The following is a 137692-nucleotide window of genomic DNA, read 5'->3' on the forward strand; positions in this document are numbered from 1 at the left end:
ACCTGCTTCTGCAATCAAAGATATGGTACTCTTGTTGATCAGACAATCATCTTTGTCCTTCCGAGTCTCGTTCTTCTTCACCCTCCTGCTGCTTTCTTCTTTCCATGTCTTCGTTTCTGTCTCTGTTTCAAATTCTTCAATTCCTAGAGATGAATCAACAGGAGTGAAGGAAGCGAATGCTCTTCTTAAGTGGAAGGCTAGTCTTGATCATCAAAGTCAGTCTGTCCTGTCTTCTTGGGTTGGAAATGACACTTGCTACTGGATTGGGATCATTTGTGACAAGTCTGGAAGGGTTAGCCACTTGAACCTTTCAAACTCCGGTTTAATAGGTACACTTCATGATTTTAGCTTCTCTTCTTTCCCTGAACTTGCTGTTCTTGATCTATGGAACAATTCTCTCCGTGGAATGATTCCATCCGATATCGGCAATATATCTAAACTAACCTATCTCGACTTGTCTGTCAATTATTTTTTTGGAAATATACCTTTTGAAATAGGAAAGTTAAGGTCTCTTTCTCAGCTCTATTTAGAAAATAACATTCTGACAAGTTCAATCCCTCTTTTTATAGGAAACTTGACAAACCTGTCCTTTCTTTACTTGTTCAGAAATAAGCTCTCTGGTGCTATACCTCAACAAGTTGGAATGTTGAAATCTCTATATAAACTTTCACTCTCTAACAATAATCTAGTCGGTTCTCTCCCAAACTCTATTGGAAATTTAAGTAACTTATCAGATCTTCGTCTTTTTAACAACAAAATTTCAGGACCCATACCTCAAGATATTAGAATGTTAAAGTCACTTGATTGGCTTGATTTGTCTAACAATTCTTTCAATGGAACCATTCCATCAAATATCGGTAATCTAACTAAACTAACTTACCTCCACTTGTCTGTTAATTATTTTTCAGGAAATATACCTTTTGAAATAGGAAATCTATCTAAACTAACTTACCTCGACTTGTCTACTAATTATTTTTTTGGAAATATACCTTTCGAAATAGAAAAGTTAAGGTCTCTTTCTCAGCTGTATCTAGAAAATAACATTCTGACAGGTTCAATCCCTCTTTCTATAGGAAAGTTAAAATCTCTTTCTGTGCTTCACCTATCAGAAAATATTCTAACAGGTTCAATTCCTCCTACTATAAGAAACTTGAAAAAATTATCACATCTTCACCTTTATGATAATAAGTTACATGGATCAATTCCTCGGGAATTAGGAAAGCTGCGATCCCTTGTCGACTTAAGACTGTTCAACAACAGTCTCAGTGGTTTCATTCCAGCAGAGATGAACAATCTTACACATTTGAAACTTTTGGCACTCAGCCATAACTACTTGATTGGCCATTTACCACAACAGGTGTGCCTTGGTGGGGCACTTGAAAATTTTACTGCACACAACAACCTTTTCACAGGTCCAATCCCAAAGAGTCTGAAGAACTGTACCAGCCTGTACAGAGTTCGGCTTGAACACAATCAACTTACTGGGAATTTGTCCGAAGATTTAGGCATATACCCGAACTTGGACTATCTAGATTTGAGTTACAATAAATTCTGTGGTGAGCTATCACCAAAATGGGGTCAGTGCCACAATCTAACAAGCCTAAGGCTCTCAAACAATAATATCTCCGGTCAGATACCGTCAGAGCTTGCAAAGGCAACTAAGCTACACGTATGTGACCTTTCTTCAAATAATCTAGTTGGGGAGATTCCAAGGGAGCTGGGAGAGTTACAATTGTTGTTCAACCTTACGCTGAAAGATAATCATCTTTCAGGTAGTATTCCTCCAGAAATTGGAATGCTATCTGATCTTACGGATCTTAACTTGGCAGCAAACAACCTGAACAGCTCCATCCCAAGACAATTGAGCATGTGTGAGAAACTCATAGAACTGAATTTGAGCAGCAATAGATTGAGTGGAGAAATTCCGTTAGAGCTTGGAAGCTTGTCCTTTCTTGAAATTCTTGATCTCAGTCAGAATTCGCTAACAAGAAAAATACCGGAGCAAGTTGGGAACTTGAAAACTTTGGAAAAGCTGAACCTCTCTCACAACAAGCTCTTGGGTTTTATTCCATCAACTTTTGCTGATATGTTAAGCTTGACATCTGTTGATATATCTTACAATCAGTTGGAGGGTCCTCTTCCAAACAATAAGGCCTTTCATGAGGCTTCATTTGAGGCTTTCAGAAACAACAAAGCTTTGTGTGGAAATATCACAGGTTTGGAACCGTGTCCTTCAAATGTAATCCATAGTCTTGCTCACAAAAGGACTAAGAAAATGGTGGTTGCAATTGTGGTCTCTGTTTTATGCTCACTACTTCTTGTATTTGTTGTCTTTGGGATTCTTTCTTGTATCAAACAAAGAGAGAGAAATACTGAGAACAAGCCAAGGACAGTAAAAAGTCAGAATCTATTTGCAATTTGCAACTATGACGGGAAAAGGATATACGAAAACATAGTTGAAGCAACTGAAGAATTTGACTCCAAATATTGCATTGGGGTCGGAGGATATGGAAGCGTTTACAAAGCTCAATTGTCGAGTGGTCAAATAGTCGCTCTGAAAAAACTTGACCCACTTGCGGAAGGTGGGGTGGTAGACCAAAAAGCTTTTCATAGTGAGATTCGTGCCTTGACTGAAATACGCCATCGCAATGTTGTGAAACTTTATGGTTTCTGCTCTCATCCCCGACACTCAATTCTGGTGTACGAGTTCTTGAAAGGAGGAAGCCTAGAGAAGATGCTGAGCACTGAGGAACAAGCAATGGAGTTTGAATGGATTAAGAGGGTAAATGTCATTAAAGGCGTGGCTAATGCTGTGTCCTACATGCACCATGACTGCTCCCCTCCCATAGTCCATCGTGACATTTCAAGCAAGAATATTCTGCTAGATTCAGAATATGAGGCTCATGTAGCAGACTTTGGCGCTGCCAGGCTTCTAAAGCCTGACTCATCCAATTGGACCTCGTTTCAAGGCACTTTTGGTTACTCAGCCCCCGGTTAGTTTTCTTTTCTTTCCATCTTTTTCTTCTTTTATGCATGCTTTATGCTTTCTTGGCTCTTTTAAGCTACAATTTGAAAATGTTAGATTAGAAAATTTGGTGAAGTAATAATGCTAAGACCGAAACCAAACAATATTGAACTTGGATACCTGATTTGTTCAACACAAGCCAACTAGATGTTAGTCAACAATACAAAGGAAATTAGCAAAATTTGATCTTTGCAATCGGTTGTGCTTTCATCTCTACTTTTCAATCACCAAAAAGGGATTTTTTTTTTAATGGTTAATTATCCTAGATAGCTCCAGCTTCAAATTAAAAGGCCTAAAAGCACTCCTCAGAGGAACAAAAAAGATGAGAATCGCACATGGACTGTTAGCTCTGTTATGGCACGTTTGGTTCGCGGAATAGATAGGAATGGAATAGAATAATTATTACGTGGGAATAGAATGAGGTGGGAATAGAATAGAATAAGTATTATATAGTTTGGTATGATGAATGGAATAGAGTAGGAATAATTATTATGACTTATTACAGTGTTTGATTGGTAACAATAGCTTTAGAATAGGAAAGGAATAGAAAATAAAAAGACAAAAATACCCTTTATTATATTTAATTATTTTTATTTTATTTTTTAAATATTAATAATTTATAATTAATTAAAATATTAATAATTAATAATTTAAATATAAATATTTTAATATAATTTAATTACTAATATTTTAATTAATAATATTTTATTTATAATTTAATATTATTATTATTAAAAATATTAATAATTTTTATTTTTATATTCATTAAAAATTTAATATATTAATAATTTAATAAATAAAACATTAATAGTTTAAATATTAATATTTAATATTTTAATCATATTAATATTAATAATGTTTAAATTATATACAAAATATTAATATTTTAAATTTTATAAATAATTTATTCTTTTATTTTATTTTTTACCTTTTTCTTTTTTTCTTTTTCATGAGCCGGTCGCCGGAAAGGCGACCGGTGTAACAAAACGCCGATCTGGCGCACCTTGTGGCCAGATCTGGCCACTACGGCGCCAGATCGGCGCTTTCCCGCGGCTAGATCTGGCTGTGGAGTGCCAGATCCAACCGTGGGATCTGGTCGGGAAGCACCAGATCCGGTGCTTCCCGCTGCCAGATCTGGCCGTTGAGTGCCAGATCTGGCCAAATCTCCGGCGTAACCTGGTCCGACCATATTCGGTCATAAAATCGCCGTCACAGCCGCTTCCGTCGCAGTCGCCGCCGCTTTCGCTGCCGTCGCCGCCGCTTTCGCTGCCGTCGCCGCCGCTGCTAACATCATCTCCGGCGTTGATGCCACTTAGAGAGAGAATAAGAGAGGAAAGAATGGGGGAAGAGAGAGAAAGAAAATGAGAAAATGAGAAAAAAAATATATATATAGGTCTAGGGTTGTAATATTTATAAACAGTAAGGGGCATTTTAGTTATATTATAATTCAAAGCTATTCCCATGGTCACAGAATAGCAAAAACCATGGAGAGCCTCGGGTTTAACTAAGCCTGAGTTTTACCCCTTTTGAGAGAATAGCTATTACTAAGTAATAGCTATTCTTTGTGGTATTACCATACCAAACGGAGGTACGCTATTCCTTTGGGAATAGACAGGGAATAGCTTAGCTATTCCCTGTACCAAACGTGCAGTTAAAGAAAACCTGCAAGGCAGGCCTCAAACATCTGAACAGTCTTGTTTTGTTTTGCTTGACTTCTGGTAGTGAGATAATTACCTCCTATATATATGGAAGGAAGCTGAAGTTGAAATTCCAAAGGTATTCATGCACTTCAGTTTCACTGTTTCTGATAGATATCTTTCTTTTGTAGAGCTTGCTTACACCATGAAAGTGAATGAAAAATGCGATGTCTTCAGCTTCGGAGTCATGACATTGGAGACACTCATGGGAAGGCATCCTGGGGATCTCATATCTTCCCTGTCATCATCATTTTCTTCCTCCTCGCCATCATGCTCATCATCAGCAACCGTCAATCATGTACTGCTGAAAGATTTGTTGGACCAGCGTCTCCCACCTCCTAGGAAACAAGTAGCAGCAAAACTGGTCTCAATTGTAAAACTAGCATCTACCTGCTTACATGCCAGTCCACAATCTCGACCAAGTATGCAACAAGCTTCTCAGGAGCTGTCAATTCAGAATCCACCCTCAGTGAATCAGTTTCACTCATTGACATTAGGGCAACTGCTTGATTCCAGCAGTTATATATCCTGAACATGTAATCGTTCCCTCTTTAATTGTTCTGTTATTATTCTGTTCTGATTCTGCATTTCCTTTCTCATGTTTCTGTCACTTTATGTTTCAATTAGTTTGCGTATCATTGGCTTGAAAAGTGTACTTTGATTAGATAATAAAATAGTTTCATGATTAATTTTCTGAAAATTTTTTGAGTGGTTAGTTCAATAACGAAAATTTTTAGTCTAAATCTGCATGAATCACCAATCTTCTCTCATTGCATGCCAAACTAGTTATGAAACTGCCAGAAATCCTCATGATTACTAAACTCCATCCCTCTAGAATCCATGAAAGGATTTCCATTCTTCTTTTACTTCCCTCATTAATCGTGACATTTCGACTAGCAAGTATCCAATCTTGGCCATCATCTTCTTTCTTCTGTGCCGCATCATCAACATTCCCAAAATAACCCAAATCCATATGATGTCCTAATGTTGATCGTTTTTTCTTCTTGTTTATGTGTGCAACTATATCTACTGGTAATATGAACGGTGAAATATCCTTTACACCTCTAACTTTTGATTATAATTCACTTTTAATCCACTCCAAAATTTTAAACAATATTTTTGATTTTGTTAAATGACTAAAATACCTGTCCCTATTATTTTTCTTCTTTCACGTGATTTTGAATTTGACTTCACGTCCAAAACAACCATCACATGTTGCAAAAGTGAAAGAATAACCATTAAACTGATCTCCGTCGCGTTGACGAGGTCAGAAAACTTGACTACGGGGAAAAGTTCCCGGATGAGGAGAGCCAAGACTGGGATGCGGCGGCGCGTGGAAGACGAGGAAGCGGAGGCAGCCTTACCTCCTCTCTCTCTCCCTCCTGACTGACACTGAGGTCGCCTCTAAAACTTGACTGCTGTCATTCGCACCGGCGTGGCGAGAAGCCTTGAAGTGAGGTTGATAAAGGGAAGCTTGTCGGCGCGGCACGACTCATCCTCGAAATTCAGCGTGTAGCTGATCATGGGGTCGCAATTGAAATCTGACGAGTTGTAGTGCTTGCACCCATTCTAACTGATCCGAGCGATGAGGTACTTGCACGGAGCTGTTGGCGACTTCTCTCTTTTTCTGTTATTGAAAAGAAATACCAGATAACAGATATCTGTTCCACTTAGAATAGCTAAAGTTACAGCATGACGCCAGTAATGATTACAAAAAGGATGACAACATGATTTTTATCTAAGATTCAAGTCTAAGGCTGTTTACAATAAGGATGACTTTTTTATACACTCTCCTGCAATGCACTTGATAAAGGGTATCACAAACTGTAAGGCCAAGATTCTCTGAGCAAATGAAAATAGACACAGAGGTGATGCATTTCACCTTTTCTTCCTGTTGGCTTTCCAAAATATGTGGATACATTCCATGGCTTTGAACCCGGAAAATCCACCCAAACACACTCGCATATACACCACCATAGATAAGCCTTCAGACCAAGAGAAGCAAAAGTCTTTACCAATATCTTCGCCTGACGACTTCTCTTGGCGATTAGAAACTGCAGCTTTCATTGTACATTCTGTTAAATTTGAGTGAAGAACGAGGGAATAGCTTCAAAGAACTGTGCTCTGTTAGTGAACACTAGAAAAGGGACGGACAGAGGTGATTTTGTATGTAAGACTCGAAGCATTTGTTTCATTTCAGCTATGAAACACTTATGCACATGAGTATTACAAGCTTTAATTTCATAAAAACAACACTTGTTCTTACTAATCTGGCAAGTGTAAAACATGTTAATTATCACTCCATACAACATTACATGTAGAGAGCTTTGAGCTCCAAAAACCAAAAACCAGTTTGCATGAAATTCAGTTTGACCACACGTGTCATTCTGTCCACGTATGCCAGCATTACACTTGAACACATTTTGGTTTTGGATCGAGACAAACCAAGATTGCTTTCTTGCTTGCGTTTTTTTTTTTTTAAAGTTTCGAGATGCTGGTCTTTTTTCTCCTTTTCTGGTCCACTATTTTCCAGGTAGTTAACAGTATTGTCTTGTTGAGTTATTTTGCAAATTTACGATATCTTTAGGCAAGTTTAATGCGGTAATACAGATGAAGGACCCATTGAGTCAAGCATTCAAAAAAAAAAAGAAAGGACTTGATATGAGAAGCTGATGAGTTGAGTGCCATTTTCAGGCCTAATTGGCCCCGAGTTTTACCACGGTGACTCGCTCCAACATGACTCATCATCTTTAGATAACCATTCAACCTAACATATATGCTCCTTTTGGCAACATAACCCTCTCCACATCTACCACACCTTCCATCACGCTCGTCGGACTCTCATCACAAACCTCTTCCTCTCCTACGCCGCTATCGCCGAGACAAAGCCCTCGCAACACATTCACCAATTCGAACGGCGTTGTGTTGCAATCTGACGATGTGAAGGGGTTCTGCATAGAGGCTTGAATCAGTGCATTGAGTTGCTTGTTGAGGTTGCGTTGAACTGTAATACCCCAGCCCAAATAATATTTGGACTGAAGTATTAACATAAAAAAAAAAAAAAAAACAGTAACAGATACGCCTTTACAAATAATTGGGCCTAAATTACTTTCTTATGCTGAAGTAATTAAAATTTCATTAGGGTTAATATAAATATACTATTTGAACATAGGCGGTCACCTTAATGTAAAAAACCTAAAACTATATACTTTTACATAAGATTTGGGGATTTTCAAGAACAACTTGACGGATAAGCATTCGAAGGTTGCTTCTAGATCGATCATTACAAGATGAGTAAAATCCTCTTTTAAATCGAAGAAAAATATATCATTGATTTACAAAAATTTGGATTGAAATTGAAAAGGAAAATCTGTTTGTAGCATCAAGTATCATGCACTGTAGAGTCACTTTGAGTCTAATTATGAAATGATTTATGGAGTTTCACTAGTTGAGTTATATACGGTTGGAAAGCTACATAACTCTATTTTTTAAAAAATAAAATGGAAGTGGATTCCGAGTTTTTTATGCAAAGATATGATTTTTTTTTTTTTGTAAAGACAGTGCAAACTGCCTGACAGCAATGCCAGAGGCAATTTCAAAAATTTTCTGCACTTTTCCTATAGTGAAAGAAGTTTTGAGATTTATAAGGATAGAAAGCTTATCAAGTCTAGTTTCCAACGCACTAAACGAATCTCATTTTCGAGTTTCATAGCTTAAGATATGGTTATTTTACTAAATGATGTGCAAGCTACTAGATTTCTGATTTAGGAGAGTTTGGATTATTTTGTGTAGTTTTGGATAATAAATAAATTTTAGAGAGTTAGATGATTGTTACTATATTTAAATGATTATTATTAGGCTTTTGAGTATTTTGGAAGGAAGTGAGTTTGTTAGAATGAAGGGAGATACGTATATCTTCACACATCTTGTTTCGAAATTATCGTATATGTATATTTCTTAAATGAATTAAATGTTTTATTTAATTATTTTAGTATATTGAAAATAAAGTCAAGTATATGATTATCTTTTGTTTTGAGCTTAATAATATGATGAATATTGACTTTTGAATGATTTGGTTTACTCATGTGATGGAAAATTGGATTTTCAAATGATTTGAGTTTTACATATGATGAATATTATTCTATGAATACTTTGATTGATTTATGTGATGAATATCAATTTATGAACGAAAGAAAACTTTTGATCATCTTTAAAGAATGTTTTAAGAGCTACGAAATAATCACTAAAAAATGGGATAATCGACACCAAAACTAGTTCTACGGCCCTGCTAACGAGATATAATAGTTAGCAAACGGCCTTATTAATGAGATATAATAGTTAGTAACAATCATGAAAATGATTAGTCAATACAGCCCTTGTCATAGGATATAATAGTGACAGTAACTAAGATAATGAAACTTTACGAATTTAAAAGATTGAATCTATGATTTGCTAGAATGATATTTCAAAAATGATATATGATGATCAATGATTTAAAACCTCACGATGTTATCCATTTTTGTATATAATGATTCTTTAACTATTTAGAAGCATGATTTATTGAAATGTCCTTAAATGATCTATATGTTATATTGAAAACAATGCTTGATCCGGTAAGGTGTGTGTGGCTATACTTGCTGAGCCGTGGTTTGCTTATTCCTTCATTATATTTTTCAGACGACTAAATATATGAACCTTAAGATCATAGGAGCTAAGAGAATAAATTGAGAAGTTTGTCCTAGTGTCAAGACATTGTTAGCTTCTTTGAATCGTATACTATGTATAATAGATATTTAAGTTTCTAAATATTTATTTATTTTTTTTGGAGAGCGTTAGTCAAATCTTAATCATTAATTATACCAATATGTTGGAATAGAATCATTATTACGACTTTAAATTTTGGACTATTACAAGTATGATGAAAGGAAAGGCTTTGTATTACTTTGGGACCTAGTCTCAAGGTAATATGACCATGTCAGGATTGGGGAATGACAAGAATGGTTTTCTCTTAGTCGATAAGGAGACAAAGGGAGAGGAGGGAATTTGAGGAACGGATGAAAAAATAAGTGTGGATGTGTAGAAGAAAGAATTGGAGGGAAAAAGAGCTAGTCGTCACGCTCAAGTGAAAAGAAAGAGAAAAAGAATTATGAAAACTGTTTAATCCTTTAAAAACAAACACATAATAGATGTAGAGGTAAAATACGTATGAAATTCATCTCACATAATTGAGCAAAGAGTAATTAATTAAACGGTATGGTAGAACGGAGTGTCCATTTTCAATATTAATGGATAAGAAGTGAATTATAGTCAAAAGTCATGATGGTAAGGATATATGAATGATGTTATAAAGTGTGTAAGACTCGTAGAGTAAGTATAGAATTAAGCCCTTGAACACATGCAGTGCAAGGTTTAAATATTCCAAATTCCTAATACAGAATGGATACAACCTGCAAAGGTTCTTTTTCAGTGAAAAAAACTGGCAGAAAAGTGTTGTCCTGTCGCTGCTTGATTATGAATGTTCAAGGTCGATTATACGTGTATTATTATATTAGGGAGGGATGGCTGCCTATACTGATTGTTGTTTGGAGATTTCTTCATAGTTCAAATGGTTCAGATGTACTGGCAACAAACACAGGCCGTGTTTGTTGTTGTATTCTGGTACTTGGCAGCTGTAGGACGAAATGATGCATGCTTGATTCCAGCAATTTATGGCGTGCAATATGGAGTACGCCAGGCTGGAAATTAGTCTTTTACCGTGTTAAAGGAAAAAGAAGAAGGTTATGCCTCAAGTTGGAATTGACTCCATAAAGTGGACTCACTGAAACGTTGCAGAATTCTCCACCAAAACGTGCAATTTGCAGTATTGACTACGCTAGTGGAAAAGATCAAGAAGACTTGAATGCCGGAACTAGCTTCTTTGCACCGACAATAAGCTACCTAAAAGCAAATAGGATTGCAGAACCCCAACTTCACTTCAGTGAACTCAAGACAAGTTAGTTTACCAAGTCTCTGTAATCTTTTCCTGCTAAATGTTTGGTTTCCATTAGAATTTTCTATATGCTGATTCCAATTCTAATTTCCTGTTGAAAGTCAAGGCTGGGGATAGAATTTGGCACTAAACGAAAAATTTGTATGGGGTCCAAGAACAAATATTATAATGTAGAAGCCATATGAACCGGTCTTTCTTGCTAATTTGGTCTCTGGGGCAAAACTTTTTGACCTAATAACCTGTTCTAGCCCTGTTCTTACGCAAATATGGTTACTCAAGCAATTATTTTTTGATCTGTATTTTTATTGGATGAACGTTTTAGATGGTAGGGGAATTCTGATACTTGGTAGCTGTAGATGTACATGCTGGCAGAAGTGATAAATGTAAAAATAATTTCCTCGACTGTGGGAAGCAGCAGATGGACGGTTATAGCATATGGGATGGCATCGGAGATTCTGTTCTTAATGATTAGTTCCCAGCAGCTGACAATAATGATAATCCTCCCTTTGATTTTGGAATCTTCACTCAGGCTTTGTCAAAAATGTTAATCAAACGGAAATATAACTTATTTTCATATGTTGTTTCCATAATAGACTAATATAACTACATATATTATATGAGAGCATAAGTTAAAGTATTGCACGGATCCATAAACATATAAATATGTAGTATAATTATATGTTTCTGACTAATCAATTGTAATTAGCAATGGTAATCCTTAATCTAAGTAAAATACTAAATAATTCAAATGAGTTTAAACATAACAAATTTTGTCCTTAGAGCTCATATTCTTTATCCAAGCTGCTTGGCGGCGTTATTCCGAGAGGAAGAGCATGGATCCTTGTAGGATGGAAGAAGAAGCAGCAGAAGGGACGGATGGAACCCGCAATAACAGTCCACTTTCTTAGCTTCCAAGTTTGCAGCAAATGGACTTCGTGGTATTCATTAAAATCGGAATGTTAAGAGTGCAAAGGAGTTGGTGAAACTACAAAAGCCTCCTGAGCCTGATTTTACTGTTGAAGACGCAGATTGATTTGTTAAAATGCTGTTACTTTGATCTAAATTGTATTCGATTGGCAGATCTGAAAACAATGTATAATACACACACATTCCAGTTTGGAATAGGAGTTGCAAGGCTTGCTGGAGAAATGTTATGACTGTAAAGCTTGCTTGCTGCTTCATTATGCCTATGGATTCCCATTTCTCTAACCAAGTATAGCTTAGAATGCTCAGGCCTCTTATCATATTCCAATGGTAGGGAGGGGCGTTTCAATGGTTGCACGTGTGAAGAAACATATGTTCCGTGTCCTGGATCATCATCAGGAAAAGCCATCCTTGCTAATGAACAACCATTTTTCCATCGTTGAATGTTGACAGAATTGCTTGTAATTAATCTTCTGTGTCTCGTTAGCTCTGATGTGATGGCACTTAAGTGGAATTCAACCCTTCCTCTGACCAAGATTAGTAAGAATGAAGACCACCATATCTTCCAGCCCCACAAACACCGCGTGTTCACGGAGACTTTGACTTCCCAAGTGAAAGGATTCCCTCGTTTCCTCTAAATACTACTTCATTCAGATTCTGAGTAACAATTTTCCATTTAAAGTTCATTAGAACAAAAACCTGCTCCTGCAATCGAAGATATGGTACTCTTTTTGATCAGACAATCATCTTTGTCCTTCCGAGTCTCGTTCTTCTTCACCCTCCTGCTGCTTTCTTCTTTCCATGTCTTCGTTTCTGTCTCTGTTTCAAATTCTTCAGTTCCTAGAGATGAATCAACAAGAGAGAAGGAAGCGAATGCTCTTCTTAAGTGGAAGGCTAGTCTTGATCATCGAAGTCAGTCTGTCCTGTCTTCTTGGCTTGGAAATGACACTTGCTACTGGACTGGGATCATTTGTGACAAGTCTGGAAGGGTCAGCCATTTGAACCTTTCAAATTCCGGTTTAATAGGTACACTTCATGACTTTAGCTTCTCTTCTTTCCCTACACTTGCAGTTCTTGATCTATGGAACAATTCTCTAAATGGATTCATTCCATTATATATTGGTAAACTATCTAGACTGACTTATCTCGATTTGTCTTTCAATCATTTTAATGGAATCATTCCATCAGATATCAGTAATCTATCTAGACTAACCTACCTCAGCTTGTCTACCAATTATCTTTATGGAAATATACCTTTTGAAATAGGAAAGTTAAGGTTTCTTTCTGAACTCTATCTACAAGAAAACATTCTGATAGGTTCAATCCCTCCTTCTATAGGAAACTTGACAAACTTGTTCTTTCTCTACTTGTTCAACAACAAGCTCTCTAGTGCTATACCTCAACAAGTTGGAATGCTGAAGTCTCTATACAAATTTACACTCTCTGATAATAATCTAGTCGATCCTCTCCCTAACTCTATTGGAAATTTAAGTAACTTATCAGATCTTCGTCTTTTTAACAACAAAATTTCGGGTCCCATACCTCAAGAAATTGGAATGTTGAGGTCTCTTAATTGGCTTGATTTGTCTAACAATTCTCTCACAGGAACCATTTCATCAAATATTGGTAACTTATCTAAACTGACTTACCTCAGCTTGTTTTCTAATTATTTTTTTGGAAATATACCTTTTAAATAGGAGAGTTAAGGTCTCTTTCTGAGCTCTATCTGGAAGAAAATATTTTGATAGGTTCAATCCCTCATTCTATAGGAAACTTGACAAACTTATTCTTTCTCTACTTGTTCAATAACAAGCTCTCTGGTGCTATACCTCAACAAGTTGGAATGCTGAAATCTCTGAATGAACTTGACCTCTCTCAAAATAATCTGATTGGTTCTCTCCCAATCTCTATTAAAAACTTAATTAACTTATCATATTTTCGCCTTATGAACAACAAAATTTCAGGACTCATACCTCGAGAAATTGGAATGCTGAGATCTCTTCATCATCTTTATTTGACCAATAATAGTCTTACGGGTGAAATTCCCACTTCGATAGGAAACTTGAAAAAGTTGTCATATCTTTACCTTAACCATAACAAACTTTCAGGATTTATTCCTTCTAGTATCGGAAATTTAACAAATCTCATTGAATTAATACTAAATCATAATAAGTTACATGGATCAATTCCTCGGGAATTAGGAAAGCTCCAATCTCTTGTCGGCTTAATGTTGCACAACAACGATCTCCATGGTTTCATTCCAGCAGAGATGAATAATCTTACACGTTTGCAAAGTTTGCAACTCGCCGAAAACTACTTGGCTGGCCATTTACCACAACAGGTGTGCCTTGGTAGAGCACTTGAAGATTTTACTGCACACAACAACCTTTTCACAGGTCCAATCCCAAAGAGCTTGAAGAACTGTACCAGCTTATACAGAGTTCGGCTTGAACACAATCAACTTACAGGGAATTTGTCTGAAGATTTAGACATATACCCGAACTTGGACTATCTAGATTTGAGTTACAATAAATTCTATGGTGAGCTGTCACCAAAATGGGGCCAGTGCCACAATCTAACAAGCCTAAAGCTCTCAAACAATAATATCTCCGGTGAGATACCCTCAGAGCTTGCAAAGGCAACTAAGCTACACGTATGTGACCTTTCTTCCAATAATCTAGTTGGGGAGATTCCAAAGGAACTGGGAGAGTTACGATTGTTGTTCGAACTTATGCTAAAAGATAATCATCTTTCAGGCAGTATTCCTCCAGAAATTGGAAAGCTATTTGATCTTACGAATCTTCACTTGGCAGCAAACAACCTAAACAGCTCCATCCCAAGACAATTGAGCTTGTGTGAGAAGCTCATAGAACTGAATTTGAGCAGCAATAGATTGGGTGGAGAAATTCCGTCAGAGCTTGGCAGCTTGTCCTTTCTTGAAATTCTTGATCTCAGTCAAAATTTGCTGATCGGAGAAATACCGTACCAGGTTGGGAACTTGAAAACTTTGGAAAAGCTGAACCTCTCACACAACAAGCTCTTGGGTTTTATTCCATCAACTTTTGCTGATATGTTAAGCTTGATATCTGTTGATATATCTTACAATCAGTTCGAGGGTCCTCTTCCAAACAATAAGGCCTTTCATGAGGCTTCTTTTGAGGCTTTCAGAAACAACAAAGCTTTGTGCGGAAATATCACAGATTTGGAACCATGTTCTTCAAATGTAAACCATAATCTTGATCGGAAAATTGTGATTGCAACTGTGGTCTCTGTTTTATGCTCACTACTTCTTGTATTTGTTGTCTTCGGGATTCTTTCTTGTATCAAACAAAGAGAGAGAAATACTGAGAACACGCCCAAGATGGTAGAAAGTCCGAATCTATTTGCAATTTGCAACTATGACGGGAAAATGATGTACGAAAACATAATTGAAGCAACTGAAGAATTTGACTCCAAATATTGCATTGGGGTCGGAGGATATGGAAGCGTTTACAAAGCTCAATTATCAGATGGCCAAATAGTTGCTGTGAAAAAGCTTCACCCACTTCCGGAAGGTGGGGTGGCCGACCAAAAAGCTTTTCACAGTGAGATTCGTGCCTTGACTGAAATACGCCATCGCAATGTTGTGAAACTTTATGGTTTCTGCTCTCATCCTCGCCACTCAATTCTGGTGCACGAGTTCTTGGAAGGGGGAAGCCTGGAGAAGATACTGAGCACTAAGGAACAAGCAATGGAGTTTGATTGGATTAAGAGGATAAATTTCATTAAAGGCGTGGCTAATGCTGTGTCCTACATGCACCATGACTGCATCCCTCCCATAGTCCATCGTGACATTTCAAGCAAGAATATTCTACTAGACTCAGAATATGAGGCTCATGTAGCAGACTTTGGCGCTGCCAGGCTTCTAAAGCCTGACTCATCCAATTGGACCTCATTTCAAGGCACTTTTGGTTACTCAGCTCCCGGTTAGTTTTCTTTTCTTTCCATCTTTTTCTTCTTTTATGCATGGTTTATGTTTTCTTGGCTCTTTTAAGCTGCAATTTGAAAATGTTAGATTAGAAAATTTGGTGAAATAATAATGCTAAGACCGAAACCAGACAATATTGAACTTGGATACCTGATTTGTTCAACATAAGCCAACCAGAAGTTAGTCAACAATACAAAGGAAATTAGCAAAATTTGATCTTTGCAATCAGTTTTGCTTTCATCTCTATTTCTCAGTCACCAAAAAGGGATTTTTTTTAATGGTTAATTATCCTAGATAACTCCAGCTTCAAAGTAAAAGGCCTAAAAGCACTCCTCAGAGGAACAAAAAAGATGAGAATCGCACATGGACTATTAGCTCTGTTGAACAAAACCTGCAAGGCAGGCCTTAAACATCTGGATAATCTTGTTTCATTTTGCTTAACTTCTAGTAGTAAGATAATTACTCCTCTATATATGGGAGGAAGCTGAAGTTGAAATTCCAAAGGTATTCACGCAATTCAGTTTCACTGTTTCTGATAGATATCTTTCTTTTGTAGAGCTTGCTTACACCATGAAAGTGAATGAAAAGTGTGATGTCTTCAGCTTCGGAGTCGTGACATCGGAGACACTCATGGGAAGGCATCCTGGGGATCTCATATCTTCCTTGTCATCATCATTTTCTTCCTACTCGCCATCATGCTCATCATCAGCAACCGTCAATCATTTACTGCTGAAAGATTTGTTGGACCAGCGTCTCCCACCTCCTAGGAAACAAGTAGCAGCAAAACTGGTCTCAATTGTAAAACTAGCATCTACATGCTTACATGCCAGTCCACAATCTCGACCAAGTATGCAACAAGTTTCTCAGGAGCTGTCAATTCAGAATCCACCCTTGGTGAATCAGTTTCACACCTTCGCATTAGGGGAATTGCTTGATTCCAGCAGTCGTACATCCTGAACATCCAATTGTTCCCTCTTTAATTTTACTGTTATCATTCTGTTCTGGTTCTGCATTTCCTTTCCCATGTTTCTATCGCTTGATGTTCCAGTTAAGTTGTGCATCATTGGCTCGAAAAGCTTCCTCTGATGAGATAATAAAATATTTGCATTGTATGATTAATTTTCTGAAAATTTTTGGAGTGCTTAGTTCAATAATCGACATGAAGTTGAACTTTTTTAGTCTAAAATTTGCATGAATCACCAATCTTTTTCTCACTGCATTCCAAACTAGTTATCAAACAGCCAGAAATCCTCTTGATTACTGAACTCCATCCCTCTAGATTCCGTGAAAGCATTTCATTCTTCTTTTGCTTCACACCAAAAACAATCATCACACATGACCAGTAGATATAAACCACAACAATCAACTCTCAATACTACTACAAAATTAGTTGAACCCCTCACCATTAATCACCCAACCAAACGACACAGCAAGCAAATTCACAAGAATAACAAATCACCCATAATTTATATGCAATTATCAGCAAATCCAATGCAGCTGGGCTCAAAACTTTATCCTCTTACGGCTTAAAGCTGCCCTGTGTACCAGAGCCAAAATTGGTCCATTTCCCTTCCAGCTTTAGAGCTTTAGTTTGGCCCTAAAGCATGCATTTCTCCTCCAAATCATCTACCCAATCCAATCGGGGCTCCAACATCATCCGAGCCTGCCTTAGTCGACCCGCTCCCTTGCCCGATTCCTTTGCCCAAGCACCGTTCATCATCATCAACCTTGAGCCACGCCGAATGCTCCATCAACTCCATACAATCCACTGCTTCCCTCTCATTAATCGTGACATTTCTACTAGCGAGTATCCAATCTTGGCCATCATCTTCTTTCTTCTGTGCCCCATCATCAACATTCCCCAAGTAACCCGAATCCATCTGATGTCCTAATGTTGTTCGTTTTTTCTTCTTGTTTATGTGTGCAACTATATCTACTGGTAATATGAACGGTAAAATATCCTTTACACCTCTAACTTTTGATTATAATTCACTTTTAATCTATTAGTATTAAAATGGAGAATCCACTCCAAAATTCTAAGCACTATTAACGGATTTTGTTAAATGACTAAAATACCTGTCCTTACTATTTTTCTTCTTTCACGTGATTTTGAATTTGTCTTCACGTCCAAAAGAACCAATCACATGCTGCAATAATGAAAGAATAACCATGAAACTGATGTCCGACGAGTTGACGGGGTCAGAAAACTTTACCACGGGGAAAAGTTCTCGGATGAGGAGAGCCAAGACTGGGATGCGGCGGCGCTTGGGAGACGAGGAGGCGGAGGCAGCCTTACCGCCTCTTTCTCTCCCTCCTGACTGACACTGACAACGCCTCTAAAACTTGACCGCTGTCATTCGCTCCGGCGTGGTGAGAAGCCTTGAAGTGAAGTGGATAGGGGGAAGCTCGTCGGCAGGGCCGGCTTAAGCATAAAGCCATCAAGGCTCTTTCTTTAGGCCCGCATTTTTACGAGTCTCAAAAGTTTGTATAATATAATTAATTATATTAAAATATAGGAAAAATTAAAATAATTAATAAAATATTTTTTAAATTAAGTATTTATTGAATATTTATTTTTTTATTTTTTATTAATTTTTAATTATTTATTTCACTTGTCCAATTATGTAAAAATTAAAATAATTAATAATATGATATATATTTTTTTAATTATGTATTTAATAAATTTTTATTTTTTATCACTTCTTAATATTTACAATATTGCAAAGGCAGTATTCTTGTTGAGTTGTTTTGCAAATTCACGGTATCTTTAGGCAAGTTTAATGTGGTAATACTGATGAATGACCCATTGAGTCAAGTACTCAAAGAAAACAAAGACAAGACTTGATATGAGAAGCTGATGAGTTGAGTGGCATTTCCAAGCCTAGTTGGCCCCGAGTAAGTATTGAATTAAGCCCTTGAATTGAACACATGCAGTGCAAGGGCAATTTAAATATTCTAAATTCCTAATACAGAATGGATACAACCTGCGAAGGTTTTTTTTCAGTGAAAAACTGGCAGAAAAGTATGGTCCTTTAACTGCTGAATATGTTGATTACGAATGTTCAAGGTAGACTATACTTGCACTATTATATTAGGGAGGGATGGTCACCTATGCTGATTGTTATTTGGAGATTTCTTCATAGTTCAAATGGTTCAGATGTACTGGCAACAAAACAGACCTTGTTTTTTGTTGTATTGCTTTGCTCCAGTACAATCCCTATATTTCTTGGAGTTGTGCCCTTAACATCAGAAATGATAAGGACACTAGGTGTCTTGGCCGAAACCGCTGGGACTGGAGCTGTATATTTTTTTGCTATTATAGAGGCTTTGTAGCCATGTAAGTGCCTATTAAATTTTTGTTTGATTAATGAAATCTGTTTTTAATATTTCTTCACCCTGTTTGTTGTGATGCTATATGAACCGGTCTTTCTTTCTAATTTTGATCTCTGGGGTACAATTTTCACTTAAAAACCTGTTCTAGCCCTGTTCCTATGCAAATATGGTTAATTGTTTTTTGATCTGTACTTTTGTTGGATGAATGATTCAGATGGTAGGGGAATTCTGGTACTTGTTAGCAGGAAATGTACATGCTGGCAGAAGTGATAAATGCAATAAAAATTTCCTCTACTGTGGGAAGCAGCAGATGGACGGTTCTAGCATATGGGATGGCATCAGGGATTCTTATCATGTTCCAACTGCAGGGAGGGGCGTTTCAATCATTGCACGTGTGAAGAAACACATGTGCCGTGTCCTAGATCACAAGGAAAAGCAATCCTTGCTAATGAACAACTTTATTTCCAACGTTGGATGATGACAGAATTACTTGTAATTTTTTTTTGAGAAACCAGAGGGAAGTAAAAAACCTCACTTCTGGAAATAAAATAAGAAAATTCATGGCCATCACTCTCTGCTCATGAGAATGACAGTCTAGAATCTCCTTCAAAAGTCATCGCCTAAATAACTATACAAAAGACCAAGGAACTCAAGGGCTCCTGTACAAATTAATAGATCCCCAGCAACGTGCGGTATCCCCTTACCTCCGCAATTAATCTTCTGTTTCTCGTTAGCTCCGATGTGATAGGATTTAAATGGAATCCGACCCTACCTCTGACCAAGAATGAAGCCCCACCGTATCTTCCAGCTTCACAAACGCCGCATGTTCACCAAGATGTTTGAAAGAATAATGAAAATGAGGTGTGTACATTTTCCATGGAGGGAAGACTTTGACTTCCCAACTGAGGATTCCCTCGTTTCCTCTAAATACTACTTCTTCATTCCGATTCTGCGTAACAATTTTCCATTTAAAGTTCATTAGAACCAAAACCTGCTCCTGCAATCGAAGATATGGTGCTCTTTTTGATCAAACAATCATCTTTGTCCTTCCGAGTCTTGTTCTTCTTCACCCTCCTGCTGCTTTCTTCTTTCCATGTCTTCGTTTCTGTCTCTGTTTCAAATTCTTCAGTTCCTAGAGGTGAATCAACAAGAGAGAAGGAAGCGAATGCTCTTCTTAAGTGGCAGGCTAGTCTTGATCATCAAAGTCAGTCTGTCCTGTCTTCTTGGCTTGGAAATGACACTTGCTACTGGATTGGGATCACTTGTGACAAGTCTGGAAGGGTCAGCCACTTGAACCTTTCAAATTCCTGTTTAATAGGTACACTTCATGATTTTAGCTTCTCTTCTTTCCCTGAACTTGCTGTTCTTGATCTATGGAACAATTCTCTTGATGGAATTATTCCATCAGATATTGGCAATCTATATAGACTAACCTATCTCGACTTGCCTGTCAATTATCTTTATGGAAATATTCCTTTTGAAATAGAAAAGTTAAGATCTCTTTCTCAGCTCTATCTAGATACAATCATTCTGACAGGTTCAATCCCTTACTCTATAGGAAACTTGACAGACCTGTCCATTCTCTACTTATACAAAAACAAGCTCTCTGGTGCTATACCTCAACAAGTTGGAATGCTGAAGTCCCTGAACAGACTTACACTCTCAAATAATAATCTGATTGGTTCTCTCCCTAACTCTATTGAAAATTTAAGTAACTTAGTAAGTCTCAAACTTTTTAACAACAAAATTTCAGGACCCATACCTCATGAAATTGGAATGCTGAGATCCCTTGAAATTCTTTTTTTGACCAATAATAGTCTTACGGGTGAACTTCCCGCTTCTATAGGGAACCTGAAAATGTTATCCCATCTTTTACTTTATGAGAACAAACTTTCAAGATTTATTCCTTCTAGTATTGGAAACTTAACCAATCTCATTGATTTATCACTATATGATAATAAGTTACATGGATCAATTCCTCGGGAATTAGGAAAGCTCCGATCCCTTGTCACCTTAAGGCTGTTTAAGAACAGTCTCAGTGGTTTCATTCCAGCAGAGATGAATAATCTTACACGTTTGCAAGATTTGGAACTCTTTGAAAATTACTTGACTGGCCATTTACCACAACAGGTGTGCCTTGGTAGAGCACTTGAAAGATTTACTGCAAACAACAACCTTTTCACAGGTCCAATCCCAAAGAGCTTGAAGAACTGTACCAGCCTATACAGAGTTCGACTTGAACACAATCAACTTACTGGGAATTTGTCTGAAGATTTAGGCATATACCCGAACTTGGACTATCTAGATTTGAGTTATAATAAATTCTATGGTGAGCTGTCACCAAAATGGGGTCAGTGCCACAATCTCACAAGCCTAAAGCTCTCAAACAATAATATCTCCGGTCAGATACCCTCAGAGCTTGGAAATGCAATTAAGCTACAAGTTTGTGACCTTTCTTCAAATAATCTAGTTGGGGAGATTCCAAAGGAACTGGGAGAGTTACAATTGTTGTTCAACTTTATGCTGAATGACAATCATCTTTCAGGCAGTATTCCTCCAGAAATTGGAATGCTATCTTGTCTTATGAATCTTAACTTGGCAGCAAACAACCTGAACAGCTCCATCCCAAGACAATTGAGCATGTGTAAGAAACTCTTAGAACTGAATTTGAGCAGCAATAGATTGAGTGGAGAAATTCCGTCAGAGCTTGGCAGCTTGTCCTTTCTTGAAATTCTTGATCTCAATCAGAATTTGCTGATAGGAGAAATACCGGACCAGGTTGGGAATTTGAAAACTTTGGAAAAGTTGAACCTCTCTCACAACAAGCTCTTGGGTTTTATTCCATCAACTTTTGCTGATATGTTAAGCTTGACATCTGTTGATATATCTTACAATCAGTTGGAGGGTCCTATTCCAAACAATAAGGCCTTTCATGAGGCTTCATTTGAGGCTTTAAGAAACAACAAAGGTTTGTGCGGAAGTATCACAGGTTTGGAACCATGTCCTTCAAATGTAACTCATAGTCCTGCCCACAAAAGGACTAAGAAAATGGTGATTGCAATTGTGGCCTCACTTTTATGCTCTCTACTTCTTGTATTTGTTGTCTTTGGGATTTTTTCTTGTATCAAACAAAGAGAGAGAAATAATGAGAACACGTCCAGGATAGTAGAAAGTCAGAATCTATTTGCAATTTGCAACTATGACGGGAAAAGGATGTACGAAAACATAGTTGAAGCAACTGAAGAATTCGACTCCAAATATTGCATTGGGGTGGGTGGATATGGAAGCGTTTACAAAGCTCAATTGTCGAGTGGTCAAATGGTCGCTGTGAAAAAACTTCACCCACTTCCGGAAGGTGGGGTGTCAGACCAAAAAGCTTTTCACAGTGAGATTCGTGCCTTGACTGAAATACGCCATCGCAATGTTGTGAAACTTTATGGTTTCTGCTCTCATCCGCTACACTCAATTCTGGTGTACGAGTTCTTGGAAGGAGGAAGCCTGGAGAAGATACTGAGCATTGAGGAACAAGCAATGGATTTTGATTGGATTAAGAGGGTAAATGTCATTAAAGGCGTGGCTAATGCTGTGTCCTACATGCACCATGACTGCACCTCTCCCATAGTCCATCGTGACATTTCAAGCAAGAATATTTTGCTAGATTCAGAATATGAGGCTCATGTAGCAGACTTTGGCGCTGCCAGGCTTCTAAAGCCTGACTCATCCAATTGGACCCCATTTGAAGGCACTTTTGGTTACTCTGCTCCCGGTTAGTTGTCGTTTTTTTTCCATCTTTTTCTTCTTTTCTGCATGGTATTTTTCTTGCTCTATGGCTCTTTTAAGTTGCAATAGGTGATGATATTATTAATAGTCTCACTTGGGAGACAGAAGTTAAGCCGCAGTGGCTTACAAAAACAAGAAGAGTCCTTGGACTTTCATGCACTTCAGTCGCAATATAAGGCTTAACTTGCTATATTTATTAGGAATAGGCTAATAGTAGAATAATTATTTCTCTATTCCAAAGACATTCATGCACTTCAGGTTTAGTGTTTCTGAGCAGATATCTTTCTTTTGTAGAGCTTGCTTACACCATGCAAGTGAATGAAAAGTGCGATGTCTTCAGCTTTGGAGTCGTGACATTGGAAACACTCTTGGGAAGGCATCCTGGGGATCTCATATCTTCCCTGTCATCATCATTTTCTACGTTCTCACCATCATGCTCATCATCAGCAACCCTCCATCATGTACTGCTGAAAGATCTGTTTGACCAGCGTCTCCCACCTCCTAGGAAACAAGTAGCAGCAAAACTGGTCTCAATTGTAAAACTAGCATCGACATGCTTACATGCCAGTCCACAGTCTCGACCAAGTATGCAGCAAGTCTCTCAGCAGCTGTCAATTCAGAATCCACCCTCGGGGAATCAGTTTCACACGTTGACATTAGGGCAACTGCTTGATTCCTGCACTCATACATCCTGAACATGCAATTGCTCCCACGTTTTTCTGTTGTCATTCTGTTCTGCTTCTGCATTTGCTTTTCCTTGTTTCTATCACTTGATATTCCAATTAGTCTGTGCATCATTGGCTTGAAAAGTATACACTAATGAGACAATAAAGTACTAGCATGATAACTATTACTGTTATCTTCAGAGGCCTACAAACAATTGTCAGCCTTATAAATCAAAGGGATCACTCCCATAATTTTTTAATGTCGATGGAATTTCCCTAGCAGTCCTTTTAGTTCGAGATAGATATCCAGTTTCGCCCTTCTCATCCCATTTGTCTGAATCTATAAAAAAAATGTATTTCATGTTCTGTTTTTGGTCTTTCATCCCAAAGGGACGTTTGATCAGCAGCGGGAAAAATCAATGCTTCACCCTTTAGCAATATTTCTATGGGGTCGGCTGAAAATGCTTTCCAAACTTGCAGAACAAGTCTCAATGGGTAGAATACAAGGAAATAGCAATCCATCTTTCTTGTCAACCAGAGCTATTGGTTTTGTCTAAATCCTTGGATGCATCGTCCAAATTCTAGGTTTCCACGATTGAATCAATGCCAACTAGAATAATGACATACGGCATATACATCTACAGAGTTTAGACATGAACTAATAATTTCCTTTATTTTCAGAAGAACAAAGATAATGAATTCTTTCTTGACAGAATTGCAGGATAAACAAGCAGTATTAAGGGTGAATACAAGAATTCCTTCATTTTCTAGAATAGGCATTGAGAAGAGATAGCTTAACAATCTCTCCAGGGTCTCATACAAAACAGTAATGTAATGGAACCAATTGACAAGTAAAAGTAACTAGTAACCGCCAAAGAACCTGTATGGAGAAGGCTAAAAAAATAACAATTTCTATGATTGAAGATTCAAAAATGAACCTAAATGGTACTCCGCAAGCAAGAATGTCCTGCATTTCTGATTCTGTTTGGGATAATTTGAGCATCTTCATGAAGAAACAAACTGGGAATTTTCCTTAGGTTGCGAGAACAGATCAATCAATCTTCACTGATGAGTAGATGAGCCTTGTGAACCAGAAGCAAGCATAGAAACCAATTGTACCAGTCAGCACAAAGAATGCATAAGATACAATCAACATGTACCCAAAGTACAAAACTCCAGATACTGGCTTTGTGATCTCAAGCTTTGTAAAGAAGTAGAAGGCAGCATAGAGGAATAGGTAAAGTGCAGAGGAACCAGAAGTCAAGTACGACCTCCACCACCATAGGTAATCCTCACTGCACAGCTGGAAATAGCAGAGCACAACCGTGATCTCGGCACAAGTGACAATAAGAATAACAAAGACAATGAAGAGGAAGCCAAATATGTAATAGAACTGATGCAACCATATAGAAGTGAGGATGAAAAAGAGCTCAATAAAAACAGCCCCAAACGGAAGTATGCCCCCAATTAGGATGGAGAAGGCTGGGTTCATGTACCAAGCCTGTTCTGGAATTTGCCTTGGGATTTTGTTAGTTTTCACTGGATCCTCAATTGTTGGCTTCTTAAAACCAAAATAACTACCCACAAAAACAAGAGGGACTGAGATGCCAAACCATAACAATACTAGAGCAAACATAGTTCCAAATGGCACTGCTCCAGAGGATTTCTGGCCCCATATCAGAGCATTCAAGACAAAGAAAATGACAAAGACAGTTGCAGGGAACATAAAAGCTGTTTTGAGAGTAATTTTCTTCCATTCTGTTCCCTTGAACATCTTATAAAGACGAGCCGAGGAGTATCCAGCGAACAGGCCCATGAAGACCCAGAGTAGAAGCATGGCTGTCATTAACCCACCTCTATTTGAGGGGGACAGGAAGCCAAGGAGAGCAAAGATCATGGTAACAAGAATCATACCAAAAAACTGAACCCCTGTTCCCACATATACACACAGTAAATCGGAATTTGCTGGAGACCTGAAAACATCCCCATGGACAAGCTTCCACCCTGTCTCCTCTTGGGCTTCTTCTTGGGTTTCAAGTTGGTTGTACTTGGAGATATCCCGATAAAGAGTTCGCAACATGATCATAGCCACCATCCCCGAGAGGAAAAGAACAATCATCAAAGAATTAACAATTGAGAACCAATGGATCTGATCATCAGCCATTAGAAGATAGGTATCCCATCGGGATGCCCACTTTATCTCACTTTCCTGCAAGATGACAAAAAGGAACAAGTCGATTAGAATGCAATAATATCACATGACTCACCTTCACAGTAACAACCAGCATGCATTTTCAATTTACAAAGAGGTAGAAGGCCTGACCTGGAACTCAACATCATACGTAAATATGATCTCCTTCGTTTCTTCAACCTCTTGAGGAGATTCAGAGCTAGTAACTGCACGTTTTGCATGGGGATCACAGGTTGTCAGACGGGTTTTCTCATTCCACTCACCCTCATATTCATGTTTAACACTGTATTCATCAAAATGATTTGCTATAAGATACTGAACATAAACACCGTTGGAAAGAGAAATTAAATCTAACAGATAAGCCTCTAACATAAAGAATAAAAAATTTTAACCTGAATGGTTTGACCTCAAACCCAACAATCCTTGCAGAATCTGCCAGTGGATCCTTGTGAAATTTGACTGTAAATGTCAAGTGATTGTTGATAAAATGTTTTTCTTCCTTGCTCTGCAAGTATGAACAGCAAAACCAGCATTGCTTGCATCAGCACAAGGAAAAATATTTAACATAATTCCAAAAAGAAGCAGATCAATCGGGCACTTACCCCAGCATACTGTCCTCTTAGACCAACATGAAAACCATGCTGATACACTACGGCATTTTCCTGATCGGGCCTTCTTATGGGAACAACCAATGGAAGGTTATCCAAAATCCTGTCACAAACACATCATAAAAATCAGTTGGCACTCAAGGAGAAATGGAATGCTACAATTACAATTTCCTGAATGAGAGTCTCACATGTTCACTCGATATTCATCATCAATCTTCTCCTTGAATGCCTTTGCAGTTTTCTTATCAAGAATTTTACGACATACAATATTGCACATTTGTGGTTCTCTCATTTTAAACTGCAAACCAGTAGCCCTGTCAACCACTAAAAAGCCAAAATACAACAAAGAGACATAAAGAAAAGATCTAGGAGCCTTAACTCACCAAATAAGGAGAGTTTTCAATTCGATCACCACGAAGGACCTCCCCAAGATTCTCTGCGCTGTCAACTATGTTCTCAGGCCGACAATATGGTAGAGAATAGTAGGAATAAGGAAGTTGTGTTTTAGTTGAAGTCAGCTTATTCACTTTCACCAACAATGGATCCCCCTGCATAAATGGAGAAAAAAGAACATTGAATAAAACGACATTAAACCATCAGTTTGATTAAATCAAAGATCCTGGAGGTTGATTTTTGAGCAAGGAAGACTCACTAAGCTTAATTAACATTCACATTTCATAAATTTGTTTCAAATTTTAAGCCAAACTGACCATGTAACTTGTCGGTTTGATAAAAAAAATAAGGCAGCTTTGAACTACGGAAAAAAAATACAAACTTAAAACTTATCAGACTAACTTCCATAGAATCATTACATCCAAATTCACTGAACCAAAACGGAGGTTCTAGAGATCATAAAACGCAGATCTGCATAAAACCCAAAAACAGAATGTAAAATCCAAGTCAACCCAAAGATCCAAAATTCATGATGGTGGTGATGATGATGCAGACATTAACATACATGCATGCATGCATGCAAGTATGCATGTGAGGAAACCAACCTTTTTGAAATCTTCAGGGGCAACACCAGGGAGGTAGAAGCAATGGGCACGAAGGACGAAGAGAGCAAACAAGGAGAAGATCCATGGGACGTGAAACCTATGACCCGCCATGGGTTTTGCCTCGATCTAGATCCGATTACCCAGATTCCCACTTTCCCTGTATTCAAAAACGGAACTACGAAGAAAAGAGCCTGCTTTGCTTCGTTATTCTTGTCTAGTTAAATTTTCTTGTTTCCGAGGGAAGAAACGACGAGAAAGATGAGAGAGGGAAAAGGGTGGTTTGTTGGGAAGAACGAGAGGAAGCGAGGGGAGAGAAATCTATGTTTATAGAGGGACCCCCACCTCACACCCCCTTGGGCACGACCGGTACTTTCCCTCTTTTTTGCCGTTGGATTTAAATTCTCTGATTTTGATGTACGGTCTTGATTTTCATCAGGTGACCTTGACGGTGACTCCCTGGACATTACGGTAAATTTCCATTTTTTTTTCATTTTTTGGTCAATAGCTCCTTTATTGGTAATTAGGAGGGAGGCGGAGCTTGACAAGAAAGAGAAAAAGAAATGGGGGTGCCATATGGTTTACATGTGTAGCAAGTTTGTGTCGGTCTAATTGTCAGTCTATATCCAAAACATGAACAGATTAACAAAGCAACTGCAGATTCAGAAACCCATTTTTTTCCATTTCTCATAGTCATAAATGAGATTCGAAGTGGAAAGAACTCTTATTTTCCATCAATTTTTCTCGGAAAGGAAAATGTTAGAAACCTCTTAAACGTGTATGATTTTGATACCCTTTTTGGCCCCATAACTGAAAAAGAGAACATTTTTACTAGAATTTCTTCTTCTTTCTGGCAAATTTAGGGAATCCCATTTTTTTTCAGATCCCCACACACCAAACAATGGGATGCAATGCGGATGGTGAGACTGTGAGAGTGACCTCCCAACGAAGGAAAGTGCAGAACCCAACAACGTGTACAGCTTGATGTAGGGAGGTCCATTTCCATGTTGTATATTTCTTTCAGCCATGGGGTTTTGTTGATATGAATACCATAAATTAGGAAATAGAACATGAAATTCCTCTTTCATGGCCAGTTTTTGCTTGAACATAACTGAATGGGGTTTTGTTTTGTTTTGTTTTATCTGGCTGTCCAAAAAATGGTTGCTTTACAAGGGGTTCTGCTACTGCTGTTTGAAGTCCTAAGCAAAAGCTAGCCATGGTCTTGACTTTCTTCTCCTAGCAAACAATAACGAGATCATCATCATGCTATTACTACAAATATTAACTATGTTCTTCATTAATACATTGAAGAGTTATGCACAGTAATCAAAACACAAATTATTAAAGAAATCATTTACTTATTTATTTAAGTTGGTCATTCAATCTCTAGATTAGGTAGGATTTCGAAGTCCGCTTTGGCTGTTGGATCTAACTCGTTGTTTACTTTACAGCTGACACAAAACATTTTTCAAAGGCAAAGTCACCCCTCTTCACATGAAATCTCTGAGTTTCATTGTTAAAAATAGTTAATTTAATCATTTTTTAAACTTAATTATGCATTTCTTAAAAATTTAATCTCAAATTACTAATAATGATTGACTTAAACTCTTATATAAATCTTAAATATTTGATGTGTGATGAGTTATCACACCTTTACTTAAAGCTGCTCGGTAATGGTAGGTGATGCATCTACCAAATAGGGGAAAAGGGCCTTAAGGAAGAAAATTGTAAGTTAAGAGTGTTAGCGTCCATAGGGGCTTTTCACCTTTTGAATCATTGGAGAAGGTATTAAGTAACATAATCTAACCTTAAGTATTACTTAAGCCTCTCGTTTATGCCTAAATCCCCCTTAACTTCTTTGGCTAGGGAATTACAAGCCCAGATTGATTCTTAAACTCTCCATTTCAAGTATTCTTACCACAGTTTCAGGAGGATCATGGACCAAGAATAATTTATCAACTATTATCAATCAAGCTTGAATAAGCAGCATATACTGTTGCATAAGCTGCATGCTGAGTGTTAAGATGATAGGATAGAGCCTGGTACCTGAGCTGGAAGTCATCAACCTAGGACAACAGGTCATTTCCATAACCAAAAGAATGAATTTCCGAAAACTAACAAAGGTTCACAATAATCAAAAAATTGCCCATTCTTTCCTAACATCTGCCCCCTTTCTCCTGCCTTTTTGGTCCATTCCCTGGACTACGTAATGGAAAATAGAAAGTAACTCAAGTAATGACCTGGAAACACACAAGCTGGAATCAAATTTCAAAATACCTTCACTTTTTCGCCCCTCCCCTTCTGGCCACAAGATTCGGGAAGACAATGTCACCAGCTGAATTGAGACAGACCTATATGCCCATAAGAAAGGACAACATGTTGAAGCTTCAAAGAAGAAAAGAACAGTGCAGCTTATAAACAAATAGCATTCTAGTTTTCCTCTTGTGTACGTGTAGGTGGTTCTATCAATCTCACAGTACGTGGAAGTAGAAACTCAGCAAATATAGGATAGTGTGAGGATGGGTAATAACCATCCATGTTATCGTTGACCACTTCACATAAAACAGGTATCAGCGATCTACCCCTAAAAAGAATCCAGTCTATGTGTAGATCCTGAGTTTGGCGGTCCCAGCAGAGGCAGAGCGCTCTGAAAATCAACTTAAGGAATTCAAGAGCTCCCTGCTTGTCACCTGAAGGCAAAAATTTATCCTTAAGTTCAAGCATCATCACACTTCACTGACAGAGCAGCCTTTGGTGTGCGAGAAGTGTACCTTTAAAGCCGTGATAAGTGCGGATAAGGGAAACATTTTTCCTCACCCGGGCATTGGGCCACACATCCCTCATGTCTCCCACCACACCATGCTCTCTGCACACATGATTGAAACAGGCCAGCAGCAAAAGAAGTCAGCCCCTTATCAGGAAGAAGATTAAGTGCAGATATTCTATTGTAGTAAAACTAATGGAAGCTACATTTGAATTTTCTGCCACATTAAAGACGATAACTGGATTGGAGAAAGCTCTAGTCTGTTTATTTGAAGGTACATATGTGTTATGAAACAGCTAAATTGTTTTGTAACAAAGAAAATACCTTGATCTCCCAAGAAGAAAACGCCCTGTAGTCGATTCCTTCTGTGTGTTAAATCCTCCACAGTACACAACCGGTAAGCTAGGAGGTAAGGATGCAATATGTTGCCATGTAAGCAAAGCACTTCGTCTACGAGCACGAGGACTGAACTCATCCATGTTTGTATTTACAACCTGAAATGAGAATCCTGGTGGCTCAACTCCTTTTAGTTGGAATGTGTGGGCATCATGTCAAGGAAATAAACCAACACAATGTTTTCTATGAATACAAGTGGTAACAGCAACTGGAACTTCATATAATAGAAGATTAAAAACGGTAACTGAATATAGAAGGATATAGCCCAAGTTGCAATACATGGAACTACAGAACCCCATGCTGTGCTCCCAGGGACAGAGGGTGACTCAGACAACCAAAAAGTTCCACCTTCAATCAGCTCTACCTTCAATTAATATGAAAAGAATGTTAAGAGATTGTGTACTAAATTTTTTTTTCATAAAACTCAACAAACTACTAAGATACCTTCTCCTTGTCATAGAAGATTGTGCAATGTTCGTCTGAAGTGTCCTGAGGCCCTTTTCTTGATACCCCAAACTGATCATAACCTATAGAATGTCAAAAACCAAACCATCCATGTTTAGGATGAAAGAATAAGGATGCTCACACAACATAGAAAGATTAGATACTCATATTCCGTTCTGCCAAATCCAAACCACAAAAAAATGATGTTTGAAACAAAACTATTCACAAATATTTTATCATTTCATCATCAAACTAATAAGAAAATAAGTATAAGAATTTCAATAACATCATTCACACATGTTATCTTGTTGGTAGGGGGTTAACACAGTTGAAAAGGGAAAAAGCCACAACTGGCATACAGTACAAGGTGAAGAGTGCCCCGCTGCCAAAACCGCAAACCTTCATAATGAAGCACAAGAAGAAGAAATTATGACTCAGGTGGCCTGATGACCCAACATTGATATTTAACTGTGGGAAATTATTGGCTAAACAATCTAAAAACACCAAGCTGAGAAAGAATAGTTGATTTTTCTATTTTGAATGCAAAAAAAAAAAATGAAATTTGTAGAGTTCATGTATTTTCCAGTCAACTTTTGGATGTTGCACTACTTCTATGTCATTTACTTTCAAGCACAAAGATGGTCAGATTCCTCAGGTTCCTTTCAATCTGTCATGCTCATGGGAGTGTCTACTCTTAAACATATTTCCCTCTCTCATTCCAATTTTCTGTGGTTAGATGCCATACTTCTTGTTATTGAACACTGACATAGGCCTTTAGCCCTAGAAAAAGGAAGGGAAAAGAAAAGACAATATTACAGCATTTACCTTAGTCAGTCTAGTGGCGCTCTGCGCTCCCTATTTTACCCACCAAAATACATCTGATATTTCATTCCTTTTACATGAATTGTTAATTGTGGTTTTTTCTCTTTGCTGTCTTATTTTAAACATTTTTGAAAGAGCATTTACTTAAAAGATTATCTAAATGATCAATAACCCCAAATGTTTCATTTTGAAAACACATACTGAACATGCAACTGAATCCAACCGTCTAGGCTTGGTAACTTCTAAAATATCAGACACGTACTTGTTTCTGTTAATCTCGAACCAGAATGAAAAAGTTTGAACTTAACCCAGCTCTAATTCCATATATTTACACCCCCAACAACAGCAACAACAACAATATGCGATGCAAAAATCTAAAACTCTCAAGCTCGCTATCTCATGTTGTTTCAATATACATGAAAATTCGGCACTAATGCCTGATACTAGCACTTCCAGACCTAAATAATGCAAATTAAATTATTTAAATCATTCTATGCCAAGGCACCAAGCATTAAAGTGAATATCTAACAGTACATCCATTCTCATAATCCACATCTATCAAGTACTAAAGTTATGACAATATTTTAATCCTTCCTAGTTAGGTATGACTCAGACTGCTCAACATCAGGTGAAGAGTTTGAAGGTTCAAGGATGATCAATGGAGTTTGGACAATATTACCTGGCAAGCCCTGCTGAAGATAATCCAGTTGAGATTTTACACCTGAATGCAAATACCAAAATAAAGAAATGAACAATAATAAAAAAAACAACAGAAACTAATGAAAATTGAATTAATAGACACAGATCAAGCACATCAAGCAAAGCAATGCAAGATCCCAAATTACTTAAAGCAGCTTGGAGCAATCTTCAAAACATAAACCCTTCTTCTTCGATAATGGTTTTTTTATATTCAAGAAAATTTCTATTCACCAACAAGCATTTTTAGCAGCAAAACTCTAAGCACCTCCCTCAATGAACAAAAACCAACCTCCAAAACTCAAATCGGGAAATACATAGATCACCCAGAACAAGAAAACCACAGCCACAGCAAAGATCCAATGCATAGATAAAAAAAATTAAAAAAACACAGAAAACTGAATGAGTGGCATACCTTGCTGAGTACAAAGAATGATAGGGGAGTAACTAGTGATGACACTTATGCACAAATCCCTTCTCTTCTCCCACGAATCTGGGCTGTCTTCTGATTGATCTTCATGCAGATTAAACGTCATTACAGTCAAAGACAGACTCATTTTTGAATTCAACAAACAAGAAAGAATATGTATTCTTCCTCTGTTTCAATCTACCTTCTACCTTAAAAAACTACATGATCATTGATCAAAAAACAAAACTCAGAGTCTAGAAAGAAGCTAAAAAAGGTTGGGTATATTCCATGCTTGTGAGTTTAGTGTATTGGTTAGAATGTGGATTTTAGTAGTACAAAGAAAAAGATTTGTTGGTTGAAAGGTTTGAGAGAGAGAGAAAAAAAGCCGAGAGAAACTCAATTATGTCTGAACGAGGACCGCAATACTTTTCAAGTATTACTGCGGCTAGATGTTAGTACAAAGGCAAAAAAACAATTAATACTTTGGGTAGCAACTATTTACGGGGTTTGCTAAAATACGTGCGAGGTCAAATAAGGCACTTGCCGAGAAGAATTGATGGATGGGGTGGAACTTTTGTTTTTGGATTTTCCAAGTTTTGGTGTCATTTCAGGTTTTGCGGTCCAATCCAATGGCACCTAAACATTGAGTAAGGATGCAAGCTCTGGGTTAACAGTTACCAACATGCTATGAGATGGGAGAAGAAGTAGCACCCAAAACATGGTAAAATTGAGATGGGGTTAAAATGATTAACTGTCGAGTCGGCAGAGGAATCAATTGTTCTGATTATGCAATCCTTATTCCTTGCAGAGGAGGGGGCAAAGTTTTGAAGCTTACAGTACTTTCTGATGTGTGAACATCAGAGCAACTCTTGACCTCGAATTTCCACTTTTTTAGGCTTATGCTTATCCAAGTTCTTCATTTGACCAAATACTATGAACACCCAAGTTTGAACACAATCACCATAAAGCATTGACAAGGAACAGAAGTTTATTGTACAGATGAAGCTAGATTTTAAGGTTCTTTTTTTCAATTAAAACAGCATGGAGTTCTAACTTTACTGTAACAACCTCAAAAATAAAAAAGAAAAACTATCCCACTCCCCGTGCTTCCCCTTCATCACAACATGTTTTATTCATGAAACAGAACCAAACAACCAGAGACAGGTTTTTCTCCTTTTCCCTCCTCCATCCTCACAGTTGGCCACAACAGTATGCTACAAGCTTCATTTAAGAAGAGTTTTTCAGAACCCATTCCACCAAAGTTGAAATGCCAAATCCTGTTGCCACACGCTTCTTATCATTCCAGACAGGGCCAGCCAAGTCGATGTGCATCCACTGTACTTTCTCATCAACAAACTGCAAGAGCAGAGTTCAAAAGCAAATTCCGCAAAACAGGCTTCTATCAGACTATCAACGAGATTGGAATACCTATGTGTGAGTGTAATATATAGACAGCAAAATGTCCCAAACGAAACATACCTGTTTCAAGAACAAAGCAGCAGTGATAGCGCCACCTTGACGACCACCAGTGTTTACCATATCAGCCACTCCTGATTTCATTGACTCCCAATAGCTTTCCTCTAGTGGCATCCTCCAAAATTTCTCACCACTGACCTCTGAAGCTTCAAATACCTCCTTTGCCAGATTATCGCTGGGTGTGAAGACACCTAAACAAAAAAGGTTCCCAATGAACTGACAGTAGTGAGATGGTCCATACATGCCCTCTTGCTTTTGATTTAGTAACAACCAATGAAACGAAAAATGCAACAGCCTTCTTAACTGACTATGAATCAGGTTGACGAAAAGGACTTTTCATTGGAAGAAGCAAACTGTTGGTAATTACTATTAAAGTTTTAATTTTGAATGTTTAAAAGGTAAATGAAGATTTCATTGTCATGAACCCCACAAAATTTGTATATGTTCGTGTGTAAACATTCAGATATCCTCTTGTTTCTCCAAAAAAACTTTTTTGAAAAGCGTAGTTTCTCCAAATTTAATTGTCATCTAGAAAAAGATGATAATAATTATCAAAAACAACAAAAATTTAAATTCCCAAAACAAAAGATAAGGTCAGGACACTATTTTCCAGGAATAGTAGAATTCATATGTCATGCATGCACCTGCAATTGACGGTCCAAGAGCAACTACACAAGCCCCAGTTAGTGTTGCCAGGTCAACTATCTGCAACAAGGTTAACACATCTTGAAATGCAATTCTAACTATCTATATTAACAACTGTCATTACCAATTCATAATATGCAGTATTCGGCTTTACCTTCTCAACACCTTGGTTGCAAGCATATACCAAAGCATCTGCAAGCGTAAGCCTGCCTTCTGCGTCAGTGTTATTAACCTGCAATCAGCACAGTGAGTAACAAATCATTTAATAAAGGCAATGAAGAAAGTCAAAATCCATCCAGTTCTCCATAAATGTCTCATGACCATATAATTCACCCCTACACCTCAATTTTCCCCTTTTTCTAAAAATCAAAGAAATCATACCTCAATTGTCTTTCCATTTGAAGCTGTGATGATATCTCCAGGTCTCATACCTGTTCCACTTATCATGTTTTCACAAGATGCAACAATAAAATGAACCTGCATAAAGCGATAATTTACTTAGTGACAGGTGGCAAAAATTGAAAAAGCAAATGAAAATAAAAGAGCATATAAAACACAAAAAAAAAAAAAGAGAATACTCATCCTCTCTCCAGCCCTTCAAAATAATTTTGAAAAGGATACGCAGAGAGGTGGAGGGGAACAATAGAAAAATGAGAGCAACCAAATGGCTTGCCTCTACTCCAGGAGGTTTGATTTGTCCAAGGGCTTTTGCTACGCCAAGAACTGCTGCAGAACCTCCCATGTCAGTTTTCATGAGCTCAATCGAACAACCAACTCCAGTCTTGATATTGTAGCCACCACTAAGAACATTTAAGACAAGTATTCAAAAACCTATACATACACCAGCAATAGAAAAATAAATAATAAAAAGGGGCATACATTCCAACCACTCATCTCAAATAGATCCCAATAGCATTAGGAAGAAATTTGGTTAAACAATCCATGTAATAGACTGCACATAGCAAGAAGCAGGAAATCCTGTGTTTATTGGTACCAACTTGAGATGTGCACATAAACACTGACTTAGTGAAGAACCCTTCTCTTCATATATGGCATTGCACCATATACTTCAAAAGAAATGCAGGCATCTCATCCCTCTCTTTTTTTTATTTCCTACCACAATCGAATCAGAAAAATATCTTCCTGCTAGAATTATATCTATCCAAGTGTATGTATACTTACCTGTCAAAAGTCAATCCTTTTCCAACTAATGCTAACTTGGCTTTAATAGGTCCACTTGGGGGTTTGTAGCACAAATGGATAAAATGAGGGGGATTTGCAGATGCCGCAGCAACTCCCAGATAAGATCCCATCTTCAACTCCTTGCACTGCTCTGCACTCAAGATGGTTGCAGATATAACATCACTGTACGACGAAGCAATCTTTGAAGCCTCTGCTGCTAGTGCAGCTGCAGCATAAAAGACACATTAGACCAAAATTAAGAATCATCTCATCTTTCATAAACAAAAGCAATCATAGTCACTGACAAGTTAAGAATTTGGCCTTCTAATTATGCCTTCAGATATAAAATCAAATAGTAAACATCCTTACATTAACTACAGGAAGAAATGATTATAGATAAAAGGCAAGAATATTTGTCCTACGAACCAGGGGTAAGTACATTGGCTGGTGAATTCACAAGCTCTCTTCCAAAAATTATAGCAGATGAAACATCTTCAGCATACTTGAGCTTCTTCTCCAAATCTGGTCCAGTTCCAAGACCTAGAATATCCACAGATTTAAGTTGTGGTTTCTTTGACTCTGACTTGTATCTATTATCTTCATATACTCCCAGCACCGTCCCTAGCAGAATGCAAACCATTCAACTAGATCACCTTCAATCTTTGGCATAAGCATATTGATCATGATACTAAGAAAGCATAAGAGCAATACCAGATGCTATTGCTGAAGCAGTGCTGAGCTTTGACTCATTTGAAAGGCCTTCTGAGGAGGCAAGGGCGACAGCCACACTACTAGCTTGAGCAGTCTTTGCAGCTGCAGCGACAGCCTCACCAAGACCACGAAAAGCAGCTGGAGATAAAACTGACTGTCCAAGCCCAATCAAGCCAACCCTTTTAGAGCCAAGGCCTGGAAGTCTAAGAACTGTCGACTGACCAGCTTTTCCTGTGAAATCCTCTTCCGAAGAGACCTCAGCTAAGAGACCGCCCAACAGGCCATCTAATTTTTTTAAAATTGAGTTTTGAAACTTGGAGTTTTCATCCTTGGTCATGTCTTTCTCAGTGACCCCAACTGCAAGTATGTCCCCTTTCCATTCTGCCACATCGATCTCTTTTGCAGCAAAAGAGATCTTTCCAGCATTATTCACAAAAAGATAACAGCCATTTTAGCATCATTTTCAGGTATTTCACCAAAAAAAACACACACAAACGAAACAACCTTTACATACTAATACCGGAAGTGAATCCAAGGATCTATCTAACATGATCTCATCATTTAAACATTAAAGACTGACAAATTTTAGCTAAACTTTACTCCATTAATTTCAGAATTGAGCCCATACTCGTCAATCCAACAACATGCACATCAAAATATCAACTTTTAAAGAAACCCGTTGAAGAATCAATCCACAATTAAAGATCAAGTCCTTAACAAAACATAAATCATCTCCAAACACTAAACAAAAAAAGTTCACTCTTTTTGAGACAGATAAATGCCCCCATTAGCAAAAGGTCAAAACTTTTCAATCCAAACCTTTTAATCTGAACCCAAAATGTCAATCAAAAACAATTTGGCTTAAACCCAACAGAGAAAAAAAAAGAAAAAAAAAAAGGGAAAAGGGGGGGGTTTGTCTCACCCTGGGGTGTTCGATGTTGGCTGGCTGAGTAAGGCCAAGAGTGGCGCGAGCGATAGTGTGTGCCATGAACTTGGCTCTTCGAGAACACAAAGGAGCGACAGCAAAAGAAAATCTGAGCCCAGACGAAGACCTCAACTTAGTGAAAAACAAAGTAGTAGAAGGAGAAGAGTGAGAAACTGATGAAGCTAAAAGAGACGTAGCTAAGGACGCTACAACGGTGGCGACCATTTTTGAGTGCGGGATAGTCTATGTATTTATAATGAACCTGGCTAAAAACAGGTTCAGCGAAACTAAACAAAATGGGGCTCAAGCTGACGGGTGGATTCACATCATTGCCTCGGTCATCTCATCCATCCATTCTTGCCTTCGCTTTTCAGTTTGGGTCCTCACAGCTTAGCTTTGCTGGCCTGTGGGTTAAGTCCTTCGCTTTGGACTTTTGCTGGCATAACATTATGTTCCATTATTCCTTATCTTAAGCTAAGAATTAAGGCAACATCATGCTAAAAAGAAAATATCTCATGTCCTTTGGATTTTTAAGCAAAAAGAATAGTATAGTGGGGGATAATTCACCTTTATACACTATTTTATGTTAAATTCTATTCATAATTTAAGGTCATTATATTTAAGAAAAAAAATCAAAAAATCATACTATTAAAAAAAGAATCATGACGAAGCACGTGATCACTTGTTTATATTATTAAATACGTTGAATTTCTTATTTGCCTTGTCATCGCCATATCATGGTATCACCAAAAGAAGTATTAAATTATAAGTTAGTGAAGAGGACAATTGGTAGTATTAGGGAACAAGGAAAGGAGGGAATAATAAACTAACTTACCGTTCGGGAAAAAGCATATTCCGAAAATAATAAATTAATTATTTTGCAATACGCATGAGTTAAATAAAAGAAAAAAAGTTAATAAACAAATAACAAAAAATAAAAGTTATTTAATCATTTTTTATCGATAATTTGCAAATTAGTATATCCTTTCCATCTTACCCAATGAAAACTAGTCTTTAGCCTACTCTCACCGCCATGCATGCAAAAGATGGAATTCTACCATCCCTTTTTCTATGTGGAATGACCGAACAAGGATCCCAGCATTTCCATGGGAAATTAGGAAGGGCAGGTTCCCTTTGTCCCCCTCTCTCTCCCTCCCTATGAATGTCAAATATGGAATAATTCTCATGGTGGTATTGTTTGATGGAATTGATCCCAAAGTGAATAGCACTCTCATCATGAGAAATATGGGTTAGGGCTTAGTAGAGTTATACGTGGTCGTCCCTCACATGTTTATCTCTCGGCCAAGTGCCCACTTCCCTACTTCAAGTTCCTAGCTTTACTAAAGCTAAATTCACTCAAATTATTCTTGGCTGCTACTATTACTATATCTTATCCCACATAATCCAAATGCTCCTAGTCACCCTTTGCTATAGTTCATTTGGTTGCATCGCGCTGCAATTCTAAACAGTTTGAATCCATTGATCTTTAAATATCTTAATTTACTTTAACGGTATTTGATTTATTGATTTTCAAATATTTTATTTTATGTAAATCAAAAAATAAAAATAAAATATCGTTTACATTAATGATATTATCTATTTTAAATATGTAAACTTTTTTATATACTACTTCTTAGATATAGCTAGACATTATGGAGCAATAATAATTGTTTGAAATATAAGATGCTATGTGACATTATGCATACATGTTGTTCAAACAACCAAAGGGTAGACAAAAGTTCAAATGCCCAATTTGTTCCAATATCCTGTTAATTTGTACACCCAAGAACAGAATTAATGCTTAGCCTCAGCCCAATTTCAATGCCCATGGATCTGGAGAAATAATCCACCTTGCAAGCCCAAAAAGTTTAGGCCCAAGCAGTTCATCCCATCCCATGCATCAGGTGCTCACCGATGGAGCAGATTTTCCCAGAAAAACCCACAACTCTATTTTTCTTTTCCGCCAAGCTAAATCTAAAACCCTTTATAGAATCTCCCTTCGGAAGAAAAAAAAAAAGGGAAAATGGTAGGGGCGAATCTGAAATCGGAGACAATGAAGTTGATGGAGAAGAGAAGCGGGATGGAGGCTGAGATGAACGCTATCATTGAGCAGCTTTGTCAGCCTGGTGGTCCTGGTCTCTCTGGCAACCTCGTCGATTCCGAAGTATTTTTCTTTTATCCTCATAAATTTCCAATCTTTTTTATTTTCCTGATGTTTGGCTTTTCGCGTTCTTCAGGGATTTCCTCGAGCTGATATTGATATCCCAGTTGTTCGAGCTCAACGAAATCGTCTTGCTGGTATTGTCCCCCCCCCCCCCCCCCCCCCCCCTTTTTTTTTTTTGGTAATTATGATAGTATTAGTGCATTTGAGGAAGGTTAGTGAACGAAGTTATCGACTTTATTTCTTTTTTTGCCATTTCATTTGAGCAGAATTGAAAAATGATCACAAGGAAATTACAGAGAAGATAAGCGTAAATATTCAAGTTCTGCATTCATCAAGACTTACTTCCACCCCAAAAGATTCAGGTTAGTAGCTCAACTTCATGCTATGTTTGTTTAGATAAATGATGTTGTTGCTGTAATCTGTCAATTAGTTGATGTTTTCTTCCTATAGGGGAGTATTAAAATTACCCTTTAGGAAACTGGTGCTAGAAAAACGTAGGGTAGCATCTTCCACCTATATAAAATCACTGTTTTTATTATTTATTTGGCTGTTACTGGGTAGGTGTTGATGGGGGTTTGATGAATCAAAATGCATCAGTTGTCAGTGCCAGCGCGTCTGCATCCTTGGAAAACCTTGTTCTGAGAGATTCTCTGAGTGCCAATGATGTGGATATGATTTCTAGTGTACCCTTTGCAATGGTTGATGAAATAGCTGATGCATCCCCAGCAGCAGAGGATGGTTTACAGCTTGGGGATCAGATTGTGAAATTTGGTAATGTGAAAGCTGGTGACAATTTGCTACAACGGCTTGCTTCTGAAGCTCAGGTGAATCAGGGTCACCCAATACCTGTCATAATTATGAGACAAGGTGCATTGGTTAATCTCGCAGTGACTCCTAGAACTTGGCAAGGCAGGGGTCTGCTAGGGTATGTCATTTCTTCTTAATCTCCTCTTTAGTTACAGGTTTGAATTACAGATCACATAATTTTGTCAATACCTTCATTTGGGATTGTTGCTCTGGAAGCAACTTAAATTAGTGAAAAATGACTAATATTAGTTTGCAGAAAAAGGTTGAGGTCAGAAAATCATGATTGATCATGAACAGTAATACCTGAATACTATATATTTATGCAATCAGGTAGGAGTGACAAACACGGATTTATATATTATTGCTGTAGTAAACTTAATTGGTTTTGCTTTACATATGCATCAATTGGAAAGATAAATTCCTTGAGTGATGCTGCTTATTTGCTTTTGGACATTTACTAATTTGTGGCTGATGTTGGATTCTTGCAGATGTCATTTTCGTATGATGTAATTTTGGCTCATAAATGGAGCGGAATATGGCTATTTGTTGCTTGTATTCATCTGTTGCAAGACAATAGTCAGATAGGCATGTTGAGATTATTTCTTTTTCTCCTATTTATATATACCTTGGACACTTGGAGGATATACCAAATATTTTGTTTTTGAGTGATCCTGTGGTTTTAATGCACCCTTAAGATGTTTCTTTTACTTTCTTTATAGCTTTTGGATGGATCCTTTAAATGTTCTCTCTCTGTGCCATGGAGGTGAAATAGAGCCAGCGACTCCTGCCTGCTGTTGCTGTTATTGTGTCATTTAGCTTATATACGACTTGAAGCCTATGCCTACAGAAAGATGAATAAAGTCAATTTCTGGTAGGTGTTACATGGTCTTGGGTTTTAGGAGAAACCACTACCAAACCAAATCTAATGGCTGATTTTTTCAATCAAATGATTAATCAAGTTGTTGTTCATGAGAAACTATTCTGCTGGGTAGGAAGCCCCCTTTGAATTTAATTGAATGTCAGATAGTGAGATTATTTGAAGGAACATGGCAAACATAGCACATCACAGATAGTTTGTGAACTTGAGATTATCATTCTCTCTTCAAAGCTATGAATGTGTTTGCCTGGAGATCCGATGCTTACCCATGGGATATAAGAGAGATTATACCCGAATGAAGGGTGGCAGGATCTAGGAAAGAAAATGGTATAAGCCCACTCTCTGTAAACCTTGGCATGTAAATTGTGTAGGCTGGTCTTGCTAGCCGACATAAAATCCAAAGATTGGAGGGTTAAGTTGGGATTGGTTTGCATAGTGTCACGGTTTCAGAGTGAGTTGTAAATACTACATCGACAGTATATTAGAGTGAGATTAGATATTTAAATATTCACACCGTTTTCAACTTGTGAATCATACTATAAAACGTAATAGTTTAAAATAGATATTTGTCATGTATTATGACACACAACATATTTAAAGATTTACGACTCTGCTTGGATTGATTTTGATAAATTTTTTAAGTTGAAAAAGAAACCAGAATACATCATCATAGTCAAAATGACACCAACTCGAGGATGATGAATGGTTGAATCAATTTAGGGAGGAGAGTGGTGAAAGTAGGTATGAATTTATGCAGTTAGCACGCTCCCACTCCAATCAATCAAACTTTGCAAGGACTGTTTCTTAGGGTTTTTGGACTAATTCGAATGTGTGTTAACAAAGAAAGTTAACACCTCCATCACCAAGTTACCAAAGTCCCCTAAAGATTTGATACTTTGCCCCCTCCATTATGAGAAAAGACCAACTGCTGCGGAATTCCACCTCACTTTGCGCAAGGTGGGAGAGGCCCTTTTTCATTCCAAAGAATGAAAATCTTTCTCTTTTTCACCCCACTCGATTAAACCAAAGAAAGGGTATGCCTTTGCTTTTGCATTTTTTCCAAGTTCGTAATCTTTTCTTTCACCTCCTTTAAACTTTCCTCCTTCACTTTCTTCTGTTGTCCTATTTATAGTATACTTGTCAGTCCAATGGCAGAAACCAGAGTCCCACTCCCACACGAGGTCAAATGCCTACCCCATGTAAAAATTATTTACTCTTTCTTTTAGCTCTATTGGAAATCAAGTGCATGGAGATCTCTAAGCAAAGTGTTTGGTAAGAAACTTGATTCTTTTCCCCCCCTGGTTTCTCGGTTGATGACTCCCACTTTCGTAGCTACCTAAAGAAACGTCCATTTCCAGTTGACAAATCTCAAAAAGTATATAGCCCTTTCAGACAAAAGAGTAGAAGAAAATCTAACCAGGGAAAAGCCGAATTGGGGTAAGATAATAGTACACTTTTTGACACATGAGATTGGTTTGGTTTTCATTTGTATTAGTATGTGGTAAATTCTGTGATATACCAGTGCAAGTCTGCGAATTACGAATGTAGCTATACACAGTTCAATGATAACATCTGATTCATTGATAATTAATATATGGACAGTATATATTAAATGTAAACCATTTAATAATAGGCTCAACCCATAAAGGTAAGAAGCAAGTATTAACCAACGTAAAAAGTTGGAATCGATAAGACAAGAGAGAAGAAAACTCACCTAATTCCAATTGCTTTTCTTAAATGAAAATGTTGTCATTTGGGCAAATTGGACTGGTCAAAAAGCAGTCCTCTGTCTAGTGTTGGTTACTGGAAATGGATTTAGGCATGGGTTAATATATATATATATTATATATATTATCGTGGAAATGGTGGTGCAGATAGGACAACTGGTAACAGCAAAGAGTTTTCTTCTTTCGAGAGGCAAGAGCAGGCAACAAGGGTTTGAGCATTGTTTCTTGTTTCTTGATTGATTATGTTTGCTGGAAACCCCACGTTTTTGCTGATCCTGCTTGCTTCTTAAGCAGGGATGGAAGGGGGAAGAGACAGATGAAGCTGTGTATGAAGGAAGAAGTTGTCTGCTTCCTTTTAGCCCAGACTCAAAAGAAGAACTCTAATTGCTTATTGCTGGAGTTCTCCTCCCCTGCCTGCCTGGGCCAGTGGCCTGCTTGGAATAGGTACACCAAATTAATTGCCATTGTCTTTCTTGGCAAATACATCTGCCCAAGAGGACAAAAAACCAATGGGTTTGCTTTGGTCTTTTGACAGCATGGAAAACTCTCAACTTGGAAGGTAAAATGTAATCCATGAATATATTCTTTATTTACTACTACTACCTAACCAGATTCATGATCTTCAAACCATGCAGACAAATATCAAAAATCAATTTCAATTACAGTCTATTCATACTGTGATATCCACGTCTTACTATAATTCAAGATGAACAGTAAATTTTTTATTCGAATACGTTTCAAACCCGAATATAAAATACATGAATTTTATATAATCGAGTTAAATACTCATAAATACTCGATTAAACAATCCCATCACATTTTGCATTGCAAGTTTTTTCTCTTTTTCCTCCTTTCTTCATCTTGGTACCAAAACAAGTAAAATTCATTGCCATGGCCAAGGATAACCTGGCAATGCTTAATGTTACCCTTTCTCCATAAACCAGCATCCCTATCCAATGATTTATGTGGCACACAAAACCTTCATTAAGCTATATATATATATATATATATGTATACAGTTGTAAACTTCTTTGAGAAAAATAAATGGACTCACTCCATTATTTAACTTAACTAAACCTTCACAAAAAGTCAAATCTTGCTAATATAATTACAAAATCTTCTTGTTCCTTGTCTCTAATCCGTAATCTAAGGTAATATTATATACTCGTCTCAATTTTTTTATTTATTTTTTTTAAAATGTCTAGAAACGAAATCTTTTATTTTCATATTATAAATTTATTTTTTGTGATTTTTTATATTAGAAAGTATTCAATATCGATATTTCAAAAAATATCCAATTTTAATATAAAATATGTTAAATTTATCATTTTTGTTTTAATTCCGTAAAAATCAAAGAAAAACAAACATTTAGGGATTGTAATTAGAGAATTATGAACCCTAAAAAGCAAATTCATTTTCAGAGAATGAAAAGAGAAAGAGGCCCAAAAGTAACCGAGCATAGCAGGTAATAAACCGGTCATCTCTCAAATGAATTAAAGAAAAAGCCCAATCTTTACTTTTCTCTCTCTTCCACTCATTGGTTCTTTACTTCTCTCTCTAAATTATAGATATAGTTATGTTAGAGAGAGAAGTTCAGTTCTCATAGATCGAACCCAATTTTTTTTTTTTTTTTGCTCTTTGATTCTCCGATAGAATTTTCTTGGTCACTTTCCCGGATTTTCTCGAGAAAAAGAAAGGGGAAGGAATTATGGAATTGCCAGCAAATGTGTCAGCTTTTTTCTTAAGAGAGTGACTGAAAACGACACAGTTTCAAAAAAAAAATCCAAAAACTTTTTCTTTTTTGAGGTAACAGAAACTCTTTCTCTTTCTCTCTCTCTCTCGTTTTCCACAATGCAGAATGGAATCTCTGTATTTCGAGGCTTAATTTGAATGCTTTAAATGAATATACAACGTGATCCCATTTCTTTTTTTTGTGTTTTGTTTTTTGAACTTCAAAGTTTGAACCTGTAGCTTCCGCTTCTTAAAAAGTGATTTCATTTTTGTTTAACTTTGTTTTGGGTATTCGTTTTTAGGGTTGTTGAGCTGATTTTTGAAGACTTTGAGGATAAAAGAGATGAGGATTTTGAGGGTATTTCTGAGGTGGGTTTCGGATGGAAATGAGAGATAGCTATCTGGGTTTTTGAGGATTTGAGTGAAGCTTAGAGTGGTAGAATTTTAAATTGAAGAAGTTTTGTGGGGAGATCTGTTTTGGGAGCTTTCAAGGGGATGGTTGATGAATGTGTGTACTGTAAGTTCAAAATATCTATACAGTTGTTGCTGTTAAAGTGTTTTTGAAGTGGTATTTATGAAGAACATGATGAATTTACTTGATTTTTATTAGTGGGTTTTGATAATTTTGAGGGTTGGATAGGCAATGTTGAGGATTTGAGTGAACTGAAGAGCTGGTAAAGTGAAAACTTGGGACTGCTTTGAGGTTCAAAAGGATAAAGCTGAGATCTCTTGATAATTAGAGTTGATTTGAGAGATTTTATAATCAATGTCCGGTGCTCCAAGAATGAGGTCGATGAATGTGGCAGATTCTGAGGCAAGGCCCGTACTGGGACCTGCAGGGAACAAGGCGGGTTCGTTGAGTGCAAGAAAACCAGCTTCAAAGCCTTTGAGAAAGGTTGAAAAGTCTCCGGTTGAGGTCACTGTAGCAGAGGAGAAAAAAGCCCTTCCATCATCTACTGTCAATTCACTTTCTCCAAAAACGCATTCTGTTAGTGTTCCTTCAGTGCTACGCCGCCACGAGCAGTTATTACATTCTAATTTATCACTAAATGCTTCTTGTTCATCCGATGCTTCCACGGATTCATTTCACAGTCGAGCATCTACTGGTAGGTTAATTCGGTCAAATAGTGTAGGAAATAGGAGGAAGCCATACGCATCAAAGCCGAGAAGCGTTGTTTCTGACGGTGGTTTGGATTCACCACCTGATGGTTCACATCAGAAGAAGAGATGTGCCTGGGTGACACCAAATACTGGTGCGTTGTCCTGTCCTCTAATTTCTCAGTGTTTGGTCATGATTGAGTATTTGTTATGTGAAGTTTTGTGTTAACATTTTCTTCATAAGACTGCTTTAAGTTTTAGTATTAGCTGCAGAACCTTGCTCCAACTAGTTTACAATCTATTTCAAATCCTCCACCCCAAACCCTGCATATAACTTCTAAATGTCATAATGAAAAGAATTATTTGGGGTGGCCATGGCCATAGGCTTTAGGAATAGGATATCATTTTTGTGATTCTGCACTAAGAACAAAGAAATTCCTTTTATAATTTATGCCTTTCAAGTTCTCCAATCCCGAACCTGCAGTATGAGGTTAGCTGGATGAATATAGTCATAGTGCACTAGGGAGGTTCAGCATCTACCCAAATGAACCAACTAGGGTGACATTCTCAATTTTTTAAGTTATGCTAGACTAAAATGGTTCTTTTTTCTTATTATTATTGCCAAACTTTACGGTATTTGTGGAAACCAGATTTTCTGAGTCATATATACATTATTCTCCAAAGATTTATTGGTTTAGTACAACCAAAACATAATTATGCGCCAGATTTGTCATGTGAACTGAGGCAGTGAGACAAGTCATCAGGGTGAGTTTGCTTTATCTTGTATATGTTCCCGAAGTGAAATGGTTTTGGTCTGGTTCATTCAAGTGCAACTCCATATTATGCTGACCGTTGATTGAAACCATTTTGTGAGCCCAAGACCTGAGTAGACCTAGTGGAGCTACTCTGAGTAAGAAGTTTGTTAAATTAGTTGGCCCACACAATTTCCTAATTCATGAAAAAGAAATTACTTTAGCATGCTTCTAGTGCTAATGAATAAAGGTTGTAACTCAGTACTGTTATAGACTTTTATGATTTAAATCAAGCGGTAGGTTAAATTGTCACTTCATCCACAATCCGTTTACTTGATATTTCTAAGTTTTGCACAGTTATCACCAAATACATTATATGGCAGTAATAGCGTGAATGCAAGTTACTTACACGTTCAGAACTTCAGGCATTATACTCAAAGTGAAAGAATGTCTATCAGACTATTTCAATCTATTAGGGGTTACATCTTCAAGTCATCCCTAACTTTTGCAGGGAATTTTATTCCATTTAATAAAGGAAGGAATTTCACTGTGGTTGCCTTGATGCTGTGAAGGCATTTCATGTTTTCTACTGACTTGTTTTTGTTTGTTGGGATCAGATCCAAGTTATGTTGCTTTCCATGATGAAGAGTGGGGAGTTCCTGTACATGACGACAGGTGCGTGATCTCAATATTGCCTTCATCTGGTTACTGATTAAAAGGGCTGCCTCTCTGATAGAAAGAATTTCATCTGATGAGTAGTTTGCTTGATATTATTGTCTGCATGCAGGAAATTGTTTGAGCTGCTTGTGCTTTCGGGTGCATTGTCTGAACTTACATGGCCTGCTATACTAAGCAAAAGGCACATAGTTAGGTATTTTTCCCACAGAAGTTCTGTCTTACTTCCACAGAATAAGCAGATTCATTTCTGAAGTATATTTATTATACTTTCTTTACAATTATCTTTTATGCAGGGAAGTTTTTGTGGATTTTGATCCTGTTGCTGTATCAAAATTGAATGAGAAGAAGTTAGTAGCACCTGGTAGCATCGCAAGTTCATTGTTATCAGAACTAAAGCTGCGAGCTATCATCGAGAATGCGCGCCAAATATCTAAGGTAGATTCTCATTCTTCTTTCACCTTTTTTTTTTAACCTTGGTTGGCATGAGAAGGCTCGTTCATGTGCTCCCTAAATCACTTGTAAGCGGCATACACTAATAACAGTCTGTATACTAGATGGAATATAACAAAGTCTGCTCTACTGAAGTTGTTTATGTGGTGGAAGATATAGTTTGATATTGTCGTGCAAGATAATAGCAGGCTTCTGGCCATCTTCTGTACTACTGAGCTTATTTTACACGTATCTCCTGACGCAGAATTCATTGAACTGATTGCTACACCCAACTTTAGGGACCACTTACATTGTTCTCTCTAGTTTTTGCAAGTAATTAGACAAATATAAAAGGTGCTTAGTAATCACTTATTTGAGCAGGTTAGGTGAAAAGTAGCTAAATAGTGGTCCTAAACCCTCCAGGCATATGTTTGAATCATATGGGACAAACCACAAGACTACAATATACAATTTGATCCTATATATTTATTTTATTTTGTGAGTAAGGAAACTTAATTATGCCTATCCGGTAGATGCCAGCTTGCTTAGTTGGTAAATCGCAAGTCATTCATATGATTTAATTACTTTCCATCATCAACCACTAGCCCTTGCTATTGAAGTAAGTACCATAATTGCACTCTCCATAGTGGCTATGATTACCATTGCAACTAACTTTTTGCAGGTTTTGATGATGCCAGGTTATAGATGAATTCGGGTCATTCGATGAGTATATTTGGAGTTTTGTGAATCACAAGCCTATAGTTAGCAGATTCAGATATCCTCGCCAGGTTCCGGTTAAAACTCCAAAAGCAGATGTCATAAGCAAAGATCTGGTAAGAAGGGGCTTTCGAAGTGTGGGGCCCACGGTCATCTACTCGTTCATGCAAGTGGCGGGAATAACCAACGACCATCTCACGAGTTGTTTCAGATTCCAGGAATGCATAACAGCAGCAGAAGGAAAAGAGGAAAATGGTATCAAAGATATGCCTGAAGAGAAAAAGACCGATAACGTGATGGAATCAAAGTTATCCATAGCTATCGACGAATTGAGCTTCTCATCAGAATGATGTTGGCTTGGTGGCAGATGGCACTCCAGGTTCGATCATCAGTTTTACCACATTGACTTGTAATGAAGGTGGTTTTTGTGTATAAAATTTCCATGAATACCTATGCATCATGAATTTTTCTAGATTGTAGATTTCTAAAAAGTAAAATTAAAAATTAACTGGTGAAGGTGCTGTTGATGGGGCCTTTCTGTCATGGAAGTCTTAAAAGTTATGATGTACAATTTTTTTTGTATAGTCGAAAAGGTTGGTAATCAGAAATCATCTTTTTATATACTAGACACCGGCATCAGGAGCAGCGGGCTGCAGGAAACCAGATTTTGCCACCGGATCTGTCGCCATCAGATTCTTGACCACACGGTTAATAGGTGGGGGAGGGGACTGGTTTGAGGGTGGATGCTAAACCCTGTAAGTTGCTGGACAGCTAAAACTTACACTGACAAGTCCATTTGTTTGCTTTTAATGGATGGCAATAAAGGGGTTGGGGGCAAAATGTTTGTGTGTCCTCAAGGACGGGGAGGACTCCACCTTACAAGACATGGTGCTTGTGCTGTTGGCCCCAATATTTACCAATGATGTAGGGTACCTCTGTTTCCTCCTTTTATTGAGATAATAATGGCTTTGATGGATGCTTTGTCTGACAAAAAACAAAAAGCCTTGGACAACTTCCATGCTTTGTCTTTCTAAGCTTTGCGTTAGATCTGGACAGTAACCAGCTGAATGCATTCTTGCAAATTTTAAGTCTCCCCTATTAATTTAACAGTCAAACTCTCCACCTGATGATATCTTCCGTCCAAGTCAACTGGCCAAAGCCAGCCAGCCAATGTTGGGCGCCGTGCCTTGTCTCCGATTCACAAAATAAGAAAATAACAGTTAAAAGTAACAATATTTCGTGCTGCCGACCGAGTAGTTCCCTACATCTTCTATAACCCATCATCAGGACAGGAGTTAACCAAAATTGAGATTCTGACAAAAATATCAGACCTTATGAATTCCTTCTGACTTGTGAATGGAAAGTAGCAAATCCTTTGAAGCAAAATTGGATTTGGGAATTTTCATCTCGTCAAACAGAACAAATCAGGCAAAGCAAACTTTTTTGATTTTGGACAATAAAAAGGAATAAACTTGAAACTTTGAAGCAACTTTTCTTGGGGTAAATCAGATTCCTAGGGAGATTTTTTACATTGGCCAATAACCTTTAATAGGAATAGAATAGGGGGGCAAATAAACATATCAATTCCTCATCTCATCAAAAAGAGACAAACTAAGATTAGGTCAATGCCACCACCTCCATAGAATAGAATCAGTGACCATAAAAAGGCCGACAGAAAGTTGTTCGGTGTATTATTTATAACTAAAATCAAATGTGCCCAAACAATCCTACTTTGAATGTATATAGCCCACAGCACTAGTTTTATAGGAAAGGTTAAGGCTCTAGAAACCTTGAATCAACTGCATCTGACTTGCTAGCCACTAATAATCACTTAAATGCAGCCAAAAGAAGAAAGAAGAAGAGCAGTTGATTTATAGCATAAAAAATGGCCAACAGCATCCAGCGTAATAGTCTATGATCAACCATAGAAAAATTGCCTTGTGAACTGGGTGTTACCTAAATGCTGTTGCCCAACAAACATGCATAGCTGCGCTGTTAAATTCCGACTCATGTCACAAAAAAATATAAAAGAGATATTGGAACATGGTTCCAACGAAGATCATGAGCAAAGGGTTGCCAACCAAATCTATATTGTTCCACTACTATTACCTTGTTCCAAACAGATTGAGAGGGTATGCAACAGAAAAATATACAGCCTCACTGGAAACTAGAGCAATAACAAGGAAACAACTACAAATAAGACAAGGAAAAATCAAACCTGACCAATCAATACTTTATATGGAGACATGCCTGATGTTAACAACATAAAATGCCCATTAAGTTCAGCATGGCTTGATTTCAAATCCAATACTCAGAAGTGTTCGAGCTGATTCCATTGCCTTCTCACCTCCAAGGTCTAGGGCCTCACCAGTCAATTCACCTTCTGTACCCACTGACCACTGGGTTGATGTTACTTGGTTTTGCACTCCATCAGTTTTTTTAAATTGTAAGTTGTTCATAGAAGCAGGAGCAGCAGCAGCAACAAGAGGAGCACTTGGTGGGCCATGTCGCTTCTTTGGTACAGGCATGTCATGATCATGAACACCTTTATATGTTATAATGACAGCATTTGTATTATCTACAGCAGTCTCAATATGCTTACGAACAGGACACCCAGCAGAAGTGCATCTGTAGTAGTTCCTAGAAATACATTCATTCAATCAAAAGATCAGAATAAAACCAACAGAAAGCATATGCCTTGAATTAAATGGGAACATAACAACTGAGTCAAAGAATGAACTTGTAAGCCACCAAATTGGTCATCCTGAGGGAGAAAAAGAAAGAAGCAAGAGCATCTGCCTCAGAGAGTGTTTTTACATTGGTTCAGTAGAGATGTATAGATGAATATGTCTACATTGTAAAACAAATCGACCTATATGGCTTTGCAAAGCACAGTTAAACGGCTACAAGCACTGAGACCAAAAGCAATGACAAAGAATCAAAGATCACTGAAACATTTGCGTATTAATGCATTGGCATCAAACTCCATTGTACAGATGAATGATTTTTTCAATATTTCAATAAAACAAAGATAATGTAATAAACCTTGAGGGCATAAAAGAAGCAAACAACCATAACATAGAATTACAATGACAACAAGTAGACAAAGTAGCCACATGCTAAAGCAGTCATATACATTGAGTAATGGTTTAAAGGGATAAAATCATAAAACCTTTAACAAAAAATACTGAGAAGTGAACAGCAACCTGGGATTTGGATTTCCTTTCACCATTTTCTGTCCATATTTCCGCCATCTGTATCCATCACCTGAGATCCCTACATCACCAGCTGCATGCACTACAAATTTAGGTTTTTTCCCAGATTTTAAAACAGAACCAGAACAAACTGCATTGCCTTTCTTCATCCTGATTATCAAAAACAATGAGAAACTATTAAAACCAGATTCCCAGACAGGTTTTTCCATTACACACACATGTACATATGTATGCATGTATGAAGGAAAAAAACAAAGGCAAAGAGAAATTCACAAAAACACTTGCCTTCTTTTTGGCTCTGGTTCACTCAAATGCTCTTCCTTCACTTGCACATCACCGTTCCCATCTGAGCCACTTGAACACTGTCGTTTTCTTTCGGGATTTACAGTTGTTTCCTGAACAGAATCTTTAGAAGATGTTGACAGATCAGAATCATTAGGTATTCTGATGGGCTGTTCTGTAACAATATTCCGAGAAATAGGCACAGCAGATGATACGACCTTACTTTCTCTTGTCAAGTTATGTTTCCGTGGTGGTTCATGACTATGCATGCCTTTATTAACAATCTCTATTACATGGCCTGTGTGATCAGAGCATTCTATCTTTTTGGCCCGACAATCAGAGAATGTGCATTTGTAATAGCTTCGAGAACCTTTAGGACTCTTCACTTGCTTCTGACCATATTTCCGCCAATTGTAACCATCAGACACTGGTGTCTTCACAATGGGAACAACAGACACTGTTTTAAGATTAGAAGATGTTTGCCGGTTTGCTTCTGGCACAGATGCACCATTAACCTTCTGATCTGAAAGGCATTCTTCTGGTAGAGTTGGAGTGGGAGCAGATAATACACCTTGTGCAACAGAAGTTGGTGACGATTGTGGCAAAGAAGTTGGAGAAACAGATAACCGGGGCTGATTTTGTGTCTGAGCTTCAGCACCCTGGACCACCAAACTAGGCAAAACTTCTTGCTGGGCTACCTTAACTTGCTCCTAAGAAAATTAAACAAGGAAGAACTCCATAGAAAGAACAGTACAATCACAGAGAAATTTAACCATACATATGTCCTTTTCTCATTTCTGTTAATTTATTACTTCATTTTCTTTAGGAGAAACTGAATTGGTAAGGCATGCAGGACCCAGAAAAATCGATGGCCACATATAGGACGATTATTTTCTTTGTAATTGTTTCGATGAACTCATTCAATGCTCTAACTAGAAGGAAAACATATATCATCATTAAAATAGTAAAAGTCAACAACGCTTCAAGCTATAACTGGCAGAGCTTTTAATAGGATGACTAAAATGTTTGCAGGTATGGTTTCAGCATCCTTTAGCTGATGTATTTGCCATTGAAGTTGATATAGGATTTTTTATCATAGCCTACACTTTTATATGAAAAATAAATTAGAGCCTTGAGGTCATGCATAATAACCCATAAATTTGCAAGACTTTTTCATTAATATTGTCACTAAGAGATTAGGTCTCAATTGGCTTCTAAAGAAGGGAGTTTCTAATAACAAAAGAGCATACTGAATTTGAGGTGTTTGTGTGTGTGGATGTACACACACATACAGGGTGGGAATTTTAACTTGTGAATTCTGAGGACCTTAATTTGTTCGTTAACCACAAGAGCAAGGGCCTCATTGGCCACTTATGCAACACTAAAGGCCTGTTTGCATATATGGCTCCAGTGCAGTAGGGAGGGGCTCCCACCGCATTGCCCCGCACATCGAAATGGGCTCTAAGATAATCAATAACATATGATAAGAAATTTACTCCTTAATTAAGAGTCATTTCATGAACCTCCCACATCCTTAAAAGGAAAAACACTACCGCACATGATGGCAAGAGTAAAGTGGGAGAAGAGAAGCATTCTATATGTCACTCGGCATATTTAGATAAGGTGCAAAGTATTCAATAACATAATTTCAGGGCACGATAGCATGAAAAGAAAAACTTTTAAGGCAACAAAGTCATCAATCCATACACTATAAATGAAATCTAATTTCACTTCCCTTGTAAAGAACAGAAACGCCCTACAAACACTGTTCCAAATTGCTTTCATATTCAATACCTATTATGAACCAAACTAAGCGTAGAGTAACACAAACAAAAAGAGTGGAGTTCAAGCAAACAGATCAAAATAAGAACAATAAAACACCATAATCGCAAATTTTCGAAAATTAAAAAAAAATGATAGTAATAATATGATTATAGTAACTAAAAAACTAGAGTCCTAACCTTAAATTCAGCTCTTTCCTTCGATTCCGAAGAAGAATTCACCTGCAAACCTGAGAGATCACCGCATACTCATTTCAAAACAATTCCACCATGAAAAAACACTCTTTCTTTTAAATAAACCAAAATTCTTCCATAAAACACTCACAAAAATAAAAAAAGCTTACCTTCCCAACGATCATCATTCGTTAGGGTTTGCGAGTCTCTCAACTCGGCATCACTGGACGGCGCCGCTCCAGCACCCTGTGACTCACTCGCTCGACTCATTCCTTCTTCTTCTTCCTCTTCCTCCTCCAACTCACCGTCCTCCTCCTCCTCCTCCTCCTCCTCCTCTTCACCTTCTAAATCGTCTTTTTGCTGGTCCTCCTGTCGTTTCGTCTGCTGCGCTTGGCTCTCTGTCTCAGCCATGCCCGATTTCTCCTCAGAGAACGAAAGAGAGCAAAGTAAGCAAACAGTTCTCCTGCTTCCCCTTTTTTTTTTTTAAGTCCGATACTACAATTTTTTTTTCAGGCCGAGGAAAACAGTACGTGTCGTTTTATTAATAATTACAAGGCGAAACGGTATCGGAATAGATTAGGCATAGGAGAGAGAGAGAGAGAGAAAGAGAGAAAGGGTTGCTTTAAAGGAAAGAGAGAGAGAGAGAGAGAGAGAGAGAGGGTATATGTGTCTTTGACTTGAATTGACTCGTCCTTCTTTCCCAGGTGGTTTTCTGTGTAACGAAAACGCCGTCGATTTCTCCGTTGCTCTCGCTGCGCGGATCACCGTCGATCTTGTTGACTTGACACTTTCTTTTCATGCACGCCGTTTTGCTGGGTTCTTTTTTTTCTTTTTTGCTTGGACTGTTGAACCAGACATAAGTGGCCCATTCTTTTCTTTTTTAATTTTTTTTCCAATTTTTTCTAATTTGGATTCTTATTCCCAACATAAAAATTTAATGTGTCATAAGATTGGGGCCTAGTAACGGTCTACGTGAAATTTCTGAATGACAAACAAAAAAAAATTATTACAAATTTAAAATTTTACATGCTTTTCTTTTGATATAATATTGAAAAAAACTTCTAAATTATTTAAAAATTTTAAATAAAATTATTATTATTTTTTTATTATATTCAATCAAAAGCATATATTTTTATTTTAACTTAAATAGATCTTTACGATAAAACAATTTATTAACTGTCATTGATCAAAAAATCATTTATCATTTTATATCACGTGATTTTGATATGACATGTTAATAAATCATAATAAATGATAATATAACATATTGTAACATGTATAATGGTATTTTGACTAATAACAGTTAATTAATTATTAATTATAAAATTTTATTTATTTTAAAATTAAAATATAAAAATTTAATTAAACGTAATAAAAAAATAAATCTTAACATTTAAAATACATCAAGGTAATAATAATTTTATACCCTTTTCATCTTTTTCTTTATTTTCACAGAAGAAATACAAAACTCTCTACGTTTTATAATGTTAAAAAAAAAAAGAATCACAAAAAATAATTTCAAAATATAAAAATTAAAAAATATTAAGTGTTTGGATGTCTTTTGTTTCAATGTACAATGTTGAAGGATCTGAAACCCTAAAATCTTGAGCAAAATATGGTGTCCCATTGATTTTGATTCAGGGTTTTGGCAGTTTGCTAACCTAATTGTAACTGTTTTTATTATTGATAGATTGTTACATTTTCATGCAGAAAATGTGCCATAAAAACTAGTACAAAATGCATGTCAAGAAAGGATGTCTCATTCCTCCTTTTAAATACCACTTTGTATTTTACTATATTATTAGAAAAATTACTGTTGACTAGTCTTTTTTTTTTTTTATGATCCAATAAATCATTAAAATATATTTATATTCGGACTAAAACATTAATGCATTCAATGATCGATCTATGGTCAATAATAAGCGGTTCAATCGGTTTATTTCGATTTGAATAAGAATATTTTAAAAATATAAATAATATTCTGTCAATGATGAATGTTTTGATTGGTTCAATTGTCGAGTGAAATAATTAAATAGACTGTCATTCCTAATCGATTAATATTGAAATTAAAAAAACTAAACTGAATTAATTGAATTAAATCAATTTTGATTTACTCTTTCAATTTAAACCAATTAATATTTATTGTGAAACTCAATAATAACGAAAAACCCGAAAAGAGTAGTTAAAAAAAATTCCATGTAATGTTATATTCAACCATTAAAATATTTCTCATTTAAAATGAAAATTAAATAAATAAATTCTTTTGTTTTATTATTGTCGGTGATGTGAAATTTCATAGATCACTTTTATACTTGAAAAAAGGGTTTCATTAAGCCGCTTTCTTGATAGGGATGCCCATCTTTGACACGTGCGAGAATCTTTCTAGTGTCTTAGTAAAAGAGAATCAAAATTTAGGAACAAGATTCCCTCCTTCGTTCTATTTTCTTATTCTATTAATTAATGGGCAGTTGATTGTAATGGGAGAGAAGAATATTCATCCAAGTCCAATATGAGAAAATGCTTAGGGCCCAATTGTTGATAAGCCAGAAGCCCAAAACAGGATTTTTGCCATTTGTTCAATTCAAGATATTAATATTAAATAAATAAAAAATAATAAATGATCCCGTTTTATTTTATATCAATCTGATTGATATGAAATTCGATATAATCACTGGTCATTTCAAAAGACGAAGAAAATTGAATTTGGGAAAAAGTTGCTTCAACATTTTCTTTGTTCTTACCAAAGCATGATGTTTGCCAAGAAAAACTTGCCATTGGTACGTAATTCATCTGTTGGTGTAGAGAAGAAATGGACAGTTTAATAGTAGTCAAATGACATGTTTGAATACAGAGAGGACCAAGGCAGTGGAATGGAAAGTTGGAACTGGTGGAAGTTAATAGGGACATGGGATGTTTTGGGGGTTAAGCATTGCTGAACGAGATTACTAGGGTGCATTTTAGAACAATTAAGAAGATTTTGAAACGAATCCCAACATTTGATTTAGTAATTAAAACATAATTTTTTCAAAAAAGAAATCAAGATAAAGTTAAGCATTTAACAATGTCCCAATGGTCTTAAGAGTATTGAAAATGTACATTCTATTGTAGACAGGTAATTACCACTTACCAGCTTTAAGCTTCCTACTTTCCACAAGACTTGGAAGAGCGAGTGTCGGCCTCGAGATGGTATGAGATTTGCCCACCAGAAATGGGTCTCCTATTCAGGGCCTGAAAAAGAAAGGTGCCATGGAAATGTGAATCACAAAATTGATTTTTTGGCTCATATATTTTTCTAGGATTGGGACCTTTCTAATTTAATCATGGGGTGCACCCTTGGCCTTGGGTCATTGCTCGGCGCTCACCTACATTTTGTCCACAGCTTTGCAGCCGCACATAAATAATCAACTAAGAAATGATTAAACAAAAATGGTGGAAAAATATGAAATGTTAATATATTGATTAATATTAGACATTTCATTCACATGGAGACCAGATTTCCACAAACAAATAGTCTATGAAGGAAAGACTTTGGGAACCTGTTAGAACTGTGTCAACTCTTACTTTCATTCATAAATGCAAGAACAGCTATTGGAGGAAGGTTCGTTCTTTGTTCTTCTCACATTCACTGTTTTTGTTCAGTATAATTCTTGTTGGGTGTTGGACCTTTTGGTCTGGGTCGATAAAGTTCTTCATGTTTTTGAGTTCTAAGTAGGTATTGGGTGTTTCAAATTACTGTGTTTTTCTCTGTTTTTCCTTTTGTGAAGGTTTTGGTTGTTGGATTGTTTGTTGTTTTAATCTGTCTTGGCCGTCTAAGCTTTAGAATTACAGAGGAACAGCTTGAATTTTCTTGTCTTTTTAATTCTATGTTTCTTGGTTCATGTTAGGGGATAGGATGGAGGAGGAGGTCTCATCAGGAATTTCTTTTTCACCGTTAGTATGGGTTTCCAAGTTTCAGACCATGGCTCGGGAAGCATACAAAAGCAAGCCAATTTCACATTGGGTTCTTCTGTTGCTAAGCAGTTTGGGAATGCTTGTGGCTTTTCCTGCTTCAAGCCTTCTATCTCGAGTCTATTATGCTAATGGGGGAACCAGCAAGTGGATCATTTCATGGGTAGCAGTTGCTGGGTGGCCAATACCTGCTTTGATCTTATTCCCAACATACCTCTTTTTTAATGCTTCTCCTTCTCCTCTCAACTTATACCTGTTCCTTTCCTATGTTTTTCTGGGGTTTTTAAGTGCTGCTGATAATCTCATGTATGCATATGCCTATGCCTATCTCCCAGCATCAACTGCATCTCTGCTGGCATCATCATCCCTAGTGTTCTCTGCACTGTTTGGTTTTCTGATTGTGAAGAACAAACTGAATGCTTCAATGATAAATGCTATTGTGATAATAACTGCTGCCATGGCCATAATTGCATTGGATTCAGATTCTGACAGATATGCCAGTGTCAGTAACAGCCAATATATTTGGGGTTTTGTCTGGGATATCTTGGCATCAGCACTACATGGCCTTATCTTTGCTCTTTCAGAGTTGATATTTGTCAAGTTCTTAGGTAGAAGGTCCTTCCATGTTGTTTTGGAGCAACAAGTCATGGTTTCTTTCTTGGCCTTTGTGTTTACTACTATAGGGGTCATAGTGAACAAGGATTTTCAAGGAATGGTATCTGAGGCTAAAACTTTCAAGGGTGGGGAATCTGCATACAATCAGGTTCTCATTTGGGGTACAATCACTTTTCAGCTGGGTGTGTTAGGAGGCACTGCTGTGCTTTATTTGGCTTCCACTGTCATGGCTGGTGTTCTTAATGCAGTTAGGGTACCACTCACAAGCATTGCAGCTGTCATCCTGTTACATGACCCGATGAGCGGCTTCAAGATCCTTTCTCTGGTCATAACCTTCTGGGGATTTGCATCCTACATCTATGGCACTGCCCCTGGGACTAAGTTATCCTAATGATAAGTTTCTGTTGAAGACGTTGTTGTATAATGGCTGCTAGCATCTACCTTGTGACATATAAAAAGATGCATAGGTTTGATTGTATGGCAGGTTCAAAGAGATGTTAAATTTATCAATTTAAAAAGGAGGATTTAAAGATATTTCAGTAATCTCAGATTACAACAGGTATTGTCTAAGTTGCCTCAGTTGTGCAAGAATTTTACTTGGTTTTTGTTCTGGATTAGATTATGTTAGAATGGGTTATGACAAGGAAATGCATACTGAAAATCTGACATTGAAATTGTGAAGAGCTTTTAGTTATTAACTACTATCAAAGAGAGATGACTTTGTGCTACTACTTTTTGCTTAAAGGGATTGATTTCATGACTTTGGGTCTCTGTTTCTGGGTTTGCCAGATCAATACATCCATAATTCTACTAAATTGCAGTTGATTTTTATCATGTTGAAGGAAATATGAGATCTCAAAGGCCTGAAATCGATGCTAAAACCGAACCAAGCATTAATGAATATGACATAGAAATAGGGGCTATATATAAATTCCATCCTGCTGTTCATACAAGTTCCCTTCATCCAGGGATCAGCAGTTCTTCCACAAACCTAAAGATTACAATGTTAAAATACCATCTGAATAAGGGTTTCTTGCATACATGCATAAATACGTAAAACTCTGTGTTAGCAAATAAAGCTATAGCAGCATATATTCAATTTTTAGGACCAATGTCCTTAAGAGCACAGATCTGCTCCTCTCCCATTGCAGACATGACTGTAACCACGAGGTCCTTTCCTTCAGCAAACCCATCTTTGATCTGTAAGCAGGAAGGAATGAACAAAAATTTAATCACTTGATCAAAAAGTGGGTTATAGATATGAAAATGGCTGCAGAAACTTAATCAAAATATCCTTCGTGGTATACCTGGCTAAGCAGATTTTCATCGGTGGGAAGCCTCAGGTCGTCCTTGGTGTTTCCGTTTTCAGTTAAGAGACTCACCTACAGGACATTTCTGATAGTTAGGCAACATTTGATTCACAGTTATGAACATATGCACAAAAGACAACTTACAAAACCATCTTCAGAGATATCAATCAGCTGATAGTCAGTACGATTAACATGGGGAACCTGTGGCAGACGATAGAACACGAGTAATTAGCTGCTTATGCAGAAGAAAGAAGTGAATTGGGAAGGGTTGGGAGAGAGACGGGGGAGTGTTACGAGGCAAACATCAAAACTTAAGAATAACATTACATCACAGTTGTGGGATGAAGGAACAATATCTTCAAGTTTCTTCCCATTAAAGATATCAATGCCCACAAAGTGGCACTTTGCATGCCCATGTTTGCCTGTCTTCGAAGTTGAAACTTCTACAACCTGTTTTAGTTTGGGGAAAAAGTGCAAAGCAAACAGATTACAGATTCTGAAGACAGCAAAAGTGAATGACTCATACAAAGACAAAGAAAGGAGAGCCTTTTTGCTATCAGAATGAAGTGCAGATATCATTTTACTATGTGAATGTTTGTTCAACAAAAGGAATTATTCTGGGAATTAATGCCGTAGAGATATGCTGGCAAAAAAGTGTAAACTAAGCTGTCTACACATCAATCAGCACAGAAGTACTTCAAAAGCTTAATTTGATAACCATGATTTTGTCTGCTCCAGTCTAAAAGATCTTTGAATAACGATAATGAGTATACTCTCCCTACAGAGCAGCAAGCATCAATCAACCATTTTCTAAGTATTCAAATTAAGCCAACACAGTAATTCTAAGAAAGTACAAGGCCAATCAAATACCATGAAATTAAAAACAAGAAAACAAGGAGTACCCATTAAGCAGATGCATAATCAATCATCAACAGAAAGAGAAAATAACCATGGATGATCGACAAATAAACAGAAATCCAGATACAAGGTTGATGACAAAGGAGAACAGGGTTAAGATCATGACCTTGCAAGGACGGTTTTTGATGACGATATAACCATTCTTGCGGATGGTACCAGCTTGCTGAGGGAAGGTCTTTGAGGCTCCAGCGTCCGCCTTCGAGTCAAAGTGATGTTCCTCGTCCGACATCTCTCTTTCTCTCTCTCTCCCTTTCTCTCTCTGCTTCACGTAGAGAAAGGCTAGTGGAGGTCACTGGTTCCTTTATTGTTCCCATTTTGACGAGTTGGCAAAGCAAAGGAGAGGGGCCTCGTTTCTCTTAACCATGGTTAAACTAAAGAATCTGTCCTGGCCGTAGGATTGCTTTAGCCTTTAGTTTATCTCACAAAAATCCAGATTCTTACATGTTGACTTTTTTGTTTATTTGAACTATTCCTTTATTCTACTCATTTTTTTCCCTGGGATCAATGAACTGGCCTGTGATTCTCCTCAACACCCAATTTTAGTGGTTCCTGTCTTCTGTTGCAAACATGTTTTTTTCTTAAATGTCTTGGGGGATAGTTATGTTGTAAAGATGGTTCATTGAGAGGATCTGATGCTGAGAGCAGGTATGGGTAGTAAGGGTCCATGGGATTTCACATTTATTCTTGGAATATGGCCATTATTCTTGCTCTGCAACACAGAAGGTAATGCTAATGCTAATGCTACCGTCCATTTGTAATCCACAGCTGGCAAAAAGAGAAAGAATGTATTCAAACCATTTTAATCTATTTTGGGTCGATGAAGTCAAGCTATCGATTCATCTTTATCATATGCTATCATATTAGCAACACAAATATAAGAAAATGTAGCAAACTTTTTTCTTTTCTTCTGCCTTTTTAGTAAAGAAAACATTATAGCCACAGTGGTGCTATGAAGATGAAATTGGGAAAAGGGCAAAGCTAGGCTGGTTTTAACAAGTTGACTAACCATCCTGGAGGATATGCAGGGATAAAGATATTACAGGAAAAGGGAGGGAGGGGGGGAATCACCATGTCTGTGAAAGTGAGTGCCTGAATGGATTGTCAGGATGTGAAAAAAAGTTCCCATGAAAACTCTTCTGTAAGCAACTAAAACTATCATAAGCTGCCGAAGAGTAAAGCTGCTAGCTAAGGTATAACAGATGTGGAAAAAGCTGCAGCCCTTTTTAGCCCGCAAAGGATAACATTCTTTTCCAAGCAAAGATATGAGCGGCCTGTTGCAAGAATTATTGTACTGAGGAAAGAAATAGGCACCCCTTCTGTTCTGCATGTACATTGTCAAGTTTATATGAAATGGAATACACGAAATATTCTTGGGTTTAAAGTTATTTCTGAAAGGGTATAGACATAGAAAAGCTGTTCGTAAGAGAAGTATATCACTCATCCCTTCACTTTCATGGCTTTATAGTTTTGAGTGTCATCAGAAAATTTAGGGAACAACTATTGGATCTGTGGCTGCTAGGAAACAAACTGTGAATAAATTTTGCCCAAGGAAGCCCAATAGATACATTAAAAAGGAAAAAAACACTAGTAGTTCAAGCCAAACTTTTAATGAACTTTTTTTTCCTGGACCACTTCTTAAATTCCTCTACTCTATTTCTCTAATTCAAGAAAAATTTAGAGATATGTGACCCATAAAAATGAGGCCCCACTGGGAATTTGTACCCTCATCTGTTCAAAAACCGTATCAAATCTATTCTGCCCCCTGGACCACCTTCTTCTTGAGAAGGTTGTCATACTTCACCCCATGCCAACCCCCATAGATATTATTTACCTTTACCACTGTAAATTCACGGATTTGCATAGGTCAAGGGATAGCTGAAAAGGCCAAGTTTTGAGTCATGGAAACTGGGAATTTGCGCCCTCCAATGGAAGATACTGCCAGGCAAGATTAGTTTCCTAATCTGACAAGGAAAAAGATGAAGTATGAGAATCAAACGAAAATAGCCTTGTATTTCAAAAGGTGAATGACAGTCATTCTTGAAAATGTGTTAAACTCATACATTGACAGGATAGAATAGTCTAAAGATGTAGTTGCAGTCCCAGTGATTGTTAGTCCAGGTAATGATAAGAGTTTGGGAACAAGCAGAAACCTTTTGGCACACATGATCTACCGACTATGATGAATTTTTGTTGATAATTATTACACCCACCAAGTGATGCATAAATTTTGGAGTCAAAACCATCTATATCAACAGATTTAAATGATCTTATACCAATTTCTTTATGATGCTAGGACTCCCAAGCGGGTGTGGAAATTCTGCAGGCAAAATGGAAAGGCAGCTTTTTCTACACCAACCCATGATGTCAAAGCAGAAAAATATACTTATTCTGTTCTTTATGAAGGGTAATTTTCTAACACATGGCAAAAGTGCATTGGCAGAAACTTGCTATCCCCAGTTCTTCACTTTGGGTGGATACTTGCTGAATTTTATAACAATGCAGCCTTTTCTGAGTTCTGTTTTCTACTTCTTTTTAGCCTCTATACTGCCAGTGTAAGTAATGGTTTTTTCCTGGAAAAACAGGAGTGGTTTCCTTTTCCATCCTTCACATGCTGAAAGCCAAAGTCAAAAAAGGTCCTCCTCAACCAAACCAACTAAGCTACCTATTTTGAAAATTCTCTAGCATATGACTATGGGATGTTAATATAAAGAGCAAAACATGCTCCATGATCGTATCTAGTGTGGTAGGAAACTCTCAAGCATGGGAAAATGTTCATGAGCAAGCATCTGATCTTTAACTTTTTAGCTGTTCAGGCGTAAATGTCTTATAAATTGTGGTAGGAACCTCTCTCCATCATTGCCACCTTTTTTCCGCAATGTATAACAGATATTTTAATCCTTAATATGACTATATGAGCAATAAATTTTCTAATGAAGGATTTATTTATAAGAACCAGTTTGAATTTTGACAAGCAAAAGTCACAATTTCTTTGCTTCATGTAGCCGCACACCATTTCTTCATTAATGGTTGAAGCAGTGGTCCACGACCAACTATTAACGCTTGACGTGCTCCCAACTACCTCCAGATCCACACCAGATAAAAATAACTGCAAAAGAAAAATACCCTTCGAAGAATGCATGTAGATGCTGTAACATACAGGGTTTGCTTATCATACAAGGCATAAGCATCTGTCTCTAGGCAGACCACAAGCCAGAACTGCCTGAGCAAAGCATTCAAAGCTTGGCAATTGGAGGGACAAAGAAACATAAGTCAAGACTCCGTTACTTCACCGGTCTAATAACACAAGTTTCAGATTGATTTTATTTGTATAAATGATAAATGCAATGTGAGTGCTATCCGCCGAGAGGATAAGAAAAACTTGAAAGCTGAATTCTATCTTCAAGTTTCAAGTATCAAACTCGTGTATATAAAATTATAGATTAAACTATGATGCCAACAACGGAGAGGTGAATAGAAAGATATCATCAGAGTCCAAGACATAATTTAACGATTACTGTACATCCCCTCCCGTGGTGGCATAAGGGAAAACTCATGGTAGAAAAAGAACAAATTTAGTGAAAAAGAAACGAGGACAACTTATATTCATTGATTTTCATTGAGGAGCTCTTGGTTCGATATCTTTGAGAAGGCCAACAATCTGTTGCATACTTGGCCGCTTGGTAGGAAGATCAGCTGTGCACAGATATCCAATCTTGAGGGCCTCCTCCATTTGGTAATCTGGCCCTGTATCACGAATTTTAGGATCAATCGCTCTTGATCCTTGGTTCTTTCTCACCAATCCTCTAACCCAACTCACTAAAGTTGCTTCTTGCTCCTCTGTATAATCATCTCTGATTGGCTTTTTCCCGGTAATTAGCTCAAACAAAACAACACCAAAGCAGTATACATCAGATTTTGGTGTTGGGGCATCACATTCAGGCTGAGAAAACTCTGGTGGCACATATCCAGGTGATCCACGGGCAATTTCATCCTCAAGACCAGTTCCAAAAATCTTGGCCAATCCAAAATCAGATAATCTTGGCTCCAAATTTAAGTCAAGATAAACACTACTAGCTTTAACATCTCTGTGAATTATTGGAGGTGAGCAGCCATGATGAAGAAATGCCAATGCTCGTGCAGTGCCAAGGGCAATTTTGTGTCGAAATGCCCAGGTTGTTAATAACCCTTCAGAGCCAACATTTTGTATCCCATCGTTGTCTTCTTCCCAGGCATCTGTGCTCCAGTCTTCTATAGCCTGAACACCAAGTGGCAAGTCATGTAGCAAATTCTGCAAGTTCCCGTTCTCCATGTAATCATAAATAGCAATCCTTTGATCCCCAGCCAAGCAATATCCGGTTAACGGAACAAGATTGGGGTGTTTGATTCGACCAAGATACTCGAGCTCTCTTGCAGCTTCTTGGTCTGTCAACGTTGATCCATGAACCAAAACTTTAACAGCTACATGAATTCCACCAGGAAGAAATCCTCTATAAACAGGCCCAAATTTTCCTTCCGCTAGTAGAGTGCCACGATCAAAATTTGAAGTTGCAGACAAGAGGTCTGCAAACGTGATGTTCAGTAGTGGTTTCTCAAATATCACTACCTGGACTGATGTTGCCTGCTTAACATCAGCCACCCATGTGGTTGAATCAGTTTGGAAGGAAAAGGGACCTGAAATATTCTGTTCCTCCTTGTACGAGGGTTGTTTAACTACCCATGTCCTGGACTTCCTTCTGCAACCAAAGGCTAGGAATAGCAACCCAGCAAGCAAGCAGACCATGGAGAAGGTTAAAGCTAAGGCAAGCTTAAACCCCTTATGTCCGTTGGCTCTTCTTTGGAAAAGGATGGGATTTGCAGCAATTGGACAGCTGTTTAATGACCCATAAAAGGCGGTTTTGAAGGTCTCAGGGGAGAACCCTGAAGCACAAAGGGTTAAGTTGTTGTAAGAGAAGTTGTATCTGTCCATCCATGGGAGTTTTTCCAAGATAGAAATAGGAATTTCTCCACTCAAATTGTTGTGTGAAACATCTAATATTTTGAGGCTTTTGTTAGCCAGTGATGGAATTTGGCCAGTAAGATGGTTTGATGAAATATCAAGTGTATGTAAATTAGTCAGTAGTGAAATTTCACCAGGAATATGACCAATGAGGCTGGATTCAGACAAATTGAGATACTTCAAACCCAAAAGCATTTCAATTCTTGGGAATTTCTGTCTAACAAATCTATTGTCTGCAAGATTTAGATGCCTAAGATTCTGAGCTTGACTCAAATTTTGGAAAATTTCTCCACTAAGCTGATTTTCCGACAAGTCTAGATAAACCAAATGAGACCAATTGTAAGTAGAATTGAATTGTACCTGAGAAATGTGACCTTGAAACTGGTTCTTGCTGAGGTCAATCACCTCCAGCTGCCCTTGAAACACACCCATAACTGAACCCTTAAACAAATTCCCGGAAATGTTAAGGCTTGTAAGAGACTTCATTTCCGCAAAATCCGTGTCTCGGCCAGAAATCTCATTTCTGGCAAGGTTTAACGTTTTCAGCTCAGGGAATGCTGCACCAAAACCATCTGGCAAGGAACCATTTAAACGATTTGAAGAGAGATCGAGCAAAACCAAAGACTGGCAACTCAGAATTCCTCTCGGAATGCTCCATTGAAATCCATTTCCATTAAGATTAAGAACCTGCAAATTAACTAAGGAGCTTATAGCCGTAGGAATTTCCCCGGAGAAATTATTGCCAGAAAGATCAATAACTTTAATCAGACCAAAGTTGCCAATATTGTTAGGGAGAGACCCTGAAATCTGGTTGGAGGAGAGATTAAGACTCTTAACTGAGCCTAAACTCCACAAATCTGAAGGCAAAGCGGTGATATTGTTATTGCTAAGATCCAAAGACTGAAGCTGAGTTAGCTTTCCAATGGTGGTATCAGGAATCAAACCAGAGAGGCCTAAACCTGAAGCCTTTAACTCAATAACATTCTCCTTCTTGGCATCACAGTGCACCCCTTCCCATGAACAAACAGAAGCAGAGAAGTTGTAGGACAAGGAAGAGTTTGAGCCCATCTTCTTCAAGAAGTCAGAAACATAGAACTCATCCGTATTGGGTAGTTGACAAGTAAAATGCTTGAAGAAGAGTGATAGAATTAGTACAGAACCAAAGAAACCAAAATCCATTTGAGCCAGAAAGGTCAAAACTTTGAGACAACAAGAAAGAAGAAAGACACTGAAAGGCAACACCTTCAACCACCTCAAGCCTCTATCTCTTCTAAACTTCAAATCACCGGCACCATATCATAACTAGTTCTGAGTCAACCAAAGACAACACTTTTCCAAGTTGTGCACAGTCCATTAAAAGCCAATACCGCCAACAAGAACAACTTTTGAGCGGTTTTCTGGGGTTTCAAATACAAGGTGATTATAGGAGCTCTCGTGATGGCCAGAAAATCCAAAAATAGTGCCTGTAAGAAACCAACAAAATGATTAGTACTCTTGGAAGAATGAATGGTAGCTTTTACAAAAAAAGAACATATTTTTCGAGAATTATGAAGTTTTGGGTGTCTCGGGAGAGATGTGAGCTTACCTTGTCTGGCTTTGCAAGTCTATCAGAGCCAACAAAACAAACAACAACCCAAGTGAAGCACTTTTGTCTCTGTGCAGAGCATAAACAGCTCCATTCCTTTCCCAAGCATAATCTGTCTTAGCAGTAATTTTTTTTTTTTTGTTTTGCCCTGAAGATAATATCACAACTCAATATGTCTCAAGGTAAGGTTCTTTGGAAGGAGAGAGTGAGATAGAGAAGCAGAGACAAGGGTATATTGGGAAGGCAAGATGGCAGTTTGGAGCTGTCAAAAATTGAGCTTCATAAATGAAAGTAGAATTTAATACAATTTATATTATAAAATATAAATTTAGGTTGGTGAATTTATCAGTGATTGTTGGTGGGTATTCAATGATTCTTCATTGAGTGTTGATCATCTTTTCATTTCTTTTTTTTTTTTTCCTTCTTCCCTGATTGACAAGTTTTGGTTTCTTTTCCAACTGATCCACTCCCTTCTTAGGCTTCTTCCCCTTTCTTGTTTGCTGAAAATGGAAAACATCAATGGCTTTCTTTGGGTAAATTTCTTTCTTCACAAAGTAACAAAACTGTTACACTACATTTACCTTGACCAATGGATTGTATTCTCTCTTTTTTCTCCTAGTCAACTTCTGCAGTAGTTTGATTGTGATCAGCCATGCATTATGCCACATTCATGGGGAAATTCAACAGTAAATAACAGTAACTGTGATCAGCCTGTTTATAGATTCTTGTTCACCATATGCAATATTCAACCCTTAATTTATTTTTGTAACATAGTTTTGTTTAATTTGTTCCATTAATGAGCCTTTTTCTTTACATTATTTCTGTAATCCAAGTAAAAAAGAAAGGGCAGATTTAGGTACCATCAAAGATATACTCATAGATTCAATGCAACCTGAGAGAAATAGTGGGCAGTTGCCAGTTGGATTTGTTGACCTTTTAACCTTTTAAAATTCTGACCAAACAACATAATAATAATAATAATAACTTGAATTGATTTAATTGAAAATTATTTTTAATTTAGATAAAATAAATAATAAAAAAAAGAACATAACAAATGGGACCAAACTTAATTGTATATCTCACCCTGGAATCAATAATCTAGGCCATATACAAAGTGGGGCATCTGACTAATAAAACAAGACCATATTTGTCTTATCAAAGACCCTAAATCAACCTTTATAAAAAGATTAAGTCTAAGTTCATCTCATTGTTTCCATTGGGGCTTGCTCCCAATATGGGTTTGATCATTGAGTTGATTTTTTGACCCAACAACTTGCTTATGTACACTTTTTGAGTGCTTGTGGATACAATATGATGCTTACTAGCATTACAATCACAATCATCATCTTCTACTGCAACATGTTCATGTATAGAAATCAAGTTTATATTAGTACGATAATATGATCACGGGTCATTTTTATCTTTTACATTAATACTATATCAATAATATATATGTATAAAAATAATAAATAACGTTTTAATTAATATCAAATACTTAATCGACCTATTTGCTCGAAAAAACAAAAAAAATTTATCGATCGTAATAAAAAATAAAAATTTATTTAAATTTCGTTAAATAATTATAGAATTTTAAAAATATTATGTGAATAGGCAGTATATAAGATCCCTTCTGGAGAGAGAAAAAAGAGAAAGAGGGTTGAGCATGCCAAGATCCGACATGAGAGATAGAAAGGAGAGAGAAGTGGGGGAGGAAGAAGCAGCCTTAATGATTTGCATTGATTGAGGGAAGATGAGTAACAAGAAATCAACCGACCATTAATTAATTTTATAAACCCATACATTAATGTTTTCCCCTGTGACATGCTCATGCCGGCAACCTTATTCTTCAAAACATGTTCCTCCAAATAAACATATAATGTTTTTTTTTTATTCTCCTCCTACTAACATATAAATCATGGTATGAATCTGGGGTCCATTTTTGGAAACTTTTTAGGACAATCAAGTGTGAGAATTCAACTCAAAAACTTTAAAAACAAGTAAAATATTACTTTCCCATTGGCAATAGAATCAGACAGTAATGGATGAAATTTTTGTAACATGCTTTTCCATTTAACATTAAAATTAATTGCTTGAGTGATATCAACAACGTTTCGTGCATGACTTTATTTTTATATTTTTTTTATTAATAAATGATGAAAAATAATATTATTAAGATTTATATTTGATATATTGACGGTGTGGATTAATTTGATAAGAACAAAGATATATTTTTTTCTTTGAATTGGGTTTGACTTTTTCTTTCTTGTTAATGAAATAATCTGAAATTTGGCGATGAAATGATGCAAAATTATTTTAAAAAAAAATGGAAAAAGGGAAATGCAATTATGAAAATAATGTGTACTAGGTAAAGAGGGTGGTGGAGGATGTATGATTATTGCCACCCAAGATTTCAACACAAATTTGCAAGTATGAATGGAGCAAGGGTCTGGTAACAATCATGTCAGAGAATAAGAACGTGTGATAATGATGATAATACTACTACTTAATCATTACTAACACTCAAAGGAAATGACTAACTCTCTTTTACCAATTTTTAGGATTGGGAGGCATATTATATTGGTGAGTGAATGATGGAGATCTTTTTAATGATAAAATTAAGTATAAATAATGATTATCATTATAATCAAATATTACATCTCACGTAAAAATTATTGAACAGTCATATCAATTAACGAATTAAACTGGCATGGACCGAACAATTGGGCCACTTGAACAGGGAATCAAAGCCTGAGTGAACCCCCAGCAAAGAAATATATTATATATGTATAAAGTATATTTTTATTTCTTTTCTTTTTTGAAAAATATACAAAACATGAATAGCCCGAACAGATAATACACGAAACACGAATAACTTGATAATTATATCTTTAAACAAAAACTTAGAGGCATGCACAATGTCATGTCATATATTTGTAGCTTTTAAGAGAACTGATCTTAAAATTATAAGTAGTGTTTTCATTTTTACCTTTGCTAGACATTTGGGATTTCTCCCATATTCAAATGGGGTTATAAATGAAAGAGAAAAAAGAAAAAAGAATTCTCGATATATTGAATAATAAGTGGCACCACAAGTTCATTATTGCTAGCATGGTAAACAGGTTAATACATTGATACATGTCTCTCTTTCCCAAATGAAGATATTTCAGAAAGGACAAAAGATAAAAAAAATTAAAAATAAATCAGAATTTTTGGGATGATTTTTTTTTTTTCTTTCTCCACTTCAAACACTCTCCTGGTTACAATTACTACATAGAATATAACTGCAATCAGACAGGTCAAAATTGCTCCAAAGTGAGATGGATATCACTTCATATCCTTAATGGTCGGTTTCCAGAGCTAAGACGGTCAAACTTAGCCTTCTTTACCTGTGTTTTCTTGGTGGCAACTTGCTGGAAAAGATTTGGACCTCCAAAGTGCTGCTTATTGTGCCTTATCTTCTTCCTCTTACCCCGATCATATTCTTCATCCCTGTAAGAATTAAAAAGCAGGGCATTATGAGATTAAAACCTTTAAACCAGGCAAAGCTATTCACATACACTCTATGTGAGGAAATCAAAAGTGTGTTCTGTTCCAAAAATTGGCAACATCGGCAGCTAAAGATGATATTGCGACCAAAGGAGGAAAAAGAAAGAATGCATCTTTGTTTACTCACCATTCATCCAGAACGTAACCGATTTTGACACTTTCCAGACCACTTGCTTCTATGGTCTGAGAGGATGAGTTAATATCCACATCATCCCATCTTGCAACTGCATTGAGCAAAACAGGCCAAAGAATAACTCAGCTAGTCAGAGAAAAAAAATAACAGCAGGAGTGCAGATGATGCAAAACAAATGTGTTCCAAAAGAAATGCAAAACAAAACAAATGAATTTCAAAAGCATGAAACAAAGGAAAGAGAGCATAAAAGATTTAAATTCAGATGATGGACACTTGAGACAAATGAATTTCAAAAGCATAAGGCAAAATAGGAGCTGGAATAGATATTTTAGATAAGTACACACCAGTTGTCTCCCCCAGACTTTGGGTAAGCACATGCGGAGATGCAACCATTTTGCTATCTTTCAAAGAATCAGCTTCCCTAGAGTTACGCCAGTTTGCTTCTGAGACTGAGCCAGAACTCCTTTCTGCCTGTTGATCAGTTGCAAGAACGGTACCGCTCTGATAAATCCTCTCTTTAAATTCTCCATCTATAGTATTGACGAAGGAACTGGCACTATTGCTAACATTTTTCATATCAATATCATTGGCTGCCTTTTTCCTCCCACGATAAATCAAACCTAAAGTGATTGTGCTGGATTTCTCAGATGTAGATGGCCCCAGATCTTCAGGAAACAAATCCTCATCCGACAAAATTGTTTTACCAAGAACATGGGCGTTTAATGTGCGTTTCTTGCTCCTTTTATGTTTCTTCTTGCTGCGCATGTGTAGGGATGGCCTGAAAATTTTAAATCTTAGGCCAATATGCATGTTTTTACGCCGAAGCTTCAGATGCTTCTTCTTTGAATTTCTACAGGGTGCATAATCAAGAGCTCCCTTCTTCAAACATCCATTTGGCATGCTCCAAGGGGATTCGAAAATAATATTTTGTCTACCATCATCTCCCCTCTTGTTCAGTGACTTATCACTGGTACTGTTGTTGGAAGCATCTTCAACCTAAAAATGAAATGGGAATAAAATCAAAATCCAATGTATAAGTATTATTACAAGTGTTAGATGTGGAATATGATATATACAATCACCTGACTACTCTCACAGTTTGGCTTATTTGGAGATCCAATGGGGTCAACATTCTTAGATGTCTCATCAGTAGTACTCATAGATGGAGCTTCACCAGGAACTTTCTTCACTGCTTTATTAATACAATCTTCTAACGTAACAGTACTTGAAACCTCAATGTTTGAAGAAAGATTAATCTGGAGGCATAAAACAATTTACAAATTAAAAACAGGTGCAAAAGCCACCCATTTAGGAAAAGAAGACAGAAACTTGTGTAGGGAAAGAAACATGCATTTACCTTCTGCGATGGCTCTCTAGTCGCAAGCTTATCAGTGGCCAAGTTCTGGGGACCACCACAGTTGGGTGACATGGTCATAGGGACTCCAAAATCTCTTTTAGAATTTCCCCTCTCATTGCAGTCACTATCTTTGGCACCGATAGTAACAGTTGAATTTTCAATATTAGAACTGTCAACATTGTCAACTACAGAATGCGCTGATAGTTGCAAATTTTCACCATGAATAGGGTTTGAAACAGTTGCTTGTGACTGATCCTTCAATAATGACCCATTGGAAGAGGGAAAAACAGACTCCTTTTTAAGCACTGAGCTTTCTGCCATTAGGTGCACATTGTTTCGCTGAGATGGCACTTGCTTCATGCTTGTGTCCTTTGATAAGCCACCATTAACATTATCCTTTTTATTCATAATAGCAGAATTGCCTGCAGCACATAACTTATTCTCAACTGAACCAGTGTGCACCTCGTCCTTAAGATTTTGATTAAACACAGACTTTCCATTCACATTTGCCTTTGAGTTATCTCTCTGAAGAATATCAACAGGTTTCCTTGGAGCAATATTTCTTCTGTCACGAACATAAAATAACATGTAAGCCTTCTGCTCCAAAACAGTCCTCTCACTGACCTGGAAAACCTGTTGCATTATGTTTGGAAACACATTAGAAGGTTCATTCTGAGATCCATAATAATGCATCCAGAAGGATCTTTCAGATAATTATATAAGAAAAGGAGACAGTTCCTATCCCCACCCTTAATCTCTCTTCATTCCATTACATGTGATGGAACAAATATGCTTATCAATATATAAAGTAGTCCTCAATTTCCAATAATGAACATCTCTCATGGATTGCAAAAATAGCACGATAAGCCACATTTTTCAAAGATAACAATATAGGTTCAGAATCTTGATCCTTTCCCCTTTATTTGAGGAAATTGAAGAAAGAGGAGGCTCTTCCTAGTAAGTAGGGAATAATATCCTCTCACTGATCCACTCTACTAGCATTCTAATAGCTAGAAAAAATCTAAGGACAAAGTTGTTTCAAGTACCCTGTTGTCATCAAGGGAGTACCACATGCCACTTGATGTGCGAACAAAACAGTAGTAGTGGCCAGAATGAGTGCTCCATCCACAATGAACCAGAACGCCATAAAGAGTGTACTTCAAATCTCCTTCCTGCCAAGTCCAATAAACTTAACATTTCAATTAGCTATATAAAGCATGATGTCAAAGTAATTGGCAAGATATATTACAAGCATAGTTTCCCCACAGCAGAATGCAGCACATATTGCATTCAGGATGCAAAAATCTAACAGAATAAATATCAAATGAACAGTAAACTTCTTCCTAAGATCACTGCCCCTAAAAAGTCATAAGAGAAAAAACACTTATTTGACATTGCATTATTCTTTTGAAACTACTTTATGCGTGTCTCACCAAATGGCTTCGATAACCTACAAACTCAATGACTTGAGATAAGTTACAGTGTGCAACAGAAGTTCACTCACATTGGGACCACTGACAAAAGGCTTCATGTCTAAGGTTGGACCAAATTCAACTTTCCGGTCAATCTTTTGCCCAAAATCATGTGCACGAAATCTCTTTAGATGGATGGTGAGTACATGAGGTGCCTTGTAAACTGTGAGCTGTTTTATTGCCCTAACTTTATGCTTGCAGTGTTGGCATTGATACTGCTTCTCCCCTCCATCCAAAAGCTCCGCAGCAGTGAAGTTTTTAAGTGCTTTAAGCAAGGAATCGGCCTTAGCTATTTCAAGACTTAAATCTAGGAAGGGATCAAATGTATTGGAGCAGTAAGCACACTGCATGCATTTCACCTGAAGATGTAACAAGAAACCATTGAATAATGTAAAGGAGCATCAATTTAAAAGAAGCTTAACCAGCAACTTGAACATATATATTAAGTGCTTTAATTTCCCTTGCTTAATTGCAACACATACAGAAACTGTCAAAATCTAGCAAAAACTGTTTAAATTTGGTCATATCATAATCCAGCAAGAAATATTTTACCTGACTACGAAGGCGACCACCAAAGATCTTGTGCACCAAACTCTTCTCATAAGCACTAGGAGATTCACTTGGTACTCCTGAAGGTAAGCAGCACTTGTGCATGGATTCCAGTAGGTGTACCATGTACTCATGCGCATCCTCCTGTCGAGAATTGCGGAAGTTTCGAGATATGCCTAAGCATGAGTTCAAGAATAACAAGTTCTAGGAAAGTAAAGAGCAGAATGCCTTAATCGGGGGAAAGTCATTAATTAGCTACCAATTTTAATATTAATTGAGGTTTAATTGGTGGCTGTAATATAATAAGTCCGTCAAATGAATTTCAGGAACTTATAGCCAACAGAAGTGTCTTGACTAATCTCCATTGGCTACGGATTAATAAGGAAATATCTCATGCATGATGCACAAAAAGGATACATCGTAGGTTTGAGACCAGATCATTTGGAGCCAATATTCTCCCAGTTGATTGAAGAGCACGGCTAACATGTTTCTGGATAGCACATAAGGCACAAAATCCAGCAATGCGGCCTTCACAAACCAATCGAAACATGGACATCGGAGATGAAAAATAAGAACATAACATGTAAAGCTAGCCTTGTACGTATAGCCAAAGCATAACATACATTGAAGCACATAAATGAATAAGCACATAGCAAAAGCAGAATAGAGAACATAGTTTCACTCACAAGAATTTTGATGCTTGCCACTTTGTAGGTAAGCTGCTAAAGGCTCTGTGTATGTCAGGCATTGCAATACCGAATTTAGAAAACAAGTGTTTCCAAGATTCTCCAAACCAGCACCCTGTAAATTATTCAAGTGGCTAATTGTAAAATCCACCAATTGGAAACAAGCAAATACTTTGATGAAGAGAAAGAGCCACAGAAATCTCCAAAAACCGCATTTGACAAAGGACTCCATGTAAACAAAATAGGTATAAAAGCAAGCTCAAGGAAGTAACCCAATTTAACCATTCATGAAAAACATCCATGACAAATTAAGAAACTGAAAGCACGCGCAGAAAAAGAATAGAATTTCACATAAAATCATACTATGAAGCAAAACGTAAACACCACTAAGCTAAAACTAAACCTAACACATAATTTGAGAGAAAGGAAACAAATAGAAAAGAACCCATCAATAAATAACTAAAAGGATCAAAAGAAAAAGCTTACGATTTTACGAAAAGTAATCCTCAAACTGAGAACTGGATCCAACCCATTCTCCCACATATCCGACCCATCAGCCTTCCTTCCTGCAACACCCGCTTGACCAGACCCCATCCCGGTCGCCCGCTTCGGATCCGGCCCGGGGTTTAGCGTCTCGATTCTAAAATCCCCACCGATGCAACTTTTAAACCCATTGAAGGGCTTCCTTGCTGGATGGAACTCAATCTTTCCTTTAAAGAGCTGACCACCACTAGAAGAAGTAGAACCCTGTGTCCCCTTTCCAAGATCAAAACGTTCTTCTTTCTCTGTTTCCGTGGTCAATTCTGAGCTACTTATCATTCTTGATTCCATTACTCAAAACAAAAAATCAGGTAAAATATTCCGTACCTTTTAATTTCAAAATCTGGAGAGGAGTTTTTCAGTTGAAGAAAAAAAAAAAAAAGCAGAGGCTTTTCGGGCTTCTGCGCAAGAGGAAGAGAAAAAGGGAGAGGAAGCTCACTATTAAACCCTACTGCAAAGACTCCAGAATAAAAAATTACTAAATTATTTAATTAGTATTGATTTAAATACGTTGGGATGCGATGCACCTGATTATTGCTTAAGGGCAACGCGTTAAATTTAACCATGGCCAGTGCATCGCAAAACGCAGTGCTTAAAGCCAATGGCAAGCCGACACGACATGGTAAAGGCATGTTTCATAGGATGTTCCAAAATTTACCGTGTTGTGTGGAGTTCGGGATCGGTTGGTCTGAACCTTACAAAGATTGTACACGTGGCTATTTGTGGTTAGTGGTAGGAGAAAGATATGCCCACTTTTTGATCATGGACGGCCAGAATGTGAAGACGATGCTTTTTAAATCATTTCAAGGCGCATTGACTTCTGCCCACTTTATGGAATTTGTGTTAATTAAATTGAAATACCACTATTTTTGAAGCAAGATTTCTATCTGATGTAGTATTAATTATATCTTATCAATTAAATGTTATTATCTGATTAAATAAATAAATTAACTACAAAAATTCATTCTTAACTTGGATTGCAGACTGCAACTCGCATATATCAAAATCATTAATAATTACTAATTATCAATATAATGTTATTTGTAATTATACAGGTATTATGTTGCACAAGTTTGATGTTTATATGTCAACCGAAATCTTATTCTTAGACCTTATATAGATCACTCCTCAAATATTCATAATTTTAATTCTTACTATTTAGTAAAAGAATCCTTTATAATAGTAGTAAAAATTAAAAGATATTATAACAAAGGAAACAATGCATTATAAAGTTTGATAAAAAGATTTTTTATTATTTTCACTCAATAAGTAATATTTAAAAAATATTATTATTATATATTAAAATTAAGTGTGTATGTCAATTCACTCTTTAAAACACAATTTATACTATTTTGTGAAGTGTAAAGGGTGAATGTACTAACAAATCACTAGCTTTTGAAAGAGCGGTGCATCGTCGCTAATCGTTTACTACCACTCTTACTTGTAGGGGTGTGTGAATGTAAATCAAATCGAATTGAATTGAGTTTAATTTTTATAATTTGATTTTTTAAATAATTTGATTAGGATAATTAGATTATTATATTAATTAGGTTCGATTTTGATTAAAAAATTTTCTAATCGAACTAGCTAAATTTGAATGAAAGTATAATAAGATTTTCGTATGAAAAATAAATCATAAATTATTTATTGTTATTTGTATTCATATTTTTTAATTATTTGTTGTTTATATGAATATTCATATTATTTATTTTAATTATTTATTATTATTTATAATATTTTTATAATATTAATTTATAAAAAAATACAACATAAATAAATATATATAAAAAAATTCTCAAATTCAATTGTCGAAAACTGAATTAAATTAATCGAATTAATTCAATTTCGATTAATTTAATTATTTGTGAAATTCGATTTAATTTAAATTATTTTTAAATATAAATTCGATTAAATCGAACCCTACTTACTCGTAGGCCGACAAGCACAGACAATCCTACGTGTTCCGCATGAGACACATTACTTCAGCACAGAATTTAAGATCAGCTGTACGAGAGTATACGTGTTTCTCGGGCTCAAAAGCGTGGAGATCCAATAGATTCTGTCTGGGCCCCATGGACTAGATCAAACCAAAGATAACGTTTTATCTTCCGGCCCAAACTCATACTCTTGGGCTTGAACCTGTCCGGTTTGTACACTTGGGCTCAAACGAAGAACAGAGGCTTGGCATATATTTGGTCAAGGAATGTTTGGCAAGTAAATTACATATTACCTATGCCATCATTTTATGGTGAAAATTTTAAGCATGGCCTTAGATTCATGCTTCGCTGATGAATTTTTAGTCTTCATAATGCTTTTTTAAGTAAAAAAAAATTATACATCAATCAATGAGTCAAATATTCAAGTGTCATTTTTATTGCTAAGTTATTTATTTTATTATTAAAATTTAAAGTTTAAGATTTAAAAATCAAAAGATTTTTAGTTGATGATTTAAGATTAAATATGTGACGTAAAATTATAAAATAATATATCAATTGAGGCATCAAGTAGGAATAAAAGATTTTTATAAATTATTTATTTTTATCATTGAAATTTAAAATTTAGAGTTTATAAATCAAAGATTTGTTATTGATAATAACGCAAGATCGGACAGGTGAGGCAAATATAGGAAAAGAACATCGGACGAGGAGCACCGATTGAGACAGCAGATATTATCCAATCATAAAAAATTTCTCTCCAGGTGACCCCTCAACAGGGCCCGTGTTGAGAGGTGCGGGTCACTGAATGGGCTACTGACTTGGGCATGTGAACGACTGCTTTTCCTTGGACCAAAATTGGGCCCTAGAAACCATTGTTGCTTCAGCACAAAGTCTGAATTCTGAAACATGCATGCAACACATTGTGTCTTCTTCCCCCCACTTTTTCTTTTTCTGGTCAGGTTGATCTATCTGCTTGCATTTATTCTTCATCATAAGTAAAAATTAAAGAAAAAAAGAAAAAAAACCCAAGTTGACTTGTTAAAGGAAGTGCTGTTTGCATTTATGAGGAACATAGCTTGATAAAGCAAGCATGCTTGACAAGACCAGAACCAGAACCTTTCCCCACATTTGTAACTAACCCACCCTCAAGTCTAGTCTTCATGCTTCTATTGGACTAGGTTGCCAACCTTCTTCTTTCTTTTTCTTTTTTCCGTAAATATTTGATCGAATGTGTCAACTGATTCAGTTTATGTTTATGGAGTTGGTTAACAGGAAAACAACATACCAGATGTTTGATTGGTATAAACAGTTTTCTCATTTAGTTAAGCAGACCTGAAAGTGGTCATGGTTGTTCAGCAAAGTCTCTGCACCACTTTGTCTCATCAAAGCAAATGGGATGTTTGGGTTAGGTTCAAGCTATGTATATCCCTTCTGGCTTCTAGGCTGCTACATTCTTTAGCCTGATTAAGGTGGGCTAACCACCACATTATCTCCTCATCATACTCATGATGTGACATCGAGGCCATCATCAGTGATTAATCTAACCAAGTATTTTTATAGGTAAAATTTAAATGAGTTTGTACCTACTGATGCAAAATTCCTGAACCCATTTTGGAAGAATGCTAGAAAGTTAACTGAAAGGAAGAAAGCAATGTGGGAAGTTTCAGGGGGAGGAAACTGGCATGAAGATTTGGCCTTTGTGAAATTTTCCCAATACAGCCAAAAGTAAGGTAACAATATTTTGTAGTGATTTGGTGGTTGCTTCCAATGACTAAACGAAGGAGCAGACATAGGAATCAGACAGAGCAGAAAGTGGAAACGAACGAACAAGGAGAGAACTAGAGACAAAGAACATAATGATCCCCAAGTTCTCTTTGATCTTAAGGTAGCTTCTATTGTAATAATGATATATATGAGTAAGCTTAGATCTAATTGATTATCTTTTGACAGAAGCTTGGAAGCTGTCATCACCATCATTATAGAAATCTTCCTACGCATATCTTTTTACTGTTTGTTATGCTGTCATTTCCCAATAATTTATAGACAGGAATCAAACATAGAAGACAAGAAGATGATCATCAGCTATTGAAGTTGCTTAACATGGACTGAAGATTGGCATCAATCACGATGCAAAATTCAGGACTTGGCCATCTATATTTACTTCATCTGTCAATCTAGCTATGTGCTATAAATGCTTAACAAATAAAAGGAACACATATGTATATAGTTTGATGGGGGAGCCTTAAAGAATAAGGGTTCAACTTAATTATAAAGATGATCTCTCCTCCCCAAAACCACCACTCCGCCCCACAAGAAAGAAAGGGTTCAAATTCAATTGAAGGAATCTTCTAATTGTTAGGAAAAAAGGGGGTAAAACTGAAAGTTCTTGGCCCACAGTTTATCAAACCTATGAATGAGGGGGATTGTAGAATGCTTCCAACTTTCAGGAGAGTGCCTTGGAAGCATGGAAAATGAACACAGAAGCAGTAAATTAAGGAATGCCACCTAGTTGTTTCTTAGTAATTGCAGCAGAAGCCGACCTGCCATGATGTGCCGTCCATGACCCGCAAACAAAGCAATCACACAAAAACAGGGTGTGCTTAGATCAAGAACAAACAGGGGAAGACAAGAGTGATGGATTAAAGAAGTGTAAAAAGTGAAATTGAGTTGGAGGATATAGTTGTTAATTTTCCATGTGTAAATGGTGGCTTACATCACATATACTTATCCCAATGGCACAAGCTTATCATCATAGATTTGATTCTACAAATGCTAAACGACAAGAACCCTTAGTAAAAGTATGATTTGAAGTGTTGAATAAGGGAGGATTTTAAACACTCCCCAAGTCTCAATTTGCGTGTCAATTTGGTTTATTAATCATATCCCAGTATGAGGCTCAAAATCAAATAATGGTGATAATAATAGAAAAAAAATGGGGAAAATTGGAGAAAAAGAGAGAGTAAGACACCCCACAAGACGCGGTCTCTTTTAGGCTAAATACTTTAAAAATTGCTGACTTCATTGACAATTTCACTTGAGGCCTTGAATTTCCCAACAGAATTACCTTCTATCACGGTATGTATCTACCGTTTGATTGTTGGAGAGTCCATCTGATTTGATATTTTTGAGCCATCGACGGCGGGAAGCAAAAGCAACAAGGGCACCCCACTAGAGCCTACTTGATCTGCATAAAGCACAACCATTGCCCGGACCAATGGAAAGACTCAGAGAGGCAAGGGACAGACGTGGAAGAAGAGAGAGAAAAACATGGAGAAAGCAATGTGAGAGAGAAAAGTCACAAGCAAAAAAAAAAAAAGGTCCGAGTCAATTTATTTGAAAATTCAGACGCTCCAATTCTTCAATTCTACTTCACCAAATTCCACGAAATTTAAAACCCGGCTTTAAAAACCTTTTCTTTCCAATACCCAGATCTAAATTTTCCTCAATTTGATTCAATTTCTCTCATTTAATTCATTTCCCCTGTTTCTGTTCGAGCAGAGCATCTCCTCTTGTTAATCACTGTTCGAGTTGAGCTTTTTCTTCATCTTTCAATTCCTATTGCTTCGTGATTAGCCTCTCCTATCGTTGGTTCTTCTTTTGATCTTAAATTATCTTAGTTTTAGAAAATTCTCCAAAATTTGAGGAAAATTATCTCATTTTTCCCTCCCCTGAAATCCTCTGCCTTGTCCCCTTCCAAACGCGCAATTCTCAGACCAAAATCTCAAACTTTCCTGTGCTTGTCAATCTGGGATTCTTAAAATTTTGACAAAAATCCAATCATGGGAATCCAAAAAGACATAGTCAAATTCAATGTAGGAGGCAGAATCTTTCAAACGACAGCTACAACACTCGCAAACGCAGGCAGAAATTCGTTTTTCGGTGCGTTATTTGACGACAATTGGAACTTACAACAACAACAGCCAAACAATCGTCAAGAATTCTTCATCGATCGAAACCCTGACTGTTTCGCTATCCTCCTTGATCTTCTCCGCACAGGCGATCTCTACATTCCTTCAAATGTCCCCGAAAGGCTTCTTTACAAGGAAGCCACGTTTTATGGCTTAATTGACCATGTTCGTTCGGCCAAATGGGGTCCCTTTGATGGTAACAGGTTAAAGCTGTCTAAGTCAGTAACAGGGCGAGCCCCAGGGGATGGAACAGCCATCCGAGCTGGTCCTGATGGCGGCTGCTGTGTGGCTCATGGTAGCATGGTTCATGTTTTTGATTGGATGTTAGAAGAACACCCGCCAATCAATCTTGATTACCAGAGAGTCAACGACATTGGTTGGGTCAACCCTGAGAATGTTTTGATAAGTGCTTGTGAAAGGTTAGGGAGAGGAGATGGTGGGATGGGTTTGTTTAGTTCATCTACTGGAGATTTGAGATATAAGTTTAATGTTGTTCATGATAATCAAGTTAAGAGTTACACTGCTGGGGCTTTGAGTTTTAGTCCTGATTATAAGATTTTTGCTAGTTGTAAAGGGAGGAGCAATGAATATGGGATTGGGGTTTGGGACCAAGTTACTGGTAAACAGATTGACTTTTTTTATGAGAGTCCTGGCTGGTCTCTTGGTGATGCTGATAAACTACAATGGTTGAATGGGAGTAACTGTTTGTTAGTTGCTACCTTGTTTCCTAGAAAGGATAACTGTTATATTAGTTTGCTTGATTTTAGAGAGAAGAGAATGGTCTGGTCTTGGTCTGATATTGGTGCTCCTTTAACCGTTGATGAGAAGAGAGTGAGAGATGCTATTGCAATGGAGGAATGCAACTCTGTTTGCGTAGTGAACGAGTATGAGGATTTGGGGTTCATGGATTTGAGGATCAGCGGAGGAAGTGTGAGGTGGAGTTCCAGAAGTAAATTGATGAAGGGGAAGATGCCGGATGAGCCCTGCTATCCCAAATTGGCATTGCATAATGGGCAGTTGTTTTCGTCAATGAATGATTGCATTTCTGTGTTCTGTGGTCCTGATTGGGTGTTAACATCAAGGCTTCGAAGAAGTTATGGGGGCTCAATCTGTGATTTTTCGATTGGTGGTGATCGGCTCTTTGCACTTCACAGTGAGGAAAATGTGTTTGACATATGGGAAACTCCACCACCGCCGGTCATATGATTCAGGTCATGGTTTGATTACTGTAGCAGTGTTTCTTCCGTTTTCCATTTTTAGGTAGCAGAACATAGAGGATGAACTTACAATTATAACAAATATCATAGGCTTAGGCAAAGATTACAGAGTGATAGTTGAAGTCATGTTTGTACAGAGTTTTGCTTCCTATTTCAAAGAAATGAAAATTGATTGCTAAACTACCAGTACCAGATATTGTAGAAAGCTAGAAGTTCTAGAGATTGTAAAGTGTTTGCTCATCATTACAGAGGAATGAAGTTGATAGCTCAACAATCATAAGTTAAAATTTCTCTTCCTGCTTAGAGATACATCAGCGATAATCTTTAGAACTGTTCATATTTTTCCTGTTTTTGAACTGACAAAGAGTAAGCTCCCTAAGATTTTCTCCTTTTTCTGTTCGGACAGACCTTTATCTTTTCCTCTTTGGACCCCTAGTCCTCATCAAAGTCCCCTCGCAATGTTTTTTAATGAATCTCACAGTCACAGGTCTAACGTTTGTGTTTTGTGTGCTCTTTACATGTGGGCAGTGGCACCTGCTTTACAATCTTCACAGGTATAAACATTTGACAGAATTATGGAGTGTCGGCTTTGCCTAAAGTTTGGTAAGTGGCTAACAACTTTAGTTTCAGATGAGTTTCGATTCCATACAATCCTAAATCTACTTTGAATCTCCAAGGGGGCTTTTGTCAGGTACATCAAATCTACTAATGATAACCCCTATCACAACAAACTCTGTTTCCTACCTTGCTTTTAGTAGTCTTTGGTTCATTCATGAACCAAACTCCACCAGTTCTTTTTAAGTTTCAGACTCTATTTTTGCTCAGTCCTGAGATACTGATTCAACTGGATCTCCACCGTTGATGAATGCTAATCTCCTAAAGATGGAATAGATCCCAACCCAAACCCCACCAAGGGAAATATAATATGTCTCTTGTCTCTGTTACATAATGATAAAATATTGTAACTGAGATTAGGTTTGGCAATTAGTTTAACACTTAAGCTCAAGTGTCAGGAACATATTTATATAAGAAGATACCCTGGATGAAAATCATTGTCAGCCATAACGATTACTGGTGCCAACCAATGTCATCCTGATCGTTGGGTGTTTTTCCATGTTAAATTTTATAAGCAAAGTACTGACATGTTGTGTCAGTCTTAACCATAAAATGAGAAAACAATTTGCAGCAAAGATGCTGTGAGGTTGCAGTATCAGGTTCAGCTAATGAGCAACCCTCTTTCACCATGACAAGTTGCCATATACAAGATCTAACATTGGCAGCAAGAAAGCAACAAAAACTTTCCCGGAAACTTCATCTATAATACTTTCTTCTATTAAATAGGAAATGTTAAAAATGAATGACTCAACATAGGAATGAACAGTTGTGTAACTGGAAAAGCATACCTAATTTGACCTCAAAAAGAGGAGGCTAACGGATAAGGAAGAACCAAAAAGCAATGGACCCCGAGGTTTTGAAAAAAATCAAGCATAATCAGGCATTACTCTTTTGAGAAATGTAATTGGTGAAGATTCTTGAGGGGCAAGTTCGTCAAAAGCAATGTAATTTTGCTCCTTATGGTAAACATGGCAGACTGTCATTATTGTCTTCATCAGACGCCAATTCCATGTAGCCTCATTCAGATACTGTCATCAACATGCAAAGAGAACCTCCATTAGCATCTTCTGGGAGAGTTAGTACATGACCATAATCTTGTTCTACATTGCTTTAGCTAATTCTTTACTTACACCCTTCACCTATTTTTTGAAGATTTTTTCTTTTTTTTTTTCTGGTGATAATTACATCAAATTTTCAATTGTAGAAAAAGTAATTTCTGATCTAACATCAAGAAGAAAAGGGCTGGGTGATGAACTAAGTATATATATAAAAAACACTGCTTGTCATACCGGTCCCCAGTTCTCTTGAATAGACTTATGGGCTGCTCGTAGATTATAGCTTGGTATCCTTGAAGAAACATGATGGGGAATGTGGACATTGATATCATGGCAGAGGATCTCAATCCTGTCAAATATATAAAAAATTCGGATCCAAGAAGAGGTAATAAACAGGATTTTGAATAAGAGAAGAGGGAGGAGGCCTTCCATAAATATGATGTCTGATAAAGCTAATTCTACCATCTAGTTTAGTCAGCTTCAGCGACACATGATGGCTAGTCAAATAAAGGTCAATAGTAGAGTATATTAGGAGCAGTATTATATTTACCAACGAGGGTAATCACAATGCACTGTTCCATTCAGCTGAGCCTGAGCTGCATTCCATTCATCTGAAGATTTGAAGGGTATATGAGGAGCAGTGTGATGCACCATTGTGAAAGTACTCATCTGTCCATTTTAAGAAACCAAAATTGCTGTAATTGAAAACAGACATTATCTAAAGAACTATTACAAATAGGTCAGACAAAAGAGGGAAATTGGGAAAAAAGCCCTGGATGTGGAAGATAGAAATGTGCATGCCATTTATCATGTAATTAACCATAAAGAAATCACGCCTAATGAGCTCTCGATTTGGCTTCAGTATAACAAAGAAGCAAAAGCTCACTGCTCTTGCATGATTGAAACACACAACCATGAAGAGAATATTATTAGTAATTTACGAGAAATAGTAAACAAAATTATAAAAGACACCCACTTCAGGCAGCAGCTTTTAAGCATTAATTTGGCCAAATATTTGACCAAAAGAGATAAGATTGGCTTTCCACATGATAACATCACCTTATAAGTTAAATATAAGGTTTAAAAAACTGATATAGAGTTTTACCAAATATCAAATCTTATCCAACAATATTTGCCTGTTTAAGATGTTTAAACTCATAAAATATGAGACCAGAAAGTAGCATTACCCAAAAGTGATAGCCCAGCCACGGCATTAGCCAAAACTTAATCCATCCTATGATTCCTGTCTTGTAGATGATCAACGGCCATCCAATTGCCATAAATGCAAAAACACAAGCCAAACTGGTCTTCACCCTTTTGACTTCGTTTGGTCTGAACTTGTTCAAATCAAAGTGCCAGATCAACCTACACATCAAATATGCAGATGTCTCATTAAGAAGATGAAAATAGTGGAAGTGAAATGTGCTAACTCATTAAAAAGAAATGTAGGCACTAAGGTTCAAAGGTTAAAATACCAAAGCAACCAACTATTTGCATTACATACCAGTGAGCTATGGACATCCAAGGCCGAAATGGGCCATATCCAAAGATAATTGCCTTGCGTAAAAAAGGAGAAGTCTCAAACTCTTCCTCCCAAACTGGGTGCCAAGCAGTGTCTTCAGATAGCCTACAGATATGAATAACGAACAAAATTTTTTAAGTTAAGAATACAAATAAGAGATGAATAGTTCAGTGGAAGTCAAGAACAAGCATAATTACAATGTATGAAAGAGGAAAAGCAATGGAATTTGATAGAAGTTGAAAGCCACACTAGCCACCTAAGTAACAATCAGTATTAAACAACTTGGGTAGAAATTCAAGTGTTCACACTACATAAGGGTAACAAGATGAAAAAGGTGCTAATCATCCAAAAGGGTAGGGGACTCCTCCCTAAGAAAGAAATCAAGCACATATGCAGCAAAAATTTATTTGCATTTCTGTATTATATATGTTCCTGTGTATAACCAGTGATATCAAATGACAGATTGAAAAGCAACATTCTCCAGTTAATCATTTGAAAGAATCTGACAAAAATTTCAGATCAGTAACTAGGGCACACTCTTTATTCTACGAGGGCTATTTGTTCATTAACGTGGAATATTGAGAGAAGAAAACGTAAGTCTTGCAAAAGAGAGTGGTTTCAAGATGCTGATACATAGTAGGCGCATTCCTCATAATGACATTGAAAACACAATACTAGGACAGTATACTAACAAAACGGGTTCTATTAGAAAGAAAAATGAAACAAAAAAGTATCATACTTACATGTTTGTCTTTGCATGATGCCGATCATGCTTAAACCGCCATGGCTCATATGGGTATATTAGTGGCAGAAAGGCCAGGGTTCCCACAACGTCTTCCAATAATTTGTTTTTGGAGAATGATTTGTGAGCGCAATCATGGCCTATAACAAAAAACTAAAGAAATGGGAGGGGAATAAGAAAACAAAAGAAGTCGGCATTGAAGTATATTGAGTTTGCATTTATAATAAATAAAGGTTAATATTAAAATATAACATGCGGAGACTGTAAAGAAGCTCACCCCAGTTATTGCTGTCCCTGTCCATGCCCAAGCCAAAGGAAGTAGATACCATGGGGCTTTTGAAATCATGAAGATCCCCAATGCATAGGAGGTGACAGATATTAAAACTGATGTCCATGCTTTCACATCATCAATCTCAAACACCTTACAAAAAAAAATTGGGAAGAAAAAAGGAAATGAATAAAGAGATTTATTATTTAAATAATGGCATATATACATTCAAGTTCATAATTTCAATTCCGTTTAAAAACAATAATATTCATGCTTATTTTTTCTTTAGTTCAAAGTATCATGGTATGGTATAAAGAAGTAAAACTTCCTTAAACACCTTGACTCCAGTTTTCCTTGAAATAAAAAAACCTTTTACCATAATTAACAGCTGACATCTGGTTATGAGCACATATCTCCAACCATGAAAGGAGCAATGTCTCAATTGTTAAATAAAGTTAGCTGGTTACACAATCCTGCTTATACAGATGAACATATGGCCTAAAAGTTCGCTCAGCAGTAAGCCCAAAATGGCAAAACATTATACTTTGGACCACATTCAGGGAAAAAGATATAAATAAGCAAGAAGCCATCAGAAAATATACCTTTTTTGGAAGGGTGTCTAGTACATCCTTTAATGTAACATTATCAAGAAGTGGCTCTCCAATTTGCCTGAAGCCATATCTCTCTGCTAACTGTTTTCTGTACTCAGCACTGTCTGCTGAAGATGGTGTTACCGGAACTGCCACAGCTTGAATGACTTTAGTCCTTTTCATGGGAATTAAATCCTTTTTATTACTAATTCCCTTGAGTAGAAGGCTGTCCCACTTCAAATGACAGATACTTGCTAATGGAAAAAAAGGAGAAAGGCATTAAAAAGGTAAAATACTGGTAACAAGAGGATATTACATAGAATGACAGAAAATAGGATGCATACTACACTAAATGCTAATCATACATGTGAGAAGCCTAAAACCTCTGAGGCTGTAGAAGATTTTTAAACATGCAAACTGAAAGGACTGCATCGATTATGAAACCATTAAGCTTAATGGCGTTTAGCTCAAGAAGTATGCTCCTTAATTTATGTCATATCGGAGATAAACTAGTTCTCATAAATCCATGTAGTTTTTGGCAAGACGCTGCACATGGGATATGATAAACTACAAAAAGCTAGCCACTGCTCCACTTGAAGTTGTTTCAATTGAGTGTATTGCCATCCATTGTTTCAAGTAAGGTAAGTTGGTATCTACAAATGATCCAGATAATCTTCTGGTGATTAACTAATTGCTGGTCCCAACATAGAAGGCAGTAGGAGGAGTGATCTGGACAGAATCCATTGAGTGGCTTCTCTGAAGACTTTAAACCTTAAAGCATGTTCTTGCAACCCCCTCCTCACCAACCCACGCCCTACGCCTCGTCTAAATAGGTAACACAAGAAAAGGAACTCTTTTCATATCAGGCCAAAGGCTGTTTGAAGTTTTACTAGCTACAGACAAAGACTTTTATTTACAATAGAGAGCATCTAGATAGTGGTTTCATTGTTGCCAATTTGCTTGATAATGTACCCCATGTCCATTTTTCCAGACTAGTTTATTTTGCAAGCAAATTGCAGTCATTGCATGCGTATGATCCTTGAGACTTGTTCTCATAAAACTTCTATTTGTTTGTTACACTTTAGCTTCAAATTTTCGCAGTGAAAGCTTGATTCTTCTTTTATTTTTATTTTTTGATAATTGGAATCAGATATACTAATAATTTTAATGCAGGTGACTAAGGCACAGCGTCAAAGGTTTTTATATCCAACTCACTTGAAATTGAATTGCCATAGTCAACCGAGAATGCAGCTCATAACAAGTACAACGAAAAACGCTAACTGAAGAAATACATCAAATTAGCAAAACCCAAATCACCAAATGAACCAAAAACCACATTAAGTAGACAATAGCTCGCATCTCTTGAGCTTCATAGAAAAGATTAGAGAGAGAAAGAAAGTTGAATACCTGGAGAAGAATGGGTAGCAATTCTTTGACTCCTAATTGGCCTTTGACAAGGACCCTGAAAATCAAAGCAATAAAGGAACGAAATTTAGAAGTAAAACGTAAAATCAACGAAAGAATAAATTTTTAGACAGACTGAAGGAACAGAACATACCAAGCAAAGGAACATAGAATCTGCAATTTTGCAAGCCATGGGAACAGAAATGCAGAAAGCACCCAGCTTCAGAGCGCACCGTCCTTCCCTTCCCTTCTTAAGAAGGCCTTAAATGAATGTGAAGAGAAGAGGAAGTAAAAGAAGGGAGGAGGGAAATAGATAGGCTTTTTAAGCCCTTTCTAAGGACAAGTTGACAAAGGGACAAAAGAGAGTCTGTGAAAAGACATTGAACCTCTCAAATGTTAAAGACTTGAGAGAAAGGACATAACAATAACAATAACTACCGCAACGTTCACACTTTGTGCTTGTGTGTCTCTTGCTCTCTTACCGCCTCTTTCTGTGGATAGCAATCCACGAGTCGTGCACTGATGGCTACCATTCATGGCTTCTTGGATTTTTTTTCCTTATTTCTTTGTTAATGTAAAATGAGGCTATATATGCCCATGGTTATCTCTTAATTATATTTCCTAAAATGTGTAAAAGAAAAATGAACCATGCTACAATATTTAAACTGCTTGTCTTTCCTTATTCTTATCGGCACTTCTTCAACGAATCAAATAATCTTTAGCAGTACATTTTGTTTTGGTCGATGAAATTAAGGATGCGTGCATCACATGCCATGAAAATGGACATTTTGTCACATTTTCCTACTGCCCAAGTATTTGCACTAGTTTCATACTGCAAGAATGTTCTTCCTCTCGGCCTAACACATTGAATTGAAAGCACGAATTGCGTGATAACTTTGCTCCATTGATAGTCACCCACTGCTTAAAGTATTTCTCAATCCATTTCCTACCCATTGTCATTGAACTCAAGCCATCAAAACGGCAGAAGCGCCCAAGTTGAGGTACTTTGACAAACATTTTCTATTCTATCCTTCATCAGCCAATGAATGAATGAGAGTAACGTCGGTCACTGTTTTGTGTCAAAAAAATTGACCACCGTCCTTGTCTGACCCCATTGAAGGAGCAACCTCGTGGGAGATGAGGTTTGTGAAAACGGAAAAAAGAACATGTGATCCCCAAGAATTGACCAATCCATCGTGGTGTTTAGACGTCAAACATCAAAAGCAATGGCGATCAAAGGTTTACAGGTGTGACAATCAAGAAGTAGCTAATAAGCTTCACAGCCATGGATCGAAGTTCCTTCTTTTAACAAAAAATATATCAAGGCCACTGGTGCTGGAAAATGGCCCCCCCTGCAGGCTGTCTACTGGCAACTGAAATTTTTAACTACATATAAGAGGAAACTGGTCTAACAGCTACTAGTGTTTTGATTGCAGGCTACCATGGAATAGTTATTCCTATAAACATTTTGGTAGAACCTGAGAAGAAATTTCCTGTGCCACTGCTTTGGCATAACATAAAATAATGATAAAATTATTGAATGCTTAAAGTAATGATAAATTTATTTTAAACCATAAAATAGTTAATAAATGGTTTGATGCGTTTGCTACCCTGTGCAATGATGATTTACTTAGGTAGAGCTCCAAATCTAAAGTTCAGTTTGGGGGAATTTATTTACTGTGATGGGACTTTGTATGCAGATCCATCGTGATTTGATCTCCTACTTGTTGAGTTGGGCGGCCCTCTAAGCCTCACAAGGTTGCAACTATCATGTCCTGTAGGCCATGATCGTCCCTTGGGTCTCAAGGATTGTATAGGAAGGAGAAAGGAAGAGAAACTTTCCTTTGTTGGGTTTTCTAGAGCCCCAACAAGTTTTACATATATAAAAACAGAAAAAAGAAAAACGAGAAATAACTTTTTTTATAATAATATTTTAAAAATAATTATTAAAATAAATTAAATTATTTTTAATTATATTCAATTATGACTTGATAAAAATATTTTAAAAATATTTTAAATAAATTAAACTATTCATCACAATTTTTTTTAATTTGTGTCTCTGATTTCTCTCTTTCACCATCCCATTCTCTCAGATTTTATTGATTTCTCTATTCAATATTTATCTATTATATTTTCGATTTCTCTCTCATGCGTTTTTAAATTTTTCTTTCTTGCAATTTTAAGACACTAAGCAAATGGATTCATCACAATTATTCTCAATTTGTGCCTCTGATTTCTCTCTCACCATCCCACTCTCTCAAATTTTATCGATTTCTCTCTTCAGTATTTATTTGCTATGCTTCTGACTTTTCTCTCATGAGTTTTCAGATTTTTCTTTCTTACGCTTTCAAGATACCAAACAATGATTTTGATGTACTTGAGTGAGTAGTTATTTGGAAAATTTGATTTTTAGATATTTTGGATAAAATTAAAACGGTAAAACTGATTGCAAATGTTTGAAATAACTTTTAATTGAATCCATTCGAGACTTAAATACTAATAAACTCAAAATTTTGAAATTTATAAATTTAAGTTTTCAGAGAATTTTTTTTTTATTTTTAGTCGAAATAGGTATTTTAGATAAAAATTTATATTTTAATTTATAAAAATATGTTAGAAATACTTTAATCGATGTCAAATTGTCAAAAGAACAAAAAGATATAAAGAGAGTTGAGAGAAAAAAACAAAAAGATATAAAAGAGTTATTAGGTTTTGAAGTTTTAGTTCGTAAGTAATAATAATATTTTAAACATTAAAGTGTAATAAAATATTTTTAAATATGACGTATAATAATAATATTTTTTTAATATGACGTGTAATAATAATATTTTTTTTCAATACGACGTGTAATAATTTTTTTTAATATTTTTGTATATGATGTATAATAATAATATTTTTTTTTAATATAAAGTATAACATGTTTTTGTATATAACTTGTAACAATTTAATCATGATATGTAATATATTTTTATACATAATGTGTAATTTTATAACGTATAATTTTATTAATAATAATTTTATTCAATTTAATTAAAAATAATTAAAAGCACTTTATCTTAAAGGTTATTTTAGAAAAGGTCTCAAAATGAAAACACAACACAAAAGGGTAAAACAACGTACGTAAAACCGCATGGCGGTGGATAAATGTGAAGTAGGTGTCGGACAGAGATGGTGTCCACGTCACAGAGGGCGCGCAGGTGGGTGACAAGTGACAAATTCTCCTTGTCAGCTGCAAAGCTGAAGCCTAAGACTTGCCCTTTTTAAGTACACAAACAAACTAACAAACTCTTTGGCTCTCTCAATTCTATCAAATCAAATCATTGTTGTGAAATCCTTTTGGTTTTCAGTATCAAACAACAAATACTGCAAGAAAAGAAACACACCCACCAAACCATTTTCTTCAACCGCAAGGCTAAAGCGCTTCAATTTAATTCGAATAACTGTCACATCCCAACGGATAAAACAAATAGAATTTTCATTATTCAACTTTCAACAAACTCCCTTCTTTCAAGGACAAGGTCTGTTCTTTCTTCTTTTGTTTTGAATGTTTATTGTTTTGTTGCTTAACTGTTTTGGAGTCTGATTAAGTTATTGTTTTTTTTTTAAAGGATTCTGGAGCAAAGACATGGCCTTGTTTCGTAAACTCTTTTACAGGAAGCCACCTGATGGCCTTCTGGAGATCTGTGAACGTGTCTACGGTGCGTTTGGTCTTCTTGTCTTTGTTCAAATTTGTGTCTTTTCATTGGGATTATTAAAAAGTCAATGTTTTTTAGTGGAATTCAGTTCTCTAACTTTTTTGAAATGTGGAAAAATTGGTCACTCATGAAATGATTGATATTTGGGTGATTAAATACGATTTTTGAAAAGATTGCTGTTTTTTAGAATATGGGTCCTGTTTGGTTGCTTAGGAAATTCGGGAAAGAAATGCAAAGTTTGAATTTTGAATTCTCTGTTTCAGTGTTTAGAAGGAGGGAAAAAAAGAAAACATTAGAGTTTAGTCTATTGGGCAATTTAATCTGTTGAAAATTGAAAAAGTAGCCGTGTATCTTTCATGTCTGACAATTTGTGTGTGCTGGGGTGGCATATAGTTTTTGATTGCTGCTTTACTACTGATGCTTGGGAAGAAGAAAACTACAAAGTCAACATAACAGGAATAGTTAGTCAACTTCAAGATCACTTCCCCGATGCTTCATTCTTGGTCTTCAATTTCCGGGAAGGAGAAACGCAAAGCCAGATGGCTGAATTCTTATCCAAGTATGATATGACGATAATGGATTACCCTCGTCAATATGAAGGGTGCCCGTTACTCGCAATGGAGGTGTTCCACCATTTTTTGAGATCATGTGAAAGTTGGCTCTCACTTGGTCAGCAAAATTTGCTTCTAATGCATTGTGAACGAGGTGGTTGGCCGGTCTTGGCTTTCATGCTGGCTGCATTGCTGTTATATAGGAAGCAGTACAGTGGAGAGCAGAAGACGTTGGACATGATATACAGGCAAGCTCCCCGTGAGCTTTTGCAGTTGCTGTCACCTCTGAATCCAACTCCTTCACAGTTGAGGTATCTACAGTATGTCTCGAGGAGGAATGTGGCCTCAGAATGGCCTCCTTTGGATCGAGCTCTCACCTTGGATTGCGTCATTCTTAGATACATTCCTAATTTTGATGGAGAAGGAGGCTGCCGTCCAATATTTCGAATATATGGACAGGATCCTCTTCTTGTTGCTGATAAAACTCCAAAAGTTTTGTACTCAACTCCTAAAAGAAGCAAATTTGTCCGGCATTATAAGCAGGTAATGTCACATTTTTCTTGTCTTCTCTATCAGTTTGCATTCTCATTCCCCTCCTCCCCCTTTTTTGTTATTAAAGGGAAAACGGTTGACATTCCTCATATCTTTTGAGGATTTAAAAGCTTGTCACACATCTAATTTTCCACAATGTTAGTAAAATTTGACAATCTTGGGACTAGTGTGGAAGACTAGTAAATGGATGTATGGCCCTTTTTTCTTAGGTTTTTCTGTTGTTAATTAGGTTACATCTGCTACATTCAACCCTGTTCTTGAAACTCAAACTTGGGGAGTTATACTCTAATACATATGTTGTATTGTGAAAAAGTCAATAGTTTTTGTAACACTAATCTCCTCAGTGTATGTATAGACACATAACCCCAGTGTTGCCTGGGCATATGCTTACTCTTATTGTCACATCTTCTTTTATATGTACCTACTGTTTGATTACTCTAGAGCATGTGATTGTCTAACCTCTTACTATTTTACTGCAGAAAGAGTGTGCGTTAGTTAAAATTGATATAAATTGCCATATTCAAGGTGATGTTGTGGTTGAGTGTATCAACTTGAATGATGACATGGAAAGAGAGGTGATGATATTCAGGGTTGTGTTTAACACTGCTTTCATAAGAGCAAACATTTTGATGCTCAATCGTGATGAGATTGATATATTGTGGGATGCTAAGGAGCTGTTTCCAAAAGAATTTAGAGCTGAGGTATATAGTTTTCATACATTTTGTTTGCAATGTTGTGGTTCTTTTTTTTTCTTTTTCTAATAAAACGTTGCCCTGTGGATGAAGATTCTTTTCTCAGAAATGGATGCTGCTTCTTCCATTATTTCCATGGATTTTCCTTCCTTTGAAGAGAAAGAAGGTCTTCCTATGGAAGCATTTGCCAAAGTTCATGAAATCTTTAGTCATGTTGACTGGTCAGATCCTAGGGCAGATGTTGCATTTAACATGCTTCAACATATAGGTGCATCAAATATTGTCCAAGAAAAGTCTGACAGTGATAGGAATAGCAGTGTGGATCTCAGCCCTCGGCTGCGGAGATTAAGTTCTAAAACACTTCAGGATGAAACAAAGCTCACAGTATCACCACGTAGCCCAAGGAGTCCTGCATCTATCGGTATGAAGATTCTATCTGCATTCTCACAAATTTCATCTCTTGATTCTGATACAAGTAAGGAGGCTAAGCCCCAAGACTCTCGCATTGAACCATTCAGTCAGTCTGATGTCATGCACCAACAAAATAACCAGTCTACTGCAGGGCCACTTTTGCATGATTCTGTGTCATCTGTTTGTCAGGTCAGTCATCTAACTGCAGCATCTGCAGATGCAGTAAATGATTCTCCAGCTGTGTCACATAAACCGAAAGCTGTTGAAACTAAAAGCATTTCAGTTTCTCCACAAACACCTTTATCTGCTCCAGTTCAACCTCCCTCTACTTCTAGTGCAACAAAAGCTCTTCCTCATCCCCCACCACCTCCACCATTTCCAACTCCTCTTTCTTCAGCATCAGAACCGCCAAAGTCTTCACCTGCTATAGAAATTGGAACTTACTTACAAGAAGGCCAGTCTGCATTAGCCAAAGATGCTCTTGTAGACAAGACTCCATTTGCAGCAACCACTTCAAAGGCTTCCTCTTCTTCCACCTCTCCAGCCCTTGCAATAGCTTCAACTGTGCCACCTCCTTTAACACCACCTCGCAAGGACCCAGGTATTAGAGGGAGCCCTCCTGCAGCCCCTCCACCTCTTCCAGCACCACCTTCGAAAGAGAATCAAACTATCAGTGGCGTACATCTGGAAGCATCTCCATCTTTGGAGGAAAATTTAGCTCTTAGTGCTAGAATTCCAGCAGCACCTACACCTCCTCCTGCATCTCCCTTGAATGAAATTGCAGCTGTTAGAGATGGTCCTCTTGCAGTTCCGCCCCCACATTCTCCTCCAGCAACTGTTAGAGCTGGGTCCCCTGCAGCTCCTCCACCACCACCTCCTCCTCCAATGCCACCTTTGAAGGAAAATTTAGCTTCTGGATCTGCACCTCCTCCACCTCCACCACCTCCTCTTCATTCCAGGCAAGCAGCAAGTCCTGCAGCTTCATCATCGGCACCCCCACCACCACCGCAACCTGCCCCTGTCTTGTCATCAAGTTCTTCTCAAGTTCCTGCTGCCCCACCACCTCCTGCTCTCTTTCCTAAAAAGACAAATGGTGTTTCTCTGGAACCTCAGGCTATAGGTAGAGGATCTTCAGCTCCTGCACCACCACCTTTTAGTCCTTCCACAAATTCAAAGAGCAGACTTTTGTCACGTACTATTAGTTCAAAGAGTCATCAGACCAAGAAACTAAAGCCATTGCATTGGTTGAAGTTATCTAGAGCTGTGCAGGGTAGCCTATGGGCTGAAGCACAAAAGTTGGGTGAAGCATCTAAGTATGTGCTGCTCTGCTGCTAAGTTTCGATTCTTTTTTTCCCTTTTAAATATCCTTTAGGGCTATGGTCTTTTACTTGTTTCTTTTTAATTCATTGGATTTATTAACCCTCGTTGTAGGGCTCCAGAGATTGACATGTCAGAGCTTGAGAATCTTTTCTCAGCAGCTACTCCGAATACAGATCGTGGTGGAAAATCAAGTTCACATACCACACGTGGGCCAAAATCTGATAAAGTGCAACTGGTAATGCATTTTTGGTATTTAAGTGATACAGTTGTTTATTCAATTGCTTGTTTCATCGATGTTACCATCTGTCGTTTAAATTCTAAATAGTGTACAATCTAACCTTTGGCTGAATGCCATAATTATTAAATAATAAGTGCAGTTTCCATCCATCTGCTTGTCATTGCTTATCTGCCTTATTCCAAAGAAATTATGAACCATGTAAAACTGCTGTAGATGGGAAACTTGGATCCTGAAAATGAACCAGGATACTTCTATTCTTTTAGTATGATTCACATAAGAAATGCAAGCTTTCAGTCTGATACATACTCACACATGAACCAAGACTTTATATCGTGGGCTGCTTGTTGATGATAACCATATCATGAACCTTATTATTATATCTTTAGGATGCTTTTGTTCAGTATCTTTCCTTCTTGCAGATTGACCACAGAAGAGCATATAATTGTGAAATCATGCTTTCAAAAGTGAAGGTGCCCTTGGCTGACTTAATGGTAGGTTGACAAGTATTGTTCACAGCTTGTAACTATTTACTTCTCTAAATTGTTGTCATGCAACCTTACTTTTGGCTAATTTTAATCCTCAAATCAACTTGCTAACTCATATCCTATCATTGGACTGCATTTTATCCTTTTATGGTTTTGCTTCTTATCGATCTTTGCTTCCTTGCCTCTTTTTGCTTAACAGATGTACATATATTTGTAACAACTCAGTCATCCAGACTGCCTATGGTTTCAAATTGTGTGAAAATGGTATCAAGTTTTGGTGGACGTGAAAAGCGTAGCTTATTTGCAGCTTTAAGGAGAAAAGCTTGCAGAACTGCTATTAATATTGGTATAGGGGCTGCACAAACTATTTTATTAATAAAAACTCAGCTTGCACCTGTAGCTATTGTTAATATAAAGAGTCATAAAATGTGCATGCTAAATCCCAGTCTATTGAAGTTTCCAAATTTTACTTGGACAAAAAAAAGCTCTCTAACAACTAAAGGTATAGAGTGCTGCTGCACAAGTTGTTATTGATAAAACCTGCAAATTTTATGAATAAAATTCATCTGATCTAAAAATATATATGTATTTTTCTGGATTTCTCAGTATACTGGAGGTAAATACTACATTCACTATTTAAAAGATACAGACCTTTAGGTTCTCATGATGGAATCATCAATAATTTGCTCATTTAGAAATGCGCCCTTGACTATGTTTGTGCTATCAAATGCAGGTCTCAGATTTTGGTAAGTCCTTAATAGATGGATTTTCACTCAATAAGCACAAATATCCAATTGCATGCACGAATGCATCTCTTTGAAATATGGGTTTGCTTAAAAAGGAAAGAAGTTGTGATATGTGAATATGATGAACAATCTGTTAATCATTCAGACCATAAGGGTAGTATCTCTTGCTTGTTAACCTTATGCCTTTTAGTGAAACTTTTGCAGAGTTCGGTGCTTGCCTTGGAGGATTCAGCATTGGATGTTGACCAGGTTGATAACCTCATAAAATTTTGTCCTACCAAAGAGGAGATGGAAGTACTAAAGGTGAAATGAATCATTGTTATTGGGTTAATACTAGTGTTATCTGTTCCATGAGTTATAATTGCATTCATAACTCATTTGTGCAGGGCTATACTGGAGAAAAGGAGAAGTTAGGGAAATGTGAACAGGTTGGGATTTTTTTGCTACTTCCTTATATGTTGTTTATTTGTTGTCAGCTGAGTCTCTTCTCAAAATTATGAGTTGTTCTTAGGTAGAATACCTTCTGTTGGATATCATAATTCGTCATCAACTGAAAAGGGATATTTGAACTATCCAATCTGGCATTCACTTGAATAAATCAATTTACAATCCTATGTTTCTCTATTTCATATTGTTGGCTGATAGTTTCACATACAGCATTAATTCAAACTACTAAATTTTAAATTAGCTACTTATGAATATTATGAAACCTTGGATGGTAAAGCACGAGAAACATGTTAAGTCTTCTTCTATCTCTTGTCTTTGAGTCTTCTATCTCTTGTCTTTGAGTGAAGTTGGTTTTCTTCTATTAGGTTGGTATTTGTGTAAAATTGGGAATGGAACTTGTTAATTTAGTTTCTATGATGAACCTATTTCCATCTGCTTGACTAGGATGTTATTCTTTGCTACATGAGATGTGAAATAAGTGGTGATTAACCCTCTGGTTTTTTCAGTAGTACATCATGTATTTTCTGTATGCTTTCTGGTACCTTTTGTTAGTGTAAGAGGGGAGAAGACGAGAGGAAAGGTGTTGGGCCCTTACTACATCTCTAGACATTCCAAGTTTCAATTTTTTGTGTTTTGAATCACTCTCTGCAATAATGTTGGAAAGATTGGAAGTTTTGATGTATTTTGTTGTGAATTATTCTGTTCAGATATTAGCCACCTGGATTCAGCTTCTATAGCAGCTCATTATAGAGAACGAAATTTTTACCAAATATATCTTCTTTTAGCATCATTAATGGATCAATGTGTTTCTTTGACCTCTGAAACAGTTCTTCTTGGAGTTAATGAAAGTTCCCAGAGTAGAATCCAAGCTCAGGGTTTTCTCTTTTAAGATACAGTTTGGCTCCCAGGTTTGATCAAAATCTGTATCCAAGTTCCAAGTTCCCAGATGTTCTTGGCCTTTCGTTGTTACTTATCTGGCCTTGAATTGTTTTTTAGGTTTCTGACCTCAGATGTAGCCTTAATGTTGTAAACTCCGCAGCAGAGGAGGTAAGTTACAAATTTTTTGCTTGCATTCTTCTTTGTGGAACTGCTTTAGATATTTAAGATTGAAATCACATTAATGTCAAAACTTCTTTCATCAGATCAGAAATTCTGTCAAATTGAAGAGAATCATGCAGACAATTCTTTCATTAGGAAATGCTTTGAATCAGGGAACTGCAAGGGGTGAGTTAATTACATTTTGTCTGGTATTGGAACTATGCTAATGCACTATCATACATAAATATCATCAACATTAGGAGGCATCATAATTGACTGTGAAATTTAGATCAATTATGTATCCTTGTAAATGGGAGTGGCTGAGGCTCCAATGTGCATCAGGAACTTTAGTGCTAAATACATTTGCTTATATGTGCTAATGATCAGCTTTTGGGTGAACACCCTTAAAATATTGTTTCCTACCTTTCTACTTGGAAAATTCTTTAAACCATCTATCTTTTTTTTTTTTTTTTTTTTCCATTTTTGTTACTCGACTTTTCACTGCATTATCAAGTCTTTCATGTCTTTGGCTTGGTTACCTGACCTTTAATGCTGCTGTAGCTTAAGATGTCTTTGAGTATTAAGTTACAGTCAGGTGTTTATATTTTCATTGTGAATTAAAATGTATTACAGTTAGCTTCGAATTCTTTATTTATATATTTGATTTATTTTCTTTTTTTCTTGACAGTTGTCCCAACTCCTGTTTTTCTAATTCTTCTTTAATGATGTCAAAAAATTTTGCATCTTTTATTCAATGCCCAAATTTTTTAGGTTCTGCTGTTGGATTTAGGTTGGACAGTCTTCTTAAACTAACAGAGACACGTGCACAGAACAACAAGATGACTCTCATGCATTACCTTTGCAAGGTACAAGTTGTGACTGATCATTTGGATTTCTTGTGACCTTAATCACAACCTTTATTTATTAATTTAAAGTATATACGAACCTGTACTCATTTCTTTTCTCCTAACTTATTTTCTTGAATCTGGTAGCAGTCTATAAAAAGTTTAACGTAATTAGTTGGGCATAATAATTCTAAAAAATAAACTGCAGGTCCTTGCTGATAAGCTTCCAGATCTACTAGACTTTTCAAAAGATGTTTCCAGTTTAGAACCTGCATCAAAGGTATGTTACTTGCTCTTAGTGAAAACAATTTTAAGAAGATAGAAGTTGAAGCTAGCATCTTGGCTGATGTGTGGTTCCTATAGATACAACTGAAATATCTAGCAGAGGAAATGCAAGCCATAAGTAAAGGATTGGAGAAAGTTGTGCAGGAACTGTCCAGTTCCGAAAATGATGGGCCTGTGTCAGAAAATTTTCTTAAGGTAATTTAAGAATATAATCTGACATGTTTTAAATTGGTGTAAACACATAATCTTCTTTTCTTTGTTGATGTTTTCTTTTGTTGTCCAGACTTTAAAGGAGTTCCTTTGTTTTGCCGAAGCTGAAGTAAGATCCCTGGCTTCACTATACTCGGGGGTGGTATGTCTCTAGCTCTTGTTGTGAAGAGTACCATTCCTACAAATGTTGATTGTATTAAACCATTTATTATCTGAGGTCTATATTGACAGGGTAGAAATGTGGATGCATTGATTCTTTATTTTGGAGAAGATCCAGCTCGCTGTCCCTTTGAACAAGGTATTTGATAGTTGTGATCAGTTTGTACTGCTACTCTCATTTGACTGCGGATTATGCAAAAAGTAAAACCTTTGACTTTAATCTAGTTCAAAAAGGAAGAATGAAATTGAAAATAAATGAAAAGGGGAAGCTTAGTCTGCTTTGAGTCTATAATGCTTTCATATCTCTGTTTGTTTGTTAACCGTTATATATTATTCTTCTGAACTACTGCTGTTTGCTGCAGTTATTTCAACTCTACTCAATTTTGTGAGGATGTTCAACAAAGCTCATGAAGAGAACTGCAAGCAGCTTGAGCAGGAAATGAAAAAGTTGGCAGAAAGCGAGAAGTTGAAGATGAATGCTTCACAGAAGGAATCAGAAAACTTATTGCAAACTTCTATCGCCAGCAGCAATGTCAAATGATTCAGAGAGATCAACCTAAACTGCTTTCCCTTCTCAGGAGCAGAAAATTTACATATACTCCAAAGGGCCAGAGGCATTCGAACAACTATTTGCATTGGCAGAAAACATAAGGTGGCGGCTTTGCTGTTGAGAGGAGAACATATGGTTGACTGGTACAATCAAAATGTGAAATGTAAATACGGAAGTGATGCATTTTGCTGCTAACTCGATGTTTCTGAGAGGCAAGCACTTCCAACCACCAATCCCAGTTCATTTTCAGTCATAGTTTAGCTTAATGCTTGTGCCTCTTCATTTCTTCCCTTGCTGCACAATATAACTTACTGATGCGGTCTTATCATTTTTGTTTGGAGCAGAGATACTGGGTTCCTTCTGTAAGCAACTTGTAAATTATCTTCACAGAACTTGTAAGTAGTTTTCAAGAAACATTTTTTGGGGATTGTGAATCTCTTTTTCCCCCCATCAAAAATTTTGTTTTCATTCCCAGATTTGCCAAGTTTTGCTTTGCCAATGTGCCCTTTGTTTCTCAACAATAAATAATTGTGGGACTGTATATCTGCCATATCTATTGATGGGCATCCTTTCCACCATGAAAGATCTCAAGCTTCAGCTTTTGATTTTTTCAGAGTTTGTGAACTTAAAAAGATCATATCTGAGGTAGCAAAGTAATGCACCAGGATTAATTTTCCATATGCTATGCATCCTGGAGCTTCACCAAAAGTGGTTGAAATCCCTACATTTAACACATCTTAAGTGTCAGCTTTGAAGAAGTTTTACCTTCCTTTCCTCTTGTAGTGTTGATTGATTTATTATAATAAATATAGATATGATATGATGACATGTTTACGTATTTAAATATATATATATTTTATTTATTTTTAAATGGAATATTAATTGAAATATATTTATCTAATTTATGGACTCGCACTTCGACCTACACAATTTACAATGCCTTCCCGATTCTTGTGGCAATCCCAATATCAGAAGCTTGATGAAAATTTTCTGAAGGAGAGATTTGATGAAATTTGTGTCCTTTTTCCATTCAAGGGGGTGGCACTCACCAAGGGTTCTTAGAATACCAAGCAGATACTGAGAATTGACGATTGTGGGTCAACTGTCCCTGATTTCCAGCAATCCATAAACATTAAAGTAAAAAAGTCAGTGGCTCAGTTGAATCGAATCCGCCATTGCTTTGGTACTCTAAATCTTCAATTTGTCTTGGAGTTAAGTGAGAGCTAATTTAGAATATTTAATCATTATCATTTGTTCGATTGTCGCAATGTTTTTTAATATAAGTACACGTAACATGTGGTATCAAAATTAATATTATTAAAATTTTCAAAATATGTAATTTCAACCGTCACAAAATTATTTTAAATTTTAAGTGAGAGTTGTTATGATTTGTTTCGTAAAATTATAATAATTCAAATCTAAATATCATAAACTCAATAAAATTTTTAAATATTAACAATCACGTCCACATCGATATAAGATGAAATATCACAAATGATTCTTGCTTAGACTGCTAGTCTTATAGGAATGCGAGTCACGTGCCTTCAACAGAACAAAAATGTGGGGGGCATAGCAAAGCATCCCTAACTCTAATTTACTCTTGTTATCACTGCGCAGCTGCTTAAATTATTGTCCCTAACCATGCCAATCCACAATGCAAATCCCAAGAAATTGGCTCCACATTTTTCTTTCTTTGCTATAAATTTTATAAGTTTGGATCTCGCTGACTTGCATTTCTAACGTATCAAATGAAGCTTTGACTTGGTATTAGTATTTGGATTTTGTACATTGTATTTGGTGAAAGTTAACAATTAATGCATTTTCAGCTGTGCTCGGGTGCTTAATTAGGTGCCCTTAATGATGATTAATCATAGCCTTGTCAGTCCTGCTTTACATCAACTCACGCTTTCAAACATTGCAGTACAAAACAAGTGGACAGAAAGTTGTAGGAAAAAAGTCCTGTGCGCGTTACCTGCTCTCGTTGCACCTGCTTTCTCCTCCTAGGTGGTGGGTTTTTGCTTGCTGCTTTGATTATGCTGTAAAATTGTCCAAAGGGCATCAGTTTATAGCAAGTTCAGGTTGTAGTACAAAGTCTTGAGAATTAAATCTTTTGATAAGGAAAAAGAAATAGTGATCTTCTACATTTTGCAAACAAATGATCAATACCCAAGAATGATTAGATTGGGTAAATTGGTGTCGGTGAGGAACAAGAGTAGAAATTTCAGTTTGTCCACACATGAAGAAGGGCAGCTCTTGGCATGATATGCCCTCACATGCTTGTGAGAAAGCAAAGAAAAGAGAGGGTGGGGTCTCAACCTTGCAATAAAGAAAGCTTATTTTTCATGTTCACTAATTGGATTCCACCGGTCAGCCTTACCCCCAGACATTCCTCCCGTTGCATTAAAGCCTTTTTGTGTGACAAAATATCCCATATTTCAATTGATCATGATGCAAGGAGGTTTTAGCATCTGATCTCAGTTTGGATTGAAAGCCCACTTTGAGCTTTGATGGTTTCCTGAAAATGGGGTTTAAGAGGTTCCTTCAAGCTTTCCTTTTCTTGTCAAAGCTGTAGTAAAAGTAGTAATAGCAACAAGTTCACGTACACCTTCAAGATAACTGATTAAGATCAAGAGCTCTGGAATGTCAATGCTCTACATCTGATAGTGGTGGGCAATTAATTCTCTTGGAGCCAATTCAACTTGGGACTAATTTTTGGATAAAGAGGAGAAATATGGGCGTTCTCACTTTATCAACCAGTCAAGCATTTCTGTGGAAAGTGTCACCAACAGTCCACCTAATCCTGGTGAAAACTGATCAAACCAAACCCAAAAACATGAGTTTAAAGGACCCTCACCCTGACCCTGACAATGACAAATATTCACCAAACGAACCATGGGATTTTCTTGCTTGCTTTCAGGGACATATTTGTTTTCATTTTTATCTTTTCCTTGGTGTTGGATTTTTGTTCTTCATACACCCAAAATTAGAGCATAATAAGGATTGAGCACAAAAATTATGAGGCAACAAAGCTACTGCTACCATTACCTCTAAACACAAAAGCCACATTTTTTGGCTTGATTTGGAGGTCTACGCCAAGGATTACCTAGCAGTTTTTTCCAAACAACCTGTTTTTTTCTTGCCTCAGAATCAGATCCAAAGAAAATTAGCAGAAGGCAGGCACCCTTCTTTCATTGCAGAACAACTCTTGGTTGCATAGATTACAGTGATCTCTCAGTCTGAGATATCCCTTTGATACTGAAAAAAGAGAGAACAATAAGCAAAGGGGAAAAAAAGAAGAAACAAAAGAAAAAGAGAGATCCTTAACAACAGCCCCAAATCATTTAACCCCACCACGTCTGTATCTCAGGCTTCTCTCATGAGTAGCAAAGGCCGACATTAAATAAAAGGAAAGAAACAAGAGCAAAGGGGAAAAAGTAAAGGAACCCAATCCTCTGTCCCTTGCAACTCACTCTCTCTTATTCTCTATCTCGCTTTTCTGTTTCTCTCTCTCTCTCTCTCTCTCAATAGCTTTGCAAAGGAAAGGTAATGTTGCATCTCACCAACCTCCATTTCTTCAACTTAAAGCCTCTTATCCAATAATTAACATCCATGTCCCAGTAGTGCTCAATTACCGCAAAGGAAGGGTAAAAGGAGGGTAAGATAAATAGGTGGAAAGAGATGGATTTGGGTAGTAGGAGAAGAGAAGGAGCTAAGAGCAGTGTTGTTGCAGGGTCAGTGTGGGAAACTAGGATGAAGAGTGATGAAGTCAAAGGTGGAATTAAGGTTTTCAATGGGGAAGAAAACAGCAATGTTGAAGAAAATGGTGATGGTGGTAATAAAAGATTGAGCTTGAAGAAAGGCCAAACTATTGGCGGTGTGGCTGTTAGTGGCAAGAGAAAGACTTGGAAAAGTGAAAGCTTTGAAGGGTTTGAGAAGAACCCAATTCAGATTGCCAAAGGCAAAACTGGGGAACAGTGCAAGGAGTTGAGTGTGTCTGCTAATGGAATTAAGAAGAGCCCAATTCGGGTAGGCAAAGGAAGATCCTCCGATGAACATTGCAAAGACTTGAGCTTGTCTGTTGATGGAATAAAGAAGACTCCAGTTCAGGTCAAGAAAGGAAGATCTGAAGGAATTAGGGAGCTTAGTAAGTCTGTTGATGGGTTTCCGAGAAGCTCAATTCCAATGAAGAAGCCAAGATCTGAAGTCGCTAAAAGGTCTGATGAGCTGAGTAAAGAGGTTGTTGAATCTAGTGAGAGAATAGAGGCGAATTCAGTTCAATTAAGGAAGGCAAAATCAGATTCAGTTAAGGCCTCTGATCAGTCTGGTAATGGAAATGGAAATGAAGGGGATTCACTTCAATTGAGGAGGTCAAAATCGGAGGAGAATAAAGTTTTGGTTTTGGATGATGAAAAACGGGGGAATAATGTTTCCATTGAAGAAAATGAGAAGAACCCAGTTGATACAGAGAAGAATGGATCTGAAGAAAACTGTAAAGAGTTTGGTGTGTGCCAAGAAAAGGTAATTTCAAGCAGTACAAGCAATGGAAACACAGTCAAATCATCTGCTGAAGTATTAGTTGATGATGATGATGATGGTGGTGAAGATGATGAAGAATTTTATGAAGAAGAGGAAGAGGAGGAGGCGGAGGAGGAAATTGAGGTTGGGAATGAAACGAAAAGCTTTGACATTAAGGAAATGAATGTACCAGAGGAGAAGCCTAACAAAGTTGTTGATGAAGAAAAGAAAATACCTGAAGAGAAGCCTGACAAAGTTGTTAATGAAGAAAAGAAAATACATGAAGAAAAGCCTAAGAAAGCTGTTAATGAAGTGAAGAAGTTACAAGAAGATAAGCCTAGCAAAGTTGTCAATGAAGTGAAGAAACTTAGCCAATTTCATAACAGAACTGCACCACTTTCTTCAACTCTGAATAAGCTGCCACCCCCAGTTGTAAAGCGTTCTACTTCAGTTTACACAACTCCTACAAAAACCACAAAATCTACTCCTTGTAAGTCTGTGTTTTTATTTGATGCTTTATTGACATAAAGATTGTTGTTTTCTTTTCACGTCCTTTCTCTTTTTTGTTTTGAATGTTACTGGCCTTGTTGGTTTCCTTCAGTTTCAGCCTCAGATGATTACCATTGTCAGAGTTTCCCACACACTCAGAACAAATTGCAGAATTTAGGTGGGAAAAGATTTCACTTCCAAGGAAAGATCAATAAATTTCATATTTGCAACTTGTTTAATTCTTTTTCTTTTCTGTATTTATCGATCTTTCAGTTGATTTAGTCATGTGGAGAGATATATCGAAATCGGCATTGGTCTTTGGGATGGGAACATTTATCATCATCTCATCCTCTTACACCCAGGACCTGAACATCAGGTCTCTAAATTTGTCAATGAAACACAAGTCTCAATTTTGGAATTTTATCTGTCTTTTTCAATTGTAACCTCCTCTGTTTTAAAACAGAGTCCATTACTAAAACTCTGTCTGATCAATGCTTCTACAGCTTTATTTCTGTAATTTCCTATCTGGGACTTAGTTACCTTGCTGCCATCTTCCTTTACAGATCAATCATCTGCAGGTAAATCAGATGCCATTAATTATCACATTAACTGGGTTTAAAACCAAATCTTTTATTTACCCTTCTATTTCCTTTCTAATAACAATGCAGGGGGGTTGTGGATATAGATGAAGCAAGCTATGTGCTTGGAGAAGAAGAAGCAGTTTGGTTACTTAAATTGGTTCTTCCTTACTTGAATGAGTTCCTACTAAAGCTCAGGGCACTTTTTTCTGGTGATCCTGCCACTACAATGAAGGTAACATTTCCATATTCCAACCCTTGGCTTTCTTTTTTCCTTTTCCATATTCATTTTTAACATTGAGGAGGAAGATGGCAAAAAGAAGTTAATCAATTGGGACAATGGCAGTTGGCAGTGCTGCTATTTGTCTTGGCCAGGTGCGGCAGCTCCATAACTATCTGGAAGATGGCTAAACTGGGTAAGTTTTGTTTGGTTGAAATCATTAACTTTTTACCTTCTACCTTAGAGCAAATTTCATAAAACAAAGCCAACACTTTTTCTTTATTAAATGGGCAAACTTGTTTTCAAAAGAACAATTCTGTCATCATTTTTGCAGTGGGGTTTGTCCCCTCCTTTACCCCATGGATGCTCTTGGCTTTTCAATGCAATGAGTCTTATCCTTCTGTAGCTTTTACCATCCTGAAGTAATTTTGCCTTTTGGTTCTCTCTACACAACTGTTAAATTCTTTCACCTGTTAACTGACCGCTTGGTTGTGCTTTCACTGCATCAGGCTTTTTTGGCGTTTTCACTGTACCAAAAGTCTGCTCTTCTTATTCCCACCAATTAACAGCGTACGGTAAATCCCCCCTTCTCCCCCCATAAGTTACATTTGTCTCTATGCTTCCTTCGTATTCATTATTACAATAATAAGGCTCTGAAGTTCTACTCCCATACCGTTACCAGCACACATCAATCACACTGCCCCCACATCTGACCCTAAATATCCAAGATCTTGTAGTGAACGTCCGATCAATTTAACGGCTCTTTTGTTGATCTGATGATGTCTCCCTGAGGGGTAGATTTCATGGGTCTTAGGCTTTTTATGCTCCTAGGCCCTAAAAGTCAGTCTCCATCATTACATCGTTATCTCCATTATTGGATTCTTATTCGGCCCATTACCTTTGTCACCTCCCTTCTGATAAGTGAGTTTTAGGCTTGAAAAATTGAGGCATGAATGTTTCTATAGCTGGGCCTAGATGTTCTAATAATGGAATCGGATATGACAGCAATAACTTCACCATCAAGAGGGGGGGAATGAAAGTTAGATGTATCAAATAATGAACATAGTTATTATTGTATGTAATAGGACTCATCGTGGAGGGTAGCCGGCATAATGAAGTATTTGTTGCCCTGTCATTCTCTGCCTCGAATCGGGTTGGTGGGGGTGGTTAAATGTGCTTAATATTATAGGAATAAGTAGCTAAAAACAGGTTGATTCGGTTGCTAAATGATAAGTGCACATGTCATGGATCAGCTTGATTTCTACTTCAATCATGGTGTCTCTCGTGAAAAGTTACATATTAGTGAAGAGTTGAATAACTTTTGATATTATTTGTCATTATCCATATTTTTAACTTGAAAAACATGTTTAGAATATAATGAATCGTTCATCTCTTACGGATATGTAATCCGTGACATATGAATTGCTTTTTAAAATACAAATTCTAATCCCTTTTTCTTAAATGAAAAGAGAAAAAAAAAGATTATTTTCAAATAATCTAAAATGTTTTAAATCTTTGTGAATACGAAGGAAAATTTTGGATACGACGCTTTCGTGATGCATGGGACTCATGCACGCATAAAAAAGCCGTGGCGGTGGCCATCTTCACCCTGGTTTGGAACCTATCTTCCATTGTTGCTCGCATTTGGGCAGGTAAGAACCAAATTCCAGAGCTACCTCCCTACCAAAACTGGTTCAATTAGATGGGTTTTGTCCCTCCTAACCCTTTCTTCCCTGTGTAGCATTCATGCTCTTTGTGGCTCTCCGATACTATCAGCAAAAAATGGTGATAGATGATTGGGTGGAGGACGAAGCTGGGCCTGGGAGTAAAGAAACATTCCAAGGACCGACGGGAACACAAAGACACGGGCCTGGACCCTCTAGAGTAGAAACAAATAAAGTAAAGAAAGGATCCTAGGAGTGAGCTTTGGCCCATATGCCTACATTAGGTGTTACATTACATGTTGTTCCAAGTTGCCGTTTTGTTTTATTCCTTCATATATTTTTTTAATATATAGTTTTTTGATAGTATAATATGTTTTCATCTTCTCTTTTTGGGGTTGTAAATATGCATGTTTGGTTTATGTGACTTCACTTTAGAAGCTAACAAGTCCAATAGGCCAGCATGCCAATAAACAATTGATATTTTGATGTTGATCACAATGGAAAAGAAAAATGGAAAGTTGACTAGGTTTGGATTTTACTCTATAACATGCAATGTTGGTATAATGAATCCTCTTCCTCACCATAACTTTATAAAAAAATATATCAAAATTTTTAATGAATAAGCATATGCTTAATTATCTTTTAACTTTACTATGCGTCTCTTTTCTGTTTAATGATTATTCTTGTTTTACTTATCTAGTCTAAGCTCTAGACTTTGATCTTATTTAACAAAATTTTATTTCATTGGATTTTCCCCATTCTTTGATTTATCACCTTTTAGCCTTACTACCCAATGGATTTAGTCAAATTGGACAAAACCCAATCTTCATTTTTGTTTTTTTTTTTCTTTTGCTTATATAAGAAGTGAGTTCAATTGGGTTTTCAATCCATAATTTTAACTTTAAACACATCGATGACTTATGCATGGAAGATCAAACCTTGACCATTTTAACATAGGCTAGTTTCTCAAATGCTTTTTTGGGGGCCTGGAGGAGTGGAGGGAAGGGTTCCTTGTTTTGGGTTTGAGCCCAAGCTTATATTCCTGGTTGCCACCAGGCCTAGCAGTGGCTTCCTAGTCTGTTCATTGAGTATCCAAAAAACTTGGGCTATGTGTTGTATTATTCAAAATTAAAATTGATGCAAAATTGTCCAAACACAAAATTTCAATAAATAGATCATAAATTTGGGCAGTGATATGGACTCATATCTGTATTCTTTTCCATTTTTTTTTTGCCCAAAGGAGCAAATTGACTCATAACTAAGTTGAAGGCGTATAGGAATATGCATTTTTGGTCGATATCGTGCCATTGTTGCTAGGTTAGTTTCCTGTTTTTTTCATCGTAATTACTCCACTTTGGTAGCAATTCCATTGAATCTGAAACCCTTTTGCAAAAGAAGTTGGTTATGGAACTTATCCTGCTCTGGTGTAAAAAGTACAAGAAGCAATGCTTTAACAAAGATTAATAAATTTTTTTTTGAAAGATGACAAAGATAAATTAAATGAACTGAAAATTAACACGGTTCTCTCCTTCCCTGATGCAATCCCAGTCAGTGACTGAATCACAGTTTTCTTTTCTAAACATTTCAGTTCCTTCTGTTAACCAGATCGGTAATAGAAAATTCAGTAGACTCAATTATGCAATAGCAATTAAAACTTTTTTAAGAAGACAGTACTTGAAAACCCTTGAAGAAATTTTGGGTTAGTTGTGGTTTCTATCAGGTTGAAGATGACATACGCCAGCTGCCAAAGTGCCAACTGCGCGCATTACAGCTTGCCTGCCTGCACTAATTGAGTTTCCAAAATTGTTCTGCTTTCCTGTCAAACCTAAAAATGGGTTTGATTCCTCTTCATGAAACTTTATCCAGAAATGAATACCACTTTCGAACTGTTCAACAACATTCTAACAACTGAAATTGACACTCACTATGCATTTCCATCTACCCTTCAGGTGTTTTAAGGAGTCAAAGCTCAAAACCCATGGCCCTTAAACACTTTGTCTGGACAATCAGTACAGACATAATCACTGTTTATGATTTGCCAAAATCTTTTGTTCCAACGCGTGGCATGCAAACGAGAAGCGATGACGACGTTTAGAGGCTTCCAGAGAGCCAAATCACCCCAGTCAATCATGCTTATTAAGTTATTAAGACGGATTAGAAATGCATTATTTAAGCTTTGAGCTGGTACGTAGATGTTATTATCATCCTTGGGTAACTGCATTATTGAGCAGTAATCTTAGTTAAAAGAGTTGGATTCGAGCAGCCAATTGATAACTTATCTTTCCAAGAAGCTAAGATGTTTATCAGTTAGAATGTTGGTTAAGTCACCGTCTCTCTGGAAATGTGACATTTTCCTCATAATCCCACCCGTCTGTTGGAAAATTTTCTCCAAGCACCTGTCATTGCTGTCAATTTTTCTCACTCACATTGTCACCTTGTAATCAAGCGCGATAGTCCCAGCTTCCTGCAGACCTGGTAATCTTGGCACTCCTTCAATTTTAGCCTCAGAAATAGAATCATTAAAAGCATCTGTTTCAAAGATTGAGCAACACCAAACCTGTAAGAGATTCCGAATGATAAAGTGTGAATGATTTGCATATATATGAAGTTGAATCACAAACGTAAGGTATGATCTGGCTTTTTCTAGTACATATTCTGCTGGCAAATGAATCATCAGAAAAGCCAATACAACAAATTCCGGACTCGTTTGTTTGAAACCACTGTTACTCAATAAGTCAAATAAGCTTCCGCCATGTGCCCATGGATTCTAACCTACGGTTTTCCAGTCCTTTACCTTGTTGTCCTGCCGTTGGTTTTCTTGGTGATAATAAGAACTTTGCTAGCTAACTTGGGTAGTATTCTTTTGTTGAACTTTTGTTTGATTCCATGAGCTTTATCAAGTTTGGGTTATGCTATAATTTCTTGGTTGACTAGTTCCTGCTGATCAAGACAGAGACCTACCGGGTACTGACAGTTATACCTAGATTGGCCTACTAATCAATTTGCTCGAAAAAGGCTCAATTCAATTATTGAACAAGAACTCTGTAGCCTGTGCAAATATGTGTTGTTGGACAGTGAAGGTCTTGGATCAATGAATCACATAATTTCCAGGGCATGTGGGGTTTTCTTTCTGTCCTTCGAACCTGAATTCACCAAATGAAAAGTCCCATTCCATTGAAAACAAAGTGCTTTAACATGTCACTCCAACAATAATCATAAGTGCCGTTAGAAACTGCTATTATCTCAAAAGTTCAAATTCCTATTAGGATAATCGACATCAACCTGCCGAATAATGAAACGTTCCATGTGAGAGAGCTGAGAGGTCACCAATGGGAGCTCTCTTCCGTTGAGACAAGTCGCAGTTTTCATGATAAAAAACCAGAATCTTTTAGGTGCTAGTGTCTGCCGCACGTTTTAAAAGAAGTAGATAAAATGTTTCAATTTCACGTCGGACAAGTGAAAAAATTTTGAGAAATTTATAGGTGTGCGACATTGCAGACTCTAATAGGTTAATATTTTAAAAAGGTAATAATCCTGTGACAAAATAATATTAGAACAGATTCAACAGAAACCGGTCCACACCAAGCACCTATAAAAGAGAGGCAGGTAGCGTGCCGAGAACAATAAGTGTGGTGTTGGATTGGGTGAAAAAAAATGTGATGAGAAACGTTTTGGAGAAAGAAATTAGAATACCTCAATCTCATAGGGAACTAAGTAGAGATCTTAAAAAATTGAGAAAATTGTAAAAAATAATCCTCTTCATAAACTCAATTCAAAAATATCCTTCATTATAATTTTAAGTATTTTTAACTAATTTTTAGCATGGCTTGATAACAATGCCTTTTAAATAATTTCAGACAAATTAAAATAGTTTCGATTTTTTCTATCTTGCCATGCAGATAAAAATTTCAAAATTAAATTTCGATTTCTCTCTTCCCAAATACTGTCTATCTCGTTATCCAATTCTTTTTCACCATCCCAAAAAGCAAATATGACATCAAAGTATATGTTTTAGGTTTTTGAGTTTATTGGTTTATTATTAGAATCTTAAAGTTGAGGAATTGAAATTGAGTAGACATATTTGTAAATTAGAATACTGTATGACTTTGACAACTTAAATATGACTGCGAGCAGGTAAATTAATTACTTATTAGGTATTGCATTACTAGTTTTTAAGCATTATGTCACTGATTTTTAAATATTGCGAGACTGGTTTTTAGATATTGTATGACTTAATTATTACGTCTCTGATTTTTAAGCATTGCATGATTATTTTTTAGGCATTGCATGATTTATTTTTAAATAATGCCTAAGTCACACAATGCTAAAAAATGAGTCACGCAATGTCATATCAACCAGTCACGTAATACCTAACAATCAGTCACGTAATGCCTAAAAATTAATAATCTCATGTCTAAAAACTAGTTATACAATACCCAAAAATCAATTACGCAATGCCTAAAAACTATTAAAACTACTAAATTTCATTTAACAAAATAAAAAACCTCAAATAATATATCATATTCTATTTAATAATATAATCAACGAATATACCTACTTAGCGAAGAATGCTCAAAACGGTCAAAGATTTTTCTTCATATATCAAAAATAATTCCAAAATGTTTAAAAATGCTTAAAAAGTTCGAAATTTTTTTTCCGTGTATCAAAAACCACTCTAAAATATTCAAAATGCTTAATGATTTTTCTTTTCGACAAGAAATAATCTAAAAATGAATGGTCTGACGAGAAAAGTTCAAAGAATATAAGTCGATTTGAGGTGTGAAACTAAACATATGAGTAGGTTTCATTAAGGGTAATTTTGTTTAAAATTAATTTCTCTTGACTAAAAATAATTAAAATTATAAAAAAATTATTTTAAAAAACATTTTATGTATGAAAGGTATTTTTAAAAAGAACCCTTAAAATTTATAAAAATAAACATGACACATCCAAATAGGTTAATTTTTCAAAAATAAGTAATGGTCTGGTGGCATCATACTGTGCTAAAGTAATTTTTGAACGAGAGACAAGACTCAATGATGTATGGCAAGTAGATACAAATACCAATGAGTATATGTTAAGTGATAGTAGAGAAAAAAATGCAATACCCTTTTCCAAACAAAAGGGATTAATTTGCAGAAGATAGGCCTGCAAAAATTCTCTTAATGAACTAGAACTAATTAGATAAAGCTGTCTTTCTTTCCTTCCTTATTCCTTTGCCCCTTTGTTAGTCCTTCTATAGTTCTACTTAGAAAATGAATAAAAACATTTTTGCCCTACATAAAATCCATAATAGAGATATTTACCTACTTCTAAGTCTTCCATTAACTAGAATTAACATAATATATTTTTTTATTTTAAGAAATGAATGTTAGATGTAAACTACAAAAGGCCAAAGAGGGTGACGTTTGATATCAATTGAATGGTTCATTTTTTGTCTCTTTGATCCTTTGGAAATCACCATTGTGTGGTTCTCATTACCTTACCTTTTCAATACTCCTTTATTTTTATCAATTTAGTATCTTACTATTTGGCTAAGTGTCTCAAGCTCCTTTCAACTTGCCTTGCTAGTTGCCTCTTTGTGGCCCATCCAAATTAGGTTAAAATAATTGCTTTAACCTAAGTTTTTGATGATATTTTTTGATGCATTTTGACAATTTTGGCTTAAAGCCAAATGCTTAACTTACAAGGTGACACCACAAACAAGCATGAAATAATAGGTAAGCAGACTATGATACTAAAGAAAAATTTAACATCGAAATCTCGAGTAAAATAAGAAATAATGAAAAAGAGCCAAATCCAATCATATATGTAAATTTTTTCTTCTAAATAAATAAAATATCATACATTAATTTACTAAATTATCGTCGAGAGAATTTCAAGATTTATCGTATAAAATATCTAAATTTTTCGTGTTATAGTTTTATAATTAATGGTATAGTATATGTATAACGTCCAAATGAGCATGTCACATCCTTATGAGTCCCAATTTTTTAAAATTTTGTCGTTGAGTCAAATGTTCAAAATTAGATGTTAAAAGATTTAAATAATTAAAGAAAATCAAATCATTTATCTTGAATTTTCTGCTATTTTCTTTTGTTATGTCATTGTACTTAACGTGCCTTAAAGTCCAATCGGTCGTCTAATCTGAAAAATGTTTTGCAAAGGTGGGCAATCATACGCCATGGGAGAAGTTCACAAGGTTACGCATGCAAAAGCACAAAGAAACAAAGAAAGTTTTGATGAAGGGGTTTTTCTGAATTTTATACTAACAAAAATATCTAAGCCCACTATGCACATCTTAAATGATACACTAACTTACAAAAATCAGAAGGGACTGACTTTTAATTTATTTGTTAATTGCTTTCTTGTATATACGTATATAATCAATTATTGAGAAAAGCGAATGTTGAAGGAGTGAAATCGAACTTTGGGATATATTTGATGTACCAATAAAAGTAAGTGTGTCTATCTCCAACTCACTTTGATTGATAAATAACATAATGTTTAATTAATTATTGGAAAAGAAGAATGTCGAAAGAGTATTGAAATCGAACTTTGGGATATATTTAACATAATGATAGAAATATGTATGTATATCTTCGATTTATTTTGATTGACAAATGAACATAACTTTTAATCAATTATTGAAGAAGAAGATTGTTGAAGGAGTGAAACCAAACTTTGAAATATATTTAACGTAATGATAAAAATATGTGTGTATATCTCTGATTTCACTTTGATTGACAAATGAGTATAACGTTTAATCAATTATTTAAAAAGAAGAATGTCGAAGCAAGGAAACCGAACTTTGAAATATATTTAACGTAATGACGAAAATATGTGTGTATATCTCCGATTCACTTTGATTAACAAATGAGCATAACGTTTAATCAATTATTGAAAAAGAAAAATGTAGAAGTAGTGAAACCAAACTTTGAGATATATTTGACGCAATAACAAAAGTATGTGTTTATATCTCCGATTCACTTTGATGACAAATGAAGAAAACGTTTAATCAATTATTAGAAAAGAAAAATGTCGAAGGAGTGAAACCGAACTCTGGGATATATTTGACGTAATAATAAAGGTACGTGCATGCATGTATCTTTGACTCACCTTAATTGAAAAATAAACATAACGTTTAATCAATTATTAAAAAGAAAAATGTTGACGCAACGATAAAAGTAAGTGCATACATCTCTAACCCGTTTTAGCCAATAAATGATCGCAATTTATATTTTATTGGTCGAGTTTAGTAGATTAAATATTGAAAATATTTCTATGAAAATGAAGTTTCACATATCTAATAAAAAGAAGAATTGAGACAATACTCCATAAAAAGATATAGCAATGAAGGAGAGCAGAGAATTAAGATTGGTATTTATTAAAGAGAAATTTCAACCGTAGAATTTCGGATAGGGGGGCCAAAGTCCTCTGCAAATGTAACAACATTTATATATACTTATTAATTGCTCATAATGGCATGGTCCCGTTTATCAACACAGTGATTAACCCTAAAAAACAAATTAAAGCCACAATTTTTGTTTTCTTTTTCTTTTGGAGTATAGGAGTCGGAAGTTCCTTTTTGGGGTCCATTCCAGGTCATAATTCCCCTGGTATGTATATAATTTGGCCCTATTCATCTACTTTGCTTAATTATCAATACCTAGTTTTCATGTTATAAATGCAGATACCATTTATTTATTTTTAAATTATAAATCATATACAATAACATATAAGTGATAAGCTGAGAGTAGCGTAAACATAACAGTATAATAAGGGTCACTCCGTCTATTTATTAACTATTTTTAGATTAAATATTCATCTTAAAAATTTAATATATCACGTTTAATATAAAAAAAATAACAAATCAACGTAAATTAAATAAAATTAACATATAATGAGACTTTTAGAGTCTTGACTTTATCATCGAAATAAAGTATTAACGGCCAATTTTGTTCATTAATTTATATACGTAACAATACACAATTGTAACTTCGAATACTTGCAAGAGTCCAGATACTATTTGGGATAGCAAATAAGCATTAAAGATCTTGTCACATGGTAACAAATAAAGTCTTGTTCAGAAGCAAAAGAAATTCCCCATTGCTGCCTAGCTAGCTGAGAGTGCTGGGAATATTGGAGAGATGTTCATTTGCATCTGTCCACAGAATCTTGTGTCTAAAACCCATATTTTGCTGTATAACTTCAATTAGCCTTGGCATGCATGCAAATATACATAATTTTACACAATTTAGTTGTTATTTTTTTTTGTATTTTCTCTTTTGGAATTCCCCTGTCCATGGGGACCCCTCAAGATTTGGTGCCAGCCTGACTATAATGTGTTCTGCCATATTAAAATCTTAAAATTAACTTGAAAATGAAAGAAATAAAATATGTATAATAGGAAGGATACTATGATGAATTTTATGGAGGTTTTCTGAAATGTCCATTGATGAAACTCAAAAGTCACAAGGCCACACCTACCCTATATACATCCTGTGCTGATATTTCTGCTATATATTCTATAAGTTGTAACTATAATAATGATTAATGTTTCTTTCATTTTCTCTTTGAATTATGTTGTCAGAAAGAGAAAGTAGAAAGAGGGGAAGGAAAAACTGTGCTGAAAACTAGCAGCCAAAACCCAAAAGGAAACAGTGGGAAACATACCAGGCTGCCAAAACAACTGGATTGATATTCTTTACAAATTGTTAAGCTTATCTCTTAGACCCAGCAGTGTTTTTTTAAGTACAAAAATGCATTTCCTTTGTTCATTCATGTCCTCCAATCAAAATTCACAAAATCATACAAATCCTGTCACTAACATGAAACCTTTGATTATTATTATATTCTTATTTTTATAAAGATTCCTCAGAGGGTCCTTCTGCAAAATAATTTGTCTGTGAGTTCACAGTGACAGTACTCAGAGAAAAGGACATTACAATTCATTGGGTTTTCATCCTTGGGTCGAAATCTGAGTAAAAATTTTAAATTCGAGCTGTAATACTCTTCTTATACCTAAAAGGAAACAAAAATAAATGCAATGGGGCTTGAATTGATTGAGTTACTTCACCAATTTGCACTCAGTTTTTTTTATCAGGTCATTAATTTGAGTTGCCAAAGAAAAAAAAAAGGTGCATCGTATGAGACATGAATGAATCTGCAGCATGCAGAGAAGGTGGTAGAGTCTGGAGAAGAGGGGTCTCAGATTCTCAATCTCAAAGATAAGAAAACAGACAAAGAAGCCTATAGTTTGTCGCAGAGTTTAGTGAACCTGTGGGTGGACACTGTTGGACAGATATCTTATCAGCTACTTCCATAGCTTCAAACCAATATTTCAGATTTCACTATCTTCCTATTCATTCTGTGCTTTACCCTTTGGACGCCCATGTGACAATTATTGGAATGCAATCTCACATCATCCTTTTTATCCTGCGGATTGATTTATGACTCGATATAGGTTTGGACTTTGCACGTATAGCTCTTTTCACTTTTACTGTTATTATATTTGCAAAATAAACTCTATTTACATCCCTTTTCGTTAACATCTCGTGAATAAATTGACGATATTTTGATAATTTTACTTAACACCATAACTATTTAAAGAATAAAACTTATTCACGACATACTATCTGGAAAAAAAAATCACAAGTTACTTTGTAAAATCACATATATTTTTTTCGAAAGACAGATGGAGGTGTTTTTTTTTAAAAAAAAAAAATGGATGAGGGTGCTTTATTCAAAGCTTATCTATATACCTGTACAGTTATGTAGGAATTTTTTTTTTCTTAAAAAAATATAAATAGAAAGAACCCTTAGTTAAAAACTTTGCTATAATTGGTAAATAGGGTACAAAACTTCAAATTGAGACACGAGATAAATGTGGAAATTTATGCATGGTTTAGCCGACTCAATTCAATGTACAACATAAGATAAAGATGAAATATATTAGATTGGGCTTGGACTTAAATTAACAAAAAAAAAAAAAACAAATAAAAATATGTTGATGTTTATCCACTTCCTTTGACCTCGTATTTTTTCTCCAGAGTTTATCACTTTATCCTAGTCGGCTAATTGGGGACTATGATTCTTGCCGCAGTCATTAACCTTGTACAATTAAATATTTAAAAAGAAAAGTAAGCATTCGAGACTAAATCTGTCCGATGGTAAAACTCTTTTTAACTTTTTTTTCTATATATTTTTTTTGGGTTTTACTTAATAATTTTTTTTATTTTTCTTCTTCCAAGGATGATATAATAGAATATCATCATACATGAATTTTACATAATTCGATTTATTGATCTACCTTAACGAACACAGAGTAAGCCATTATTAATAGATATAATGATAGTACTTTGTTCATGTCAACGTCAAGAAAACTAGTATTAGATAAGACTAAAGTTTATCTCTGTAAGATCATTATCTTCCTTGTTCCTAATCCTCCTCCATCCCTTTTTTGGGCCACTCTTCCTTCTTTTTTAAGGTTATGAAAATTTCTACATTTGTTTTTTCCTTGAGGGATGATACCATCCCCATAATGGATAGACAACAATGAATCGTTCAAAACCTTTGATCAAACAATGTTATATTGGACGATTCAGATTCAAAGCAGCGTGCATTTGATGGTATATCGTATATATCAGTATTGGCGATTGAAGTGTAACATCAAAATCTGTAACTCTCAGACAATTATGCTGGGTAGGGTGCCTTAACCCCAGACGCCCGAGCCTATGAGGGGCCCGAGCGGTGGGGTCAGGTCCGGAATAAAAAAGACAGACTAACCAAGTGTAACCATATGGCAACATGGGACCCGACACTATCATCAATTAATGAATCCTAACCTGAACCAGAAGCCACCGGTCGGCATACGTTTCTGTCCTTCCCCTTTTATTTCCTCGTCTTCTCATTTTCTAATGCTCCTTTTGTTTGTCGGTTGATTAGCCGGAAGCACAACACAACCCTTTTTAAATTTTTTGTTTTAGTTAATTTATAAGACAAACAAAAAAATTAAATATTATCTTAATCCATACCTATAAACACATGTTAACATTTCCCAAATATTAATTATTCATAATCAATTAGGATTAGTTTGATCTCAATATCAAGTAATTCATAACATTAAGTATAAATTAAAGTATTTTAATTAATTTTGAGTTTGTATAGATAACACAGTCCAATCAAGATTGGACTTTTATAATGGTATTATGATGAATTTTATGATAATGATACATGAGATTTGTGACGCGGAAGACTTCAAGTAATGAAAAATTAAAGACCAATTAATGACAAATAGGTAAGCAAATTTGTCTGGTGGCCTGTGGTGGGCGCGGCCGCCAAAAACGAGTTAGAAGCAAGCTAGCAAGCTGCTGCATTTGACTGATAATGTGCCATGCACTTCATTTTCCACCCTTCCCCTTGGCCAATGGCTGCAACACAGTTAAGTCTGCAGTAGCTCAGCCGTCCATATGCAATTCCCTAGCAGTTTCCCCCAGGAAACTCTGTTTTTTTCCTCCTCCTCCTTTTGTGGTTCCTATGACTGAGATGTTATTGGAGTGACGAATTCGATGATTGGATGCTGCAAACGTTATAAAGCTTCGGTGTGTCTTGATTAACTAATAAAATAATAGCATTACCCTAACGACAACTATGGATGTCTACTTGTCTTTGAAGGGAAAAGATGAGAGACTTTTTGGAGAAATTAAAGAAGTATATTTAATTGCTACCAAGTGCATTTGCTTTTGCTGGTTGTGGAGCTGTCAAAGGTGGAAAAAAGAAGGTGATGACCGATGAGGACCAGGTCCACCAATCCCGCTGGTTATCAGCCAACCAAGTATTTGGTGGTTCTTAGTGATAGCCATGGACTTTTAGATGCAGTTATCAAGTCTTCTTCTTCATCTATTTCATTTTTTATTACATTACTTGTAAAAAAAAAATTATTCATTTCATTCTAAATTATTATTTTTTTTCAACTTTACAAAATTTTTATTTTGATAAATTTCATATTAAAATATTTTTCATAATATGAATGTTCAACATTAAAAATAAAATTATTAAGTGTTTAAAAAATTTTCATTTTGAGGTTATTTTTAGAAAAAGAGAAGACATATAAAAAAGGAACTATAAGAGTATTTAATTAATTTCCAATTCCTTTTTGTTTAATTAATTAATAGATTCTATCTCGATTCCTCCATTATCACAATTCTCTATTATTTTTTATGTGCATGATACTCTACAAGTTGGGTAAATTAATGAAAATTTATAGATTAATTAAGGATGCAAAGTTCATGCTACTCATGGCAAACTCATTTTAAGGGAGAACTAGATCTACTTAATCATTAAATTAAATCTATTTAATGCACTCAAATGATTTGTTTTTAAAATATGATTTCGAATCCTGTTCTCTTAAAAAAAAAGCAAACAAATTATATATTTATATGTAAACACTTTTTGACAATATTAAAGAAAAATTAGTGAAATAGAAGCAAAATTAATAATTAATAAATTAATATATAATTTATATGCATGTGAAACTTGATCATTAAAAGCATCCATGCATGGCGTGCTTAATTTGTATATGAGTCCAAAATTTTGAAGAGTTATTTATTAACGAAGAGGAATATTAATAAAGCACACTCCAAAGACTTTTTTTCATTTTCTATTATTTAGCAAGAGAGATCAATAATATATTATATACTTATAAAATTTTTGTCCTTTTAAGCCATGTGATGCATGTATTTTCCCTAATTTCTTTTTTTTTTATAGAAAAAGACAATAAATGAGAAGAGGGGAATGAGATGGAAATTTTCGATTTCTAATCTACACTATTCTCAAGTCACAACAAAGGAATCTTTGAGAGAATATTTCTAGAAAAACCCTAAAAAATTGCAAATGGATTGAAAACAAATCGAAAATTTTTTAAATATAGTGAGTTTGATGAAATTAAAAAGAGTAAAAAGGAAAAAATATAAAATCTAAAAACCGTTTATGTTTAAGTACAAAAATCATACATAATCAATAAACTAAATGGTCGAACGCAATAATATATGAATTTTATTTATAAGTTTTATTAAGATAATTATATAAATTATATAGTTAGAGTTATAGTACAATATTATTATTTAATTAAATTATAATATTTAGTTAAAATTATTCTATAATACTGTTAAGTAATAAGATTTAGACTATATATATTATTCACTTATTTACTTATATTATAAATTCAATAAATCATAATTTTCTTGATAAATCTTTGACAACTCAACAACAAGAAAAAGAAATAATCTGGTAAAACAGGAAACATGGAAAAACGCAATAAATTAAAAAAATCAAACCCGTCTGATTCTACAGCTAACTGAACTGAACAAATGGGCAGGACCAGTTTTTTCTCCTCTTGGAAAAATTCAGAAATTGTGAACCCCCCATTCGCCATGTGATTATGATTATCAAATATCATCTTCCAGGATTTATCTTTTTTTTCCTTTTTCCACTGAATATTTACTACACGTATCTGGCTTGGGTGGGACCTCTTTCCCCACCCTCCGCCCAATTTGACTTATCACTTACTCGCCTCACTTACTGCCAAAAACAGAAAAGACTAACCCCATGGGTCCACCCCACGGCGTGCACGTGTCCTCGAACGCGCTCCGTAACCCATCTTCACTGGTTAATCATAGCTAGAATATATTTTTTCCGTCTTTATATGATTGTTTGTTGTATTTTTAATTTCGATGAACTATATTAAAATTTAAAATCTTTTTATAGTATAAATAAATATTTATTTATATTATTAATGAGATAATAATATTTCATATATTGATAAAATATAAAATTTATTGACACATCAAATAAAAATTCGAAAAAAATAAAAGATAAAAAAGGAATATTCCTTTTCATTCTTTCATTTTCTCGGACTTTTTTTACGGTCACCGTATCATTGATCCAACGGCGTAATAACTTATCATTGCATAATTACACTGTCCGTTCACTATGTGGACCCCACGGAATTATTAAGAACCCAACAGGGGATTCACCGAGGGACACTGTCGTAACACCGCACGCTACCCATTGGCGATACACCATCGCACGTGTCATAATTTCATTGATTCAATCATGGACAACTGCATCGAAATCGTGCCATGTGGGTGTCGTTCACTGGGACTCGATTTGGTAACCGTCGGATTGACCTAGGGGACAAAATGGGAATTCGACGCGTAAGAAAACTGGTATAAATCGGAGCCTTATGCATTGAAGCAAGAAGAAGGGAAAGGCAAAGGCTTCCGTCTCCGTTTTTCCTTTTTGATACGAAAGAAAAGCTCTTTAATTTTTTTTCTTTAAAAAAAGGAAAAAAATCCCTTTGGGGAATGCAGAGAGATGAGAAGGGCATCGTTGACAAGGCCTGAGCTGTGTGGGCACGGTAAGCGGTCCATCGGCGGCAGGAATTGCCACCGTAAACACGTTGAAGACGGGTGATTGCCATGCACTGTCACCAAAAAGAGAGAAAGAAAAATAATTTGTTTGTCTCTCTGCTTTTAATCTTCTGTTTATGTGTGTTATCTCTTGTCGTTGTAAATATACCATAATTCAGATCGAAAAGATCTAATCGTTTTCTGTGTTGTATTGGTCTCACAAAAATGGCGGAGAAAACTAAAAGTGATCACTCGGCTTTGCTTCATGGAAAGTACGAGCTTGGTCGCATGTTGGGTCATGGAACCTTCGCCAAAGTCTACCATGCACGGAATCTTCAGACGGGGAAGAGTGTTGCCATGAAAGTTGTTGGCAAAGAGAAGGTGATTAAAGTTGGGATGATGGACCAGATCAAGCGAGAGATTTCCGTTATGAAGATGGTGAAACACCCCCATATAGTTGAGTTGCATGAAGTCATGGCGAGTAAGTCCAAGATTTACTTTGCCATGGAACTAGTTCGTGGTGGAGAGCTCTTCTCTAAGATTGCCAAGGGTCGGCTCAAGGAAGACCTGGCAAGAGTTTATTTTCAGCAGTTGGTTTCCGCTATCGATTTCTGTCATAGCCGTGGGGTTTACCACCGCGATTTGAAGCCGGAGAATTTGCTCTTAGATGAAGATGGCAACTTGAAGGTTACAGATTTTGGACTCAGTGCTTTCTCGGAACACTTGAAACAAGATGGATTGTTGCACACTACTTGCGGAACACCGGCTTATGTGGCGCCTGAAGTTATTGGGAAAAAAGGGTACGATGGAGCTAAGGCAGATATTTGGTCTTGTGGGGTGATTCTTTATGTGCTTCTTGCCGGGTTCCTACCATTTCAAGATGATAACTTGGTGGCCATGTATAGGAAGATTTATAGGGGAGATTTCAAGTGCCCACCTTGGTTTTCCCCTGAAGCTCGAAGATTAATCACCAAGCTTTTAGACCCAAATCCAAGTACCCGAATCACCATCTCAAAGATCATGGACTCGTCTTGGTTCAAGAAATCTATGCCCAAGACCGTGAGAACCAAGGAAGAGTTAGAGTTTGAAGCATTCAATGGTGACAAATCATCCAAGCCTGAGACGTTGAACGCCTTTCATATCATTTCCTTGTCTGAGGGCTTTGATTTATCGCCTCTGTTCGAAGAGAAGAAGAGAGAAGAGAAAGGGGAGCTGATATTCGCTACAACAAGGCCGGCAAGCAGTGTAATATCGAGACTGGAGGAGGTGGCCAAGTCGATGAAATTCAGCGTCAAGAAGAGCGAGTCAAGAGTGAGGTTGCAGGGTCAGGAATGTGGAAGGAAAGGGAAGTTAGCAATTGCTGCTGACATATTTGCAGTGACGCCGTCGTTTTTGGTGGTGGAAGTTAAAAAAGACCATGGTGATACCCTTGAGTACAACCAGTTTTGCAGTAAAGAACTCCGACCGGCGCTTAAGGACATTGTCTGGACGTCACCCGCCGAGAACTCGACACTGGCTTGATTGGGGCTAAAAAACCCAAAAAAAATTAGGAGGTGGGAAGTTATATGTTCTTTCGACCATTGTTCGATGATGTTATTGTTGTTGTTTGTTATTGTTGGGATTGTTTAGATGGAAAAATGGAAGCAGAGGGCCTTCTGTTCTGGTTTTGTTCTGTTCTTTGATTATTTTCCATCAATGTCTTTGTGGGTTTGGTCCTTGTATGTGTGAATCATTCCGCAACTTTATTGTTGTTTGATTCATTTATGTTGATGTTTTCATGTTGATATGTGCAAGTGGACTGCTTCAGTTACTGCCTTTCTCTGCAACTTTTCTTTTTTCATGGTGATATCTTGGATTAATGATTTCTTATCATATTACCAAGCATTGATTATTGCTTTCCCTAGCACTGCAGCATGAATTTCCCTAGTTGATATTTCAATGGTTAGTTGGGATTTAGGAACCATTTTACAATTTCCATTTGGGAATTGGGAAAGCACACCTTAATTGTCCATTGCCGTATCCAAATTTTCAACTTCTAAAGCTAATCAAGCCACTTGTCTTGACTCTAGTTGTAACTCAGCTTATAAACGAGGATGTTGTACATCTCATCAGATTAATTTGTGGTACATCTGACGTCCGCCCACAAAGCAAAACAAATTAGTCTAGGAAAAAGGTGAACTTAGTGTAGTATAAAGATAAAAGTTTTCCATCATAATTTCGTCTCAAGGAAGCCAGATGTCGTTTTGTGGGGTTTAACTTTGACATACTTTGATTTTTCCTCTCAATTATTGACCTACAATTGCACCAAAGGCTATAGCCTTTCACAGCATTTGGTTTCACCGCATCTCTTTAGAGTCTCCATTTTTTGTTTCATTGTCTACTTTTTATGGTACGTTTGGTTGGCGGAATAGACAGGAATAGAATAGAATAGTTATTATGTGGGAATAGAATGAGGTGGGAATAGAATAAAATAGTTATTACTTAGTTTGGTATGACAAAGGGAATAGAACAGGAATAATTATTATGACTTATTGTATTGTTTGGTTGGTAACAATAATTTTGGAATAAGAAAGGAATAGAAAATAAAAAGACAAAAACACCTTTTATTATTTATGTGACATTTTATTTTTATTAGATTTTTTAAATATTAATAATCTAGAATTTAATTAAAATATTAATAATAAATCATTTAAATATTAACATTTATTTAATTTAAATATTATTATGATTAATTTTTATTTTATTTTATTTTTAAAATATTAATAATTGATAATTTATTTAAAATATTAATAATTGATAATTTCAATATTAATATTTATTTATTTTTTAAAATATTAATATTTTATTTAATTTAAATATTATGATGATCAATTGTTTTATTTTATTTTATTTTTGAAAATTAATAATTGATTATTTATTTAAAATATTAATAATAGATAATTTAAATATTAATATTTTATTTAATTTAAATTTTATTATGATTAATTTTTTATTTAATTTTTTAAATATTAATAATTGGTAATTTATTTAAATATTAATAATTGATGATTTAATTATTAATATTGTTTATCTAATTTAAATGATATTATGTTTATTTATTTTTAATTTATTTTGTTTTTAAATAGGAATAATTTATAATTTATTTTATTAATAATTGATAATTTAAATATTAATATTTTATTTATAATTTAATATTAATATTTTATTAAAAATTGGAATCAAGTGAGAGAAAGAGGAGAGAGAAAAATAATATTTTATATTAATAAAGTTGTAAATTTTCAAACTTGTAAGGGGTATTTTTGTCTTTATTCATTTTTAAATTTATTCCTCAACCATGGAATAGCTAATACCATGAGGGAGGGTGGTATTAGCTATTCCTTGGTTTTAAAAGATTTTGAAGAATAGCCATTCTATAGGAATGGCTATTCCTTGTATCATTTTCTAACCAAACAAAGGAATAAAAATTCCTTGGGAATAAAGGGGGAATGGCTTAGCCATTCCCCCAACCAAACATGCTATTAAGGATTTATATTCCATAGCAGGCAACAATATGGGTCCCTTGAAAGCTTCTGGTGATATAATGATCATCATCTTCAACTTTTTTTCCCTTTTTTAAGAGGTCTTTTTGGCTGTTTTAAGACGCTTAAACCTTGGGAATAAAGGGTGAGCCTGAATTTTGCAGCAGTCATTCTATGTCTATAGGTGGTGTTGGAACCTGCAAGTTTAGGCTTCCGAGTATCAAAGTATCAAGTTCAATTTACTGTCCCTGGATGCCATGACTTGCCATGGAAAACTAGCAAAGAGGTCTTTGGATTTTTTACACTCAGAAACCCAGTGTCGGGCCACCCCGATGTGGTCCTTTTACTGTTAAGGTTTGCTGTCCTGGCTGGCCTCTGAAGCAATACTGGAAGTAAATGGTGGGTGGTAAGCTTATAGGAGGGTCCAGCTACTTGAATTAGATTATAGGATCTAGCACTTGAACTTTGGAACTCTTCCTTATCTTGTGTTGCTACTTCTATGTCTCGATAGTAAAATGTCTATGATTCTCATTTAATAGAGATTTTTTGTCCAGGTCGTGCCTTGAATGGGCTTGCGGAGCGAAGGCAGGTTTTTGGTCCGGCTTCTTCTATATCGCAAGTGGAAGGTTAAAAAACCTAACAGCAACTTGGGGGCAGACAAGAGGTGCTGTCAGGTTGGAATAGAGACAATACAATGGCCAAGTTTTCATTCATGTGAAGGACAGCGACTGTCACATTTCGGGTGATTAGAACTTGTCCCAGAACCACTTCCAGGCACATGGGTTTTTGGCTTTCTCTTTGAAGGTTATCTTCTCCATTTCCACCTCAACTCTCCCACCCTTCTGAATACTGAATATTTGTTTTTAAAGGTTGAAAAACACACCAGGAGACTCAGTTCCGTCCAAGTGCCATCGACTTTGTAGCCAAGTAGATCTAGATCTCAAATTCAGAGTCCTAGAACAAAGGAATACATATTAAATTAATTGATAAATAGGAGAAATTTCTCTCTCTCTTTTATCAAATCAACACTTGTGCCACTTTTTTAAGTCCGTGGCTTACATGCATTGCATGTTCCCGAGGGATTAAGACGATATTAGATTTTTAAAATAGTAAAAATAACAGATATATCAAGTAATATAAATTATGAATGATTTAATATAAAAATTAAAAGAAATACCATTTATTTTGATATTATATTAAAATTTTTGAACATGTATTTAATTTAAAATTAATTGATAACAGACCAAAACTGTCTTTTCAAGAAATGAAAGCACAGGAGAAAAGAGAAAAAAAGGATAACATTTAGTTCTTGTTTTTTTCCACTTTAAGCAGCCAGTTAAAGTAAGTTGAAAGCTTTATACAGCATCTTATCGTTTCTATTTATTAGCCATCCTGCCTACCATTTAACAAAGAGCCCATTGGCCAATGCAGAGATAACCCTTTCTCATTATTGCTCAATGCATTTATATTTCATAATCCCCACCTTCAACTAAAAATAATAATAATAATAATAATAGGGTCTTCACAATTTCATGCAAACGTTCATTAACTCTAGCTTTTTCTTTCACTGGCAATTGTGTTTGGTAAGAGAGAAAAAGAAAATGAGAAAAGGAAAGACATGGACGGAAAATCTACCTTCTTTCTGTCTTTCATCATTGTTTGTCCTTTCCATTTTACCAAACATAATGTGGGTGATAATTTCTACTTCAAATTTATGCAAAAACATAGTGTAACAGGAAACAGCACCTCGTGCTATCAGGTTTACTTAACCTAATACTTTGTTTTATATAATTAATCACAAGATAATATATTTTATTGGCCAGTAATCACATCCCTAATATGGATGGTGATGCATGCATTCCTGCACATTGTACTTAAACGATTCTTTTCTCTTGTATCGATGCGGGGAAGGTGTTTTGTTGTAATTCATAGAGGTTAATCATTAATTCTTTGATAACTTCATCTCTAATTCTAATTCATGCCTAATCAGCTAGGGTGGGCCATACCAAATGGACGGTTCAACTTCAGAAGCCGAAAAGCTTTTCAGAATGATTATATTTAATATACTGTCGATGTATAATATAAGTGTTACCTCATTTTAAATTATAAGTACTTACATTCATAATTTATAAATTTATACAGTGATAGTGTATCAAGTATAAATATTTTTTCAAAAATATAATGTGTTATAAAAAGATCCAAAAACTATAACCATAATTCTTTGAAAATCCAACTTAACTACCAAAGAATATGAACCACATTTCAAATCGTGATTATGGGTTAAGATTAATTTAGTCATGAAATTGCACATGATTGAGAGGGAAATCTGACCTAATTGGTCCAAGTGGTTACAATCATAATGAAGAAAGACAAAAGGTAACCCAATGCTTGGTCCCAGCTTCGAAGGTTACCCTAAAAGGATACTTTAATCGAGTTGATTGATTTGAGGCCAATAATTGAGATGCTTTCTGTTTCTGTCTGAACCAAAATGGAAAGGGGAGGTGTATCAATGGGCCCATTGTGGAATTGGACCAGTAGGGCCCATGCTGGGGAAACCTTTGCGTGGGCCAATGACATGGGATGGAAACCTCATGATTGGGCCTCAAAAACTGGCCCATTCTCCAAGTTCCAACCAACCCTGTTCGGGCAAAAGACTACCAAGGGACAGACAAATAATTACGCTTTGGGTTCCATAACTTAAGCCGTTCTTTTGCATGTACAAACCAGAATCGCCAGCCACACAACAACAGGGCGACAAATGAAGCAAGCAACGATCATATTAGGAAGGCAAACAAAATTCTAGCAAAGAACCAAGTTTTTGACATATTCACTGCTCGCTGCTGTCGGCACGATATAACTGTTCTTCTCGTTCTCGTTGAAATATATTCATTGTACATAATTAAAACGAAAAATAGAAAATAGTGAACTTTTTTTAGTCAAACAATGTTAGAGTTACAGAAGTATCAATCATGATGAACATGTTCCCTCCACACCTCCTAGCTTCAATTTCTTCTCCCTAACAGACAGCTTCCCACCTTTCGTGAACCCATAATTTTTGCTGCTATTTGAATTATGAACTTATCGCCAAAATCAACATGTTGCTTCTAGTTGCATCCCCAGCTTAGGGTGGTAAGTGGTACCTTGTAGCAAACTTTTCAGGGATATGAAATGCCTTCCCAACATCACTTCATTTTAAATGCCTCCTCGAAGAAATGTTAGTACCGCCTTTAGAAAGTTTTTGGTCCATCCGAAATTCCACATTCCCTTTTAAATTTTCAAGGATGAACCATGTGAATTGCAAGCTACTGGAATCCATATCTGAACATTTCCTTCGATCCGATATGATTCTGAGGAGCACAACACTAGAGTTAGAAATTTCAGAAAAGTGATATCAAGAGACATAGGTAACAGATTGAAACTGATCAATAATGTAAGTGGCAAATCATTGTCGTACCAAAAGGAAAGAGTTAGAAGTGCTTTAAATATAACATAAACAGACAAATTATGAAAACCGCCGGCAAACAAAAGGGGAAAATAAAGCTTTGAATTGAAAATCATCGACAACACAGTAGATTGAAAACTCAAAATCATCCTTGAAGACCTTTCAAATAACAAGGCCAGCTACATAAACTATATTAATTCTGGTATGCTTTCACAAGCTACTTGGATTCTATTTTTAGCTAGCTAGAGCATCGTCGGATAAATCTAGAAAATCAACAAAAACCGGAAAGTGGGGAGTAAAGATACACAGATAACAATATATGGTAAATTCTACCGATCGCGATTCCAAAACACAATCAAGGATAAACTGTCTACCAGATTATGCATGATAAATCAAGTAGAAGCTAGCAGTTAGAGTCTAATTCTTCTTCATTTTTAATTGTGGTATACCACTAAACAAATCTAATACCTAATAGACTGATGATTGGATTCAGAATGCAAGCCTGTGAATAAACATAAGAAAAGATTTGGAAAAGGCATGAATAAGCCCTTAGAGACACCAAAGATGTCCACTAAATAGAATGGTAAATAACTTGAGACCAGAAGCAATGATTTAAGCCTGAAAACCACTAAGTATTTCTATGTTTCCAACCTCTAGTGAAAAAAGAAAACAGTAATACAATTAACTTGGAAATAAAATGGCTACAAGCAAGAGTTTCACACACTGCTATCATGGAAAAAGATATCAATGTAAATCAAGGTAGATTGCATTCTCCACGCAGGAAAGGTAAGATCTAGGAATAGAACTGAATTCTTGTATCACTGTATGCACAATTGTTCTATTTTAAATAACTCTAGCAGTTTCTCCTATAAACTTAGCAGCAAGAAGATTCTAAAAATTCATTCCATGAGAAACACCATATTAACTAAAATAGGACATATCAATCATATTAAGCCAGTCTATAGTGCATATACTTCCAACTTTCATATGCTAAAAAGTACGAAATCTTTCTGGCATCTTCTGTCTTCATCCTTGGAATCAAAGAGAACAAAAATACTAAACAGTAATTGATTAAAAACCAAGCCTTGAGGAAATCAAGGTATCCAGCACATCTATTTTACTTTTTGAGTCTTTCTGGAGGCCAAGTAAAAATTCTGGAAACTGGATTAATACTTGATAGAAAGTTGACTTCATGGTAGCATTTGGATAAAGCACAACCAAAAAAAGCCATGTTGCTCTAGTTTATGTCAACAAAAGCCCCAAGACATAGTTAAGATATGTTGAACATTGAGCAATATATTTTAATCCTATGGCAGTTAAAATAAGCTGACGAATGCCTTGCAAAAAGAAAAAAAAGCTGACGAATTTCATAGATTTTGATAATAAGGTGCAGTCAAAGTTTTTTTAATTAGATAAAAGAAACAGTTAGAGTTCAGTTTTCACCAATCATAATGAGATCAGAAAGTATTATTACCTCATTTACATAAGCAATAATCCTTAGCATTAAGCCTGTATACAGATCAAGTAATTTTTCCTTTATTACCCCATAAATTGATAAATATTTAGAAGACCAAAGCACCACATTTCCCTAAAAGACCAAAAATCTTATACGATCTTGCTTGATAGCTTTGGACAACATATCAATTCTACTTCTGAACAACAGAACAAGTAAAACTAGGAACTAACAAGTAGATGCTACAAAGTTGCTTGACACTTCCGGAATGTGTTGTACCTTTCACTATGTATTCTTTATTTTCTTTTGAAAGGCAAAAGTAGAAGCTATTCATCTATTCACTTCATTTAATTAGGAAACAAATTAAATTTAATAGCAACTGTTAAGGAGGCTAATGATAATAAGCTGTACTCTCTATGTAAATTTTAAGTCATTCCATAATATTTAACTATGTTGATCGAATGCAGTTCCACAACATGGAAAACCTATTTACTGCACTAATTAATTAATGGAAACATTGTAGAACATCAAATTCTCAAGGTGAGTAAATCATCTGTCTTTAGAAGTGGATATGGCATTCGGTAGGATCTGCTGGTGCAAATCTATAGCAAGCAGTCTAGAAAGGCTGGTTATCCGGAGCAACTACAACGAACAAAGGAGGCTAAAGTGGCATAAACAAACTTACAAGAAAGAGGCAAAGATGAGTTTACAAAATTACAAGAGCTACTTGCAATTGATTTGAGTAGTTACTTAGAAATTTCATTCACTTGATGACTACATGAAAGTCGTGTAAGTTGTCACTTTTTCACATTTTTATGAATAATTCATCATATCCCAAGGTCGTAATTTTAGGTAATGTGCTCTATGATGTGTCGTGCCCTTTCCTTGCCTCATTCAAGTATTAGAGGCCTTTGGCTTATTGCATTAATTTTCCATGTGTCCTTCAGACCTTCACCACTTTGTTCATTTTGTTATACACATGGTTGAACACAAATATAGTATGAAGGTAATGAATACCTACCACTATTATATATATAACATATACAGAATAAGGGAAAAATCTTGTAAATACTAGCGCCACTCATTTTGACAAATTATAAACATCTAAACAACAATAAATTTACTAGCTCTTATGTGCAATAATTTTGGATTCATAAAAAATTTCATATCCTTATGGGCTAACAGGTTCTATAAGACTTATATGAGTTTTTTTTTTAATAAGCCTTTCAATATTTCATTGAATAAAAGTTAGAAGTTACTTCAATTGTAACTCTCCAAACAGAGAACAAAAGATTTTCTAGACAATAGTCCTATAGAACCTGTTAGCCCATAAGGACATGTACAGGGCTAACAGGTTCTATAGGACTTACATCCAAAAAATATTTCATTGAATAAAAGTTCGGAGTTACTTCAATTGTAACTCTCAAAACAGAGAACAAAAGATTTTTTGGACATAAATCCTATAGAACCTGTTAGCCCATAAGGACATGTACAAGGCTAACAGATTCTATAGGACTTATGTCTAGAAAATCTTTTGTTCTCTGTTTTGAGAGTTACAGTTGAAATAACTCCGAATTTTTATTCAATGAAATATTGAAAGACTTATTAAAAAAAATTTCATATAACATAAACTGTTCCTAGAATCCTTCTCCAATCATACATGAGTTTCTGTTCTATCCTACCTAAACCGTCTTCAAACACATACCATTTCAAAATCTCACTTTTCAGTTCTAGACTTCTAAAACAGGTTTTTCTAGTGAAGCTATTCGAGATTTTTAATTGAACTTTCAAAATTAGAAAGACATTGGCTATATACGGTAGTCTTAATCTCCATCCATATTAGCCATGATTTAAAATCTAGTGTTACATGTTTGAGAGATTCTGGAAAATGACAATTAGCAATGTATGAATCCAACATATAGATTATTAACAAAGATCCAAAGTAAATACATAAGCCAAACCAAGGATTAAATTCTTGTAATGTATCGGTTGTGTTCAAAAGCAATTAAGGCTGCTTTTTGACTAAGATCTAATATCTATTTTGATTAATGACACTCCTAACTGACTGGAATACGCAAAGATAACTAATTAAACTCATATACAGAGGTCGAATCCCATCCATAGAGATGTCATTGCACTTGATTATTTTCTAATTAGAATAAATTAGCCAACACTCTATGCTGTAACATGCCACCATTGTCACCCTAATGTTTCAAAGCTTATCACTACAATCCACAACCAACCTCATGGAAGACGAGTACGTAGTTCATGCTATGGATATAGCCTCTCAAACATCATGTGCCATCACTATCACAAGAACCACCACTCCCACAAAATCCTTATTATTGACCACTACATCGAACATGAGTTTGCACTTTATGCTAATATGTCTTTGCTGTTACTTTCATTCCTAAACAGAATAGTCACAATCACAGGTAATATCATTTCAACAACCACTGACAGCATAAGTCACCTAAGCTAGAGAGGGATTCTACCATTGGAAGTTCTAATCTTTTTGGCTCAATAACTGTTAATTAGCCTTTTTGAGTGCAGCATATTACCATTAACATATAATGGAAAATCAATGACCTTACAAGATTATTTTTTTTTAATAATTAATATTTGAATTTTAACCGTCAGAATGTGATTTTTGCATGGTTACCTTGCAAGCAAAACCAAATATCTCAAGTTTTTAAAGACAAAATCAAAATAACAACCAATGCTTTATATTAATAGAACAACCATATAATAAGATTGACCTGAGGGTGTTTTTATGGTTCCAAAATATATGAAGAAAATATATAAAATTAGCATGAAACTAAATACATATTTATTTATCAAATATAATATATTCAGCATAAAATTTAGCAACCTAATTTTCATCTCATTGTAGCATTGTCACACACTGAAAGTACTATATACTGGCACCAAAATTACCTTTGGATTACTGTCAAAACTCTTATACTAGACCATTTTATCAAATGCTTAAAAGCCTAACCTAAGCCCCCTATATTCTAAAAATGAATCTTTAAAATTAAATATACATGAATCAAGTGACAACTTCAAAATCAAGTAATATAAAGGCGCATGCTCATGATCACTCATCTACCAGTTCCAGCCAAAAATCAAATACTAGCCGATCATCAATATCAATGTGCTCCCTTCATTTGGTTCCCTCGAATTTATTGGATTTTATATGTAAATCACGATATTGCTATATAAAAAGTTGAAACAGTGTAGGCTGTAAACGTAGACAACACTTTCTCAGGCAACAGAAGTCCACCAACTCTTAGGCCAACGTCAAGGATATCACCACAGCTCCTGACCCAATTTTAACAAGCAGCTGGGATCTCTTAGATGATTATACTATGTCTTAAAATATAATATCCACCAGATAGCCCTTAGACACAAATTCATATCAATTTAGGATTCCCTTATTTGTATGAAGGACTCCATAGCAAACAAAATGCATGTTTGATTATCACTTAACAAAAAGTTATATATATATATATATATATATACATATCTATCAAAAGTTGTGAACTCAATATTAATTTATTAAATAGGCATGCTCAAACAGCAAGAAATAACTTCCCTTAAGATGAAGATCAAACACTGAATTGAAGGATAATTAGCACAAATAATCCTAAAGTAAAAGACATTTTAATTGAATTCTGGAGTCACTCCTATCTTGTTTACATATTGTTCCCACAAAATTTTTATACCAATCAATTCATTAATCCTTCTTTGATCATTTATCTTCTTCCTTGACAAGTTTTAGACAATCACTGTAGCTGCAATTTAATCAATGTATCTATTCATTCAAGAATAGACTCAAAATCTCGATTCCAGCATTGAGAAATGCGTTCTTCTCTAGATTAAAGACTAACCTCTCAACTAATCACATAAAATTTGAACAAAAGAGGTTCAGTAAAAACATCATCATTAACCAAAACAACCTTCAAGGAAATTGAACATGGTTACCTGAATGATTAACCTGTGCAAATCAGAAACACAGTTTGCTGCCTCCCAAACCCAATGCCAAACAAAGTGCTGTGTAAAAAATTGAAAACATATTTACTACTAAAATATTAAAAGACCAGCTTGAAAAAAGAAGATTAATACCAGCTTCAAAGAAGACGAACTCTACATTATTAGAGAAAAATCCACTGACTGAATCAAAGTAACCTGCATTAGGAACTTTCCAGCTGCCAAGCCTTCAATAATGAATAGGAAATATCGCATATTTTTGCAGAAAATAAGAAAAAGATGTCTTCCAATTTCTACCACAAGGAGTAGAGTGACCCATAGTTTTTCAGTAACTGAAAAGAAAGCAGCCAATACTACCAGATCCAAAACCCTGGGGCAAGCCCAAATGCAGTCAAAAGCTTCAGTGGTTAGACAACAAAATCAAAACGGAATCAGATATCAGAATCAAAAACAACAAAGATTATTACCTTTTGTTGACTTGACTTCTTGGACTCTCGTTTGGGGTCAAAACGCAGAACACCAGATGGCGAAAACCCCAAATCAGAGCCAGATTGAGGGTAAAGAACACAAGCCAGACATGGCCATTTCCTTGCATGGTTTCCAAGAAAACAGGAAGGTGAAGAGGAAGAGGGTTTTAACCAAAGCAAAGAAAATAAAAGCTGATTACGTGAATGAACATAAAAATTCCAAGATACCGATACAGTTTTCCGTTAAAATGAGAACAGTAACCAGGCGTACCTTCAAAGAAGCCACTTCGTCCTCCTCAAAAGGGAGAGGCATCAAAAGTCACGCTTCTTTCAAAGCTCAAAACTATTGTTATTTTAATATAAAAATATTCCCAAAAAGATCAGCAAAATTTAGCAATTAATACCTCAAACTTATTAGTTGATAAATGATAACCCCAAAAAAGGAAAAGAGCTTATGTTCACGCTTACTTGCCTCTTTATCTCTTTGCCATACAACAACAACAGTACTCCTTCTCTTTGCTAACTCCCTTATCTTATGACTTGTCTCACACACATAAAAATGGGGGATTTCAATCTCTGTCTAAAGCAAAAGAAAGGGTTTAAGAGGGTTTCGTTGGCTGAGAAAGAAGAAAAGACTTATTTCATGATATAGTTGAACAAAAAAAAAGCCTGCTTTTTTTATGTGTCATCTCTATCTCTCTGACCCTTCTTTCCCCGTGTACTTGTTTTTTGAGCAGTGACTCATTCTTATCCGAAGAACAAGGGAGAAGGACATGTGGATGGATGAAAACAAAAACATCTGGAAAAATAGACACTCGAGGCGTCATCTCTGGAGATTGAGTGAGATAGAGAAAGAAGAAGATAAAGAGGGGGACATATAAATAACAAACATTGTGAGGAAACACAATGCAAAAGCCGAAGCTGACAGAAGAGAAGTGAGCACGCACCCGCAAAGGTATGGCTTTTCATACAATTGCCTGCGTGTGCTCACTCTCTTCTGTCAGTCTCTCTGTGTCCCTCTTCCTCTTCTTATCCCGAATTATCATCCACTCTTTCCCCCACCAATTCCCATACACATGATCTTTACCATCTTTAGTTTAACTGTCTGAAAATGGACCAAAAATGGAAACAAAAAAGTGAAATCCTAGATTAAATGGGAAAAACCAAACCGCCACCCAACTGCTGCTTCATACAGATCACCCCTCATATGAAACTCAACCGACAGATCTGAAATCATCTTTTATATACAAATATAAAGATTTCTCAACAACCCTTTTTCTGGATACCCATTTTAAGTAGGTATATATGACTATGAGTAGGACAAAGAATTAGGGTTTTCTTTAATCACTCCCCCAAAGACCCAAAAAAGCCTTTTCATCATTTTCCAACCAACTGATAAACCCCAACCCCACCTAAAACCCTTTACACTTATCCTTACAACTCTCTCTCTCTCTCTCTCTCTCTCGTTTCTTTTCTTTCAGCAAATTAGCTTTCCCCAGCTGCTGCTCGCTACCTGCTGCACCCTCTCTGAACTCTAATGCTTATATGCCACTTGCTTCTTGTTTTCCTTTGCAAAACCTGAAGTTTCAGACCCTAATTTGGACACAAAAAATTTTACCATCATCGAATGAAGACAACAACAGAGAGATCAAACAAAAAGATGTACAGGTTTTTAGTTTCAGAAAATAATAATAATTCACTGTTATTATATATATATATATATATATATATA

The 137692-nt window shown here is 36.1% G+C and overlaps 18 protein-coding genes and 1 long non-coding RNA gene across 32 annotated transcripts in view; 10 read left to right on the forward strand and 9 right to left on the reverse strand.

The window, feature by feature from the left end:
- Nucleotides 1-5422, forward strand: part of LOC18587835 (uncharacterized) — a 5542-nt gene extending 120 nt beyond the window's left edge. The window contains exons 1-3 of one of the 3 annotated variants that reach the window (XM_088809576.1): nt 1-329; nt 570-2993; nt 4854-5422. The exon at nt 1-329 is cut by the window's left edge and continues 120 nt beyond it. In XM_088809576.1, coding sequence (XP_088665702.1) covers nt 23-329; nt 570-2993; nt 4854-5254 — 3132 coding nt within the window. In that variant the 5' untranslated portion in view covers nt 1-22 and the 3' untranslated portion in view covers nt 5255-5422. Of the gene's footprint in view, nt 2994-4853 lie in introns of all 3 variants that reach the window. The other 2 variants (XM_088809577.1, XM_088809575.1) reach the window with 2 other exon arrangements.
- Nucleotides 5423-12295: 6873 nt separating this feature from the next.
- Nucleotides 12296-16732, forward strand: LOC18587837 (uncharacterized). Of its 2 annotated transcripts, none has more exons than XM_088809581.1 (3): nt 12296-13261; nt 13405-15600; nt 16159-16732. In XM_088809581.1, the coding sequence occupies exons 1-3, from the start codon at nt 12355-12357 to the stop codon at nt 16557-16559; spliced, it is 3504 nt and encodes a 1167-aa protein (XP_088665707.1). In that variant the 5' UTR covers nt 12296-12354; the 3' UTR covers nt 16560-16732. The 2 variants fall into 2 exon arrangements, with proteins under 2 accessions (XP_088665707.1, XP_088665708.1); XM_088809582.1 differs by having other exon boundaries at nt 12296-13199; nt 13343-15600.
- Nucleotides 16733-19599: 2867 nt separating this feature from the next.
- Nucleotides 19600-23640, forward strand: LOC18587840 (uncharacterized). Its single transcript, XM_088809578.1, has 2 exons — nt 19600-22701; nt 23010-23640. The coding sequence occupies exons 1-2, from the start codon at nt 19947-19949 to the stop codon at nt 23408-23410; spliced, it is 3156 nt and encodes a 1051-aa protein (XP_088665704.1). The 5' UTR covers nt 19600-19946; the 3' UTR covers nt 23411-23640.
- A 386-nt stretch (nt 23641-24026) lies between these two features.
- Nucleotides 24027-27542, reverse strand: LOC18587841 (Endomembrane protein 70 protein family). Its single transcript, XM_007011863.3, has 7 exons — nt 27178-27542; nt 26563-26727; nt 26368-26477; nt 26174-26282; nt 25964-26076; nt 25704-25854; nt 24027-25589 (listed from the first exon to the last, which is right to left on the reverse strand). The coding sequence occupies exons 1-7, from the start codon at nt 27286-27288 to the stop codon at nt 24432-24434; spliced, it is 1917 nt and encodes a 638-aa protein (XP_007011925.1). The 5' UTR covers nt 27289-27542; the 3' UTR covers nt 24027-24431.
- A 1699-nt stretch (nt 27543-29241) lies between these two features.
- LOC18587843 (DNAse I-like superfamily protein) lies at nt 29242-33242 on the reverse strand. Of its 2 annotated transcripts, XM_088809810.1 has the most exons (8): nt 32712-33242; nt 32280-32321; nt 30779-30861; nt 30596-30698; nt 30263-30476; nt 29946-30040; nt 29757-29864; nt 29242-29525 (listed from the first exon to the last, which is right to left on the reverse strand). In XM_088809810.1, the coding sequence occupies exons 1-8, from the start codon at nt 32851-32853 to the stop codon at nt 29503-29505; spliced, it is 810 nt and encodes a 269-aa protein (XP_088665936.1). In that variant the 5' UTR covers nt 32854-33242; the 3' UTR covers nt 29242-29502. The 2 variants fall into 2 exon arrangements, with proteins under 2 accessions (XP_088665936.1, XP_088665935.1); XM_088809809.1 differs by having other exon boundaries at nt 29242-29864; nt 32712-33229.
- Nucleotides 33243-33651: 409 nt separating this feature from the next.
- LOC18587844 (leucine aminopeptidase 1-like) lies at nt 33652-38082 on the reverse strand. The gene is made up of 10 exons (XM_007011869.3): nt 37642-38082; nt 36720-37134; nt 36435-36629; nt 36009-36234; nt 35500-35626; nt 35208-35303; nt 34981-35058; nt 34826-34886; nt 34185-34372; nt 33652-34061 (listed from the first exon to the last, which is right to left on the reverse strand). The coding sequence occupies exons 1-10, from the start codon at nt 37867-37869 to the stop codon at nt 33933-33935; spliced, it is 1743 nt and encodes a 580-aa protein (XP_007011931.3). The 5' UTR covers nt 37870-38082; the 3' UTR covers nt 33652-33932.
- A 1478-nt stretch (nt 38083-39560) lies between these two features.
- LOC18587845 (26S proteasome regulatory subunit) lies at nt 39561-41284 on the forward strand. Of its 3 annotated transcripts, none has more exons than XM_088809522.1 (6): nt 39561-39808; nt 39882-39942; nt 40075-40170; nt 40406-40733; nt 40872-40945; nt 41104-41284. In XM_088809522.1, the coding sequence occupies exons 1-5, from the start codon at nt 39668-39670 to the stop codon at nt 40900-40902; spliced, it is 657 nt and encodes a 218-aa protein (XP_088665648.1). In that variant the 5' UTR covers nt 39561-39667; the 3' UTR covers nt 40903-40945; nt 41104-41284. The 3 variants fall into 3 exon arrangements, with proteins under 3 accessions (XP_088665648.1, XP_088665647.1, XP_007011932.3); XM_088809521.1 differs by having other exon boundaries at nt 39564-39808; nt 40370-40733; XM_007011870.3 differs by lacking the exon at nt 40872-40945 and having other exon boundaries at nt 39566-39808; nt 40370-40733.
- Nucleotides 41285-44772: 3488 nt separating this feature from the next.
- LOC18587847 (DNA glycosylase superfamily protein) lies at nt 44773-49706 on the forward strand. Its single transcript, XM_088810212.1, has 7 exons — nt 44773-45025; nt 45253-46203; nt 47418-47475; nt 47588-47671; nt 47772-47913; nt 48606-49003; nt 49252-49706. Exons 2-6 carry the CDS (start codon nt 45717-45719, stop codon nt 48972-48974), a joined length of 1140 nt encoding a protein of 379 aa, XP_088666338.1. The 5' UTR covers nt 44773-45025; nt 45253-45716; the 3' UTR covers nt 48975-49003; nt 49252-49706.
- Nucleotides 49707-50697: 991 nt separating this feature from the next.
- Nucleotides 50698-54733, reverse strand: WRKY32 (WRKY DNA-binding protein 32). Of its 2 annotated transcripts, none has more exons than XM_007011878.3 (5): nt 54247-54728; nt 54083-54132; nt 52125-52831; nt 51831-51989; nt 50698-51264 (listed from the first exon to the last, which is right to left on the reverse strand). In XM_007011878.3, exons 1-5 carry the CDS (start codon nt 54485-54487, stop codon nt 50907-50909), a joined length of 1515 nt encoding a protein of 504 aa, XP_007011940.3. In that variant the 5' UTR covers nt 54488-54728; the 3' UTR covers nt 50698-50906. The 2 variants fall into 2 exon arrangements, with proteins under 2 accessions (XP_007011940.3, XP_088666125.1); XM_088809999.1 differs by having other exon boundaries at nt 51081-51264; nt 51797-51989; nt 54247-54733.
- A 2779-nt stretch (nt 54734-57512) lies between these two features.
- PUP5 (purine permease 5) lies at nt 57513-59209 on the forward strand. Of its 2 annotated transcripts, none has more exons than XM_007011879.3 (2): nt 57513-57674; nt 57961-59209. In XM_007011879.3, exons 1-2 carry the CDS (start codon nt 57650-57652, stop codon nt 59028-59030), a joined length of 1095 nt encoding a protein of 364 aa, XP_007011941.3. In that variant the 5' UTR covers nt 57513-57649; the 3' UTR covers nt 59031-59209. The 2 variants fall into 2 exon arrangements, with proteins under 2 accessions (XP_007011941.3, XP_007011942.3); XM_007011880.3 differs by lacking the exon at nt 57513-57674 and adding an exon at nt 57760-57784.
- Nucleotides 59210-59542: 333 nt separating this feature from the next.
- Nucleotides 59543-61162, reverse strand: LOC18587850 (eukaryotic translation initiation factor 5A). The gene is made up of 5 exons (XM_007011881.3): nt 60974-61162; nt 60277-60399; nt 60094-60150; nt 59947-60021; nt 59543-59839 (listed from the first exon to the last, which is right to left on the reverse strand). The coding sequence occupies exons 1-5, from the start codon at nt 61094-61096 to the stop codon at nt 59735-59737; spliced, it is 483 nt and encodes a 160-aa protein (XP_007011943.1). The 5' UTR covers nt 61097-61162; the 3' UTR covers nt 59543-59734.
- Nucleotides 61163-64300: 3138 nt separating this feature from the next.
- LOC18587851 (Leucine-rich repeat protein kinase family protein) lies at nt 64301-67975 on the reverse strand. The gene is made up of 2 exons (XM_018128379.2): nt 67449-67975; nt 64301-67326 (listed from the first exon to the last, which is right to left on the reverse strand). The coding sequence occupies exon 2, from the start codon at nt 67040-67042 to the stop codon at nt 64481-64483; it is 2562 nt and encodes an 853-aa protein (XP_017983868.2). The 5' UTR covers nt 67043-67326; nt 67449-67975; the 3' UTR covers nt 64301-64480.
- Nucleotides 67976-70495: 2520 nt separating this feature from the next.
- Nucleotides 70496-76185, reverse strand: UBP23 (ubiquitin-specific protease 23). Of its 2 annotated transcripts, XM_088810006.1 has the most exons (12): nt 76059-76181; nt 75678-75976; nt 75192-75306; nt 74923-75033; nt 74509-74681; nt 73989-74315; nt 73531-73656; nt 72485-73117; nt 72210-72383; nt 71472-72123; nt 71122-71218; nt 70496-70937 (listed from the first exon to the last, which is right to left on the reverse strand). In XM_088810006.1, the coding sequence occupies exons 2-12, from the start codon at nt 75783-75785 to the stop codon at nt 70778-70780; spliced, it is 2676 nt and encodes an 891-aa protein (XP_088666132.1). In that variant the 5' UTR covers nt 75786-75976; nt 76059-76181; the 3' UTR covers nt 70496-70777. The 2 variants fall into 2 exon arrangements, with proteins under 2 accessions (XP_088666132.1, XP_007011945.3); XM_007011883.3 differs by having other exon boundaries at nt 75678-76185.
- Nucleotides 76186-80786: 4601 nt separating this feature from the next.
- On the forward strand, nt 80787-82979 carry LOC18587854 (BTB/POZ domain-containing protein At2g24240). The gene has a single exon (XM_007011885.3). It carries the CDS (start codon nt 81448-81450, stop codon nt 82780-82782), a length of 1335 nt encoding a protein of 444 aa, XP_007011947.1. The 5' UTR covers nt 80787-81447; the 3' UTR covers nt 82783-82979.
- Nucleotides 82980-84103: 1124 nt separating this feature from the next.
- FAD6 (fatty acid desaturase 6) lies at nt 84104-89389 on the reverse strand. The gene is made up of 10 exons (XM_018128399.2): nt 89144-89389; nt 88993-89047; nt 87598-87839; nt 87005-87148; nt 86729-86880; nt 85968-86090; nt 85651-85828; nt 85014-85132; nt 84698-84812; nt 84104-84436 (listed from the first exon to the last, which is right to left on the reverse strand). Exons 1-10 carry the CDS (start codon nt 89180-89182, stop codon nt 84275-84277), a joined length of 1329 nt encoding a protein of 442 aa, XP_017983888.2. The 5' UTR covers nt 89183-89389; the 3' UTR covers nt 84104-84274.
- A 2875-nt stretch (nt 89390-92264) lies between these two features.
- LOC18587856 (formin-like protein 13) lies at nt 92265-101891 on the forward strand. 3 transcript variants are annotated; one of them, XR_001929571.2, is made up of 19 exons: nt 92265-92507; nt 92598-92687; nt 93078-93778; nt 94267-94488; nt 94573-96203; nt 96322-96445; nt 96868-96939; nt 97884-97982; nt 98066-98107; nt 98954-99034; nt 99123-99173; nt 99269-99350; nt 99936-100030; nt 100218-100289; nt 100373-100489; nt 100578-100646; nt 100736-100802; nt 101026-101425; nt 101558-101891. XR_001929571.2 is itself a non-coding variant. In XM_018128087.2 (18 exons), the coding sequence occupies exons 2-18, from the start codon at nt 92615-92617 to the stop codon at nt 101202-101204; spliced, it is 3777 nt and encodes a 1258-aa protein (XP_017983576.2). In that variant the 5' UTR covers nt 92265-92507; nt 92598-92614; the 3' UTR covers nt 101205-101891. The 3 variants fall into 3 exon arrangements, 1 of the variants encoding a protein (XP_017983576.2); XM_018128087.2 differs by having other exon boundaries at nt 101026-101891; XR_001929572.2 differs by lacking the exons at nt 100578-100646; nt 100736-100802; nt 101026-101425; nt 101558-101891 and having other exon boundaries at nt 99955-100030; nt 100373-100440.
- Nucleotides 101892-104239: 2348 nt separating this feature from the next.
- Nucleotides 104240-109217, forward strand: LOC18587857 (Reticulon family protein). Its single transcript, XM_007011889.3, has 9 exons — nt 104240-106218; nt 106330-106395; nt 106491-106593; nt 106721-106795; nt 106886-107030; nt 107142-107211; nt 107525-107590; nt 108545-108667; nt 108757-109217. Exons 1-9 carry the CDS (start codon nt 104892-104894, stop codon nt 108930-108932), a joined length of 2151 nt encoding a protein of 716 aa, XP_007011951.3. The 5' UTR covers nt 104240-104891; the 3' UTR covers nt 108933-109217.
- Nucleotides 109218-122928: 13711 nt separating this feature from the next.
- On the forward strand, nt 122929-124916 carry SIP3 (SOS3-interacting protein 3). The gene has a single exon (XM_007011892.3). It carries the CDS (start codon nt 123316-123318, stop codon nt 124609-124611), a length of 1296 nt encoding a protein of 431 aa, XP_007011954.3. The 5' UTR covers nt 122929-123315; the 3' UTR covers nt 124612-124916.
- A 4451-nt stretch (nt 124917-129367) lies between these two features.
- On the reverse strand, nt 129368-137663 carry LOC18587861 (uncharacterized). 3 transcript variants are annotated; one of them, XR_016028436.1, is made up of 5 exons: nt 136433-137663; nt 135961-136303; nt 135654-135863; nt 135488-135556; nt 129368-129955 (listed from the first exon to the last, which is right to left on the reverse strand). It is a non-coding gene; the product is annotated as an uncharacterized LOC18587861 (long non-coding RNA). The 3 variants fall into 3 exon arrangements; XR_016028437.1 differs by having other exon boundaries at nt 135961-136081; nt 136232-137661; XR_001929427.2 differs by having other exon boundaries at nt 135961-137659.
- Between the last annotated feature and the right edge of the window lie 29 nt (nt 137664-137692).

The sequence above is a fragment of the Theobroma cacao genome, chromosome 9, assembly GCF_053813885.1.
Source record: "Theobroma cacao isolate CCN51 chromosome 9, ASM5381388v1, whole genome shotgun sequence".
Classification (NCBI taxonomy): Eukaryota; Viridiplantae; Streptophyta; class Magnoliopsida; order Malvales; family Malvaceae; genus Theobroma; species Theobroma cacao.

Excerpts from the sequence above, each read along its gene's own strand:
- LOC18587856 (XM_018128087.2), top strand. The coding sequence starts at position 92,615 with ATGGCCTTGTTTCGTAAACTCTTTTACAGGAAGCCACCTGATGGCCTT. Across the intron at positions 94,489-94,572 it reads CAAAAGAATTTAGAGCTGAG|ATTCTTTTCTCAGAAATGGA; the intron begins GTATATAGTTTT and ends CTGTGGATGAAG. Across the intron at positions 96,204-96,321 it reads AAGTTGGGTGAAGCATCTAA|GGCTCCAGAGATTGACATGT; the intron begins GTATGTGCTGCT and ends CCCTCGTTGTAG.
- LOC18587850 (XM_007011881.3), bottom strand. The coding sequence starts at position 61,096 with ATGTCGGACGAGGAACATCACTTTGACTCGAAGGCGGACGCTGGAGCC. Across the intron at positions 60,400-60,973 it reads TCAAAAACCGTCCTTGCAAG|GTTGTAGAAGTTTCAACTTC; the intron begins GTCATGATCTTA and ends AAACTAAAACAG. Across the intron at positions 59,840-59,946 it reads ATGAAAATCTGCTTAGCCAG|ATCAAAGATGGGTTTGCTGA; the intron begins GTATACCACGAA and ends TCCTGCTTACAG.
- LOC18587837 (XM_088809581.1), top strand. The coding sequence starts at position 12,355 with ATGGTACTCTTTTTGATCAGACAATCATCTTTGTCCTTCCGAGTCTCG. Across the intron at positions 13,262-13,404 it reads AACCATTTCATCAAATATTG|GAAACTTGACAAACTTATTC; the intron begins GTAACTTATCTA and ends CTCATTCTATAG. Across the intron at positions 15,601-16,158 it reads TTTTGGTTACTCAGCTCCCG|AGCTTGCTTACACCATGAAA; the intron begins GTTAGTTTTCTT and ends TTTCTTTTGTAG.
- SIP3 (XM_007011892.3), top strand. The coding sequence starts at position 123,316 with ATGGCGGAGAAAACTAAAAGTGATCACTCGGCTTTGCTTCATGGAAAG.
- LOC18587854 (XM_007011885.3), top strand. The coding sequence starts at position 81,448 with ATGGGAATCCAAAAAGACATAGTCAAATTCAATGTAGGAGGCAGAATC.
- LOC18587857 (XM_007011889.3), top strand. The coding sequence starts at position 104,892 with ATGGATTTGGGTAGTAGGAGAAGAGAAGGAGCTAAGAGCAGTGTTGTT. Across the intron at positions 106,219-106,329 it reads AACCACAAAATCTACTCCTT|TTTCAGCCTCAGATGATTAC; the intron begins GTAAGTCTGTGT and ends GGTTTCCTTCAG. Across the intron at positions 106,396-106,490 it reads GAACAAATTGCAGAATTTAG|TTGATTTAGTCATGTGGAGA; the intron begins GTGGGAAAAGAT and ends TCGATCTTTCAG.
- LOC18587843 (XM_088809809.1), bottom strand. The coding sequence starts at position 32,853 with ATGAGTCTGTCTTTGACTGTAATGACGTTTAATCTGCATGAAGATCAA. Across the intron at positions 30,041-30,262 it reads TTTCTTCTTGGGAGATCAAG|AGAGCATGGTGTGGTGGGAG; the intron begins GTATTTTCTTTG and ends TCATGTGTGCAG. Across the intron at positions 29,865-29,945 it reads CACTTATCACGGCTTTAAAG|GTGACAAGCAGGGAGCTCTT; the intron begins GTACACTTCTCG and ends TTTTGCCTTCAG.
- UBP23 (XM_007011883.3), bottom strand. The coding sequence starts at position 76,022 with ATGGAATCAAGAATGATAAGTAGCTCAGAATTGACCACGGAAACAGAG. Across the intron at positions 75,034-75,191 it reads TGGCAAGCATCAAAATTCTT|GCCGCATTGCTGGATTTTGT; the intron begins GTGAGTGAAACT and ends TGGTTTGTGAAG. Across the intron at positions 73,118-73,530 it reads ACTCCCTTGATGACAACAGG|GTTTTCCAGGTCAGTGAGAG; the intron begins GTACTTGAAACA and ends ATAATGCAACAG.
- LOC18587845 (XM_088809521.1), top strand. The coding sequence starts at position 39,668 with ATGGTAGGGGCGAATCTGAAATCGGAGACAATGAAGTTGATGGAGAAG. Across the intron at positions 39,943-40,074 it reads TCAACGAAATCGTCTTGCTG|AATTGAAAAATGATCACAAG; the intron begins GTATTGTCCCCC and ends TCATTTGAGCAG. Across the intron at positions 40,171-40,369 it reads TTCCACCCCAAAAGATTCAG|GTGTTGATGGGGGTTTGATG; the intron begins GTTAGTAGCTCA and ends GTTACTGGGTAG.
- FAD6 (XM_018128399.2), bottom strand. The coding sequence starts at position 89,182 with ATGGCTTGCAAAATTGCAGATTCTATGTTCCTTTGCTTG. Across the intron at positions 89,048-89,143 it reads ATTCTATGTTCCTTTGCTTG|GGTCCTTGTCAAAGGCCAAT; the intron begins GTATGTTCTGTT and ends TTTGATTTTCAG. Across the intron at positions 84,437-84,697 it reads TTCAAGAGAACTGGGGACCG|TATCTGAATGAGGCTACATG; the intron begins GTATGACAAGCA and ends TGTTGATGACAG.
- LOC18587851 (XM_018128379.2), bottom strand. The coding sequence starts at position 67,042 with ATGGATTTTGGTTTCTTTGGTTCTGTACTAATTCTATCACTCTTCTTC.
- LOC18587844 (XM_007011869.3), bottom strand. The coding sequence starts at position 37,869 with ATGGTCGCCACCGTTGTAGCGTCCTTAGCTACGTCTCTTTTAGCTTCA. Across the intron at positions 35,627-36,008 it reads AAAGGATTGACTTTTGACAG|TGGTGGCTACAATATCAAGA; the intron begins GTAAGTATACAT and ends AAATGTTCTTAG. Across the intron at positions 34,062-34,184 it reads CTGCTTTGTTCTTGAAACAG|TTTGTTGATGAGAAAGTACA; the intron begins GTATGTTTCGTT and ends CTGCTCTTGCAG.
- PUP5 (XM_007011879.3), top strand. The coding sequence starts at position 57,650 with ATGCAAGAACAGCTATTGGAGGAAG. Across the intron at positions 57,675-57,960 it reads AGAACAGCTATTGGAGGAAG|GGGATAGGATGGAGGAGGAG; the intron begins GTTCGTTCTTTG and ends GGTTCATGTTAG.
- LOC18587847 (XM_088810212.1), top strand. The coding sequence starts at position 45,717 with ATGTCCGGTGCTCCAAGAATGAGGTCGATGAATGTGGCAGATTCTGAG. Across the intron at positions 46,204-47,417 it reads CTGGGTGACACCAAATACTG|ATCCAAGTTATGTTGCTTTC; the intron begins GTGCGTTGTCCT and ends TGTTGGGATCAG. Across the intron at positions 47,672-47,771 it reads AGCAAAAGGCACATAGTTAG|GGAAGTTTTTGTGGATTTTG; the intron begins GTATTTTTCCCA and ends TCTTTTATGCAG.
- WRKY32 (XM_007011878.3), bottom strand. The coding sequence starts at position 54,487 with ATGGCTGAGACAGAGAGCCAAGCGCAGCAGACGAAACGACAGGAGGAC. Across the intron at positions 54,133-54,246 it reads GAATGATGATCGTTGGGAAG|GTTTGCAGGTGAATTCTTCT; the intron begins GTAAGCTTTTTT and ends GTGATCTCTCAG. Across the intron at positions 52,832-54,082 it reads AGGAAAGAGCTGAATTTAAG|GAGCAAGTTAAGGTAGCCCA; the intron begins GTTAGGACTCTA and ends TAATTTTCTTAG.
- LOC18587841 (XM_007011863.3), bottom strand. The coding sequence starts at position 27,288 with ATGGCGGGTCATAGGTTTCACGTCCCATGGATCTTCTCCTTGTTTGCT. Across the intron at positions 26,728-27,177 it reads CCCCTGAAGATTTCAAAAAG|GGGGATCCATTGTTGGTGAA; the intron begins GTTGGTTTCCTC and ends CCATTTATGCAG. Across the intron at positions 25,855-25,963 it reads TTTGAGGTCAAACCATTCAG|TGTTAAACATGAATATGAGG; the intron begins GTTAAAATTTTT and ends TGATGAATACAG.
- LOC18587840 (XM_088809578.1), top strand. The coding sequence starts at position 19,947 with ATGGTGCTCTTTTTGATCAAACAATCATCTTTGTCCTTCCGAGTCTTG. Across the intron at positions 22,702-23,009 it reads TTTTGGTTACTCTGCTCCCG|AGCTTGCTTACACCATGCAA; the intron begins GTTAGTTGTCGT and ends TTTCTTTTGTAG.